Source organism: Centroberyx affinis, unplaced genomic scaffold (genome assembly GCF_046629955.1).
Source record: "Centroberyx affinis isolate AG114_WGS23_722 - 3 ecotype Tasmania unplaced genomic scaffold, CSIRO-AGI_Caff_v1 ptg003853l_1, whole genome shotgun sequence".
Taxonomy (NCBI): domain Eukaryota; kingdom Metazoa; phylum Chordata; class Actinopteri; order Beryciformes; family Berycidae; genus Centroberyx; species Centroberyx affinis.
The window spans coordinates 1-125,223 of NW_027281700.1; the positions used below are offsets into that span (position 1 = coordinate 1).

The following is a 125,223-nucleotide window of genomic DNA, read 5'->3' on the forward strand; positions in this document are numbered from 1 at the left end:
TAATTGTTTTGTTTTTTTCTCCTTGATGTGCAACAATTTTGGGATGTCATACATTTTGTTTTTTTGTGACATTGTCCCTGCCTTATTGGAAAAGCTGACTTGGGTGTTGACAGCTGCAAGGTGGACCTGCCAGTTGCATTCAGCCCAGGCCCAATTTTGACTGCATGCACCTTGTTGTGTCTGTTTCTGCTTGAAATATGAACCAAGCCATGTTGTTTTGAGAGCCTTAATGCTTTTGGAGTTAGAAAGAATGCTCAATATGTTCAATAAATTCAATAAAAGTTTGTTCAATAAAATTTTCATTTCATTTTATTATTATTCTTATACTTTTTCTGTGTGTGTGCGTGACGGAACATAAACATTTTACTACTCCAACTCTCATTAGATAGTATTCCACAAATACTGGTCAATACTGAGTAGAATTTCAATGAGCAGTCTGTGGAGTATAGTCTCTCTCTTAAAATATCACTATTAAGTTTTACTAGTAGCCTCTTTAAAATTATCAACAATTTATTTTGAATAAATTATAAATGAATTTAAAAAAAATACCAGCAGGAAGCTATATACTAATATTTTTTATTTGTTTTATTTGTTTACTTATTGAGATAGGTCTACTCCAAGCTCATGTTCAACAGTGGCTATAATGCAATAATAGTTTGGCTAGTAGTGACTAATTGGAACAGTAACTAATTGTCACTCTTATAATTGTTACTATTATAATACTATTACTAATCCTTATCACTGATCCTTCAGACTGGATTAGTTACAGCTGAAATCCAAACATTACCATTCTCAGTGTTTCCTCTGTAATTTTATGCAGCTGTGGTGCTTGGGAGGATAATTCTAGTTTGTCCCAGATCTGTTGCTGTTTGTGTCTATGTTATTTTTCAGGTTGGGGGTTCATTAATCATGATAAAATCATTACTTCTAAAACATTTGGACTACACTTTTTTCAGTTTTTCAGTTGTTCAGATGATAGTAAAACTAAATTACAATGCTAATTTTAATTTCATTTCATTTTCCTCTAGCAGTGGTTGTAATTTCCTTTCTGCTAAATTAATACAGAGGAAACACTGATACCAGTACATGACACAAAGACAGCTGTGATGCACATTCATAACATTCATATGATTCAAATAGAAAGCAATTTCATGTGCAGATAGTAAAAACGGGAAAGTATGTGAAATATGTATAAACGTTTCTAGGAATACTGAAAAATTCAACTTCTACTAAATAATAAAACATCAAATTCATGATAACAAGAATGGTTACAAGTTATCTTTTCAATATATAAATTCTATTAAATTTGCAATAGCGCTCAATAACAGTGGGATTAGTCACTAGTTACAAATCAAACAAAAAAGTATTAGTGCCTACCTATATTTAGCTACTACTAAAGTCAGGCGAATGAATGCTCAAATGTCATTCCATATCAGTGAATGCAATCGTGATGCACAAAAAACGCGGAAGCGAGTCAAGTTTGGTATCTTGACACAGACATCTCTGGCCAATCCAGAGCAACCGTGAATGCTGCTAAGGGGGAGAAGCACAGAAGTGACCGCTAGCTTCATGTCAACGATACAGGCATTACTGAATTAGTCAGAACGGGCATCTTTGAGGGAGAGAAGGGGGCTGCTGGAAGGGATTTGGAATTAATCTCTGTACATGTGAATCGATCTATATATTTTTTATCGATTGAGGTTACCCAATTTAAGGACGAAAAGCTCGGGAATACCAACATCAGCTGTAGTAGCTAGCTACCGCCATCTCTCGCAGTCTGAGCGATCGCCGTGTCTTCCATACCATGGGAAACGCTGCCACCGCCAAGAAGGGCAACGAGCTAGAGAGCGGTGAGTTGGGGCAGTTGCTTGGGATAATGATGTTTTATGGTATGATTCGGTGTTGTCGCTTATCAAGCGTCCACAAAGTAGCTAGCTAGCCCGCTAACACTGAAACTGGCAAAGCACTATGCTATCTGGCAGCCTCAGTAAAGCAGGGGAGGGCCAACATCCCCCGCACATTCATCCCACCAGCGTTGTAAACATTCGCCCTTTTAGCTGCTGTGCGATAAAATACCATGCTACGAAGTGGCCGTGATTTCTCATCTGCAGATAAAATTAGTTGAAGGCCTAGCTAGCAGTAGCAAGAGACCCCTTTGGTTGTTGTCATTGGAATCCCTTGGCTGTAAGTTAAGGGGGCATTGCCCGTGGGAACCCTGACAGCTAGGAGAGCTGCAAAGCAAAGTGTATCGATACATTCCATATTGGTAAATTTACACATTGAAAGCCCTTTTAAGCAGGAAATGCCGACTGGATCGCAAGTAGAATCAAGTTTGTTGACCAGATAGCAGGCTAATGCTAGCTGTAGGGGGGATTAGCCCTCAGAAGGCCCTGTCATTCCATCGCCCCTTGATGGTAGCTTTCCTGGCCTGTACACACACAGTTAGCCGTGGCGTGTAGTCGCTCCCTATGGAAATCCCTGGCTAATGGCTAAAATTTCCAGGCTAGCATCAGCGAGCCTCCATGCGAGGGTCGCTTGAGGAAAATGCAGCCAACGCTCTGGTGTCATCCTCAAATACATGAAAAACAATCAGGATGTGAACTATGGTTGCAGCCTCTTATGTTGTATGCATAACTAGTTATATCAGCTGCAAACTTTGCAATGATGGTGGTGATCTTAAATATGTAGCAATAAACCACTAACCCATGAGGAGTTGTTATAAATAACTATTCATTTTTCCTTGAAGACTGCGTGGGTCTGTTTCTGCCTCAGCCTTCACCACCACATTTTATTCTCGGCTGCATAAACAAAGCTTTCCCTCCGTGCAGCACAGTGACCAAATATGGTGAAGAAATGACAAATGCCCTCTTTCCATTCATAAAACTGGGCCCTACTACAAGTCTTCCCAACATACACACAGACACAGTCACACACACACTGGAATTATCTCACTCGTTTTTTTTATTTAGAGCTCTTTTTAATCTTGCTGTGGTAACGGTCCACCTAGGCCCACTTCTCACACACAGTTTGTCATTGACTGGAGCAGCTTGTCATCAGACCTTCGTCAGAGGATAAGGGGTATTACAAGCTTTGAAAGGTTTGACGTAACTAGGCCTAGGCCAGGGTTAATTTGCGATTGTATACTTTGATGTATGCAGCTGATAATCAGTGAGCATCCAGTGTTATAAATCAGAAATGTTTCCCTATGCCTAATTGAGGTGTTAACATTAAGGCAGTATTTGCTTTTTGTTGTATCTGCTAAATTAACTGCATCAGGTCCTAGGTAGGCAAAAATAATGGCTTACAGTTAGTCAAGTTGTTTGTATTTTCAATTTGCAACAGAAACAGCTGACATGCACCTGCATTTACACTCTTAAAAAAATGCAGAAAACTATCTGCGGTCAGTTACGCACTCGGGTTGTTTAAACTGGTGTCACTTTATGATGCTGTGAATATGTTCTGCTGAGATTTATTGGGTTATTGAGAGAGACCAGGCACAGTGAGCATTGCCAGGCAGAGACACTCAGGGAAACAGAGATGACCAGATCAGCAGTGGCTCCCATATTCCCAAGCATTTCTTCTGAGTGTAGTTATGATCCCTGGATTCCCAGGCTGTGGCTGACTGTTAAACCTGTTTAAGCTGACACTGTGCCCTGAGCTGCAGATTTGGAGTCTGGAGTATAGCTGCTCTCACAAGACGACCTGGTTACCTATATATGGTACCTGTGTGCACTGTATGTGTCTCCTGTATGTGTCTCCGATCAGCTGTCCTAACCACCTTGCCAATATCCATTATGGAAAAGCCACTACAGCCACACTTGGCTAGGGAGATAAACAGTTGTTGTCATCACACCTACTTAATTTCATTCTGCCTATGAATTTTGTTTTGCACTGAAACGTAACAGGACAAATTAACATAATTCTACTGTGTTTTGCTTGTCTGGATTCTGGTGTTGCTGTCAGGAAGGCCTGGCTAATTGTGCTGGCATCAGACGTTTCATTTGTCCTTTCAGGTACAGTGTTTTGGAAAACCTTGTGCGCACAGGAGGACTTCTTATTTTTCAACTGCTAAGATTCTCTGATTGGATAGGGAATATCTAATCACTATTAAAGTCATTTTGATTGGTGCCCTGTAATGCATCATGATTTCAAAACTACTTCAGGGAAAGCAGTTTAAAGACTGAATATCAAGGTAAAACAAAAAGCCCTTTGGGATGAGTTTCAGGAACGTTTTTGGGCAGACAAGGCTTCCACTTTACTTCTTACAGTAGGGTTTGAATGTTTTTTCTTCCCTCAAGTATTCAGTGCTTTTTATCCTCTCAATCTGAACTGATATGCACGACTGAATTTCTGCCACATGGCATTTTGACATACCTGTTTTGTGAATCTCTGACACTTCGACAGTAGACAGTCAGTCTAGATTTAAATTCCTCTTACCGCAGAATGTCAACTCTGTTTTCGTTCCTTCCTTCTTGTTGCTTTATTCGCTACATATGCTTCATGTGTGTTGATCTGATATACTTGTTGTTAAGTACATAAAATCTATCTATCTTTCTCTCTGTCTTTTTTCCGTATCATCCCATCCATGTGGGTGATTGTTCCTGCAAATCGTTGGTGATCAATAGAGACTTTTGGTATGCTCATTCTTCCAAAAGATGACCAAAATGGCAGAACAGCATTGGTCTCATTGTGATAACTTGCTAGAGATGAGATGCTTGCTTTCTTGTGTGCTTTGATAATAAGTCAATGTTTTTGTCATCCACATTCTGTCATTCTGGATATCTGCTGTCTGCTGTGTTCCCCATGTAATGTTGGTTTGTCCTTGCTTATCATTTTAATGCCGTGTGAGTTTCATAGCCTTCCCTAAAACAGAATTATAGTATAGAAAGTGATGCACAAGAGCTCAGTGCTCAGAGAGATCTCTCCTGTGATTTCTGAGAGATTTTTTTCCTTCCCCTCTGAATTACTAAATAACAAGAAAAGAAACATATACTGAGTCTCTTTGCATCATTTCTTACTAATCTGCCTGTCTTGGATGTTGTTGTTTTGTGTCCGTGTTTTGTCTTATCTTTAGAAAGAAAAGATGTGATATTTTTAATATCCCATTTAATATTCTATGCAGATGTGAGTTTGACTTTGCCCGTGTTCTCCTCTGTTGATTTACAATTTAATTTCCATGCAGTTTCTCCCTTTCCCTTTCTAGTACGATAGCATTGGTCTTTTTTGCCAGTTCCATTCAAAACCCAAATATATTTCTTAAGCCAATATTCCAGTTTGTGTGATAAGTAATGTATGCTAACTCTATCTTGTCTGTCCTCCCTTTTAGTGAAAGAGTTTCTAGCCAAAGCCAAAGAAGACTTCTTACGGAAATGGGAATGTCCACCACAGGTGAGAGTGATGAAAAGCCTTGCAGTTGCAGTTAATGTCTGAGGTAGCTGCGTCTACAAAGTAGGCTAACATACTCTGTTATTTCCACAGAGCACAACGTGCCTAGATGACTTTGACAGATTAAAGACCCTGGGCACCGGCTCATTTGGAAGAGTCATGCTGGTGAAACATAAAGGAACAGAGCAATATTTTGCCATGAAAATACTGGACAAGCAAAAGGTCAGTGGCAGTGTGCTCCCTGCTTAGCAGCTTATCTTTGGCTTCATGGGATATTTTCAAGTAATCAATAATGGGAGTGCGCCTTGAAATTTTTGGGTTTCGTGCTAGTGTGCGGTGACACTACAAGTTGAGTGCCGCTGAGGTATTTATGTCATTGTGATCTGATTTTGTTTTTTCTACAGCCAAGAACCACCTGCTAGGCTCCTCCCAAAATTGACATTATTGCTTGTTTTCTTCTTTTCATAAATGAAATGGGATGCAGCTAAAAAAACAACAAACTAACAACATTCTCGATGGTGGTCTGTTGCTGGTATAAGTGACATTTGCCTGCTTTTTATGACTTTTTATCTATTAGGTGGTGAAACTCAAGCAAATAGAACACACATTAAATGAGAAGAGAATATTACAGGCTGTGAGCTTCCCCTTTCTCGTCAAACTTGAGTATTCGTTCAAGGTACAGTGTCAATTTCTTCATTTAAGTATTGAATTTGTTTTATTCAATTGTCAGCTAGGTATTAAGTGTCATTTTACTTTTCTCAGGACAACTCCAATTTGTACATGGTGATGGAGTATGTTCCAGGAGGAGAGATGTTCTCACATCTAAGACGAATTGGAAGGTTCAGGTGAGTAATATTCTCTACCATCAACTTGTCGCACAGTAAATACATGGTGTCATCCCAAGGAATGCGCCCTTGATTTAATCTATTGTTTGCTGCTGTTTTGTTCTGTGCTCATATCTTGACTGATTAGCTGTTTAAGATTGCTTGTGTTTTTGGCAACTGTGAACACCATTGTCTCCCTCTCCTCTGCAGTGAACCACACGCACGATTTTATGCCGCCCAGATAGTGCTGACATTTGAGTACCTCCATTCACTAGATCTCATATACAGAGATCTGAAACCTGAGAACCTTCTCATCGACCATCACGGCTACATTCAGGTGTGCTATGACTTGATGGATGAATACATAATGCTACTGTGTCATGGTTGTCAACACTTTGCCTATGTACAGTATGTATGCTCCTGACCCCTAGGTGACAGACTTTGGATTTGCCAAGCGGGTAAAAGGCAGGACCTGGACGTTGTGTGGGACACCGGAGTACCTGGCACCAGAAATCATTCTCAGCAAAGTATGGAGGTCCTATAATGTTGAGCTCAGTCACACGTGTCTGAACAGAGAGATGGAACAGATTATCAGATGTCATCAGTGCAGGAACTGCATAGTTTCCTATGTCTGTACTGAAAGGAACAGTCCACCCTAAAACACTTGTAACACTTAAAAAAACAGCTAGTGGCGATGTATCTTGCATTTCTGGGCCCACTTTGTTGTTTGGTGGTGTATTTTTCTTATTCCCCTGGATAACTGGCCAAATGTACACAATGTGACGCCATGTTGAGGTATTCCAGCGCAGCTACAATGGAGTTTGACAGCAAAAAATGTTGAGCTAACTAAAACATCAACGGTAAACATCAGGTTTCTTCAGTGTAGGTCGGAAATTAGTTACTTTTTGTTTAATTTTAAGTCAAATCTTGGTTTAATTGTGTTTGCTTATTATGAGTAGTAGAAGTATTTTATATCTGTCCTCTTTATTCTTTTTAGGGCTATAACAAAGCTGTGGACTGGTGGGCCCTTGGAGTCCTCATCTATGAGATGGCAGCTGGCTATCCTCCATTCTTTGCAGATCAACCCATTCAGATCTATGAGAAGATTGTGTCTGGAAAGGTGAGCGTGTGTGTAGTCAATGTGTGAAGTGTTTGTATTTATACATTTCTGCACTAACGTCTGATTGAAAACGGGCATAAAAAAATTTTCTTTACATGAAAATGCACTTTCTATCTGTAGTTGTCTTATATTTTAGGAAAACGTTAAGTATATGTCTTGGTGTGCATGTACAAAGTTCTCATATGTTCACAGGTGGGAAGAAATCAAATTACAAATTTTAAAATGAAGCCAAACTTTGATCCTTGCAGGTGCGATTCCCGTCCCACTTCAGCTCCGACCTGAAGGATCTGTTGAGGAACCTGCTGCAGGTCGACCTCACCAAGCGCTACGGCAACCTGAAGAACGGCGTCAACGACATCAAGGGCCACAAGTGGTTTGCCACAACGGACTGGATCGCAATCTACGAGAGGAAGGCAAGACACTATACACATTTCGTAGTGACACCTAACAGTATTACCCCTGTAAAACCCAAGCTAATTATTTATTGATTTGATGATATTGATTTTTTTTTTGCTAGTGGTAAAATTCCTGGCTATGATGCTGCAACAGTAGTTTTTTTTTTTTCTAGAAAGTAATCTGAAGATGGTTTATCAGTCTTGTTTTGTGCTTGTGCGTGATTAACATTATTTGCAGGTGCATGTAACATGTAGCATGTAACACGGGGCTTGTATGTTTTTGTTTGTGTGTTACTAGTGATGCACAACTGACCAATCAGAGCTGTTCACTTGGAAATCGTCCAGCCCTGGTGCTGCCTCTGAGGCATCTGTGGCACATCCCATGTACTAGGGATGAGAATGATAATGCATTTTTTTCGATTAATCGAAATGGATATTTAGCCCGGGCTTTAATCTCATTGATCTGTTGATCTGCCTAGGTTATTGTACAGTCATCATCTGTATTTATTAACTTCAGTCTGCCCTTTTCTTGTAAAATGTGTCCCTCATCCTGACCTCTCTTGCTACAATTTGGTACAGGGCTAATTAGTAAATTCATATTTCAGCACCATTTATTTTCATACCCCATTTACTGTCGCCCCAGTGTTTTAGAATAATTATTGCTTTCAGAATAAATGCTTCCATTAGAAAAATACAGTGGGATTCTGTGATATAGAAGTTACATAAAAAGCAGAATTGTCAGCTAGAGGTGACGCATAAATGAGGCGGCCTGTTTATTTTTATTTTTTTTTATTATTATTATTATTAATTTATTTTGCTTGTTGAATGCTGCTTTGTGGCGTTATAGTGTTATACTGCAGGTTTATTGCAGTAGGCTATTATCTAGGCCCAGTTTGGCCCCCTGCATGTTTTCTTAACAATTGATTAACGAAATAGATGCTCTAAAAACTAAATATCCTTTTTGATTAAATGATCAGGTTAATTGAATTGGAATCTTGGAAGCTAAATCTACAATAATAATAATATTAATAATAATAATGATAATGCCTGTCCCTACATGGAATTACATTTTTGGGGATAACCATGGCACATCTGGAGCCTGTCTCTGTGTGGCTCTGTGCACATGCTTCTCTTTATTTATAAAACATGCTAACTGCTGTCCTCCCATATAAACTAAAAGAACATTTTAAGTGGACTGGCAGCTTTGAAGAAATAAATACACAAAAGGCTTATATTTGTGTCATGTGAGGCATACCTCTTAAAATGTGTTTTTCTCTTGCAGGTGGAAGCCCCATTCATACCAAAGTGCAGAGGCCCAGGGGACACCAGCAACTTTGATGACTACGAGGAGGAGGACATCCGTGTTTCCTTAACGGAAAAATGCGCAAAGGAGTTTGCAGAGTTTTAGGACGTGAGAACGTGGATATATCAGGGCTAAAACACATGAAATAAGGGGATCTTTGCACTCTTCTAAAGACTTGGGATGGAGCAGAGACCATCATTTTTCAAATCTACTACATAGTCCCTTCATTCCACAAGGCTGAATGAGGTCGCCATGATCCTTGGGTGCCGATAACCTCTCACTGTCACATACACCTGCGTATTAAAGCAGACACATCACCTTTTTCTTTTTTTTTTTTACCTACCCACTTTTCTTTTGTTTGTTTTTTTTTTTTTTTTTTTACTTTGAAGCAGTTCTAGTCTTGGATGTTGTGCTCCCCTTTTAAAATGTGATATTTTTCAATTTATGAGGAAAAACTGAGACAATGGCCAATATTAGTCCACACATTGTAACTGATTTGTCTGTGGCAGTATGACACACAGTTGTGTGGGTTGTAGGGTATTGCCTCTAGTTGTCAACGGTGTATATTTATGGTCTGTTACAGGTCCACATTACATTGGCTATTGTAAAGTTTTGGCCAGCTTTCAGAAGTAGTATTTGTCCTATGTGCATATCTGTCAATTTTGTAAGACATTTGAACACGTTGAGTGTTTAAAGCATGACCAAATAGAAAACATTGGATGACACAAGAAGAGAGGCTCTTTCCTTTCTTTGCTTTTGCCTTAGAGAGCCAAGTCCTCAAACCCCACAGAACATCCATTCACTGTCTTCTTGGTATTCTGACCCAGTCACAGCAAGCCATCGCAGAAAATGACAAACCTTGTTACAATAGTAAAATGCAAATCTAGTTGTTTGTTTTTGATCCATTTGGATCTGTTAGTTACATGTAAAATTTGTCATTTGGTATCACTATATTTTGTTGCTGTGTCTAACATTATATTCACATTGTCCCTAGATTCCAGGTCTGCTGATAAGGATCCTTTGATAAGAGTTTATGGAGCAATGTGACTCCAGTAAATGAAAAAGAGTGAAATAAAATCCTTTTCAGGATTTTTATAGAGTGTAATGTAAAGTTGATCAGTTCAATGTGAATAGTGTTGTGGCTTTGTGCCTCAGCATTGTTAGTGAAATCTTAAAGAAGTACACAATTTATAATAATGTATTAATGCAAAGATGTTTTGAAGTATTCTGAAACAGGAACACAAAACTGCAAATTTTCCCATAATTTCCCTGTTGCCGTCCCTAAACCATTTTTATTTCATTCTTATCAAAGAATGTAGATTTGCAACTTATAGGTATGCATATTTGAAAAGCTTGATTTCAAGGTACAGTTTTCCTCACAATACACTGGCTAAAAACAAGACTGCTCCTTTGTATCACATGTAACCCAGTTATTGTTCAGCTCATTACATTATACGTATATGCATTGTTTCATATATGTTTTTATTTATACACATTAGAGATGCTAATAAATTTTATTTTTAAAAGTGTCGAAGTTGTGTACCTTTCCTTGAATTGTGACATTGACTTGTATGCCATTCAACACACTGGTGCACTTGAGTTTATTTGTTTTAATGAACATGGCACACTGACATAACAATTGAACAGTATTACCGGCGAAGTCATTGAAGTAAAATGAACCATTTAGTCTAGAGTAGTGGATGAATATCATGAAGACACACTGTGATTCCTATTATTTTAGGTGGCATGTCAATATCAAATGCTTATACATTAATACTGGGTAAGACTATACTCCAAGGACTGCAGATAGTCTTGAATATGTCATTATATGTGATGCAGACCATACCTATATGTTGTGTCAGGTGCAGCTATGACCAACAGTCGTTCTCACTTGTGACAGATAAACCACCTTTGGCCTGTTTGGACCTTTAGCTTTGCCGTAGCCATTTCAGCGAACGGGCGTATGGGTAATGTAGTCCCTCCTTGACAGCAACAGACACGTGTGGTGTTCCTCAGTTCATTCGAAGTTTTGCGCAAACATGGCGGGCCTCGAGCTACTGTCCGACCAGGGATACCGACTGGATGGGAGAAAAGCCACCGAACTGCGGAAAGTACAAGCCCGTATGGGTGTGTTTGCCCAAGCGGACGGCTCCGCGTACATAGAGCAGGGCAACACCAAAGCCCTGGCTGTTGTTTATGGTCCTCATGAAGTAAGTTGTAGCCTTGGCGTTTAGCTAGCTAGACCAGAAAATGATAGCTAACGGTTAGAAGCCTCGCAGGGCAAAATTATAGTCGGGAGAAAGATGCATACGCGAGTGAGCGTAGCAAAATAAATGGTAAAGCATTTGGAGAATTATAATCCCAATAAACGATGAATGTAATGTAGCATTTGGGTGGGGATTGAACTAATGTCACATAAACTGGCTAGTTTGAGTCTGCATCATCTTGACGTAGACAAAAGTATATGTGTGTGTGTGTGTGTGTGTGTGTGTGTGTGTGTGTGGGGGGGGGGGGGGGGGGGGGGGGGGGGGGGGGGTCAACAATAGCAGTTTTACTATCTCTGCAACACTGAATTTAGAGGAACAAGCAATCAAAATGAAATTGCATTCAAATTAAGAATTGTTCCTGTTCTGCAGGGCAGTCAGTCTCGTCAATATTTGTGAACATAAACCATGTTCCCCCTAAAGCTGTCAATCAGAGAACTAGACTAATATTAGAGCCTTTTATGTCCTCAACATGTAAAAGTCGGAGCTGCTCTATAGGGCATTAATTGAATGAGATGATAAAGATGACTAGAACATTATTTAGGAAATCATTCAGGTCAGTGTTGCACCATCTGACAGTAAAGGAGGATGATCTTGCAACCAAAGTTTCATTCATAACAAAATAGTGAAGTGGTCTCAGTGTTAAGATTCATGCTTTTGTTGGTCTTTTTTTTTTATTGTTGGGTATATTCAAAGCTGATTCTTACATTTACTACCTTTGGAGCAAAGATCCATATTTTAGGTATCAACGACAGCATAGGTTTTGAGTCTTTATATAGGAACAACACACATGAACGCTTAAATTGAGGAGTATTCCCCTTATGTACACTTCTCTTTTCTTGTCCCCCCCCCTAGATACGAGGTTCACGTAGTCGGACTCTTCATGATCGAGCCATCATCAACTGCCAGTACAGCATGGCCACGTTCAGCACGGCGGAGAGGAAGAGGCGACCCCACGGGGACCGCAAGTCCACCGAGATGAGCCTGCACCTCAAGCAGACGTTTGAAGCCGCTGTGATGACCCAGCTCTACCCCCGCTCTCAAATTGACATCTACGTCAAGGTTAGTGACAGATTGTGTTGAACACTGGGAGATAGATTTGACTGGCTGCAAGTGTATTTGTTTGGTTAGTGTTCAGTGTTGTGTATTTTGCACAACAGCACCATCTTGGGAAAATATTGATTTTGAGAAATAACTAACATGCATGCAAACTTTCCCTCAAAACAGATTTTGCAGTCAGATGGTGGGAACTACAGTGTGTGTGTCAATGCTGCCACGCTGGCAGTGATCGACGCCGGCATCCCTATGCGGGATTACGTGTGCGCCTGCAGCGTGGGGTTTGTGGATGAGACGCCCCTGGCAGACTTATGCTATGCAGAGGAGAGTGGAGGAGGAAGCTCGCTGGCCTTGGCCCTGCTGCCCCGCGGAGGGCAGATCGCCTTGCTGCAGATGGATGCCAGACTGCATCAGGATCACCTAGAGACTCTGATTGAGGCAGCCATGACTGCTTGTAAAGGTGTGAGCAAAGTGCTGGATGAGGTGGTGCGGCAACACCTCCAAGAAGTGTCGGTGCTCACTGGAGAGTGATGTGGCATGGAGGGGGAACATCTGGACTTGTTTTTTTGGGCGCATCCTAGAAAGTGTTATTGGACTTTGAATGGTGAAGAATGGTGGGAGGATTCCGGGATAAATGTTTTTTTTCTGTGTTCATGATAATTCCACTTTTGTATATGCATTGTGAAGTTTACAATAAAAATGCGAAACCTGGATTTGTTTTGTTGCTTGTTCATGTTGTGAATTGCCTGCATATTTATGTCTTCTAGGAAGGTAATGAACACAAAATCCTGAATGGTTTAATATACTAGTTTTAACACGGCTAGGTAATAACAAGGCCATATCAATTATGTTACAATAATAATATTGGAGCATTGGAGTTTATACCGCAAACAAAAATCACAGCTGCGAATCAATTTGTGCTGGACAGGAAGTCAGTCCGCCGCATTAGTGTCCCGACAGGAACAAGGAAATGGGGAAACAAGAAATTCAGCAGCGGCTGGAAAAGCGTAAAAGCCAATGCCCCACCTCTCTGTGTGGCTACGACCCACTGTGTACCAGAAAGAGGTATGTCTTAATTTACATTTGGTCAAATATTGAATTGTTCCCTGCGATGTTTGCTCAAAATAGTCTGCTTGTTTCCAAAACAGCCCGCAATTTTAAACGTTTTACCACTTAGCGAAGATAGCTAGCTAGCCGCAAGCTAACCACATCTGTCAATCGATGCAGTGACAATGGTTGGCAGAAAACTGAAGTGCCAGCCCGGTTCGGCACTGTATAGAAACACATATGATGAACGAAATAATAATATTACCCTGTCAGATAAAATTGCACAAATAGTATCCAGCACTATAGCTCGATATGCGTGAGTAATGAGTAATAATCAATTCATAATCATGTATTTTAAGTGTGTCATCGATATTATTGTGTGTGCTGCTTCCCAGGGTCCAGTGCTTAGCCAGGCCTGAGGATACAGGACATTATGGGACTGCTGTCTGATCCAAACAGAAGGCGTGCTTTGATCAGCATGCTGACCCGCCTCAATGCCCCAATCTGGTGAGAGACTTAAGTCACTGATAGGTGATGTGTGAGTCTCAAATGCATCACAGACCCATTATGTACTCTTGTGCTTTACCATACAGCAATACCCTTAATGCACAAAAATGCACCATTGCTGTATCTTTATGTGTTTTTTCCCTTCCTCCCTCTCTCTCCTGTTCAGCGTGGTCTGTTACATGGCGGGTGTGGCGTGGTTTATGGGCTTAGCGTTTGAGCCGTTCACCCTGCGTACCTACATGTCAGAGAACGCCATGGGCTCCACCATGGTGGAGGAGCGCTTCCCAGCAGGGGAGAGGGCTCTGGCCACAGGCAGGGAGTTTGCAGCTCATAAGAACAAAGCAGGGTAAGCTACATAGACCTACAAAGAGGGAACACTCTCTCTCGCGCTGTGCCTCTGTTCTGATCTAACCAGATGTTTTGTCTGCAGCGGGATGCCAGTGGATTGGCTGGTGAAGACCATGCAGTCTCGAGGGCTGGAGGTGTTCACCCAGAGCTTCTCTCGCACACTTCCCTTCCCTGATGAAAACAAAGAGAGATATGTGAGTTTGTCATGAGAGATGCATGGATTTAGTGACGTATTAAGTTTTATGGCATAATATACTCACAATCAGTGATACTTTTGATGTGATATGGTCTTTACTGTATTCAAGGATCATCACATTGTATTTTGCAGTTGTGTGTCACGTAAACATATTCCTAAACATAAACATATTCCTAAATAAATATGGTTATCTTATTAATAAAGTTAATTGGCTTCTACCATCTTAGAATTCACCTTTTGTAAAACGTAAGTCTTTCATAACTATCTAACTAAAGAATTTAGCAGAAATGTAATTTTGCATGGTTTACATAGTAGTTTTTGTATGTTCCCCCGACTTGGGCTCCCCTATATAGATATATATATCTTCCTCTGTCCCCTCTCCTCTCCAGATGGTGAAAGGCACCAATGTATACGGGATCCTGCGGGCCCCTAGAGCCCCGCGGACTGAAGCCCTGGTGCTGAGTGCCCCCTGCAGCCCAGGGAACAGCAACAACCAGGCTGTGGGGCTGCTGCTTGGTTTGGCACAGTACTTCAGGAGTGAGTACATCATGCACAGTGCCTTCTCCCTCTGCTACAATGTACCTGCATATTTAAACATTAGATTACAACAGGTAGCTTGCATGCCTCCAACACATATTGACACCCTCAATAAGAAGATAGCAACGGCATTTCTTGCTTTAATGACTGTTGTGCTCCTCTGTAGGTCAGGTTTACTGGGCCAAGGACATCATCTTCCTGGTGAATGAGCATGATCTGATTGGTATGCAGGCCTGGCTGGAGGGCTACCACCACACCAACACTACAGGTGATTACATGCATTTACTCTGCTACAAAACAGTGCAACAACTAGCCCTGAATTGGCTGAATTCTTCCTATACTCAAAACATTAGTAGTCAGCACCACCCAACTTTCCCTGCTTATGCAGTTCTACTATTCAGGGAAAAGTATAAGATATTAAAAATACCCAATTGACAATTATAGCTTCTTATAATAATAATAAATGTATTTATATAGCACTTTTCAAAACAGAAGTTATAAAGTGCTTTACACAATAAAATAATAATAAAACAACACAATAAAACAGTAGTAAAACAGTTACAATTCAACAGAGAAAACAAGGATAAAATGACAAGTGATAACTTGAAAATGTGTAGAGCAAAAAGTTTACAGAAAAGCCAATCTAAAAAAGTGGGTCTTTAAGAGTGTTTTAAAAGTCGATACACACTTAGCTAATCTGAGCTCTTCGGGAAGCGCATTTAGTTTTGGGACCCTGACAGGAAATGCTCGATCCGCTCTTGAAATTAACTTGGATCTAGGAACAACTAGGAGAGACTTTCCCGCAGACCTCAGGTTACAAACAGGCTCATAAGGAATTAAAAGATCTAAATTGTAGTTTGGGGCTTGTCCCAGTCGTGCTTTAAAAGTGATAAGTAAAATTTTAAAATCAATTCTAAAATTTATAGGCAGCCAGTGCAAGGATGCTAGGACCGGGGTGTGATACGCTCCAGTTTCTTTAGACACATTAGCATTTTGGCAGCAGCGTTATGGACTAGCTGAAGGCGTGAGATTTGCTTCTTATTTGCTTCTTGAGCTGTTTATGTTTATTATTTTGCGAGCTTGGAATTGAATGATTCTATCTGGATGGAGTGCAGTTCTGAGATATTGAGCATCACATATTTGACATACCAGCTGGCCAAACTGTTATGTACTTAATATATTTTTAAACATTTAACTTAAAACTTTTCTTTAAAAGATATCACACACGCATAAAGTAACACCCAAAGATTATGAACATGTAGGCAATTAAAACATTATTTTTTTTTCATATTTTATTTTGAGCATTTTCCAATATACAAACACACAGAAAAAAATAGCAAAAACAAAACACATAAACACCCCCCACCACTCCCACCTCCCCACCCCAACACAAACACACCAACACCAACAAAGAGTCAGATTACAAATCAAGTGCATAACATTGATGTTAATTGTCCATGCATGCTAGATTAGGTAATTCAATTTTGATTAAAAAAAAGTCAGATAGAACCTTCCAATTCCAAGCTTTCTGGGTTCCGGATTCCATCTGTTTCCGATTTCCGGAACAGACGGGGGGAGAAAAAACCCCTCTTCAACCGACTCTCTCTGTGACCGTTCATCTAGGTATGGACTGGTCTCCGCTGCAGGGGCGTGGCGGCTCCATCCAGGCAGCCTTGTCCCTGGAGCTCAGCGATGACGTCATCACCAGTTTGGACCTGGTCTTGGAAGGGCTCAACGGCCAGCTACCCAACCTGGATCTGGCCAACCTCTTCTATGCCTTCTGCCAGAAGATAGGGGTACTTTGCACCATCCAGGGCAAGGTAACACCTCAAGATGCTGTCACATTTTCTCTAGAAAATGTAGATGTTGTAATTGACTGTTTCTGTCATGTGTTTGGTGAGCAGAATGGTGGATTACCTGAAGTTGTCTTGGTGTAGGATAGCAAATATTTAGCACTTCCCTATGGATCTTAATATAGCTGCAGAGGAACGACTGGGACAGCGCATCAGGCTACAGCCATGCAGTCCAGACCATGATGCTGATGGTGCTGAAGCAGGCCAGTGGGCGGGCTTGGGGCGACCATGGCCTGTTCCTGCGCTACCACATTGAAGCCGCCTCCATCAAGGGCATCAACAGCTTCCGCCAGTACAAGACTGACGCCACCACCATCGGCAGGTCAGTGCAAATGCATTCACATGGACAGTTTAAGTGTTAGTTATCCAATCCAGCTGTGTATTGTTTATCATATTCATTTTCATTTGTTTGTTTTTAGGTGAGATATTTTTTATAACTCTCTTGTTTTTGAGATCTCAGTTTTTCTCTATTTTTGCCATGTTTTTGTATATCTGACTAAATGCTGTGACTTTGCACACAGCATCTTTTACCCATTACTTTCAGTCGACATAATCACACTCCTTTTGTGTTTCCACTTGCCAGGCTCCTGGAGGGAATGTATCGTAAGCTGAATAACCTCCTGGAGCGCCTGCACCAGTCCTACTTCTTCTACCTTATGCCGTCACTCGCTCGCTTCGTCTCCATTGGCTATTACATGCCAGCCTTCGGCCTGCTCGCCATCATACTGCTGCTTCGTGTATCCTCTCACTGCTATTTTACATTCATTTTAATTAGATCTAAAAATGTGGTGGATAAAAGCAAATAGATGATACTGACACTGTTACACAGTAGTTGCACACTGACAAGCATGTATGTATTAAGACTTGCTTTGATGATTTTAAATTGATTTGCTTTTAAGTTTTGGCTCATTATGTACCCATCAGTAGCACTGATAAGTACTTGATTGTCAATTTTGCCCTTGACCATGATACAGGCCTTAGACTTGTGGGTTCAACTAGTAGCTCCACCGCCCAGAACGGAGGATGGTGTCGCCGACATCGAACAGGTTAGTCAGACTCACCTGCCTGCCCCTCTCTGCAGGATAATACAGGATAATAAACAGGATAATAAACCATCTTAGAGAGACATCTAATATGCTGTTAATGAGTCAATGGTAATCTTCAAAGTCAACAATAATTTATTCTCTCCTCTGCTCTCCTCTGTCTCTGCAGTCCAGTCCAGGCGTGCTGTCAGTGTTGACTCCACTGGTGATCAGCCACCTGACAGGAGTAGCTCTGTACATCCTGCCAATCCGCTTCCAGGAGATGGCTGTGGAACACTTCCCGGTGTCGGAGACCGAGGCTGTGGTCCTGACGGCTATTGCCGTCTACACGGCAGGCCTGGCTTTGCCTCACAACACACACAGGTAGCTATTGACACTTGCGGATCTTTGATGTTATCCATTTTTCACCCAAGGAACTACATTTAATTGACAAGACAGATATTGCATTGCAAAGGCAAGCTACAATATAGGCCTATATATTTCTCTTCAGGCCTGACCAAAGTTGGCCACAACCTCTGAAATAGAGGTTAATGGTTGTTGTCGATTATAAATACATCCTTTCCTGCATATTGTGGAAACATTTTGTTCAGTATTCAGTTTTTGAAGTACTGCTGTTATTTGACTAGCTGATGCTAACTAAATCCTACCATACCGCACCATGGTTAGCCCAGGCCAAGCCACACTCAACAGAGATAGTAGAAGAGTATATCAACTACAGTGCACTCTAACCTGGCACAGCGTCATCACTTTCATTGAATCTGTTTGTCACGCTGCTCCCTGCAGGCTGGTGTCAGGTGAGGGGACGGAGGAGGGCTGGAGGGTGCTGAAGCTGGTGGCTGTGCTCTACCTGGCTGTGCTGCTGGGCTGCACCGCCCTCATCAACTTCTCCCTGGGCTTCATCCTGGCTCTCACCCTGGTGCCTTTGGCTGCCTTCATCACACCCCACGTACCTAAGTAAGAGACTCACACACAACCCTTGTCCATGTTGGTTGTGTCTCGCATGCACTTAGTGACATAGATCCCTGATACACCTTGCTAGTTAGTTGTTTGAGAGCAAAGTAAATGCTGTATATTAGGGATGGGAAATATGTATCAAAATTCATTATATCGCAATACAAAAATGTGACAATATGTATCGTGGGGTAGAAAAATGAATCGCAATATTAGCTACAATTTACTCTATTGTAGTAATCACAAGTGAGACGGCTTACCCATCACATGCACAGTCATACATTATTGTCATTGAACTTTTATTTGTTACATCGTATTGTAGTTGTATCGAATCGTGAACCCCATAGCGCGTATCGAATCGTATCGTGCGATAAGCATATTGTCCCATCCCTAACATACGTTATAATTCAAGTTATATATCTTGTGAAGTCTCTTCAACATGAAATAATTTACACCAAATAATTCATCCATCCACTCTTTAGATGGCATGTAATCAACTTAAAGTAGTGATTCTATAATACTAATAATGATAATAACTTACAAACTATACAAACTTAATTTGTATGGCACTTTTCATAAGTACATTGAAATAAAGCACTTCCCAGCAGACGCTGTATGCTCAGTTCTATGAAAGTAAACCCTCTCTCTCCTCCTTCTCCCCTCAGGATTCTGTCAGCCTTCATCATGGTCATCCTCAGCCCGGGCTGCACGCTGCTCTTTGCCGTCTTCTTGTTCCAGGAGCTGAAGGAAATGCCCGTCAACTTGCAGGAAGGTTGGATGCTCTTCCTGTCGGTCATCTCGCAGGGCATCCTGGACCACTCGCTGTACGGCTCTCTGGTCTACCCCCTGGTGGCCTTGCTGGTCTATCCCTGCTGGCTGCTTTTCTGGAACATCCTCTTCTGGAAGTAGATGTCACTCGCACAGGACCCACACAGGCCTTTTATAGGGGGAAAACCCCTCTGTCTGTAATATACTGAGCTGTTCTCAGGTCTGTCTTCTCCGGAGGAATGTGAAGCGAAGAATGACATGAATGGCGTATATCCACTGGAGTGATTGGGACAGAAAGGAAATGGCTACAGTTGACTAGGAAAGAATGCACTGACTCCTTTATGTTTTTTTGTACATGCTATTGGTTTCATGGTATTTACTTACTCTTAAGATGTGGAATGGATTTCTAGAAATTTCTGAATGAAAATATTTAAATAATTCAAAATTTTTGAAAAACTGTTCACCCCTTTTATTTAAACAAGGGCAGTGGATAGTTACATCAGATCCAGTGTATTTGTAGTAAAAGTCATTTATTAAATTTCTAGAATTTTGTTTCCACTTCGGCAGAATGGACTGATTTGTATTCCACACCTCACTTAAAAAATAAATGCATTTTGAAATTATTTTGTCGCATAAAAAGAGAGAGGGGGTGGGTCCTTTCCCAAGTAACTGTAAATGTGGTTTGGTTTGCTTGCAGATGGGATTAGGTTTAATGATTTTCTTTGAATTGTTAGACCTGCTTTGTGGTACCTGAGGAAAAATACTGCACTGTTTTTTTTTTATGTTGGAATGGTTTGATCAGGTCAGCTGGGAGTCTATGGGTGAAAATTAGGCAGTACTATCCTAATTTGGGGGAAGAAAAAAAAAAAGGAACAAAATGGGAAGAAGAGTTGAAATGGAAGAAGCCAAGCGGATGGCTGTCTGCCTCCTTTGAAATCTGTTCTGCTGAACAAATCACTACTTCTCATATTTTTATACTTGTTTGTTTTGATAACTTTGTTTGAACCATATGTACTACTAATTTATGAATGCCAAATAAAAGACTGAAATCTTGATTCATATGATTTGAACATGACACCATTCACATTACCTCACTTAATTCCACATTCATGGCTCAAAACATAAAACCTTGAAAATCAGGAACGAATATAACCAGAAAAAAAAATGTATACATTTACTCACTTCTGGAACTTTGTATTAGGCATTCCATGCGCAGGATTTTTTCCCTACACATTGAATTGATCATTGAATTTTTATTTTTAAGTCATGGACAATGAAAAAACTTCAATGTACGAAAAACTTCAGATGGTTCTTAAAAGACACAAGGCTGCCTGTCCTCTCAAAAGTTAGAAGAAAAAATTTAAGCCACATGAAATTACTGTACCTGCATTTACACAACATAAAACTGAAATGGAACTATGGCAATATTTACAAAGAAATGAACTTGTCATAAAATGGTCCCACTACAGGTGTATTTTCCATTCGAGTATAAACGATCAAGACTTTAGATTTGCGTCATGTTATGTTTATGTTTATTCAACTAACACCGTTTTACAGCATTATGAACTGTTAAAACAAATCATTCCATCACTGTCACAGCTCAGAATAAATCGAGTAAAATGAGATCAAGAGTTAAACGAACATCAATTACTCAATGCATCTTGTTAAAAATAATACACTTAATACAATGTTATAAAAAATAAAAGCCTTTACAACCCTGTAGACTCGGCATACTTTCTCTCTCCAACGATGGAGTTTTTTGTTTGGTTCAAAATTATTTTGGCACCATCCAATGATACACTTAACAGAGCCAGGTATTGTATGATGCTTTGACTTTTCCTCTCACTTCACAGTTGGCAGAAATTTAAGGTATGACATTCTCTTATCTTCGCTTGTGATCGAGCAGGAGGAACTTACGTCATCGCCCCTCCCTCTAAAATAAATATTGGACTGGTCTGCATCGTTTGCACCACACATCCACCCCTTAAAATAAATAAAGAAGTCTGCCCAGATCCAAAGGTATTTAACGATCATATGATCATGTCCGTATAGACAGTTGAAGCGGACGCTCTCTGTCTGTAGTTCCTCATCTGAGCCTCGACCAACAGAGCTCTGTGTCATGCTACAGTGCTTTTACCGCTCCAGTCTTCACCAGCCAGCCAGCCAGCCAGCGGTCACGACCCTCAGTGCACTTGACAGTCTTGACGTGAGTATGTTGTCAGTAAATAACAGAATTAGCCATCTCTCTGTGTGTGTGTGTGAGTGTGTGAGTGAGTGAAAGAGGGATGGCGACCAGACCGCGTTGCTGGGCAGTCAGCTGCTGCTCAAACCAGGCTCTCCCCGATCCTCCCTCCTTCCTTTCTCCTTCGTGAGAGAACGAGAGAAGAGGGGAACGGGTGATGTAACCGACAGCAAGTGTTAAAATGAACAGGACTGTAGTGGGTGTTGCTTGACAGCATGCGGTACCTGCTGGATGCGGCTGTGCTTGTGTGTGTCGGGTCTGGCCGTAGCGCAGATCTCGCAGCCGGGGCGGGAGGGCTTGTTGATGAAAGTGCATGAGGGACAAGCCCACTCCGTCTGCAGAGAGGATTGTAGGTTGAGACAGAGTAAGTTTGCAATCATTATGTGTCTACTGTCTTACAAACAGCCTGCACAGGACTGGGAACGTACCTGTGATTTACTGGCTTTGCTGGGTTTATCGTTCAGCTGCAAAGACTCCAGGTTGAGGGCGTCTTTGATTTCACCCCCACTGGGTCTATCACCTCCTGCAGCTGTGCTCCCTACAGTTGATCAGGAAGAAATGAGAGTACAACGTAAGCCTTTTCCAGGTTTAAAGCAGCGCACAACAGGGAGGGTTATATGTGTGTGTGAGCCTCACCCTGGTTGCTGTGGGTGAGCCTGGAGGGCAGCGTGCTGTAGCCCCTCCAGTCCTGGGAGGCGGGGCCGTTGCTTGGGGGAGGGGGCGGGGCGAGGAGGGCGCTCTCCTGGTCCTGCTGGAACAGCTGGCGGGTAACGCGGGCTTGGCGGGCGGAGACCAGGTAGAGGTACGCCGTATCCCCGTCCTTCTGGACCCCGTAGGAGGCCAGCGACCGCGGCTCGGTGCACAGGCACTGGCCGATCACCCAGCGCTGCACGCGAGGATGGAAGCCGTACTCCAGAAACACCTGGAGAAGAAGTGCGGGGGGGGGGGGGGGGGGGGGATCAGAGGAGCTGCGAAACCTCATGCTGTGTTTGTCCATTATTAGTCGTTTCACAGATTCTGTTTTTCTAACCTGTTGCTTGAGTGCAGCCACGGTCATGTGGGGAAAGACTTTCACTGTGACACAGCAGGATGAAGAAACGTCCTCCACTGCCACAGATAAACTGCAAGACAGACATGACACTCTATAACCTGCATACCATAACCTGGAAGAACTATCAGTGAGTATAGAGACTAGGGCTGGGCGATATGGTTTAAATCAATATCAATATATATCACGATAGGGCTCACGTATGCAAAATCACATGTTGAATAATCAAACTAATATTCATCCCATTGAACTGAATGGTAATTTTAGGTGTAATTTCAAATAAAACTGAAATTTTTATATAATATTCCTTAAAATGTTTCACACCTCATTTTGCCAGAATTTTTAAATAAAATGTGCTTATTATCATCTAATTTAGACAGCAGAATTGTGTGTCACGATATCCCAAAATCACAATATCATCACAATATACTGTAATTCCACTGAAAGACGACAAATTATAATATTGAATTATTGCCCAGCCCTAATACGGACCTTGAATGAATGCTTAGCACACCGTTGCTGATTTCTCACCTGATCTCTCCGTCTGCGTAGCTCTTTTCAGAGAGCTGAATTGTCAGCGCTGCTTTTTGCCGAGCCAGAGAGGAAGCGTGCTGTGAGGCAGCCTGAGTGTCACCTGCTTCAATCGCCCTGGCAAGCTCCAAGCATAGCTCCTCTAAAAACAAAGAGATGACAAATACTGACATTTTTAGAGCATGTTCTCAATAGAGAGAGAGGGGGGGGAAAAAAAGTAAAAGTTAAAAGTGAGATACCCACCAGTGAGCGGTAAAGAGGCTGAGCTCCACTGTTCTATAGCTGCTGCCGTGTGGAGCCGTCTGTCATCCGATTCATGTGTGGAAATATTTGCAACTGTCAAGAAAAAAAGAAAGGGAGAAAACTTTCTGTTAGACAAAAGTGGTTTAAAAAAAATGACCATTGCACAAATATTTCAAACTTCTCTTCTCTTGGTTTTATATAGGACACAAACACACACTCTAGCATTTCTTTGTTTCCATACTTCCATTTCATTTACAGACAACATTACATTTCCACAAAGTAACTCTTGCATATACCCCATTGCAAGTGTTCACAATTTTAACAAGAATCCATCTTGTTAATAGTCAAAATGGCATTTGGTTCAAAAGGAAGGGTTTTAAATCTAGTTCTTCATTTAGTCCATTAGGTGATACTTTGTGGAGCCTCCAACGGGTTTCTCAAAAGGTTTCTGGTCTCTGTATTTTAGATTCGAGGACAACATTTGTCCTTCAAATTTTTACCCCTCTTGCGGACCAAAAGTGATGGCTCTTCAAACATTTCACCAAATTTTTCCTCTGAGGCCAGAATATGCACATTGCTTTTTTTATCTGGCCTGATAAAAGGTGAAAATCTAGATGTGATAGTTTCTCCTAGATTTCTCAGCTGGCTCCAGTAAAGCTTGTCTTTCTCTCCTCTAAGGTTTTTGAGTAGACATTATCAATGTTATGCATATAAACATTTAAGTTTGATATCTATGTGTGATCATCATCCAGTTTTTGAATAGCCTAATCATTCATTTGTAACTTAATCTCCAATGCAAGGAGACGCCACTGATTGGGTACGAGTGCATTTCTCTTGAACAGAAAAACGGTATTTCCCAGAGAAAGTAGGTTGGGGGGTGAAGACGCAAAGAGAGATTACTCTCTGACCTCTGTGTGCCTCTCTTAGTGATGACATCACCACTGTGGCCCATTCTTCGGCTTCACGGTCACAGCGGAAGTTGAAGCGGATGCAGTCGTGGGGCGGAGCGGCTAGACGCATCTCATGACAGCGAGGGGACTTGACCTCATACTGCACCGAGCGCAGGTCAAACTCTGCAATGAACTGAGGGAAAAGAAAAAAAAGACAATGCAGTTGTTAGAGTTCAATAATTTACTTAAAATAAATCTCAATATATGCAGCTTAGAAAGGCCTATTATTTGAGATTCTGCAAGGCCAACACTGATACGTTACTTCCATTTCTTGTTCCATAAAAATAAGCATGTAACAAGTCATCTGAAACCCAGCAAAGGGAAAAACATCATAATCTAAATTCATAACCTGTAATGTTATAGAACCATATCCCCAATAGGTGCCATTGTCTTTTGTTTGGAGAGAAGCCAAACTCCATCCAAGACACTGGCAAATTAATGTAGCCTTGAGTATTCGCAAATATGCATACTTGGTAGAGCATCACTCAGGACCTCTTCTGAATCATTAAAATCCACTGGTAAATTTGGCATGAAAAGACATAGAAGAGAAAAACCCCTTCAGTCTGCAAGAGCAGGGGGAGAAGATGACTAATGGGCAGATGGCAAGATTTTGGCATGGACATGACTAGGAGTAGGAGAGCATATTATTAGAAGCCAGTATAACAGTAGTGGAGGGGAAGAAGCTTCAGGTTGGCCCCTGCACCTGGAAGAAGGTAATAACTTTGTACAACAAGGAAAGAAGAGGTGCTTAATAGAGGGAGTGCAGGGATCAGTACTTCTTGAAGAGTCAGTCAAGTCAGTCGGGTGTTTAGTGATACGTAGCAACCCACAGCTCACAGGAACTGTGCAGGCAGATATTAGCATTGAAACAGGCTCCAGGGAACAGAGAGGTCAGCCAGTCACAGAAGGAAAAGATCCGTGGGCAGAAAGGAAGGACAACATTGTACAAGGATCCTATTAATATATCAAAATACTCTTTGCCAAGGAGAACAGTGCCAATCTGCAAGCAACAAAGTAGGAACTAGAAAAGCGCCTAGAGTATACACACAGATATCCCACCAATTAAGAGCCAGAACATCAAATTAGAATATCAAATGGAAAGAGGCGCAAAATGCAGTAAAGATTATGGCGGAGTCAACAAATTAGTCAATTTCAGCAATTTTGGCAGCACATGGAAATAGGTGCATAATCTCTCCACTAGCGTTCACTATGACAATGGAGGTGATCATTAGGGAATCAAAGTCAGTTGTGGGTGGGGAGAGGCGACACACCAGTGTCATGATATGACAACTATGATGATGCACAAAAGGTTTAATGACCTAAAATGAGCTAGGCTGAAAGTAAAACCATGCAAATCAAGAATCATCTCTATTGTCAAGGGGAATCTGTCAGACTAAAGATTCTACAAGGATGAAAAGGCAAATCCAAACCTGTCAAATTTCAGGAAGATGGTATAATGTGAACTTTTGTAAACAAAGAGCAGATTCAGAAGTTAAGACAGGATGTGATTAGAGGTTTAAAGTGCATAGTTATGTCAATCTTATCAAGTAAGCTCAGGGTGTGCGTGGGAAAGGGGTCCTTGAGTTACCTCCATCTTCTACATCTTGCCAGAGGAAATCAAATATGCAAAAGAAAAATCTGAGTTGACATTAACAGTGTAAAGACACAACAGTATGAAGTAAAGCACCTACTTCAGCAACTGGGTAGAAATGAACCTCCTAAAGAAGCAATTCAGCAAGCACAATATGTGCTTAGACACAGAAGAATTGTAGGGCAAGTGGATTAAGGTTGTAGAGGCTTTGGTTCTGGTACAAGAAAATCTGCATGGAACAAAGCAACACCAAAAGAAAAGAGGGAGCTGGTAGTGAAGCAAATACAATGCCAGGAGGAAGCAGCAGGGTGTGTTACACTAGTTTCTCAAGCTAAGCAGGGAGAATGGATGAGCTTGGGAAAGGGTAGAGAGAATATGGGGGCATATGGGATCATTTTAATTATCAGAACAACCTATGATTTACCTCTACCAGTGGCGATGTGAAGATCCCATGTGTCCTTTATCTCAGAAATTGCAACACTTACTGTAGGTCTACATATCCTGTCAAGACGCAAAGCTAGTCTTGTCCCAAGACAACAAGTAGAGAGCGCTTTGTGCATTAAACCAGCTTTGTAGGTGAAGTTGAACAAGGCCTGTAATTACAGCCTGCCAGAGATAGTCAGTACCAGACTAACACCACGCTGAGTATTCAGGTTCAGTCATATACTGCAGCAGAAGTTAGATGCTGTGGATTTGTAACTACATCCACTAATACTTCACCTTGGGAGTTAGATATTTGTGGTGAGAGATTATGAGAGGCCACAAGGTCAGCTTCTGAATCATTAAAAAAAAAAGAAAAAGAAAAAGCATCCAGTGTCTCCTGCTGAAAGACACCAGCTAGAGTCCAAAGCATGAAAACCTGTCCCACGACTAAGACAAGAGTTATATTTCATATGATGGCACAGCTTAAGGAAGCAGAAGTGGGCAGTCATACATCAGTGTCAGCTCTTAGTAGTTCTGTTACATAATTAAGCTCATTGTTCTTTGATAGAAATATGTCTCTGAACCACTGAGCGGGTAATTTAAAGCCAGAGGGATTAGCGGTTCCTTTAGTCTATGATTGTCAGTGCAATGTAGTTCCTGAACTGCTTGGTGGGCTGCTTCAAGACAACAAAGTCACTTGATAATCCCAGTGACACACCTGCTCACACCCACCTCCCTACATTATAACATCCAAGCTAGGACTCTACAGAGGTGCTGCTCACCCAAACAGCACAACGGAGTGGAAGGAAGTGACGGCTGTGAATAGAGCAGCTGCGAAGTAGGGAAAGACCATGATTTGGAAAGACAGATAACAGTATGGCAGCAGTACTGTATCAAAGGCTGGCTCAGCATGTTTGTTACAGCCACAAAAGCCATGAAAAGACACAGAGGAAGAAGAATACCCCTGGAGTCTGTGATGACTTGCAGGCTGATAGCAAGGCAGACTTTGACATGGACATGAGTGACACTATGAGAGAGCATTATCATTAGAAACTGGTAAAACAGTAGTGGTGGGGGGAACAAGCTACACGTTTTCTTTTGTGGCTGCCATAAAGTCCAACCATAAAAGTACACTCCAACTTCCTTCTGTGCTCACTACCGCCCCACATTGCCGTTATCAGATCCACCATATGAGGCTGAGGGGAAGCCCTTCAGCCGCTGGGACAGTTTCACCTGTTGACCCCGGTGACTCGTCAGTGCGCCGGAAGATGGATTCAGAGATGACGAGGGAATGAGCTAAAAGATGCTTGGTGGATAATGTGTATGCCGAATTTACTGGTGGACCCTAACGCTTCGGAAAAGGTCTTGAGTGATGTTCTTCTACGAGGTTTCGTACCTGTGCCGATAGCGACAACGTCTTTCTGCACGGAGTTTGGCGTGATTTTCTCCCCAAACCAAACAGAACTGCACGTATCGGGGCTAAATGAGCCATACAATTGCGTGTAGGCCCATGTTTATCTGTAATGCGTATCAGTCGGTGGTTCGGTCGTTCATTATACAAATATCGAAGTACGTAACGATATAGCAAAGTAACTGACAGGTGTAACGACTATCTCACCACACTGCGGCTTCCGCTTGTATCTCGCAGCGCCAGGCGAAACTCTCCCGCCCGGCTGGGATCCATGCTGAGCTGTAAACGGAGAGCCTCGTTGCCCGCCCCGGGGAGGCAAAGGGGCCGAATCCCCGAGTGGCACACCGAAACCCGGACTGACATCAAAACGGTGTTGCAGCAAGCCAGCGTAGGCCCGCCATACACGGCTTGGGACGAAGCAGGCACTGGGGCTGGAGCCCAGCCACCCGAGCTCAGTGCCATCTCGGTGACAGTTTAGGAGCCGATGGAGGATAACCGGAGCCCCGCGGTGGATAAATGCAGGTCGTTGGCTTGTGTCTTGCTTATAAGATCCACCACAGCGTGAAGGGACTGCGTTTCATCGCGGGCAGGTTATGGTTTTCTCCTCGCCAAAGAAATTCCATAGCTACCCGATAACACAGAGCGAAAGAAAAACAAAACAGGAAGTAGTCAGGACAGGTACGTCTTTTATTTATCTCCGAGTAGAAACTTGGCTGTGGAACATCAGACCCTAGACCTCACAACATCACGACAAATGGATAATACAGAGAAAATGATACAGAAAATAATGACAATTCTAAAAAAAAAAAAGTGAAATGAAATACAAAGTACAAACGCCGTAGATATGAAATGTCATAATAACATAGCCTAACTGTATTTACTGGGTTCTTATCTGATCAATTAAGCAAACATGAGCACGCTATCAGTGATACTAGAATAGCCTACTTAAAATTATAGGCTATGTACAGTAGCTTCTATACTGTATATTATGTGCATGTATGTGTTAATTATATATGTGTAAAGTTTTAATAAATGTTTAGGTTTGCACTGCATCTTTGCTGTCAACTTCATTTGTGTGTCTCCCTAAAATATGGTTACTTATCCAAATTATCTGACATAGCCATGATGTAAGCTAGGCCTATATGTTGTGTGTGTAAATTGGTGGAGATTGAGTCAACTTTACAGGATTACTAAAAAAAAGGTATCATTGCAAACGTGGGTGTAATGGTGGCGCTATGGAGCACAACCAATGTCGTCTGACACACTTTGGGGCCCATCCCAAACGTTTATGTTAAGTTTGGTTGCTCTAGCTTTAATTAAAAAAAAAATAGTAGTAATAGCCACAGTCTAGGAAGTCAAAATATGCTGTGTTCAAAATTTCGTTAAGATTGCATCAGCATTGTGGGAGAAGTAATCAAAAAAAGGTTTTGCAGAAAATTCAAATTGGCATAAAACTGTCATGGCAAATTAAATCCGCATTTGCAACTGATTTGCTTTGAGCCAAGGAATTTTTTTTTTTCTAAACCATACAATAGTGGGCTACTTCTGTTCCCTTAGATTAGGATGACTTCTCATCCTATATGTGACAGTTTGCTATCAAAATGGCAGTCTCTCACCTGTATTGTTCATATCACAATGTGTGTAACTGCAGTGGCTAATTTATGAAATTTAATAAATGTCTAAGTCACAAATAGATGAAGGATCTTTGTGTCCTCCATGTCTCTAGGCCGCATTGTCTGGACACTTGACAAGAAACTCCAAGACTGTTAATAAGGCACTTATTAACACATTTCTTCCATGTATATCTTTAACCAGAAATCCTCTCTGTGTAAAGAAATTCACTTGGGACAAGGTGATATGTTACACACATCCCAGCCAAGTTAGCCAAGGTTCTTGTTACCGGTCCGTAAGCTCAGTTGCCTTTCCAGCTTTGACATTTCTCATTTCAGCGGGCGCCCTGGTCTGAGAGGTTAGTGAAGAGCAGTTAGAGAGATGTCTTCCCTGAGAGATATCAGTCCATATGTGAGGAGCATCAGACACTCAGAGCTGGCAGCCGTGACAACACAAGCTTGCCAGATCGAGGAGGAGCTCAGACAGGTAAAAGATATTGATATTGATATAGATGTAGAGTAGGGCGGGACGATATGCTTATCTCACAATATGATACGATAATCGATATGGGGGTTCACGATTCGATACAACCACGCTATGATGTCATATAGAAAAGTTCAATGACAACAAAGTCTGAATGTGCAGAATTATGTTTATTTCTAAGCAACAAATCTTTCTAGCAATGGCATTTGCTTGCTAGAATATAATCAACAAATTTAAAATGTCATTACAAAGTGCAAATAATATAATTTGGATGGAGAGCTTGTGAAATTGTGATGGGCAAGCCATCTCATTTGTGATTACTACAGCAGAATAAAATGTAGCTAATATTGCGATTCATTTTTCTGCCCCACGATATGTATTGTGACATTTTTGTATTGCGATATATTGAATTTCGATACATCGTCCCATCCCTAACGTAGAGCATGTGCAAACTACAGTATATTTAACAACCTATATTCTAATATCTAACTTACTTTCTAACTTATGCTATAAATTGACTCATCTGTTCTATAGGGAGTGAGAAAGCCGTATAAAGAAGTGATAGATGTCTCCTGGGGCGACTCACACCGGACAGGAGTGAAACCCTTGTCATTTGTCCGACAGGTAATTTGTCTGTCCACCCTGTGACTTTCAGAGTCTGCACGCCTGATTAAGTTACAGCCATTGTGTGTGCAGGCCCGTACATTTCCATTAACACAATCTTTGTCTGACTCGTCTGTCTGTCTGTCTACATAATGGGCAGGTTCTTGCAACATGCCTTTACCCTCAGCTTGCCAACAGTGACAAACTGCCAGCGGATGCGAGACAGAGGGCTCAGAGGCTGCTTGGGGTGTGTGCTGGAGGGAGTGTAGGTAAGGACTGTGTATGTGTGATTAAAATGTTAAGCAATGAAAATTCTTCATTGTGGAAAAAAAAAATAGCCTATTTTAGCTGAGTTTGTGAAAGTTTACCAGAAATGTTTGTCATTTGTGTAGGTTCGTATACTGCCACAGGGGGAATATCACAGATAAAACAGAGTCTCTCTAAGTTCATATCACGACGAGATGGAGGGGTTCCGTCTTTCCCTGAAAATATATTCATAGCCTCGGGGTCCCAGAGGTCAATCGCGGTAAGAATCATTATTGCTGTCTTATTGCCAAAACTACCATCACTGCCATCATCATCATCTTCAAGTCAAATCTCTTACTGTGCCCCTTAGACCGTTCTAACACTCTTGATGAACAGCGCGGGCTCGCCGCCATCAGGGGTGCTAACTCCAGTCCCATCCTACCCCTCTGGCAACAACGCCTTGCTGGGGCTTGGAGGAGCCGTCATGCCGTACTACCTGAAGGAGGAGCAGGGCTGGGAGCTGCAGAGAGACGAGCTACGAAGAGCACTGCAGGCTGCAAAGAGGGTCTGCAACCCTGTCGCTCTGTACGTTATCAACCCTGGAAATCCCACAGGTAATGCAGCAGAATGGAATTAATCTAAATGTACACCACCTACTATTTTTTTGCTATTTGTTCACATTTTAGAATAGTAGTAAAGACAAAACTATGAAATAACACAATTGGAATTATGCAGTGACCAAAAAAGTGTGAAACAAATCAAAACTATCTTATATTTTAGATTCTTTACAGTAGCCGCCCTTTGCCTTGATGGAAAGGCAAAGGCTTTGGAAAGAAATTCATACATAGGCATCAACTTCACTATTTAAATTTGTCTAAGAAACACATTTATGTTTTCTTCATGCTGTGTGGCCTATAGGTCATGTTCAAAACAGGAAATCAATAGAAGAGGTCATCCAGTTTGTTTCAGAGGAGAAGCTCTTCCTTTTGGCTGATGAGGTGAATCAGCATCATCATCTATCTCACTCATAACGTGACTACGCATTTTTGTTCCTTAACCACCAACCCTGTTGCCCACAGGTCTATCAAGGGATCGTTTTTGGGGAAGGGAGTGAATTTATCTCTTATAAGAGGGTTCTGGCTGAGATGGGGCCTCCTTTTTCAGACACGGTGGAGCTGGCTTCCTTCCACTCAGCATCCAAGGGCTTCATGGGAGAGTGAGTTCTCAGTCCTGATTTGTATCTTGGAAAAAGCGGCAACTACTTTGTCTGTTTTGGCTGATCCTCACAAAAGTGCATGCAACTTAAGACAAATCTCAGTGGCATTAAGACCATTGTCTAAATTTGTATCTGCCTCTGACACCAGGTGCGGTCTGCGTGGTGGATATGTGGAGCTGGTAAATCTGGACCCCGCTATTATCGAGTACATCTCCACTCTGTTCTCCCTTGATAACTCAACTGTGACTGGTCAGATAGCCCTGGATCTGATGGCGAACCCCCCACAACCAGGGGATCCCTCATACCCCCTGTATAATGAGGTGAATTCTCATGCTATAATGCTTCACACCATCTGATCTAGTCTAATGATCCAATAGCCTGCTTTTTCCTTAAGAAACACAAAGAAAATGTCACTACCATGGGCCCAATTTGCACCGTTGTAACTCTAACCTTGACAAAAATGTAGTTTGCTGTAAGAATCTGGGACCTGGACAGCTGAGTGCCAAATATGGATTTTCCTTTGATGTTTTTTTCTTCTCTCCCCCTCCAGGAGAGACAATCCATGTGGGCCATGCTGGTTCATAATGTGAAGAGGACCCTTGAGGTTCTCAACAGCCTGCCGGGTTTACGCTGCCAACCAGTGAAAGGAGGTTCCTATGTTTTCCCCAGACTCTTTCTCCCGCCTGGAGCCATTCAAAAAGCCAAGGTTAGGATACTATTTTATAGGGCCAAGCATACACTGCATGTCATATTAAAATAAACCATTCTACTCTTGTCGGGTGTATTGGATATAAACATTTTTAGACTTGGATGTGTCTTTGGATATTTTAGGAGGTAGGAATGCAGCCAGATCACTTCTACTGTAGCAGACTGGTGGAGGAGGCTGGGCTGTGTGTCGGTCCTGGTTGTGAGCATGGGCTGGAGGAGGGCAACCATCATTTCAGGTATAGCACATTCCAATTCTCAATCAATTAAGCATCATCATTCTCAATACAGCTGTCACAAATACCAGTCTTTACTAAACAACAGTAAATACTTGTATGTGTCTGTTTTCCAGTAGACAAACCAGGGAATGCTAAGAATTAAGGGGTCTATTTCATAGTTTGACGATCCAAAGGGATAATACATGTATACTGTGAAGAGTTATGGCAAATATCACACTTACGGTCCTTAACCCTCACGTCTCTCTGCAGATTTTGCATCATGACCTCGGTGGATACGATGGAGGAATTTCTGAGACGCCTGACCAGCTTCCACATACAGTTTATGAAGGATTTCTCTTGAACAGAGCAAAAAAAAACCCCTCATGAATGTGTTTCTTTGTAATAATTGACTTTTTTTTCTCCCCTTTCTCAGTTTCATTTCTTTGCAAATCTCAAAGAATGGCAAATTGTGTGTTAATGATGTACAGACATAATCAAAGAATCTGACCAGTTACCTCGTATTGGTATTTTGAATTTATTACAATAAATATGTGACCACATTATTTACTGCATGCAGTCTAGTTTGACGGCCTTTGGCCAGAGGCATCTTCTGTCTTGATACTCATTAACAGAGTAAAATCCCAACTTCTGCTTTTCAGAAAGCAAATAACCAGAAAGTCCATAATCCAATCAAACACATGGATTTCCTCACGGCATATGGAGTTCATCATGTACCACAGTAATATTTATAATAGCAGACAACAGTCCACTTTTGGATTTCTGCTCTTCTTAAGAGTCCTGATTAATTAAGAGCATATTGTACTGTAATAAATGACAAGCACATTCAAGTTCCTTGTAAAACTACAACCATTCACATTCTCAGTATTTTTAGCTGCGACCAGCAGCTAGTTACAAGTCACTCTGTCGGTCCCAAAAAACCCCAAAAACCTTTACTGCACATGTGCCACTTTGAGTTTAGCTTGGTTGCCACACCAGAGATCCCACGTGAGTCAAACTGGTTGCATCTTATCACAAAATATGTGCTTGTTGCTATCTCATTTAGCTCTCTTGTAGATGATTAAGGAGGATATTCATTCACTGAATAGCTCACTGCTTGTGTGTTTGGCCACGGGTAAATTTGAAATACAATACACAAATAATATATACAAGTGACATACCATCATGCTCCCTGATTCTTCAGTACCAGCCAGCAGACTTGATTTAGACAACATGTAACAGTGCAACAATTCATTTCTCCCCAACAGGCTGACCCTTCTTCTTATCCTTAATATCGTCAATCCACCTCACTGTCGCTGTTGTGTGTGTGAGTGAAAGGATTTGAGTCTGTATTGTTGAGCAGCTCCGCAAGTAAGGAGATGAGCTGGCCATCCTGAGAAGAGTTGTTCATGGTGTTGTTGGGATTGCTCAAGTTGCGGTACAGCATGGTCTGAATGGAGGTGCGTAGTTCCCACAGCAGGTCCCAGGTCGCAACTGGCAACTCACAGCGCACCAGAGAGTGTCCAGGTAATGACACCTCCACATGATCTCCGCTCACTGGGACAAAGAGGACAGAAAATTACTTGTGATAAAAGACAAAAGACTGCAAAACCTGTGTAATCACAGACACATTACAATCAAAAAGCACCTCTACGTATATTAGGGAAATGCAATGTGCGCTCATACACCAGGTAGTATGGTAGAAGACAAACTACACTTCTAACTAGTGGCTAAGTCAACACATTAATTAAATATTTTGTTCAGCAATTCTCTTAGTTACAACAACACTGTGCTACCACAGCAGTTTGGTGTTAACAGGTGGAGTTTTTAAAGTCAACGTAGTTTCACTCACTCCAATCATGCTGAGAACCTAGAAACTGCTGTTGTTAAGTACATTCCTACAGCAAAAGCCACCTTTATGGAGAGCAGCACATGTCCTACCTGTCTCTGTGATGTCGCAGTCTGTGAGCAGCAGCAGGGCAAGTGGGTGGACGACAGATGAGTCTCTGATGAACACGTTACCGTTGGACTTGACTGCACTGAAGAAGGTCAGCCAGCGACTAGGGAGCTGATCCTTTCCCCTATAACACAAAGGAAGATGTAAACATGGATCATACTATATAAGCCAATAAAGCACATGTAACATGCTATAAGTGAACATTAGAGCACGCCCAAACCTGTTGACTGAGGAGCGGTGAAGCAGCACTGGTCCACTGAATGTGCGGTAACACAGATTGTTGGGGCGAAAGCGCCCTCCTTTGGTTATCATGCCTTTCTTCACCTAGAACAAAGACAAGCACATCAGTTAGTGTATGAACACAAGATATTACACAGGTGAATTTCACCTGTGTAAATTTGGAATATATTCACAGTATACAGTGTCACTGGTCACTTGGGTGATGTTAATCAAGATAGATAGAAACAGGGAGTAAGGTTGCAGCTAGAAATACAGTCAATATGAGGCAGTATTTCAATAGCGACTACACTCTGGGAGGTCACCATGTACCTTAATGAGGTTGGGATAGAGGCCAGCCAGCAGTACAGCCTTCAGCAGCTCATCCTGGCTGCTGTGTTTGTTGTAGAGAGAAGAGTGCTGCTGGCACTCATTGGCACGAGACACCAGATTTGCTTCACACAGGTTCTCACTGAACTGAGAGATGAGACCTGCAACACAACAGCACCAACAACAACAAGAATCACTACGTGAAGCTAGTTAACATGTAAAGGTTAGCAGGAATGCTGCTAAAGTCCCAGCAACTTGAAATACATACTGGACCATGACAATGTCTAGATGTGTGTGTGTGTTTCAAACTAACCATTGACGAATCGCAGGCTGGCCCCGGACAGGGTGTGTGTGTCCAGATAGTCCTGTCTGTCCCCTCTGTCTCCCTCCTGCTGAACTCTCCTCCAGCCCAGCACTGCCCTACTGAACCCCAAGTAGTCACTGTAGCTGGAACCGCTCAGAGCCTCTTTAGCCTGGACAAAGACAGAAGGATCAAAAGATTATGAAATTATAAATACCAAGCGATCGGTAAATTGCAGCATATAAGTATCCCTTGGGTTTAGATATATTGTCCATTTCAAAACAGCATGTATTGGTAATAGGTGAGTGTAAATATGTGTCTCACGTTGCCGACAAGTGCTCTGTTCTGCAGGCTGTTGTGGAAGGGGTCTCTGGTCAGACAGGCAACTACACACAGCATGGGCAGAACACAGCGGAACATGGCACCCAGCACCAGCACTTTGCCGAGCCGCGGGTCACATGACATACAGGCAACACGCTCTCCCAAGGGTGTCAGGGCTTCTGTTTTGTCCAGAACACCTGTACGAGGGAAAGAAGTAAGAAGTTAAACCTGTATAGAAACATGAAAAAATTACATCATAAGTTAGACACAAATGGTAAAAATATGACCACATGATGCAGAATATGAGCAGCTGTCAGTCACTCACCGATGTCTTGTAGATTGCGGACAGCATCTCTCACAGCTTCTTTCTCTGGACTGTCCAACACTTGTGATAAGAAATCTTCAGCCTCCACACACAAAAAAAGACAGTCACGGAACATGGCCAGAAAGTCTAAAAATCACAATTTAAAAAACAAAACAAGCACAATTTAACTTCCTCTTAGCCATTGCGCTCTCTCTTTACCTTGCAGTTGGGACTGTGGATTTTAACCTGCAGTATTAGGCTCTCCAGAGGGGTGCGCAGGATCTCAGGAATGGGGAAGGTAGTCATGGATTCCAGATGTTTCCGTGGGAACAGGTGGTAGGCGTGTCCTGACTGACATCGCCCTGCCCTCCCTCTTCGTTGTGTGACGTTGGAACGGGAGATCCACACCGTGTCCAGGCAGGAGACCTGGAAAACAATAGGAAACAGGCTGGATTATTACTGAATTATTATTGTTTTACATGATTCCATCAGAAAATGTCCACTCAGACTACTACATTGTTTTTGCAGCATAAAACAGCAGTTGCGTGCAATTACTTTGACACCAACCTTAGTCCGTGGGTCGTAATTCTGCTCCTTCTGAGTTCCCACATCCACCACATGAACAATGTCATCTATAGTGATGGAGGTCTCAGCAATGTTTGTAGCCAGGACAATCTTCCTCTGGCCCACCTGGGGGCGCTGGAACACTACCTGCTGGTCTGCCACTGACAAACTGGAGTGCACTAGGAGGAGAAAGGAAAGAAATGATAAATACATTCTGTCAGTGGGGAGAAATCCTCTCTCTGTACTTCCAAAAGAAAACAGTGGACTTTGTAAACCCATCTTTACTCTCTTACATGGAACGATCCTCTGGGAGCCTGAGGAAAAGGAACGCTTCCCCTCTAGTCTCTCTTGAACTGCCTTGATGTCTTGCCAACCAGGGAGGAAACACAGCACTGCTCCTGAAACATGAGGGAAAAAACGGTTGGACAAATACGGTCATAACACTGTCATAATAATCAACAACATCAACAACAATGGCGGCAAGTGAGGGGTTAAGGATTGGTTACCTGGCTCTCCACGTCTGTCAATATGCTCGATTACGTCGGCCACTAAATCCAGGTCTGGTGTGGCATCATCTCTTCCCTCCTGAACCAATATATCAAGATAAGACACAAACTTATGAGACATAGGAAAGATTTAACATGGTTAAAAAAAAGAAATACCTGTGCACACAATGTATCCCCCAAGTCGGCTGAAATTGAAGGTAATGCATCAAATGAAAAACTACGACCCAGAGACAAATACAGCAGATGTGAGAGTCTCACCTGTCTGTCAGGCACCCTCACTGGGGGCGGAGGTGGGCGTCCCATCTCCCTCAGCACCTCCTCCAGGTACCTATCCTGGACTGGGTGCATGAACCCAGGCACCTTTACAATTGGGCAGCCCCCAAAGTACTGGGCCAGCCTCTGGTTGTCCCCAGTAGCACTCATCAGCACCACATGCAACTCTGGGTTCTCGTTAAGGCTAGAGCGCAGCAGAGCCAGCAGCAGGTCCGTGTTTATGTCTCGCTCATGGACCTCATCCACCACCACATGGCTGACCCCCTTCAGGGACGGGTTCCCCTGGAGCTTCCTCAACAGGACGCCCACTGTGAGGAAGAGCATGGCTCCTCCACTCTGCTCTGGGGGGCGGCTCTCAAGTCTCACCTACATACAGAAAAGATCACCGATTACATCCAAAAACCAAGAAGGTGCAGTATCAAAGAGATGGGCAAATTTCATAGGATTATCCACTGATGCAAATAATAATAATAACTTTATTTATACAGCACTTTTCTAAACAAAGTGCTTTACAAGAAAAATTACAATACAATAAAACACAACAAGGGATAAGCAAAGCAACAACATATAAAAAAAAAGAGGCAAATAAAAGTTAAAACCAATAAAAACAAAGATAAAACACAGGTCAAAGGTTGTAGATAAAAATAAATAAAACTATGAGAAGTCCTTTGTATAAAATATAGTTAAGAAGTGATTTAAAAGATGATACTGATTTTGCTTGCCTGAGATGCTCTCTCAAATCTCTCAAATAAGTCAAACCCAAGGAATTCCAATAAACAATAAACACAAAATCCCAGAACTGACGTGTCAATAAATTCTCTCATAACAGTCATGTCTGCCTGTTGCTCACCTGATACCCCACAGAGGGTTTCAGAGCCGGTCCCATCTCATGGGCAACACGATGGGCCACCGACACAGCGCTGATCCGACGAGGCTGAGTGACCAGGATGTTGCACCCCGCCCCGTCGCCTGCTCTCACGCGCTCCTCCAGCAGGAAGCGGGGAATCCGTGTCGTTTTGCCGCATCCCGTCTCGCCGGCGATCACCACCACCCTGGAGGACTCCACCGCCGAGACCACACGCTGCCGGTGGCCGTCGACCGGGAGCTGCACCTTCAGCCCGGGGTTTGCTCTCTCCCATTCCTCCTGCAGATGGATGTTGAGCTGCTCTGCCTGCTGGATAGAGAGGGGTCGGTACGGCCTGCCTGTGATGGCATCCGTCACCAAGTCGTCCTCTTCCTCCTCATCTTCCTGGTTTGCCGTCTGCTGCCCTCTCTGCTCTTCCTCCTCATCTTCCTGGTTTGCCGTCTGCTGCCCTCTCTGCTCTTCCTCCTCCCACAGTCTCTGCATTTCCGTCGCCACTGGGTACTGTCATTTAGAGACAAGGCATTCAGTTTGCTAGCATGTTGCATACGTAATAAAGAAGCTCTATATTCCACCCATATCTCTCATGTGAAGTGAGAACCGACCTGCGCGAGGTACTCTCTAATGCGTCCCTCCAGGTGTTGTGGGATTTCCAGTGGGAAAGGCTGTCTCTCCCTCTCTTTTGCCTCCTTCACCTTCTCACGGTGGTACTTGGCGTGAGTCAGCGGGTTGTTGTCCTTGTCTAGCAGCTCCAGCTCCTGGACCAGGCGACATGATATTTGTATTTTGACAAAGCTTTAACACGTAAGAGCATAATAACAGTTTTTCTTTAACAGTTTTATTTTTATAATGAACACCAATTACATATACATTGAACAAGGCAACTGAAGACATATAATAAGGTTAAATAATAAAAAATAAAAATAAATAAAATAAAATAATCATGGCTCATTGTTCATATGCACAACTTCCCAAAGAAGACAGTTGCCAACTAACAAAATATATAAATATGTACCAATGGAAGCCTGCACAAGGTTATAGTAATACCCATATATAAACATAAAAAATAACTACTTGCTTAAGTGACATATTATTTATGTTCAAAGCTTCAAAAGGTGCTCTTCCTGCTCCATCACCCAACCCCCACCCCCCCATGGGTCCTATTACTACTCAAAGTTTGAGTTAAAAAAACCACACATATTGAAATAACAACATCCTTACATAATATCTTACATGGATGTCCACACACACACATATATACCTGTACACCATAAACTTTGCCCATCAAGAAGTGCTGACTTCATAAAATCTATATGAGGTTGCCAAATACAACAGTAATAACAGTTTTCAGTATTCATCCTCACCTTCAGTTTCATGCAGGCGAGAGCTGCAGCTCTCTTCTCTGCCATCATTCTATTGCCAGCCGTAGCCATGAACCTCATCTCCTCCGGCCACTGGAGGGTCAGTTCACACCTCTTCAGCTTCCCTCCCACCGTTTTGAACCGAATTACCTCCTGTAGTGACAGATGATGAGGGCAGAAACAGTGAGTAGTTAGAGTACAGTCTGAGCTAAGAGTGATTTGCTCTCATTGTACGAAGGATGAGAGCTACTGACCCCGATTCTGTTGGACGACGTGGCGAGCTGGACAACTCTGGTCAGGAGAGATTTGGGTTGTGGAAACAGGGAAAGAGCTTCGGAGAGGTTGGAAGTATCTACTAAGGGAGCCAGGGATCCATTTTCTTCATCTCTTTTAGCTCTAGGCACATGGACGTTATCTGTATAGGGCTCATCCTCAGCGTCATACAGGAGTGACAGCTGCGCTGCTCTCCCCCGGCCAGATCTCTTCCCAGGCAGCTGATTGTTTGGACCGAGCACGCCCAGTTCCTACACACGATAATAGAGAGAAAGAGCCAATAAGTATGACTTAGGAAAAAATGTTTGTGGAAATGTGCGTTTTTACACACACACACACACACACACACACACACACACACACACACACACAGCGAGTCACTGGAGCTTACCTTCAGCTTGTGACAAGCGGCAGCAGCAGCAAATCGTTCTGCATCACTCTTCTTGGAGGCAAAGCCCTCCACCTCAATCCTGTCGGGCCACTGCAACGTGACGGTGGCTCTCTACAGAAACAAAGCCCACTAGCTTGAGACAGGCATTAAGAAAGACCAAGTACACTAGTTCTAACAATGGTTTAAACAATCTCATGGCATTTTCTTTATATGTTTGCCCTGACCTTGACACCGGCATGCTCTGTGCAGCTGTACTGGATGACCCGGGACAGGTCGCCCACCCCTAGTGAACGGGAGATGGTGCTATTCAACAGGCCCTTCGGGTCAGGGAACTCCTTCAGCAGATTTAGGCTATCTAGACAGTCAAAAAATGTCAGACAGACAACAAGGTCAACGATATCTTCATAATGTTCTTTACTGCGAACGACATTAGACGGGAATAACCCTAAAATGCAAACATTACTGCAATATTTTACACGATGGATGTCCTTGACGGCTGCATTTACAGCTACTGCGCGCTGTCACCTGGCTAGCTTAGATAGTTTTCACTCACCTCGTCTTGTCTGGGAAGATGATGTATCGTTTCCCTGAACGGCTCGAGATTTTGTCTTATACCACCGCACATCTTTGCTCCAGTTTGGTCCAATTTTGCTCCCTGTATCTACACATTTCCCAAGGTTGCACAGCGCTCTCAGTCGCACGAGTAAAACACCGGGTAGCGCCATCTTTAAACTACAAATTTCTTCTACGGCGCACTGCTCTACTCTCTTCCTTAGTAACCGTTGCTGGTTAACAACTGTAAATACAGCGCCACCCTTTGGCGTGGAGTATATAACCGTTATACTTTCCTGGACATACCATATGGAAAGAAAAACCTGTCTCAGAAAAGAAAAAAAAACAAGTGTGGAATATAAAATATGAAGTGTGACTAACATTTCAAATAGGAATATACCATTCATTGGGATGTTAGGATGTTTCCATAGCTTCCTCTACATCTGATTTCCATCCATTATCTGACTTCTTCCTTGGCACACAGTGGTCTCGCCACCTGGAGAATGGGAGGAAAGATCCCAGGCTGTTTCTCCTGGATTGCTGCCCATAAATAGCTCTGCAAGGTAAGTCAGTTTGCTTGGGTGAATGAGAGATGGAACTGGCACTTGTCCTTCTACTGGTAGTCACAACTGGTGAGTTAACATTACTCTTTATTTAGTGTTTGGAGTTAAAGGATGATGAGCCAATCTGATATTCATTGTTTAGCTACTGAAAAATTCCCAATGACCTGTGCTTTTTGAGGAACATCTCAATCTTCTTTCTCTGTTTTCCAGTGTCTGGGTGTGGCGTACCCAGCCACCAGCCCAGCACCAGCAGGGTGGTGAACGGGGAAGAAGCCCGTCCCTACAGCTGGCCATGGCAGGTAGGTCAATGCAAACACCCTTCACCTTTCTATGGATATGCATATGAATATTTTTTAAACAAACTGAAAGCTTACGTAAATCCTCAGTGTGCTGAGTAAGTTCCAAGAATGTAGAGTCCAAGAAATCCATAATCCAAAGTGAAATTGAGTGAGCAATTTTGGATTAGTAATGACAGTAAAACATTTTTCCTTTCGTCAACATTAGAAATGTACAATCTTGTCCTACTTATCCTACATATTGACCCACAGGTTTATAATAATTTATGAGCCCAGAACTGACTGGCTCTCTACTTGTTCTTTGGCAACAGACCACTGTAGAGGAGGTGGTGACATCATGAAAAATACAATAGATATATCATTGCAACTTTATTAATATGCATCTATATAGTTACATACAGATGATGAAATGCATGGTTATGCTATCACACATTGACATGAAAAGTAAACAGATTACTTTGAACCACTGTAACACAAATATGCTCATCTAATTAATCAATGATGTTGGCATTAGCTACACATTTTGTCCTTGAGCTAAATTTGGTTTTCTTTTACTCTTAGGTCTCTTTGGAGTCTTTCTTCCCCACTTGTGGAGGAACACTCATCGCTCCTAACTGGGTCTTGACTGCTGCACACTGCATCACGTGAGGAAATGTTTATTTGTGACATTTACATCTTACCCTCCTGAATCAATGTAAGTTGGTTTATCCTGCAGTGGTCACCTAACATTTCCAAATCAGAACAAGACAACTGAACCAGAAATAAAGGGCGTCCACAGTGCTGATTGTGGATTCTGAATGACATCAGTCCTGGAGGATGATGTGCTTTATGGTCCATTGCAAAACAGCAAAAGTACATAATGTGCTAACCCTTGACATCTGATAGTATCCTTTATGATATGGTCATTGAGACCTTTTACAAAAGTAAAGCGTCAGAATATAAGAAGCAATTACCCTCTATACACCAATAGCATGTAGCACTGTGAGACCAATGGCTGGAGTCACAACATGCTACTCTATTCCTGTCTTGTGTTTTTTTGGGTTTTTTTTTTTACTATATGTACAGGTTCCACACGTACAGGGTGGTTCTTGCCGAGCATGACATGAACAAGGAGGAAGGACCTGAACAGTCCATTATGGTGGAAAAAATGTTCCTCCATCCCAAATGGAACGACAACTGTGTCTCTTGTGGGTAGGCTGTCATCTCTTCTACACATATTCTCCCCAGTGCTCTAGATCTGGGTGCACAGGTGGTGGATTAGAAAGTAAAAGGGTGCGAAACAAATAGTTCACAGCGTGATAATGTAAATACGTCCTTGAACAAGGTGCTTACCCTGAGAATTTCTGTAGACAAGCAGCTGAGTAAACACGTTTTGTAAATGGCAATGAATACGCCTTATCCTATAGACAAAATATGCACTCTACAGAATAAATATAGAAACGTTCTAATAGAATGCATCCATTTAAAAAGTATATATCTTTAACATATTTTTTCTTGTCATTTCATCCGTTTACATTTAGGAATGACATTGCCCTGCTCAAGCTGGAGAAGAGTGCTGTTATTAATGACAAAGTGCAGCTGGCCTGCCTGCCACAGCATGGTGCCGCTCTGGCCCACAACCAGCCCTGCTACGTCACAGGCTGGGGTCGTCTCTACTGTAAGACCCAAGACTGCCAACACCAATCTCACATAGGGTGTTAGTGCACAATAAGCGTTAACACCTTGTTAAATTACAGTTTTGTGATTTCAGCCTCTGTCATTGCCCTGAAACCTATGGAGAGGCATCAAATATTATTTAAATGCTCAGCTGTTATAACACGGATCTGGTACAAGGATCTGAAAATGAATGTGCATGTATTTACTACAGGTCAGATCTCTCTCTTTAATTGTCATCCTCTCTTAGCCGGTGGGCCCCAGGCAACTAAACTACAGCAAGCCCTGCTTCCTGTGGTGGAGCAGAGTATCTGTGGCCGCAGTGACTGGTGGGGCGGCTCAGTGAAGACAACAATGATCTGTGCAGGAGGAGAGAGCAAGTCAGCGTGCCATGTGAGTAACCACCACATTATTTTAGGCTTTTACATGGGACAGTCTGAGCCCAATTTGTCTGCATTTTGTTTGTGTAAAGCACAAGCAAATTTCTCGAATTGTTCTACACAATATCTGCCGTCTCCTTCCAGGGCGACTCTGGAGGCCCTCTGAACTGTAAGGGCAGAGATGGAAGATGGTATGTCCAAGGAGTAACCAGTTTTGTGGATGGACGCGGCTGTAATACCCCCCAGAGGCCCACAGTCTTTACCCGTGTGGCCTCTTTCATCCCCTGGATCACTGAGGTGAGGGAAGCCCCAGAACCCAGTGCTTATTCACTGAACATAAAGCCACACATTAGAGATAAACTGCATATTTTTGGACTTGTGAAAAGCACAGTAAGTGGTGTTGTTTTTGAAATTTTAAAAAGTTAATTTTGTTTCATTTCTTTGCAGACAATGGCCCAAAACTGAAGAGGATGCTGTGATTATACAATAAAAGGACTTCTAAATCTGCTATATTCGTCCTGCATTTCATCAAAATGAATAAGATACAAAATCATAAGAAATATATTCATAACATAAAATAACATTTTAATCAGTTTAAACAATCTATAATAGGACATAGATGAACCTCAACATATATTTAACATGGTAAACATTGAAATGCTCATTATGGAAGTAAAGTATAATTCCACAGGTGGTGACAAGATTGCCCTACTACTGTCTTTATTTATTTTATTTATTTTTAGAATGGACTGAGGGCCTTATTTTTTTTAATTGTCAAATTATGAGCTCATTTTGAAGCTATGCATGATTTGTTTAGCCTTTATTTGCATTTGTAGATTACCTTGAAGATTACTGTCCATTACTAAGGCCTATCTTTCAAGAATTGTGTAATTGTGTATACAGAGATAATTGATAGACTCTGGATTGACATGTGACTTTTTTTTAAACAGTTTTTCTAACTTTGAAAATGAACAATCAAACAGAAACACCAAAGATGTTAAATGTCATAACAGTAAATGTGAACTTTGGTCCAGCAACAATGTCAAAACTCATCATATCCCACAAGCATTCCTCTATCCAGCAGCCTTGACTTTACCTCATACAGTATGCTCTGTGAACCTGTAAACAAATACTTATGTGTCTGAGGGCGTCCAGGTGAAGAAGTCTATTCCCCGCAGCTCTTCAGGTAAGTACTCCTGCTCTACAGGTGCACTGAAGGATGGGTTGTATTTGTAGCCTTTAGCGTAGCCCAGGTCTTTCATTAGCTTGGTGGGGGCGTTGCGAAGGTGCAGGGGGACAGAAGGCAGGGGTCCTTTGTGGTTCCTCAGACAAACCTTCACATTACCGTAGGCCTTGTAGATCTGCACAGACTTGGGTGCTCGTGCCAGATATACTACACACTGAGCCAGGATCACCTGTTGAGCAAAGGATGAAAGGAAGGAGGGCACAGAGGTAAGATGGTAAGATGTAATCTTTGTGTGATTGACTAAAAATGAAGTCATGATACAGTATCGCTGTCAGAAAACTTGAGAAAAATCATTGATTGGTCAGCTTACCTCACATTCAGGCATCCCAATGAAATGACAGGCCTGGAAGGCAGACACAGCCTGAGGAAGGGCAGAGGGATCTGCCATACCTGACCAAGAGACACATAACATCCAGTCAGACTGACTCAAAAAAATCATACATTTATATAACTTCTATATCTCTCTCATTTCTCTGTTCCCCTCTTCATCTCAGTTCCAGTGTACCAGAGTTTCCTCAGCTGACCTGTTAAAGCCTCATAGCACACTGCTGCCCAGGGCCAAAGTTAGTATTCCCAGGGGTGATACAGAAGCTGCTGCTTCAAGTTTGTTTACATAATAATTAGGAACATGATAATTAGCAATTGGCCTGTCAGCAAATGTTTGAGGTTTTCAATTTCACCTAGCTTTTTAAAGATAGTAATCCTTCTCTCTCACATCAGCAGACTGTGCAGTAATTCATAAAAGGATGAGATAATTCAAAAAGGATGAGATAATACTATATACAGTATAATTTCACATACCCACATCCTCGCTGGCAAAGCGGACCAGCCTACGAGCCACATACAGGGGATCCTCGCCGCCCTCCAGCATGCGGCCCAGCCAGTAGAGAGAGGCGTTCTCATGGGAGCCTCTCATAGACTTATGCAATGCTGAGATACAGTTGTAGTGCTCCTCACCTTTGTGTAACACATACAGCACACAGAAACAAACACACAAGCACATTGGTTGGGTTAGGGTTAGGGTTAGAAATACAATATGGATCATTCTTAAGGTAGCATGTCATCAACTCATTTCCATTGTTTTAAGCTTTCGCCAAGCCACAACATGCTGTAAAAACACAAAGGAATAAAGCAATTACATTAACAAAACCTTATAAAGCTATGATGAAGGGAAGCATGCTGGCTCCATTAAGGCCATTAGTCAAGCTGAGGGGAGGTTTCAGCACCCTGTGAAGCAGGGAACAGTAAATCTGGACCCTCAGGGACAGCTGAGTGTTATATAACAGGACAGCATAAAGGACTGTTAAAGTCTTAAATGGAATTGAGAATTGAGATACTTAGTGCTCTTATTGACACTGCCAGCTCTCAACAGACAGCTTTACAAAGTAAGCAGTAAAAACAAGTGTGCTAACACTTTATAGGTGCTCGGGTGGAGGGGTATGCATGATTGGAAACTACGTTGACTTTAAAAACTCCACCTGTTAACACCTAAGTGCTGATGGTGTTGTTGTGTTGTTGGAACTTTGAGAATATTTAATTCATGCATTGACGTAGCCACTACAGTTAGAAAATCACCAAACCATGCACCAACCTAGAGCTGGCTCATGCTTGTATGACTTCTACTGTACTGCCTGGTGTACAAGCACATACTGTATTTCCCTTAGAGCTCTGTGCGGCCTAAAGAGCGCGTACCGTAATTCCCCTAAGCAGTGTGCACTGCAAAAAGCACATGAGTGAACAAACACACAAAACCTGGTTCTTATAGCAGTGGTCCTGAGCTCCTAATTAACAATGAGCTTGGCTATAAACACGCCCAGATTAAACGGATAGTTGACTTTGTTTCTTTTATCATCTTCATACATTCACATGAAAGCCTCCTGACAGCAGGATATTGTGATCACAGTGCCGAGAAGTAATGTGATAGGGCTGCTGATCTCAAAATCCAAAGTTATTTAAAGTTATTTGAGGTGGGAATATTGATGGCAAGTGTTATATTGAAGTCTCTGAGAGGATGTTTATGATGTGGATTTGTGAAACATGTCACAATGTGTTTATGTACAGAAATAAATGGCGTGGACCAAGACTAAATCCTGACGCATTAAGGTGTTAACACAGCTATTCAGGCCTCTTGCCCACCAATTTTGACACAAACAATGCAGCTGTTGGATTGGTCCTATTGTCAAATGGTGTCTCTGAGTCTCTGCTAGTGTGGTAGTGCTAGTAAGTTTACAAAAACCTGGACCAACACATTCTGGTTAATATTGTGTGGTCATACAGGAAGTGCTATACTTGGACAACACTGGTTTCACATAGCAGCATAGTCATATCAAAGGAATATCTCTGCTGTTGAGTCTGTGAGAAAAGGTTAATTAGTGTGAAGTCTAGCCTACATCAGTGAAGCGAGGACATGCTGAAAGACTATATGTGTGTTTTGGTGCTTTGGGGGCACGATGTTCCTTGGCAAGGAAAGTCGTATGGAGATGAAAATTCAGCACATTGCCAGACAAACACCTGTGAATCACAACATAACTATTCACACTGTCTTCTTCTTTCGTCTGACAACTCGGGGACCTGCTATATTGGGAAGCTGTAGAATCTGAACAGAGCAACTCCCATCACTAAGAAAACCAAGTAACAGATTAACAAAACCATGAAAACATAATTCCTTTGCATTGGGTCTAGCTGGCATAGACACAGCTTCAAGGACAGCCTGAAATAATGTAATAATGTGATAATGTGACAGCCTATTGATCTCTACAGAAGTGAAATTCTCTCTTTGAAACCTCCAGCTGAAGGGTGGTCTTCCTACTTACAATGCCAAAAAGTGGGAGACATGTTCATTGGCAGCCACTATAGTAGCCTAGACTAAGTGATAAGGTACATTATCTGTATATTTGGGCTTACCTGCTTTGTCATAGAGGATATGGGACCTCTGAAGACCCTCCTTGACATGCTCCTCCTGCACCAGTATCTCCTGAGGAGAACAGTCCTGTGTTAACTGGTTGGACTGGGCCAAGCTCACCCGAGCCTGAACAGCCAGCTGGAGACCGTTGAGTCCTGCCCTGGCATCACCGTCACAAAGGTGAGCTATGGTGTCCAGAGCTTTCTGTTCAATGTAGATCTTTGGCCTGGAGAAAAAAACAAAAAACAAAAACAAAATGAAAGTAATATCAGGAACAATACTTTTTATCGTAATCCTTTATTTTGCGAGGAAGCAACAGACAAGGAATACAAATCTGATTTAAAAAAAAGCTTACTTATATATGTCATTACATCACAAATATGAATTGTAACTTTTCATTTAACAAGTAGTCTGACAGTACGGACACTGTAGTCTTATCACATTACACCTAACTGAGAGCATTAATTCTAGGGTGCCGACTCAGATGACTGCCTGCTACTAGTGATCCCCCAAGGACACCAGAGATAGAGTATACTGATGAAGACTCTTCCAATATCTTTGCCAACCCCCCTGTGCTTCGTCCCCATTGCGAACAGCCCTTGCTGACAAGCCCCCTGGAGGGTGCCACTGTTTTTAGCTGCTTAGAACCACAAGTATGGTGACAAAAACTAGACCCATGGAAGGCTTTCTACAGTTACGCAAAGGCAGCATCATCAGTGTCCGTGGCACCGGCATTAATACTTCAACACACTATTCTGTCTGCTTCTGTTTTCTTTAAGTGAAGAAAAAACTTAGTTCACTGTGTAGGGAAAAATATACTAAAACTAGGCTTATGTTATGCTTTAAATGTATGCAAAACCACACATATTTTCTGTCCGTCTATTTTTTTTTCTCATTTTTTACTGGTCACTGATCATATTCACACATGAACATACAATACTTGAACTAGAAGTGCCACTTTGGCGTGTTACCACAACAATGCATTCATTCTTGTCCTACTTTGCTGTGTAGTTTCTTTACTTGGGAATGAACTATAACAACTTGATGATCATTGGAGAAATTATCATTTGTACAATCCTGTGTAAGAATTATATGTTATGTGTGTGTAAATGGCTGCATGTTTTGATTTGATAGAATATCGCACACATTAGCATGAGTGCTTCTGTTTCTACAATAGTGGATTAATGGTAATAATTTCTTGACAGAAAGTATAGTATAAGCCTGTCTGACAACACATACGTACATGTTTACATTTTAATTGGAGTGGGAAAATATTGTGTGATGTTTATATGTTTACATTGAAGGTGCTTTATGGGTCACTTACACTATATGCCACTATTATGTCACCAACGCCTCAGCAGGATGCCCACCGGCCTTTGAAATCTATGAGGGACTTTTGGCGGTCGGGGCCATAAAATGAGAAGAGGTTAAAGAGTACAAAGGGAAGCGATGCCACACTGCTCCAGTTGGACTCTACTTGAACTTGAACTGCAGCTGACATTCCCGTCTCCTCCCTTGACATCCTCTGTCAGGCTCGTGTGACTCCAGGGCCATTTAATTAGGTAGCGATAAGAGAGGATGGCCAGGGAAGTGCACATTTTGCAGATGCTGTGTGGAAAATGTTCACTTGTCACTTTTCATCATTCAGTAAGTCTAATATGACCCTTTCCTTCAAAAAATAAGGTCCAAAATTTCTTAAAGAAAGTTAGAAATAAAAAGTTATGGCATCACTGCATGAAACACCTCTTGCTTTTGTATGTGGAGGTATAGCAAATTCTGTTAAGGAGATGGTAACTAACTGAAGTGGGAAATCAAAACTCACTCATTCAACATGAAACTTACTACTCCCAATGCACCCAGACCAGATTTCAGTGCATCCCAAACAATACAAACCACATCAAACTCAGTCATCTCCCTGAAGCTCACCATCAGCCACCATGACTCAGTTAAGTCATTAAGCATCCATCTGCTGCCAGCAGTTGACAGCTGTCTCACTTTGGCAGACTGTGTCCACTGCTCACATGCCAAACCTCTTCTCTGTCAACATATCTAAAGCCAGAACCAGAAGGGGAAGGCTGCAAGTGTAGTCTACCCATATATTACCTAACTGAACCGTTTTAGGACAGCACAGAGGGAAGAGCGGACCTCCCACTCAGCCAATCAGAGGCGAAGGATGTTGAGATGTGGGGTGACTCGCGGTCCTATGGAATCCTGACACGATCTGTGATACCAAGGGGTGGGTTCCCAGAGGAAGGAGCACTTACTCGTGTCCATCTGATTGGTCTTGATCCTCGGGATTGGTGGGATCTTGTCCCAGCACCCTGATCCCCAGTGAGGCGACGGCCCTGCGCAGGATCGAGCCCATCGCCTCCACGGACAGCTTCTCCAGCACCAGCACCCTGCACCTGCTCAACAGGGCGGCGTTCACCTGGAAGGAGGGATTCTCTGTGGTCGCCCCGATCAGTGTCACTGTCCCACACTCCACGTGAGGAAGGAAGGTGTCCTATACATACACACACACATACGTTTATATACAGTGAGACAAAAGGAGTGAGCAACAGGAATATGGGAGGAAAAGAGGTGAAAACAACACTGACCATCTCTAAACAAAACACAAAATATCAAGGGTAAGTCTTTGTTCTACTACTACCAAAATGCTTGCTGTTAGTTTTCTGCCACCATCATTTAACACAAAGTGACTGACAATGCTTGCATGCGTCTGCTATGTCTTTTAATGCTTTGAATCTTATCACCTCATTAAGAGAGGATCCAGACTGGTCCTCCCTGCTAGCTGATACAGGGATTTACTGGCACTCAATTTGGCCACGCAGCACAGGACAGCTCAGAGTCCTAGAATGGTTTTCTACAGTTAATAGAGTCCTAGGTGACAGTATTGGAAGCAAGCAGAGTGATGACATCAGCTATGTTGGCAATTTCATTGAAAATACAGAACTGCACATTTCCATTCTAAAATCCTATACTTTTTGTGGACTTAATGTAATGACTGGATTTGGAAATTTTGGCTGGTGTTCAACAGGATGTTTATTGATATACTGATAGCTGAAGATTTTTCTTCACCACAGCAAGTATCCTTGTGTGTTAAATGACAGTGGCTCCCTAAATGAAATGAGTCTTGACTGAACAACAGTATTTTCCACACCTTGAGATTCTTTGGTGCAATTCTGAAACTTTTAATTTACCAAATTTATTTTCTGTACTTTTCCATACTTTTCGGACTTGCGTAGGAAACTTGATTATAATGTTTTTGAATAGCGTAATATTTTTCCCACATTTCTTGAATCACTATATCTGATTGACAATTGTTTTATTATTAGATTTGGACAAAACTCTTACCAAGCCATCCTGAACACAGAATGGTAGAATTGGGCTGCATGTGTTTTAGGTTATTTAACAATACACAGAGGACAGTCCAGATTACATTAAATTCACAGCAAAATGTTTTGAAATCAGCAACAAAAAGGGAAGTTAATTGTAGTAGATTGTAGTAACACAATTGGGTTATTAAAATACAACCCTCAGTGTACAGAAAAAACATAAATACTACAATCTTAGAGTTCAGAAACAATGAGTCTGTTAGAGTGCTTAAATTTAACACAGTTAAAAAAAATGTAGACACATTCTATTTCAGACAGAAAAATAAATTCTCCCTTTATTGACTAATTCAATATTTATTATGCAACACGAATTGTGTTTTCCAAGAATCAAAAAGAGGCATGGATGGGTGCTGTTTCAGAGGGAATCGGGCCAAGTGTTTATTTTGGGTGAGCACATTCTCATAATACTGCAGTTAAGACCATGCAGACAGGTTAACCTGAGAGCTATTCAGTACTGCACAGAGTCTGCAGGCAAATTTTAACTGTGGTTTGGCAAGTGAAATATCAAAACATGTTCAACTCAAACAGTACTTAACATGACATAGTGCAGCTGCTGTACAAAGTGGACAATCTTCAGTGTGAATACAAGTGATAAAAATGTAAACCTACAGTAGGCATAACTATCTGATAAAGAAATTGAGAGATTAATGCAATCAGAGGCTTCACACACTATTAAAATATTTTTTTTTCTCATTTTACACTAATAGGTATTTTAAACACTGAGTGGATTTTGGAGCCGCAGCTAACATTACAGAATTTGACCTGAACACATCTTACTGGCTGAATCAATGTCCTACCTGTTGGGATTTGTTGAAGCGGTGAATTTCATCGATGAACAGGATGGTCTTCCTCTTGCACAGTCGCAGCTCGTTCTGTGCCTGCTTGATAACCTCTCGAACTTCATTGGTAGACGTGCTGGTGGCAGACAGACTAACAAAACGAGCCGTCCCCTTCTTTTTACTGGTGCTGGCAATTATGTGAGCTAGAGTGGTCTAGAAAAGACACAAAACACATAGAAAAAAAAAAAAGAACAACATATTTTGAATTATTGCTAAGAAGGTGGGTGGCAATGTTTCACAACAACAAAACAAATCTAAAAGGGAACCACTTTTTTTGCCTTAACAATGAGGGTATCCTAATAATAATGGACACCAGTACCTGTATGCTCCAGTTTTTGAGCCATGTAATTAATTTTCCAGGTCATATTATCCACTTTAAGAAACTAGAAGAAACACTTAGTCCCGTGCCTAAACCTGAAGACAGCCTCATTAATCTTGCCTCCACTGTAAATCCTTAAACGCCGCTCCAAAAATAAAATACTCTTATGCATGCTCTTATGAAACCTGAACCCTGTCAGAGGGGGTTAAAGAGGGTTAGTAAGGCATGTTGATAAAATCCAAGTGAGGTAGGCCAGAACAATCCACAATACTAGCTGGACATATCTAGGAACCATTAACATACTGTATTCAGGCCTCAAGCACCAACCGCAAAGGCATATTTTCACTTCTTTCCAACTTTCTCTTTTAATCAAATGCATTGAGGAGAAGTGCATTAAATGCCTATCCCCAAGAGGAGCAAGCAGCAATAACACAGTCTGTTTTACAAGTGAGAGAACAAAAAAAGAGCATGAAGTTTAGCTAGCCAAAATTCACCAAGGCCATCAGCATAACTCAAGCCTATCCATGTAGATGACTTGTGTATTCAGCATAGATACAGCTCACTTTACCACTGTGCAAGTTAAACATTCTGCAGTTGGCGCAAGGTTGGCTATGAGAATTACATTCTCAAGTAATGAAGAGGGCAAATCAAGTAAGCCAAACAGCTAAACTTACTGTTGAACCAAGTTCTATTCAATACTAATTTAAATTACTTCAATGTGACAATGAATACAATTCCCATGGGTATGTTTAGGTTATTAAAAAAAGAAAAGAAAAAAAAACCCCGTTATAACAGTATAACAATTACGTTAATTTATTTATTAATTAGCTAGTTAACTAAAAATCACCACTCCTACTGGCACTTAGCCTATGTGTCGCTTAGCAACCACTTTGTTTAGCTAGCTAGTGTTGAGATTTTCAAGTTTCAGTGTTGCTTCGGTAAAGATTAACATCGGTCTGTTAACATGATTTTTAAAAGCAATAAACCATTGCTGAAACAATGCGTTGCACATGAAACAGTGGGACAAATGAAGCAAAATCGGTCGAGCCTAGGTGGGGAGATACATAGACACTCAATCTCAGCTGCCACTCGGTCAATCACACCTTTCCACATCCCGGCGGCCCCCAGAGGATCAAAGACGGTATTTCTTGGGTGTCCAGAAGTGACCGGAGGAGTGTGTGCTCGCCCACAACTTTGCTCTGACCGAAATATTCCTCGAGTGTGTTTGGTCGCAGTTTCTCCGCCAAAGGCTTGTCGATAGTTTGCAGTGCCCGTGACGATGCTACACCGTTTGATGCTTTCATTATCGATCCACTGGGTACAGAGGGTTGGCTGGTCAGTTTCTCTGTGCCTGCTGCTCCCAGGTCCGCCTCGTTCTGCAAATTGCGTTTAATCCCTTTGCTGACAGCAGAGCCGGGGCTGTGCCTACTGGGAAATAATGCGTTCAGTTCACTTTGAGCCGAAACCTTACTCTTGTTGGTCTGAAACAAGGAGAATACCGCAGACGACGACGCACCTGGCATGACTGGCATGGAGGAGCTGACGACAGAGGGACTTTTGGGAACAGCCTCCGCAGAAATGCGTGATTTCTTTAGAGGTGGTCCGCTCTCTTCTGTTGTCGAAAGACTGCTGTCATTATCCAGTAAGCATCTGTCGAGATGTCCGTTAATTGCAGAAGGGTTAAAATCCTTGGAACAAACCGGACATTGCACCAAGCCCGAAGCCGTAGCTGTCATGTCGCTCGCCATGTTGTTGCTTTGCTTCCCGCAAAACTTTTGACCCTAAACCCATGTGACCATAACAATGTATCCGTGTTGCGTGTTGTAACCAGAAGTAAAGTCAGTTGTTTTTATTTTACGCCTATATATGACTTTTAATTTGTTCTAAATATGAAATTTACAGGTAGTTTGTTTTAATTTAATTTGTTTATTGGATATGCTTTCTCGTGTTTAGTTGAAATGCATTGTGGGTTGTGTAGTTTTTGGTTTCCACTGACTGCAACTTATTGCTACAAGATAGCATCAGGATTCATATAGCTGGCTAGATTATAGCTCATAGAGGAATCAATCATTTAAATGAAACATTTTTTTTTTAAATTTTAATGAAAGTAACAATAGATACATTAAAAATAAGAAATAATTACTGATTCTATGCTGCTGTTTTCTCACAGACTTCCATAGGTCAGTTGTAGCAACTTATTTTATGTGGGTGTGAGGTTGTTCTTTTCTGTTTTGAATCTACCTTTCTATGTTTTTCTCTCCTTCTCAGGTTAGAGAAAAGGTCCAGTCACGAAACACAGGCACCAGTGGCCACCCACATCAGGAAGACAGAGAGAGCCCATAAGGAGAGAGCTGGCAGCCAAGTGACCAAGCTGAAGTCAGTTCATCAGCGCGCCAGCAGCCGGAACATAACCCAGCTGGTCTTCTTCCCCTACTTAGAGAAGGTGAAAACCATGCGCTGCTTCTGGGAGATGAAGTTTGAACTAGAGGTATCCATGAAATTTTTGAATGTCACATGAGAGACATGTATGTCAAGAAGTATGAATGTGATTGTCATATCCACAGCAGGGCCGCTGCGTACATTTCAGACCATACTTCACATTAATAATGTATATGTTGTACACTGATTCAGAAAGGTTCATATTCATTAACTGTAGGCCTGTTATATGGTTAACCAGTGACATTCAGTGTCTAAAACAGTGGTTCTCAACTTGGGGTCCGGGGACCACCAGGGGTCCTAAAGGGGGTTCCAGGGGGTCCCCAGCAAATTGATGAATGTTTAAACTTCAGCATTATTTCATTTACAAGAAGTTAACACAATTAGGGAATGTAGAAGAATGACTGTTGTGATCATAGTTTCACTGTTATCTCTCTACCTACAATGCAGATAGTCATGGGATTCTGGACAAAAAAATGATCTAGCAATAAAAATATTCTCAGATTTGGGTCCGAGACACAAAATTATCATCAGATGGGGGTCCGTGGCTCTAATGTGGACTAAATTAGGGTCCTTGATATGAAAAAGGTTGAGAATCACGGGTCTAAAACATAGATCTAAAACTTTTTAAATCAGCCTGAGCACCACCAGAGGGTGCCAAAAGTCTCAAGTCATAGATGGAAATGCAGTAACCATAGGGTGACAACTTACTTTGATGTTCAACTGAGACTACACCACTACACTCTCTGTAGTGAACATGAGAGTTTAATACAACGTGCACAGGTATTTTTGGCAATGACTAAATAAGGTGTTATCCAGATGGTGAAAAAACACCTTGTCTACCAGAGGATGAAGTAGATAAATATGATATAGTGCTGAATACCTACACAGCATGCAGCATAAGTGCTAAAGGTTAAGGGCAATGGATAGTTTTGGATATGTTCATTATATCACTTGTATATTTACCAACGATGTGATAGCCAAGGAGCGCCAAAAATAGAATATGACATGCAGTCTAAGATTCAAATATTCAGTCGCAACCGGAGTAGTCTACTACGATGCACAACTGAGACATTGTGTAAATAAGTAATCAAAAACCAGTTTCGCGTTTTCAACCAAGGCAGCCAGCAGATTCATGAGAGCGGCGAGGGCACAGCTCCCATCCAGAAGTGAGCTCATTATTGTACTTGGCAGAGCCGGTCGTCAGGCCAGGAGAGCCTGACGACCTGTTATGCTGCTCCCCCAGAGTGCCACCGTTGGCCAGATGATGCAGGCTTGGCCATGCCAGCGGCTGTATGTCTTTCACTCCCAAAGTGTCATTGCTGTACAATGTAGACTAAGTAAGGATTGATTTAAAAAACCACAGAGATGCCAGCCTGTGCACTAAAAGTTAATTTGGATGGCGATGTGGCAATGTTACTTAGAGTAAGTTGTTGTATTTACACTTGATGCTCAAATTAAGAGCACATAAAAATAAAAGTGGATTCCAAAATTGCCTCCACTGAATTGTAAAGACCAATATCCAATCAAAGCAGCTCGGAGTAAAGCCCCATGTGACAGTCTGTGTGACATTTGCAACTGTAATCCAATAGCACAGGCATTTACACCCCGATCCAAGTGTCTGTGCTGACAGGGACTCTAGACGCCTTATCATCACAAATCTCTCACTTCAATCTTTTTTTTTTTCTTTTCAACTTCAGTGCTATGTTGAAGTTTTAATGCGGAATTTGGTTGATTGTAGTATTTATTCACATAGTTTCTGAGGGGGAGAATACAGGGGGAAAGGAGAGAGAATGAAAGATCTGCTTTTCCATAGAAGTAGAAGGGAGGGAGAAGTGGGGGGGGGGAGGGGATTGGAGAGAGAGTATTTCTCACAGACACCCTTTGCTGGCACCTGTCACTCTTTTGTCATGGGGACAAACTGCCCGTCCTTTGGCTCCGAGTGCTGATGGGAGTGGGGGTTGACTGCATTAACAGAGGCTGTGGAGGTAGTGTAGTCATGTTCGGGGCGGTCCTTACCCCAAGAACACCCTCCTAATCAGCGCTCTGTCATCCCTCCTGACCCTCCACTTGGGAGTCTCCTCCCCAAGCTCCAAGAGACACTTTGGAGGTATAAATCAGAAGGAAAAGAACAAAGAGAAGGTAGAAGAAGGCTGAAGAGCAAAATGAAAGTCACAGAGAGCTTTGTCAAGGGCAGGGACATTTGGCTGGTGAGCAGCATGTGTCTGGTGGCCTCCTACCTCTGGCACAGGCTGTGGGATTTACTCTGCTACAGGAGGAGGCACAGAGCATCCATCCCACCTGGCATGCAGGTAGAGAAGGCTTTTTCACTTGTTGAATAATACTCAAAGGTATGTGTTCTCACTCACAGCCATGTACTAACATTGACATGGTTACGGGACACTAACACATCTCTTTTTCCTTGTTTTCTGAATGGTACCTGAGTAGTGTGTGTCACCTAACTAAGGGACATTTTGATTTAACCAGTCCATCAGTATTTCCCCCTTTCTTCAAGGACATTTTTTGGACCAGGCTAGTTGTGACTTCTCAAATGTATGATGTGAAAGTCCACTTTCTTTCATTGTTTCAGGTACTTACTCATGTATTAGTTTATATGCTCTTCATTTCTAACATGTGGAAAGGTAGAGTATTTTGATTGTTCAGTAGAGTATGCCTTACATATAAAAGCTCATTTGCAAAAGTCTCAGACTGTAAGTGTGAGTAGCAGACTTACCAACACCTGTAGAGATGTCATTAAGACACAAGATCTAGTATGACCATGTGCTGCTTTAATGGTTGATGTTTTCAGAAATAGTATATGACAATTTCATATAACTTAAGTTAAGTTTTAAGTTTTCATTTCCAACACCAATCATAGGCATGTTGTAGACAATCAGGTCTATACAGTGTATGCTACAGAAAACCATATTGTTAATTTCGTTTGGAGTTCAGTTTGCTTTTTTCTATTACATTATGATGGATTGTCTCTCTCCAGTGATTGCCTCTCGCTGGATATTGACAACAATGCTTTGATGAGCTGCTAACACATTAGATCTTGATTGAAAAAAAGCCTGGACTCTATTGAGAGGGGATGACAGCAAGTGATGAAGTACTACCTTGTCTAATCTCCCTCTTCTGATAATCTCCTTCTCCTCTTGGGAATGTCCCATAAGGCAGGAGAAGCAGTGATTTGAAATTGTAATTAACAGTGCAGAAGACACATTTTCATTGGGGTATATATTGGTCTGTTTCCTGTTTTCTTTCTCCTCCCTTTGCTCCTCCTCCCCACTATCTTCATCTCTCAGTGTATACTCTCTGAAAGGCATCTAGAGTTGTATAATCAGTGAGTTAAAGTTTAAGAGCGGCTGTTAGCACATGATGTGTTTGATAGTGGAGACAGCAGGGCAGAGATTTATAATTGGTTGTCAGGTTAGGGAGACACATATAAGTTAAGGGTGGCACTGAGCAGAAGAATACATCTGTATTCTTGGAACTTCATCTTCTGATGATTGACCACAGAGGTGCTTTTAAAAGGCCAGTCAAATAGAAGCTCTGATATTTTGTGAAGCACAACACTCTCTCTTGTTTTTTATATCTCTACAGCCATGCCATTAGTTTGTCTGTAATGAGATACCTACATTTTGGCTGAGACAGTTAGTGTCCTTGTTTGCACCTTCTCCTAGGTGTAATAATAGGAAATACAAGGCCACTTGTGTGCCATTAGTCATGTGTGTAGACTGACTATTGTTATTATTCTTGGTTACCTTGGGAGAGACTATGATGCACACACATGATTTATTGTTAATGCACAAAAAGAGTTTGACTTCCTCGGGCCATATCTAGCCCACAGGTCCTATTAGATACCACAATTATAGGAGCTGTCAAGCCGTTTTTTGTATGAGTTTGAAGCCTTGGAAATCTCCCAGTATGTGTCAGCAGGGAGCAGGAACATTGTGCTCTTGTGCAAATGTGCTTCATTACACCATCAAGTTTTGTGATGCAGTTCAAGTAGAGTACACTCTCTACCATTTCTTTTGATAGGGACTGTTATGGCAACTGCTGGCAATGGGTTTCCTCTTTAATAACAGTATTATAATTACTATAACCTCAGCTAGCAAACGGGCACCACATGCTGCCTTTCTTAGGGAATGTCATTTTATTTAGTGCAATTGGATATTCAGATTCTTGTCTCTTCATATAAAAAGGCTTTCAATGCCGGTACATTTCTATACTTTATTGGGTTTATTTGACAGAGACAATGCGCATCAAAAATATTTTTGCAGCCTGGATGGGGGCGGAAGAAGCCAGGCTTAATTTGTATTGCTATTTAAATGTTATGCTAAAAGAAGACAGCAGATACCTAAACTTCCATTATGCTGTTTCAGGTTGAAACAATCACCCACACCAAGGAGATTTTACCATCAGCATTTTGAAATTGAGTTTCTCAACTGTACTGCGTGCCACTCAAGGGTACGATCACAGTATGACTGGATTATGCCATGGAGCATTTGGTTCTCCAGCTAAATGTCAAATTTAACTCAATTAGTTAGCTCAATGTATGGTTGTTTGCACTTTCAACAGCAATGTGATTCTCAGTACCCATGAATAAACGGAGAGACATATTGTACTGGTAGTTATGATACATGTGTGTTTTACTGTGTTGCCGATAGCAACAGTAAGGGAGGAGTGAATTATGATGATAAAACATGAGATGAAGAGCCAGTGGTGTTTATGAGAGGACAGAGTTGAGTGAGTCTACTGTGCAGATACAGTGAGCTCTAGTGGTAAACCATCACCAGCACACTGTGCAGAGCAGAGTAGTGCTGTTTTGGTGGGATTGGCTGTTTTGTTGATACAGAAGTGCAGAGAGCTTGCAGCATGACATTCCAGTATGTCTGATATAATCATGTCTGTACTCTTGGATGCCTGTTGCAGTTATTTGTTTGTTTCTGTCGAACCATTAGATGTAGCTGATAGAAAAAATAGCCACCATCGCAGGTTCAAATTGTTAGACTGCATATTTAAAGGAACTCTGCATCAGTCTAAATATACACACAACACTTGTCTGAGTGTAAATGCACACATTCTATATGAAGTTGTCCTTGATGCCTTTAGAGTACACCTCAAAGACGAGCTCAAGCCCTCTCACCCTCTCTTCTTTCCATTCCTCTCTTGGCATTTAGGAGATCCACACTATTAATATGACTAAGCTCTTCCTATGTGACTTACAGCATCCTGTCAGTAACCTTTATTACCCTATATGATATACTCAATGTAAAATTCTCTTACATGTCCATACTGTTTACAGTGCATCATAATTTGGTGACACTGTGTATAGCAGTGCGATGATGGTAGTTACTATAGGTGTTTTTTCATGAGATGATAAATATTGTTATTATATAAGTTTTTTACTGCACAGTTACAGGGAAGAATGTTGTGTAAAATCTGACTTTTCAGCTCTGTAGATTCAATAATTAATTTTGGTGTCGTCTTCCTTATCTGGATGAAAAGTGCCACCTGCTGTTCAAAATGTGACAGAACCTAGGGAGTGATTAAATGGACCAGGCACATAAAGTTGGCGCCTGCCTTGAACCAGTCCCATTCCACATCCAGCATCAGCACATATTCTATAAAATGTCTCAACATTTGGATGTTTATACCTAAGGCAATAACTCATCAACTCATCAATCATTTGTAAATTTATTACATTCCACATTACAGACCTTATCCATGCAATTGCTTTTCATGTACATGTATGTATGGGAGGATGATCTATTGAATCAGAGCATATTTCATCAAATGTAGTAATTTGCAAACCTTGCTATCCAAAGCCAGAAAGTCTATCAAAGTGTGACAGCCAACTGTGTTTACACGCCAAGAAAAAACATGAGTTGACGGGGAGAGAAGATAAGAGACGCCTAAGACATTAGCGGGAGTTATGTTTCATGGCTGCCACGCACGTTTATGCCCCCTAGTTTCCAAGAGAAAGTATAGCCGGAGTTGGCAGGCTGAGGGGTGTGAGAGGGCAGATGGAGAGGTGACTGGACACCCTGGACACAGCTCACAACCTGGGGGCTTCCCAGGACATTGTGTTCTCACTAAGGGGGCAGCGCTCCATTTTTAACAGTTCATCCTGTCCGATTGCCAAGCGAATGTCCTAATACCACACAGGTCACACTACTACACACAGCTTATATTGATCAGAATAAGATGTTGTTTGTAAGATTTCACATTTAATTGCCTTTTTGCTCTCATAATCACAGAGTGTAGAGAGAAGCAACACCATCCCGCTCAATCAGATCCACTGTTTGGTGGATTGCACTAAAAAAAATAGTTGGTAGACTAAATTACGTCTAACTAACATCTTTTATTTAACATGGTGCAGGGGAGGAAAAACGACACAGATGTTTTAGCCTCAGGCCTTCATCAGTGTGTCATGATCATGTCTCCATCTGGAACACTCTCATAGTTACACATGTAGTAATTAATAGTAGTAGTAATAGACAACAACTTATTATTTTCTTCACATTTTTTAAGGTTGCAAAGGAGAAATGTTGACCTTAAAAGTTTAAAATTTAAAGAACATAAGTTTGCAAAGCTTTATTTCGGTGCTAAGCCTTCTGTGTATATCAATTTTCCTTTAAAATGTTTTCACTCAAGAGCTCAGCAAGTCAGTAGGTGTTGAAATTGTGAGGTCAACCAGGACACACACACACACACACACACACACACACACACACTGGATTATTATTTGATTATGTAGTCTGTCTGAGCTTGTCATTATGTTTCTAAACATCCTGATACTTTTGCTGTCACATTAACCAAACAACATTGCAGTCATGCACCAGTAGACAGGGCAGTGATTCCTCAGCTGCCACCTAGTGTACTGAGGCTGAGCATTCATAAGACATAGTTCAGCTTGGCAGAGAAGGTGAGAGAGGACTTCGAGCATTGGTCATGATGCCATTACATTCACTAGCATTAGTTTCACTGTAAAGTATCAGTGATATAAACTCAACCTCTGCTTTATGTAAAAAGCCCCACCAGCCTAAGGTCTGTTTATATCCTCTGTTCGATGACCTTAAAATGCCCCGGGTCTATGCAACGCAGGGTATAATGTGGTAGTGCAATAGTCTAACATTTGTTATGCAGCAAAATTTAGACTTTCATTTACATTATGAGTATCAGATACAGTCACATACAGTATATCATGCTACTATAAACAGTAGTTTATAGTAGCAGATATACTATAAACAGTAGTTTTTAACAATGCTGTGTTGCAGAAATCTAACAGTGTTGAACATTGTTCAACGGTTTCAACATGTGTATAGAATGCTTGACTTTCTCCTTGCTGCCTGGATGGAAAAAATCTATTCTATTTCTTCCATGCACACTAGTGCATGAGTAAGATTACTCCCCATGCCCCTCAGAGTGACACAACCTGAGTCAAATGACCTACGTTGTCAGAATTGCCTGTCATCTGTTGGCATCCAAGGACAGGTGTGAGCGTCCCTCTCTCTCTCTCCCTGAGTGAATGATGCCTGGTTCAGCTCCCATCTGTTTCTGCCCTGTAAGAGTCACTTGTCTTCTCCCCTGCGGCAGGTTTTGCGCAAGTGAACGTAGAAGAAAATAAAAATACAAGGGAATACAGGGGGGGGTCAGCCCGCTCTTACCGGCCTCATTGCTATAGGCAAGACATTGAAGGTTGAACACAGCCTTGGTTCTTATCTGAATGAGAGAGGAGAATGATACTCAACTTGGTGTGGTGACTTGTGGTGAAACATGAGCTGACTGGTTACCCCCTTTCACCCACCCAACCCCACTCCACCCCATCTCCCATATTCTCATCGCACCCTGCACCCGTGAGCCCAGCCTTTGCCATGGGCCACTGGAGTGAGGCGAGTGCTGGAGTATTTCTGGCTAGGCCTTTGAGGCTCAGTTTGCAGCCTGTGCCTCCTTTGTCAAAAGTATGTGTTACGGTGGCTTGGGCAAAGCTGGGTGCCTGTTTAGCCTCATCATGCCTGAATTTATGAGGACAACATGAGTTTGCACAGTCATAGGAGATAATCTGAGGTGGCCTTTTTGGTCAGCACAAGTGGTATACCTGAAAACATGACATCCATTTAATGCCTACAGATTGAAGGCAGGAAATAAATTGATTAACAAACTAGAAGTGTGTTGCGGTATCCGATATTTAGTATTTACTAAATATATATGTAGCCTAATTATTCTTTTGCTTAGGACAGTGTTTGTATGGGTGTTTGATGTCTGTTTGTACCTTATGAGTTGATTCAAAACCCATATGTCTCTTGTTGGACTAAATCAGGCATATTTTGATAGGTTTATAGGCAACATGGTTTAAGGTCACATTACAAGCGCTAAGTTAAAATTGATCCCTAACTGTCTTAACTGTATTCTCGGTGGATGTGTTTGTCAGTGGGTAGGCATCACATAAATCATCCCTGACAGCCATCTCCTCTTTCAGCAGAAGGGCTAAAGATTTTACTGTAGGTCCCCTTAGCCAGGAACTACAAGCTTCCTCACGTTTCCTCTGACACATGGGTGCTAGTTATAGGCGTTCAACAGGTACGCAGTATTCAGCAAGGAGGGAATTTCCATTGCAAAATGGTTATTGTTAACAATTATGCATTCGTCACATACTAGTGCCAAATGAATAAAAGCTCAATCCTGGCAGGCTATGCAATGCCACGGTCATCAATATATTTCATATAAAATGTCAACACAGGAATGTGGTACTTTTCACTCAGTTGATCTTGATTGGTTTTGAGATGATCAAAATGTCTCCTTTTACAGTAAAAGGACAATAAAACTAACCTCCTTCTTTACCCTTCCCATTTTCTGAACACCTGTGTGATCCACTCAAGAATGTAGAGCAGACATGTCAGACTGAAATTACAAGTCTCTTCATCCTCATTTGAGTAGGAAAAACAACCAGATGAATTAGCCTTGTCACACTTGCACGCTGAAGTAGCACTGTGTACATTGACCAGTTTGACACCTGGCAGGCGAGTGACGGTGGTGGGCTTTAAATTTAAAGGCTCTCATATGTCTCACAGCCTAAGCAGTGCCAAGCCCCCGCCCCGGAGACTTGGCCCTTGCTGACGTAGGCTGTCCCGTTCACATTTAGGGAGACTGGCTTACTCCATTCTTAATACCATTTCTAGTGTGGAGAGGGGCAGGCGCCTGAGATAGAGGGTGAGAGAATTAGGGAAGTCTCTTGACCGGATAACTACTACTAGCCAGAGCTCAAAGGGGCAACTTTACTTTAAGTCTTCTTTACAGTTTCATACAAGAGATTTAAAGCCTGCATTGCTGGTGACTGGATTTTGGAATTGAGTCATTTTTTTGTGAAGAGGATTTTCTTTCTTTCTCTCTCTTTTACTTTTCCATATTTTAATTAGTTTGCAAACTGAAGGGGAGCATTGAAGGGTAGAGCTGGCTACGTTTTTTGAAAAAGTCTTTCCGTCTGTTGCACGGACGTTATTGGTCCTTTTTTTTTTCTCAAGTGGGTGACTTAATGTGATTTTATTTCAACTGGCGCCATGAGTTCCATGGTCATGAACACAATGGGAGACCAGAAAGATGGCAACACCGCAAGCTTTGACCTCATCCAAAATCGTATCGAGTCGCTGAGTAGCAAGATGGACAGGCTCATCAACATCCAAGAAAAGGTCCTCAACCGACTAGATGGGATGTCTCAGGACATTGATGGCATCGAAAGGGATATGGAGAATCTGAAGGTTGACAAGGAGGAGATCCATGTGACACCCAGGGTAGTGAACCAGACACAGGTCCTGGGAGGAGAGATGAGGGAGATGTGTCAGGAGATGAGCTCCATCATGTCGGTTGTTAACCAGCGCTCAGAGCAGCAGGCTCAGAAGCTTGAAGGGATGGAGAAACTGGTCCTCAGCATGCAGCAGGTGATCAGCTTCATTGGAGAGACGGTGAAGACCTCCAAGGTTATGGAGCTGATGTTCAAAGGCCCTGCCACTCGAAAGGCCTCCAAACCCAAAGACAATAAAGGCAAACAAGAAGCCAAGAAGGCTGACAAGGTGAGACTAGGAGCCTGAACTAACATGGTCAAACTCAAAAATGATCTCCGCTTCAAGTGTGTATTTATAATGAAATGTGAAGTGGCTGGATTATGTTGCTTTTGTATAGAAATAGCTTTTGGAGAAATAGGTTTCAGTTTATAGGCTGGGCCACCACACATTGCCCTGGGGTTTTACATATGGCCAGTTTAAGATTTTGAAGTGCCTGGAGGTGTGGCCACTACTCTTGCTATTTCCACTGTCGGAAGAGATATGACATGTTTTCCATCCTGGGTTTGAATCATTAGGTCTTATCAGCATCTTGGTGTTCTTGGCACTATACGCATGAAAATGATCATAGCAGCAAAGCTGACCACTCAAGAGGGGTTCTCTTACCTAGAAATGTCGCTTGGCTTGTGTTTTGAATTCCCCACAGAATGGGTAATAGGTAATATGTGGGCTTTGACTTGGCCAACTGATGATTGAAGGTAAAGTAATTAAGAAAGATATATTTTACAGTTATCTAAAATGATGCAGAATAATTTGGTCACTCACGTCACGTTTAAAGCCGCAACTTAACTCCTATTTCTACTATGTTGCATCCCTACCCATGCTCCATGCAACATGGCTTCCTAGGCATGAGGCACACTGTGGGACCCCCGTAGGGCACGAGAGAGCCAGTGTGAGGCCAGGGGTGAAATGCAAGTGGCCAGGTTTAGAAATGCTGTTTTTGGAGTGGGGCGGCAGTGTTTGTGGTCTAAAAGGGCCTTAACCCCCAGAGCTAGTCAGGAGTCAGGTGTCAACAGATTGTGATGAGTCAGTCTTTCTCCCTTCCTCTCTCTAGTGGTCTCTTTCTCTCTGTAGCTCACTTTATCTATCTACATTTCTATCTATCTATTGTGCGCACAATATTAGTTTTTCTCTCACTTTCCTTGTTATGGTCAATGTTATGTTTGCGTAATGTGCTGACAGGGGGGTTTTAGGAATTAAACATCCACAACACAGAAAATTAAGACTCAATTAAGGACACAGTATGTTTACATTGCTAGGTGTCCCCTCTTTTAGCGATGGGTATTACCTAAAGTCTATGGCATTTGATTGAATACACATCCAATGCATCTTTCTACAAATTACCTCCTGCAATGCAAAAAAAGCTCTTCATAATCTTGGATCTCTGGAGGTCCTGCCATGATAATGGTGTTGAATTACCTTTGATTTAGAGGTTCAAGTAAAGGTCTGTATTTAACACTGCGTGCAGTGTTTCAGAATTGTTGGCACAGGTTCAGATGAGTAAATATGTACATGTGTAAATATAATGTCAGTGAGTTTTAATGGATGAATAGCTCCACTGTGTAGAGTCTTTCTAAAGAATGATGGTCTTTCTATGGGACAAAGCCTTGTACTGGTATGTCAAATGTCAAATTTAAATTCTTAATGTCTTAAATTTCAGCTTTGACTGATGCTGAACTGCCAAAAACAAGGGAAATGTAGCTATTCAACTTTACATTGTTTTTGTTCCTGGGGCTTAAAGGTATTTCCTGTGGCATTTTGTGGCACTAAAGTCGCATCCAAATCAAACCTGAGGTTTTTGCCGCTCTCGCAATCCAAACATAAGGCAGAGAGTGGCCCTCTGAAGGTCAGTGAGTGCTGTTTGGCAGTAGAGCCACGAGCTGCACTTACAGATACTCCAAAGTAGGTTATCAGCAGCACATGCGCATCACTTGCATGGCTGCGGATGTCAGAGTGGTATCTTTTTTCATCTATAACCTGCGAGCAAAGAGCAGACTCACCTAGAGTGCAGTTGAGACGTCATGTACATACATAGTATATGTGTTATAGTGCAGAGTTTTCAATGGTACAGTTACAGTTTTTTTTGTATTTGCATTATTTATTTACTGTATAGCTAATTCATGTTTTCCATTTTGAATCATACTAAACTCTCCAACAAGAATTTTATGGCCATATTATTTCCCTATGATTAATGACCTCATACCCATGTGATGGCTTCCGTGTGACTCTCGTTTCAAGGAATTTCTGTTGTCGTCAGAGCGCTTGTCAGGTGGTCACTCTATCTCCCTCCACCTCCAGAGGTGTGAGATGTCTGTCTAGTAACTTGTGTTACTCTAGCCCCTACACACAGTCCCCAAACTCCCAACCAGAAATTTGTACTCCAGAAAACACTGCTGTCACAGTGGAAACTCTGCACTCAAAATATCTCCGCTGCTTCACCGCAGCGCTGTGTTTACCTCACGACAACATTCAGAGAACAAATGTGAGACCCTGCGTTTAAGACTGTTTTTTTTTCCATGCTAACCTGATCACAGAGTGTTCAGTGAGTTCCCTCTGCTTCGAAATTTGAATAACAGTCTATGGTCGCTTGTAATATTTTCCGCTCAGGGTCAGCATTGCGTTCCATCACTGAGTATGACAAGTGATAAGCTATAAATTCACAGCCCTGCCACTCTGTCTATCCATCTGCTATGAATAATCAAAGGCATGCCATCATCCAAGTCAGTGTGTGCATGGAGAAGAGCAAGAGAGTGCTAACCTATACCCTGACAACAGGGACGTTATTTTTTATGTTGCCAATTAACTTCATTGTTTCATCCATTCATCATTCATCCATTAATTCGTTAATTAATTTGATTCACTTCTAGTGTTGTGTACATATTATTTATGACCATTGTTTCTAACTACTTTCATCAGATTGCTTACCTCTCACTCTTATTGACATCCTTACTTAACACATGACATCTCTTCCATTCCATGTGCATGCATGTAACCCTGCCAAGCTTTGCCATCTTGTCTTTTTAACAGACCGCTACCTCTAATAAAGCTGCTAAAGGGACTCAAGAGATAACTCCTGCATGTGAACCCAGTGCTCAAGAGGCTTCTCCCAAGATAAAGCTCCGTGGACCAAAGCATTTCCTCGCCTCACGTAAATGTGGAAACTTTGTAGGTTCATTGCCCATATTGTCAATATCTGTATTGGCATTTGTGTATTTATGTATTATCTGCATGCACATTGTGCTGTAGTAAAGCTATAGCATTTTTGGATTCAGGTTGGTTTCAAATTCTTCCCCCAAAATATTTTTAGCTTAAAGGGATACCTTGACATTTTGCTGTTTTTATTCACCAGAAACTTGTCACATTGTGAGCAATTTTATTTGGCTTTGTGTGGCTACACAAGAGCCACGCAAGATTACATTGTGCCAAAAAAAAAAAAGTCTAGTCTTTCATTTTTTCTGTTTGCTAGTAATATCACTAGGGCAAACCAAATGTAGCAAATTTCTGGTGATGAAGAACCAACCAAAATTCAAAATGCCACAGTATTCCTTTAAGAAAACATTTAAACTGAGACATTTCTCAGTGATGATATCAATATTTTACTTTGACTCCATACACAGTCACTGATTGATTCTCATTGTCTTCATCTCTTTTCACTTTTTCCTACTTTGTATTTCACAGCTGAAAGACCACAAAGGCAAAGACGGGAAAGAGAAGCCCTGTTTGAGCCTTAAGGGTCTGAAAGCTCAAAAGAAGAAGAAGCCCCCAGACACAGCAGGTGCTTGAATCAACGCACAATTCCCTCTACACAAATATCTAAATGCTTAAACTCCAGTGTTCCTCAGCCAGTCAAACTAATCTGAGAGACACAACAGCAACACTCACAACAAGTGCAACATATAAACGTGAGCATGGATTTGTTCTCAGAGCTTCCACTCCATGAGAGGTACTTGGTCAGTCAGAGTCGTCTGCCACACATATACAACTGTAACCTACTAACATGTATACTGTGACACAGAAACCATGATCTGAAGGTCAGGGTGAAATATTAGACAGGCTCATGCCATTCCATTTTATCTTTCACAAGAGTATTCAGTCAGTGTTGCCGCATGTCAGTATGATTACATTATTAACTGATTGTGAGACTGAATACACTGTTCTTCTGTTTGGACCTTTTGTAGACACTATCTCCTTGAAGAAGCAGGTGTTGCTTCTAGAAGAGGTAGAGAAACTCAACAAGGAGAATGCAGAGAAATCAGGTCACCAGCTCCCCCCTGCATGTCTGGATCTGGAGGCCGGCGTGTCGCCTGAAGACCCGCAGCTTGGTTCCTCTAGCTGCAACTTGCTGGACTACCTCCGCGAAGACTCCAAAGCTCCTGTGGCTGAGAAAGACGATTTGCCCAAGGGGGTTGATGAGGAGGAGGACGGGCAGAAGGTGAGCGAGGGGGAGGCAGCTGCGAAGGAGACGGAATCCAATCTTAATGAAGAGGATGCGCTGAAGGAGAAAGAGGAGGGGCAGCTGGAAATCCCAGAGGTGAAGGAGAAAGAGGAAGGTGCCACTGCTGAGGAAGATTCACCAGAAGCGCAAGCCCCAGAACTCCCTGCTTCCCATGATGCTCAGACAGACTCCATTCCTATGAAGTAGTCTATTTTTAAAATATTAAGCTCATCCCTTCATTTTGTTACTTATTTTCTTTCTAATTCAGTAATTCAGTACAATAGAGTCTCATTTATTTATTCTCATTTATTTATTCAGATTCCTATGAATGAAAACAAGCCTATGTGACAGTTTTCTGCATGTTAGTACTCATTGGGAACTACGTTGATGCCCATCATTAAAGTCACTGCATGCAAATTGAACCATACACAGCTTATGTATGCATGTTTTTTTCATATTTGTTATGAGCATTGGCCCAATATTTCTATTTATCAGTCAATCAAACATTTATGATGTGACAAATGATTCTACATTTTTAAATGTTTTGGCTAAGTGGTGCCCTCAAACACATCTATGCATCTAAGTCTACAGACTGCAATTAAAAAAACAAAACAAAACAAAAACTCAACTTTGTTCCAGCAGTGATGACCACAAAGGTGCCTCCCCACCTCCGGAGGCTGAGCAGGACCAGATGGCTGAGGCCAGCACCAGCAGTAAGCGCCATGTGACTCTGGAGGAACCTGGAGAGGAGGACCACAAGAAGAGCCGAGTGGAGGAGGGAGAGGAGAGGGAGAAGGAGGAGGAAACGGAGGAGGACGAACAGAACCTTGAGTCTGAGGGCTGGGCCGTCTTCATGGCAGATGGAGTCGAAATCAAAGTGGAGCTAAAACAGAGAGTGGAGAGAGCGAGGCTGGAGGAAAATGATACAGAAAGGACCGATGATGAAGATGCTGAGCGCTACTTTATTGGTGAGTCTGGATAACTTTTTCTTCATCGAGGATGCTAGAATGCTTACTTTGGGATTGTAATTGATTATGTTACAAACAGAATTGGTATGTAGCCAACTAATTTAAAGCCTCTGTGTTAGTCTGGAACTAGGTCCTCTGGTCATCATTGGTTACATCTCTGTAATATCTAAATAACAAGTGTGTCTGATTATAACAGTCATGACAGTCAGTCTAAAACCACATTCTAACTGATTAACGATGAAACTTCTATGTTCTCACCCTCCTCTTTAACTTATTAAGATAGACTATTTCTTTTCTCATGTCCTCCATCCTCCTTTAGACACCACTCCTCCTCCAGCGGCTCCCTTTATTCACCGGATTGTGTCAGCCAAGCCCAACCAGATCAACAACTTCTACACCATCAACCGGCAGGAGATCCTGGGCGGGTAAGTACTGCACTTCTGTTCAAATCTAAATGTAATGTAAAAAAAACCCTAAAGCTATTGATGGCTAGTTGATCAGACACAGATCAAAGACGGAGTGAGAAAGAGGTTCTCAATTCCCCATAAAGCCTAATTGCGTAACTCCCCCCCCCCCCACTTATCTTCTCTCCCCTGGTTCATAACTTCAGAGTCACGGCAGTTATTTTTACTTTAGGACTTTGGGGTATGTGAAACTGTATCCCCACTGCCAGCTGGTAGCTAATCACTAAGTGTTAATCCAAATCTTCAAAGAGGAGAGGCAGCCCTACTCAGATTTAATGAAATAACTTGCTCTGCATTTGCAGTGAGGATGGGAAAAAAAATGTTAAACACTATTTCTACTTCTATTTAACACCTGTTTTGTTGAGGGAGTGTCCCAGTGTGCAACATTCTAGGATTTGTGACTTGCAGGTGATAGAGTTGGCAACTCTTACTCTGACCTCCATCAGGGATTATGCTTACATTGAAGAGGTTGGATGCTCAACAGGTGCAGCTGCAGAAATCTGAACTTGAGCACAGAGTGATAATCTTTTTCTTTCTTTCTCTGCAAGGGGTCGTTTCGGCCAGGTGCACAAATGCGTTGAGAACTCATCCGGTCTCACTTTGGCAGCCAAGGTCATCAAAGCCAGGAGTCAGAAAGAGAAGGTACAGCACAATAACATACAGTATAACGGTCATTTAATTAGTCCTATTTTGATGACCGCAATAGCTCTATGAGGGCTATTTTACATGTTATAAAAAGCAGGAGCCCAGTTACAATTTTTAGTACATACTGTAGCACCCCAAGGCCACTTGGAACAGAAGCTGAAGGAATGCCTCTCACCTAGGTGAGAAATATTTGACCTATAAGAAGAGCCATTGTCTCATAGCTGGGAACAGCTGACACCTCTCATCGTGTGCATGTGTGCACGCTTGTCTGTGTCTGCATCTGTGCTTGTTTGTGTCTGTGTCTACATCTATGCTTGTTTGTGTCTGTATCTATGCTTGTCTGTGTCTGTGTCTTTGCTCGTCTCCTTCTGTGTCTATGCATGTCTGTGTCTGTGTCTGTGTCTGTGTCTGTGTCTGTGTCTGTGTCTGTCTGTCTGTCTGTCTGTCTGACTCTGAGTTTGTGTCTGTGCTCATCTGCGTCTGTGTTTTTGGTAGGAAGTGGTGAAGAATGAGATCCAGGTCATGAATCAACTGGACCATGCCAGCCTGATCCAGCTCTATGCAGCATATGAGTCCAGGAGTGACATCATCCTTGTACTTGAATAGTATGTTCCTTATATTCATTTTTTTTTCAGTGTACATTCTTCTTTATTTAAAACATTTGGAATGTGCTACACTGACAAGTTGGATTGTAAAGCACTGTCCTTGACTTTCTTAAATTTTGTCCTTTTTGTGGGAACTAGTCATGCCTAGCAGGAATTGTCAACTACATTTGATTGAATTATTAATTGAATTTGTTCAACAATTGATCTTATCTTATCTACAATTCTGCTAAAATAATCAAAACAATACCTTAGATTAAAAATTATTTAGATTCTGGTTGTTTAGATTTTAATGCATCTGTGTGTTGCCGCAGTGTGGATGGAGGGGAGCTGTTTGACAGGATCATCGATGAGAACTACACTCTTATGGAGTTAGACACTGTGGTGTTCATCAGGCAGATCTGTGAAGGCCTGCAGCACATGCACAAGATGTACATCCTGCATCTAGACCTAAAGGTGACAAAGTATTTGTTGTGAGATTTTTTTTGTTTGTTTCAGACTGTGTATAACAGGGAACAGAATTGACAAAATCTCATAGTTGAATCAGTCAATCAATCAATCAACCGATCAATCAATTGAATAGTTTATTTTGTTTTGTTATGAATTTCAGCCAGAGAACATTCTATGTGTGAGCAGACTCACAAATAAGATCAAGATCATCGACTTTGGCCTTGCCAGAATGTAAGTATTGGTATTTGCATCAATTTAGTTCTATTGTTAACACTTCCATTGACAGCTTAAATGAAAATGTAGTTTTAGACAATGACAATCTTACATGATGTCCCCACTTAGATATAAACCAAGGGAGAAGTTGCGAGTGAATTTCGGCACCCCAGAGTTTCTTGCTCCTGAAGTAATCAACTACGACTTTGTGTCGTTCAACACAGACATGTGGAGCCTGGGAGTCATTACCTACATGCTGTAAGTAAGCACACATGCGCATGTACACACAGACACACACACACACACACACACACATGCACACACACACACACACACACACACACACACACACACACTAATGATTGCCTACCTCTTCCTCTTAGCCTCAGTGGTCTCTGTCCCTTCCTTGGCGATGATGACAACGAGACTCTGAATAATATCTTGGCCTGTCGGTGGAGCTTTGAGGAAGAAGAGTTTACAGACACTTCCAAGGAGGCCAAGGACTTCATCACCAAACTCCTTGTTCCCAATAAAAGGTATCCATCTTCTGTCTCTGTCTTTCACTCTTTCTGTTCATCTCTTTTTGCATTTCAATTAATAATTTAGTCATATTTCTGAGTAATTCTTGTGGCATTGTGCCACTCTGCAGCTGGAGGATGGGAGCCGCTGAGGCCTTGAGACATCCTTGGCTGTCTGACCCAGTCCTTCATCACCGCCTTTATTCAAAGGTAGAGCACACACTCTCAGCCCTGTATTGTTAGCTTTCATAAATAAATTTAGATACTATACACTTTTGTTAAACTTAAACCACTGAATCCTCCAATTAATACTGAAATAATAAACAAGAATTTGGACTTGTACAGAACTAACATTTCAGCTTTTAATTGCTGAACTTTTTATGTGTGGCAGTAAAAAGTAGAATGCAAATGCTATTCAATATTCTTTATTATTATCAACACTGTAGTAAATAAAATGTAATTTTTTTAACCAGATTAGACATATGTTTAAAAATAATATTTAGTGAAAGAGGAAGACTTTCAATCTTTATTATGTGTTATAGTGTTTTACCAAATAGTTAATTGTTGACCTCCTTTATTTCACAGAAAACTATGTGCAGATCACGGCGATCGTCATGCGTGCCTCCTACAGATATTTAAGGTAGGTCTTTCTTTTCATTATGAAGCTCACAAATCAAATTTGTTAGACTGACCCATTATAGTCTGAATTAAATCTGTATGTTTGTCAGAAGAGATCAGAATATCACTGAATCAACCCTCAGAGGAATACTTTCAAACTGTCCACAAGGGGGAAGCATATCTCAAATTTTGTGCAGGGTAGCAGCAAGAAAGAGATGCCAGTGTGTTAAAGATGGTGATGGTGGCCCTCTGAAACTGAATTTTCCCATCCATACTGTCACTTCTAGGGCTTTACGATGACGTGATGGCTGTAGCTGCGGCCACTCGGACCAACCCTCCTGTACATGTAGATTACCAGAGCTTAGCCTACCTGTGCACCTGTGCCATTGACCGAAATTTACCCTACTGACCCTTTCCTGACATGTGATTCACTGTGTTATGTTAATGCAATTATTCAAGGAGAGTGTCAGCAATATACGAAAGGAAGGGGATTGGGCTGATATGGGTTTAATTGAGGATAATCACATCATGCATACTGTACTTTCCTGAAAACGTCTTTTCCTCGAGTGATGTTGAATTCGTAGCTGTAATGCTAGAGGTCTATGGCATTACAAAACGGTGCTAATGTCATAATCAGACCTAGACATCCTTGGGTGTGTAATATCAAGTAGATTTTGTGTGACACGTTTACCTTGAAGGTTGAATGTGCACAGTGTTCTCGCTCCTTCACTTTCAAATATCCGTCCGGTGATCCACCCTCGTCAGCTCTTTCCGTACTCGTCTTTCACCAACCACAAGGTTCGCACAGTGTGCTGTGATTGTCTGCTGCTGCTGTCCATTTCATTTTCTGCTGATGTGCAAAGAACTTACATGTTTAGAAAAGTACCTCAACTGCTCCTGTATGAAGGCTACTGCATGAGTTGTACTGTATGATCGTAACAAGGTGTGTTGCATTTCTCCCCTTTCATTTGCTATTGTCATTCAGTGTTATTTGTCTCTGACATGAACTGTAAATAGATTCTGAAATGTAATACATGTATTAAAGCCTACATGGAAGAGGTGCAACAGAGTAAATTAAGTTTCAGATTTTCTCACATCTTAGGGGATAGACACCATAGGAATGTAGGATGTGTATGGTATGTATGTCCTGACTGGAATTTATGTGGTTGGTTTCATGAGCTGTAGTCTGTGCACTTTATAATGTTATTTATTTAAACATAGTATACATGAAGCTAGTCCCACCTAGTCCCAGCCATAGGAAAATGTCGTTTTAAATACTTTTTCCCATGCTTTTTCCCTTTTGTCCCATCTAACTTTTTCATTCTGCTTTGTCCATGTGTGTATGAAGAGAATACTTTTTTTTTTATAATAAAACAATTCAAGTCTTATCAGTTATTTGTATTGTTTTATTTAGAAAATTCTTTGTCAAATTTAGCATGACTGTTTGTCCTTTGCTGAAGGTTGCATGTTTTTCTTTCAGTTATCGACTATTAAAGCCAAAACATGACACAGAGCAATACTTTTTTTTTACTGTATATGCTTACAGAGTTGTCATGCCACTGTTGTGTAATTAAACATACTGTTAGATAGTTTTTCACATGATAAAGTCATATTTTATTTGCCTTCTGTGAAGGTTTGCTAACTGAAAGTAATATACTACCTACCAACTGTTGCCTAAATTTTCTATCAGTCATTTTCTTAAAGTTTTATCACTGCTTCTGTGGATCTTACGTTCATGTGGTTTTGTGTGATTTAATGGTACATTTGACATGAGTTGTTGTCTAAGAAGTGCTACAAAAAATTGTCCTCTTAAAAACGGAATGTAAACTTTCATATTCAGTGTGCGTTTTTTGAAGTGTGTAGCATTAAACACATAAATTAAACTGTAATTGTGTCCTCAATCAGAGTATGTTTTTTTCATTATTATTATTTTTGTTTGAAGTTAAGCTTGACAACATACAACATGTTATGTCCATAAATCTTGATTTCTGAAGGGGCTGAACACAGTTGGTCATAAATTTCACAGTAGTGGGCAATAAAAAAAAATAAAGAAGCACAAACCAATGCTCAATAAATGACTATCTTCTGCATTTAGATTAAGAGATAGGAATCCCATCTGTGCATTTTATAAAACGATTTGTCTGTCAAACTGCTTAATAGTGATCAAAAGGGCAATGTTGCTTAGAAAACGTATTTAAGATCTGGTGTATTTTCAAAGGGAATCAGGGGTCCTGACCTGTAAGGCCGGTGAGGAGTCATGTTGGATGGAGGGGATTTGACTCAAACCTTTGCCCCCATATAATACCCAAAGGCATTGAGATCTCAGTGAAGTTTCCCTTTGCAATGTCACACATAAGAAAATGCCTTGAGACTAATCTGTGAAGGAGATCTGTTTTAATTTTAGATTGGAATGAAAACAAAATGCTGCGCTTTTTGAAGAACTCTATTCTTCTTGTCAATAGGGAACGTCTTTAAATTGTTCTTGAATTCTCCAAATTTTAAATATACACCTAAGGTGATATTACACTCTTTCGATAAATCAAGGTTAACTCTTGACTCCCAAAGCTCAATAAGTCTAAAATCAACCAAAATTTCCAACAGGATGCCCTCTTGTCTATATTTAGTTCTTAGACAATTCACAAGAAACTAAAAGTCTTTCTACTCATACTGAGTCACTGGTAGCAAAACATTCTTTCTGTGTGATTAAAAACAGGCTTTATAAAGTATTATGTTTGTCTCTGGCACAATCTCATAGCGAACTATTTTTGGTGAGAATATCAGAATCTCAACCCATGTGCTATTTAAACCTTGAAAACACACACAGACACACACACACACACACACACACACACATACACACACACACACACACACACACACACACACACACGCACATACATCCTCTTACACAAGATGAAAGCACAGATGATTCCAGGAGCCTAATAAAGAGCAACTGAGGGAGCCAGTGTGTTCAATTCAGTTTGTTCACCTGAAAAAATAAACTGAGTGTGTGGGATGATGATGGTGTTTGGGGGGAATGGGGGTTTGACTGAGATATGTTGGAGGAAAAAGTGTGTATCGAGGATTTTAACAGAAAGGTCACAGGAAGGGCTGAGAAACAGAAAAAAGGTAGGAGAGAGAGAGAGAGAGCAGGAACGACGGAGAGGAAACAGCAACGAGAGTTTGTGAGCTGCTTGTGTACATTTCAAGCTACGTAAATTTCCACAAAGTATACCTTACCTTTTTGCCTGCTCCATCCTTTCAAATACAGTAAGGTCTTATTTTACTGAACCCACAGGGTTAGTCAGGGATAAGTGCAGACTTTATTGGGGAGTACCATGGGAAACATGTATTTAATTGTACAGAAATACCAGAAAAGCAAACTGTCCAACCGAAAGCATAAAAACCCAGTAGTTGACCACTTTTACATCCAATACTTTGAGACTGTCATGGTTATAAAAATGTAAGGGCTGTGAAAATAGTTTATAGTTCAGGTTATTTTCATTTTTATTCCTTTTTGAGTTATGCAGTATGCGCTGAACAGTGACAAGAGAGATGGGAGAGAGAGACAAACACACAACAAGAAGTTTGTCAAGACCTGAATCTGATTGAGCCTAATAAACTCCTTCTGGATCACTGGAATTCTTCTCAAAAAGTGAACGTGAAGAAGGGAATTTGTACATATTTGTAGATACATGCATATTCACACAATGTCTGAGATTAAATTCAATTGAAACAAAAATGCTGTAATAATGAAATATAATAAAAGATAAAGTAACCAAAACAAACTTCCTCGATTTCCCTTTTTCACGTTAAGAATTAAGGGAAAAACTCAAGGCCTTGAAAGCAACAATTACATATAGCCTAATCTTCTTGATGATTATTCTAACGCTTAAGTCCTGCCATGGCAAATGGTAAATCTTCAAATGTTCAATTTGATCTTCATAACAGGATGCGTTTCTGACATCCAAAATGAAGGATTCATTATTGCCGTATATAAAATAATACATGAGGAAATCCTTGACAAAGTACAGATTCAGTGACTGTAACCTGGCCGTAGAAACATCATCAGGACACTCTGTGATCAATATTCATCTGCAGAGTTTATCTTCCTCAAGTAAAAACAATCTGAGAATACCATAAAAACACATTTCCTCAAATTCCAAAATATATGGGATAGATATAGGTAGATACGCAACTGTCCATATTCCAGCTATTCCTGGGAGGGACCTGTCTTGGTATTTGGCACTCAGTTCTACTCCTCTGTATTAGCTGCATTGAGCCACACATGGAGAAATAATCATTAGATAATAATCAGCCCGGTTCTTGAACACTTGAGCCCAGGTAAGTATTTATTGGCCTGCAGATCTCAATGATATCACAATAAATATTAAAAATATTCCAATATTTAAGTGTGAATGGTGACTGGTCCAAGCATCATGGATTAATTATTCTGGGCTGGCCTTTGTTTATTAAACGTTGTATGGCTCTTCCACCGGTTAGTTGCTGTCTGGACAATGGGAAACAGGCAGAAGATGTCTCACTTGATGAAGGAGGTTGAATATCATCTTGTCTTTCATTGCATAAGAGCGAATGTTTTCCTGTGGGCTACTGCACATGTAGCACTGTCCACAGAGTGACATCATATGGGCCTTTGCTACAAAGGTTGGCCCTTCTTAAATTATTTCTCCCCTGGTTATTTTATTGCATTGCTACTTTGAGAATAAGAGAAGTGTGCATTGTTTAAAAACAAGATTTGAACACTTGTAGACAAAAGTGAAATACCACAAACATCAATTTACAGTACTTTCCTCCCTTATTTCCTACGGAGAACTGACAGCCATGTTTAGTCTACTATTTGTTTATTTTCACACTTCATTTCATCAGACACAAAGGGTTCCATGTCGAGAATGGTTCAGAGAGAGTTCATACATTCCTGTATTGCAAACATAGGCAGAGGGAATCTGATTTAGTTAATAGCCATTACTCTGAACATGCAGTCATTTGGCAAAACAGGTGATACTGATTTCTTCCAGGGATTTTTTTTTTGCATAGCTTTTTGGGAGCCTGAGGGTTGGAAGCTAGCTCTATCTCTGGTCCAAGGCCCAGGTTGGAATGGTGAGAAATTCAATTTAAGAGGAGAAAAAGCCTCCTGGCCTAGAACCCCCTCCCACCCTCCCACCCTACCCCCAAGTCCCCTCCATCCACATCTCCAGGGGCGATCTCGAGGAGCCAAACCAAAACCAGATGGACTTATTGGGCCTAAAGATAACAAATAGTGCCTGAGTTCCTGTCAGTTAGACCACCGGAGCAAAGAAACCGAGGGTGAAAAAAGCTTGCTGACATGTCTACCTCGTTGCCCTGCTATATGAAATATGATTAATATTAACAACTATTATAACATAATATCTGAGGATGAGAGAGTGCGGGAGAGAAAGCGAAAGAGAGAAGCAGGGGTTAGGGGCATGCTGTCCAAGTCAGTGATCTCTTAGTGTAGGAGACTGTTGGAGGTTAGGAACTAAACTAATGGGGGTTGAGGGTATTGAGGGGGAATAAGCAGGATACTTGTTGCTGAGGCTAGAGGGGGGTTTGTTTTGTCAGGGCAGGGGGTGGTGAGGGGGGGGCTGAAGGTTTAGTGGTTGAGGAAGGGAAGGGGGGGGTGCATTCAGATACCAGGTGCCATCTTGGCTCTGAGAAAGCAGGCTGTCAGCAGTGACCCGAGGCTCTGGGTGGCATGCTCCACAGTTTGTCAGTCGATACACCTACCGCCCACACACACACACACACACACACACACACACACACACACACACACACACACACACACACTCGGTGAGAAGGATGTAGAGAGAGAGAGAGAGAGAAAGAGAAAGAGAGAGACAGAGAGAGAGAGAGAGAGAGAGAGAGAGAGAGAGAGAGACCCCACAACCCTTCAAAGCCTCCCTGCAGATTGACTAAGAAAGTGTCCTTTGTAACAGGAGTTTCCTGCGCGTAATTAAAAAATATCGGGCCTGCTCAGAAGGGAGGAGACATGGCCGGGGTTGGAGGAGGGTACGCTGAAGGAGAAGATTCCCCGCTCCATTCTTTGTTTCATGTAAAAGCCCCGGAGCTGGCCCCGACATTTGTCCAAACAAGAGGCGCTCTCTCTCTCCAAGGAGGTCCGGAGAGAGGAGCGGGCGGTTCTCAGGCCCGGGGGCAGGTGGTTCTGATTTGCGTGGGGGGAACAGACCACGTTTATGTTCAGTTAATGGCGGTACACGTGTCGCCACGTCCAGCGGTGGGAACATGCTGGGTGAGTGATCTGTTTTTAACACCGCTGAGGTTTGCCACCGACGACACTGCAATGTCCAATTAACCCTTTCCAGCCGCCTCTACATTAATCACCTTTAACCTGGATATCACTGACGTCTTTATGAAGGGCCTTCTCTCATAGAGACATCATGGCCAGTGGTTTACCATGTTCTATAATTAGGTCTAGTATCTAATTAGTCTAATGCATTTGACCACCATGATTAGGAGGATGAACTATTAATATCATCGGGCAACCACATTGCCAGACATCAATAATAATGTGGTTGGTCCACATGTGCCCTATACTTTTATACTGTAAGCGAGAGGCTTTTCAAAAAGGAATACAACATGACTTTTGAAATGAAAACAGCAGTCTCCCACCCACACACAGATTGATTTTCAGACGAGGGGGGGAACACAGCAACTTGCTGTGTCCAGTGTTTTCAGTCAGTGGTTTCAACACTGATCAAATGGCCATGCTGAAGCCTTTAATGATCTGAGAGGTTCCCCGCTGCTGGGTCATCTGCTTGGCTCCATATCATCTCCAGGTTGGGCCCTACTGCTGGTTAGGCAGTCCCACAATGGGGCCCTCTCCATCAGCTTTGTATTTACTCGTCCCTCTGGCTCACCCCTCGGCCTGCACGGGGTCTCTGTTCAGTCTGCCAGCCCTGCTGAGAGGCCTCTATGGCGGAGAGACCCGTAATCCATCAGGCCTCAGTTTGTGTGTGTGTGTGTGTGTGTGTGTGTTTCACTCTGTTCTTGCTGAACGGTCCTTGCTGAAGGAACTAAACGGAGCCAAGCTTCTTACTCAGTCACACTAAAGGAGCATGCACTCTGTGTCTGTTTGTATGTGCCTGAGTGTGTGAATGTGTTAGTGTGTTCACACAACCTTGCTTGTGTGCAGGCGTGGGCGTACCAACATGCACACGTTTATACATGTTTTATCAGCTCAGAACTCTTAACTTTCCACCCAGACAAATGAACTCCTCCTTGACCCCCACCAAGTCAAACATCTACTTATCCTGCGCACAACATCTCCCCCTTTGTCATGTTTTATTGCATCCCCTTTATCTACATAACATGCACGTACAGTATAGCACATACTGTACGTACATAAAGCACATACATATCCATACATCTCCGAGTTATGTCCTCCCATCCCACCCACCGAGTCTGTCCTCCCTCCAGCGCTGAGTGATCGATGAGCTGAGCCTCGGTCTCACTGCAGCAGGGACCGTACAGAGGGGAAAAGACCCTTAGCCTGTTCTCTGTCTGACTCCCAAAAACAGCTCCCATGGCCAACAAAAACACCACGCAAGGCACCCAATGGCAACCCGGGCGACTGCTGCTATTGTAGTGTGAAACGTTTCCCACGATGGAACTCAAGACAGGAGAGGAGGATTCTTCAAGGAGCCGAGGCGATGGATGACACAAGCCTAAAAAACAAGAGAGACAGGTCAGAGTGTGAGGTGAAGATGTACCTTCAGTGTCACTGGATTTAAATGATTTAATTTTACTCCTAACAATTTGTCTTTCACAGCAGCCAGATAGCCTCGTTTGTACTGTTCCAGATGTGCAGCTGCATTAACCATATTAGATGTGATTAGTCAAGTGATGACAATGCATGTTAGGATTTGCTTCAGGATGTGGTGGGATGGTGAGCCTTGTGTGGAATCACAGATATTTGGCCACAGTGACCTATCAGATTAAGCTAGAAATTCATTGCTGGTCTTTTCTCGGGCTGGCATTTCTGGTCCAGTCTCCGTTTCAGTCCAGTCTCCTTTTAGACAGGGGAAACAGGAAAGGAGCCACAGCGCTGCGGTTCATTCTTCAGGCCATATTCACTTGACCACACAAAGAGCCCATTTTGAGGGAGACATTTTATGTGTTGTGTGGCAGGCAGCACAGACAAAAAAGATTTACTATGTCTGTGACTATTCAGGGGCGTTTTGGATGATGTTCATGTTGTTACTGGTAGGGTCAGGGGTTTACTGCAGTTGGGAAATACTATCAGGTTGATGTTCATGACAGCAGTGATGTATTATAATATTTTAACAATAATTTTTTAACATAAATGTCATAAATATAAAATATCTATTGAATTCTTTACAGTAGTTCAAATCTGTCATGATTTGTAATGAAGCTTCTGCATTTTACAGTATTAGAACTCTATTAGATATAATATTGGGCTGTATATACTGTATATTCACACATATAAAATATATGTGTAAGCACACACACTCACACACACACACACACACACACACACACACACACACACGCGCACAAACATACATTTTTGACATATCGTTGATGTCTGGTATTGAATTTAGCAACTATAACATTATAGTTTGTGGCAATAAGTCATTTTACAAATCAAGACTTACTTACTTAGTGCCATCAGAAGAACTTAAGATGCAATACTAGAAAAAGTCCTACAGAAAAGTTTTGCTTGCTCCTCTTTGAATGGATGAATGTCCGAGCTTACATACTTCCTATACTTTCTTTTTATATACTTTCTTTCTCACTTTATATTATCATGTTTTCTTTTGCAACCAGTTTGGGCAAAGCACAAAATTTACACACCCCACTGACTTTCACCTATTCATGTAAAATCATTAAAACTGTAGTTGAGTATTTCACACATATGCTTACAATTAAATAGATATAAAATATTGTTTGTAAGTTTTTTTTCTAAATTATATTTCAGGCATCTAATTTGGAAATGTGTTTGTTATCTATTTGGCCATGTTCCATAGCTGTTTTTTTTTTTATCTAAACGCTTCTACCTGTGTTTTTTTCAACATCTTTCTTGTCTTCTAAATATTAATTTGGCTCAATTACAGTATGTCTGTCTGTCTGTCTCATTTTCACTCAAAATTCACTTCTGCAATTTACTCTCATTCAAGTAGACTACTGATTCATAAATGCAGTATAAAGGTCTGAAGGAAGTGGTAAAACCAGCCCATTCTATCTCAAATGACCAGGCCTATGTGTCCTTCTGTAATTACAAATCATTATTATGAGTATGAAAATAATAAAATGGCCAATTTTCTTTTAAATAACTACTGATGTGACAGAAGATGTGGAGAGTCTTGATCGATGTATGCCAATGTGTGTGTGTGTGTGTGTGTGTGTGTGTGTGGCATGGAGCTTGGTGGGAGAGGAGGAAGCTGTAGCACTGAGGTAGGACCTGGAGTGACTAACAATGGCCCACACACATCCTGTGGCTGTCAAAATCTTGAAGACCCTACACAAACACTTTTGAGTCAGGGCCCAAAATTCCCCCCATTTCTCCTCACTGTTCCAGGTTTTGTTTCAGTTTTGGCTAGTTTCTCCTAAGAGGCTTGAATGCATTCCTTCACTTTTTTTTTTCTGCTGAAAGGTGTGTGGTTTATTTTTAGAAACCTTTTTTGTTTCCTGGTAGAGTTGGTACCATGAAAATCTGAGCAAAAAAAGACAGCCGCACTGATAGCGCAGGCTGGGACACTTCCTATCTTGGGAGATGAGCAAGGAATGATCAGTAGAGGAATAAGGGAATCTTAGGGGGATAAAGTCCAGTATCCTACAGTCCATTTTTATGCCTTTAAACCCCTTTGGGTGGTGTTCAAAGTCGGTTGGTGCTCTTACCCCCCCCCCCCCCCCTTCTCTCCAGTCTGACAGAGAGAGGCCATCAGGACCTGCAGGCCCGCGGAGCTCACATCAGCACACATCAGCATGGGGAAAACACTCTCCTGATTGCCCCGGCGCTGGAACCCACTTTCCAGAAACTCAGCAGAAAATTAGTGCAGAGTGGCTCCATGTTGAGGCTAACGCACGCACACCTGTATCCCTCAACCCCCACCCCACAGCCCTTTCCTCTTTTCTCCCTCTTTTTTATCCCTGTCTGGACGTCTGCCCCCCCCCCCCCCCCCCCCAAGGCAGCCCTTGAACACCTCATATGCAACTCTTCCAAAGCAGAAACCAATATCCCCCTTTACTCCCTCATCATTCCACAATGGCAGCCTTCTTGCAGAGAATACAATGTTCTGCCAGTGAGCATTTCGAGAAAACCCCTCCATAGCTGTATATGCGCTGCTTGGCCGGTGCTGTTTGCTTTGATGGGTCGCTGACAGACTGACCTAAGCAGAACTCGTTTTACGGCCCATGATTGGACCAGCGCTTGCTTTTTGCATTCACATGGGCCCGCTGTCACAGAGTTCAACAATGTAAAGGGGACCACCCATGCTGCGTCGGGCAAAAATAGATATCATGATGGAGCTTGCTGTGGCTACATTTGTGGTAGGCTATAGTTCATGTGCAAACACACCAGAATGCTGACAGGCAGAGGAGATCACTGCTCTCTTTTACCAGCAGAGGGCGACCGAGGCTCTGGAAAGAATCCCGTTACTTTATTAGGCCAACACGACCTCCTGTTTTCTCCAAGTGTCAAAAATAACATCTCCCATTACAGTCATGGCTATAGAGGAAATTTAAGGAGGATGGTATGAAAGCTGCCTGCCAACCGGAGCTGTAACAAAATGTAATGGTAGGGTCTGCGAGAAGAAACCGTTCATATTCAGTGCCTGTGTAACTGAGAAGCACAACATCTTCATTAAAAGGTTTATTTTCTCCAGACTCGCAGGAAAATGGCATTTCTTTTCGGTAATATTTTATAATATTTTCAGTGTATCTTTTGTTGTGGTTCACAACAACTGGAAAGCTCAGGAATACAAAAAACCAGAGATGCCCTGGAGCCTTACTAGAGGTCACTTTACCACACACTGCACTCTCAATAGCATCCCTATATTTTATGAATGTCAAGGACTGGCCAAATTTAATCATACCTTCACTCTCCTGCCCGGTCCACAGCGTAAAAAATCCCTACCACTAAGCCACCGTCAGCGCCACTCCTCCACCCACTCCAGCACCTCTCCCTGTTGTTCCCATGGCGAGGGCTGTCGCTGGCCAATCCAAGGCAGCCGCCAGGACCTTGGTGGTCTGGAGTGCCTCCGAGGTGGCACCGCCGCAGGGCCTGCAGAGAGTAAACAGGACACTGGGGGATGGAGGGATGGAGGGAGGGATAGAGGGATGAGAATGTGGAGTCAGCAGCCTCTCCGCCCTGCCTGGGGAAGAGGAAAGCCTGTAAAGCCTGCAGATTCGGAGCTCACACACACAGTGGACCGCCATGAGACTCGGCTTAGTGGATAGGCTTTGGCCAGACAGAAGGGGTAGTCAAAGCACTGGGGAATTAATTTTATGAGAGCATAAACTTTGCTTTTTCACTAGATGCTAATTATTTAGAGTTGATTATTTTGACTTATTTAATTGGTAATAGGCCTATTTCAGTGTGCAACAGTATTAGTCCATTATCTGTACTCTCCACATACCCAGCTTTCAGTTTTGGGGGTTTTGTGCTCAGATAACTAAGGTCAACTGAAAGCTACTATAAAATGCAATTTTGAGTTCACCCAGAAAGGGGTGATACGCGATCAAATAGTTTTTCTGTGGAAAAAGACATCACACTGTCTGCCAAAATGCACTTTATAGATAATTTATAAAGAAGTGTGGAATTCACCAGTGCCCAATTCTTGAGGGACCGTGAAACGAGTAGCCAGTATCCACATGCTATACACACCGCCTGTTTCCAATAATATTACCCTTGCGGGTGATGACAGGTTGAAAAGTGATTTACCTGAGCAGACTTTTATTACAAATCTTTCTTGCACCATTCCCTCTGCTACTTAAAGTATCAAGCTTGCTCCATCGTGGAACTGAAACCCATCTACGCTACTAAATAGCATAGATAGTTTCCAACTGTTTTTTGACTCTCATGATAAAGATAGATGAGGTGAAATCAAACAGAAGATTAGCAACTGGGACCGTCACTGATGTATGGCAGGCTTGTGAACTAAAATGGGATTTACTTGCCCTTGCCCTTATTTGTGAGGAAGATGAAAGTGATGAAAGTTCCATTCTTGCCAAAAAAATATCTCTTTTGTAGCTTCATAATGGTTCTCCAAATTAAACTCAATGGCAATGATATAAAACAAATGAAATCAACAGCAACAGTAAAAAGAAAAAAAACCCCATCTATAATTAGCATAATAGCCAGCCGTGACAGCAAACTGTGTCTTCTCAATTGAATTGTCCTTTGAGAAACAATTTTTTCCACCAGTGGCTTTTTCATTATTTTCTTTTAGAATCCACATCCAAAGCAGTGTACTTAGTCTATGTTTTCATAGATTCGTAACCAGTCATCTGGGTTTTGTCTCTCTATTTAATGTGCCAAGGGGGAAGGGAGAGATGGAGCCCGCTCTACCAGGAAATATAGGTATCTAATAGATCTACTCCCCACTCCAATTTTGACAGCAATGGCAGGTCTGGTGAACTAATGACACACTTCTCTTTCTGGCTGGGGGGAGAAATACACCACCACAGGGGAAGCCACAATCCTAATAGGCAGCTGGAAAAAGAAAGGCAGGCATAAACTACTGGATTGGCCACTCGCAGAAGAAGAAGCCTCTGCATAACAAATAATGCATAGACTAAATCAGGACAGACTTTTATACGATTCATTTTATGTGAGATGTTAAGAACGGAGCAAAATTTAAACTGATAATCTGAATTCGATCGTATTTCACCAGGACATGTGCTTCCCCTTTCCTGGATTATTGAGGCATGTAATAAAACACACACTGTTTGACTTGCTTCCTCTGAATCCTAAAGCCCCAGAAATGCTGTTTAATATGATGAGAATGTTTATGAATTTCATGCTGAAGTCAGAGAGTGAAAAGCCAAAGGAATTGCAGACAGGTAAAAAGGCCAAGAGATTGGAGGATTAGAGAACTTCCCCATTGATAGGTTGGAAAATTAATATTTGCCTGACAGCATGATCAGATTTTTCTCATATGTCTATGGTTTCAATTAAGGAGTCAATTTGTTGCAATTAAGATGAAATAAAGAGGATTTTCTAAACTATTTTCAGCATGAATCACAAGGACATCTGACCGCAATGTGAGCAAAGCGAGCCATGGCATGGAGTCTGGAGAGTCATTCTGCTGATATCACAACTGCGTTACTCACAGACCGCAGGAGTTTTTTAATATAATTGTGGCCCCCGGGTCTTCTTATCTATACACAAAATCCTTTCAGTTTTTGGAATTACAAACAGTCCACAGTGGGGACTTGAATGTAATGGATGCAAGCATCATTAACAATGAGATTCAGGCAATTCATTTGATGAAACAGAGCCTTGGCATGGGGCCAAAGAGGTGAAGGCATTAGAGGGGTTACTGCCGGGTGACTCAAAGGACGCTGATACTTGAAATATAATCATATTACCATCAACAGATATAAATGGTCAAAATTACAACTGATCTGCTCACTGGTTATTATTATTAAAAACGTGACGATGTTTCACTTGTGAATGGGGGGTGATCCTAAACTTGATAAGTACTTAACATTCATACTTTGTCACATAAGCACATGCAGTTCAGGTGTGCAGAGTACATTCATTCATGCATGTCAAGATAGTTTTTGGTAATTAATGACCTCTGCAGGATTTGACTCAGGAAAGGGGGAGGCGAGGGGCAGACAGGGGGAATTAACAGCTGTGTTTCATAAGAGAACGACCAGAATTTAAAGCACGGCTGATTTGAGAGCCCATGAATTACTTCTCTTCTGGTGTGTGTGGCCTCCGTGCTGCTGGAGCACAGAGCATGAAATGGCTCTAAATTGGCTGTGTTTGCCCTGAGAGGAGTGCTCTTTTGAGATCATATCCTGGTCCCTCAGAGAGGCGGTCCACAGGGTCGCTGCTTATTCAATTAGTCCTGAAGCCATGGCTCTGAGCATGGAGAGGTCAAGAAAGAGTGTGAGAGAGAGGAGAGATAGAGAGTGGTGGTGGTCTGTATGTGTGTGTGTTTGTGTGTGTGTTGGAGGTTGAGGGCGCAATTGTGGGAGCTGTATCAGTTTATTTCAAAGCCCTATTCAAACTTCAGACACTGATTTTACGTCTGAAGAAGCAACAATCATCTGAGACGGGAACAGGCAGGGAGACTGAAAATATTTTGTGCTGATAAGCTGTTGCTAAGCGCAGATGAGGCCTTCTGCCAGCGGGTGGCGCCTAGATGACATCTCATAACTAGGTGTTAATGACTTGGGGAGCAAGAGGGACACAGAGGCTGTGCTTCATTCCAGAGGGGTCATACCTAAGCCCTTCTCCCTGCTCCGGCAGCTGTTCAGGTACCTGAGGCCCTGTAGTCTCTTCACTGTGCACTGAGAAGCAATTTCACCAACTTTGGAATTTCCTGCAAAGTGTTCATGTTCTTCCTTTCTTCTAAAAACCCAAGCAAAATAAAAGCTGCACTGGTAATTAGCTTTCTCCTACAGGCTGCACTGATAATTCTAACATAACAACAACGTTAGCTGCCTAGCAAAAGTTAATCCTATGTTTTATGTCTTAGTAGACTCTGTGCAATTGATGAGATATTTTTAAACTAAATGGATAAAAAAAAAATCAGATCAAAATCAAATCAAATTACATGCTATAATAGGCTACCCATATAATTCCCATTCAGACAACATTCATTTGTCCAGGGTCAGTAGGGAAATTGTAATTATACTTGAGCTAATTGTTTATTTTAATCCCATCCTGAGTGACCGTGTCAGTGATTTTTCCCGTCGACCCCAGCATTAATTCTGGCCCAAATAACCCTATGTTTTTCAGCATCCTTGCAGGTGGTCTGATAATTCTAGTCCCAACCAGTTGTGCTTCAACTTCTTTGCAGATGATTTGGGTGCCAGTCGTGTTACTGCGATGGTGCAATTTCATGAAAGTGAAGAAAGGCCGACATGGAATCATTTGAGGAGGGTTTTGCTAATTTAAGTGGTCTGAACCCACTTACACACAGGACACACTCTGCAGATACAGGCAAGTATTCTATCTGTAGGCTAAACCAGGATGTGGAACCACAGTGGAAGTGACAATAGTCCACGTTGAACTTTCAAGCACTGTTTGCATCAGAAGCAACTACAGGCTTTACCCACAATGACATTTGTATCTAGGAAGGTCCAACCATATTATGCACCTCTAATTTGGCATTCGCTAAGAAAACATCTGGAGTGATGAGTAAAGTAAGACATGTATGGCAAATACTTAATTATCCTCGTTAGCCTGTAATTCTACCTCTGTCCAAATGAGGCTTTAAACACACTTAAACGTATTCCAACATGAAAGTGTATAGAACCACCAGTAGCAGAGCAGAATAAAATCATCCAAACAATACAAAGTGAAAACAGGGGCAGACTGCTGGCTGCCATGATGACAAAAGGTAAAATGTGTAGCCTACTTATGTGTTCTTGTGTGATGACATATCTAACAGCTGAAGTATGATTCCAAAACAAAGGAATGCCAAAGATGGAGGACGGATAAAAGTCCCTGAAATTTACTTGCTAACTAAGAATGCAGAGGATGATGACTTGGATGATAATCCCCAAGATTCATTGTGAGAACAGTTGAAACAGATGGGAAAATGAATACGTGTGTGTTTTAATTGATCATGTGACATCAAACACACAGCCCATCTCAAACTGTAAAGATATTTTTTATCTTTCAGTCCATCTGAAACTGTAAAGATGGGTTCTCTGTTCTTCTTGAGAAGTTTGTTCTCCCCAAGACAGTTCGGGACGAAGCTGGTTCTCTACAAGGACACTAACTTGGGTTTCTTGGATTTGATAATCAGCTAAAGGGTTTTTGGCAAAGAGGAAAAGGGTGTAGGGCTTTTAGCTCTCATTTACTTCCGTAGATCTGAGGTGGAATGAATCATGGGGAATTTTTTGCCTTCGCTTCCTCTGAAGTTGCCATGTCATGTACAATTCAGCAGTGCCGACTTTGCAGATCTCTTAACAGGGATCAAAATCAGCCTCTACTGAATGAAACCACACTGAATATAGCACAGAAGGTCTGATTTTGTATAAAAAGCAGTTCCCTAGAAGTTTGTCTTTTTAAAAAAATAAAATAAAACATAAATGTCTATATGGAGAAATACCCAGCTTTCCCATAAAACTCACCTAAATATGATATCTTTCTAGTCTCTCTCACCTCTCCCTTCTGGATTTGATTCTCACAGTACTGTCTCCTTCCTTGTCTGTAGGAAAAAGAGGAATATTTCTGTGTTACGGTGAGCTGATAGACAGTGACACTTAGACTAAACAAGGTGGAGGTGATGACAGGCTCTGTGGAATCCGAGCGTGGAGGGCCACCCCGCCAACAATGCTTGTCACTCTGGAGGTTTACTAGCTGTGACATTAGGTGCCACGTGTGCTGCTACATGTGCCTCAAGCCCACTTCTGCTATGGCACACACTGCCATCTCTGTTGGGTGTGACGAAAGGTTGTGCATGTGTGGTAGTCGGGTGCAATACTACAAGAGGTTCCTTCCCGACTCTCATGTTGCTTGTGGCAAAGTAAATGGATTTGTGCATCTTATTGCAGACTGGCCAATATGTCAGATTTGTCTCAAAAATAAATAAATGCACAAAACAAGCTTCACAAATATATGTCACGACTTGTAAATAATAAACATGGATGATCACAAATGTATTTTCCTGTCCATAATCTACGGAGTCAGATCAACACCATAGATCAACCTCTAGACATTTTGTATAGAAACGCTGTGTTTTGATATATGTACACTAGCATGTGTTGCTACTCTAAAATATGCCTGTTTTCTTTTTTCAACCTAACTGATAAAAAAATATGGCTGAGACATGAAGCTGGGATGACTGACATTCACTTAATGTCATTTTCCCAGCTAATCACCGCTCTTGACTTCTATAGGATTCCTCCTTTCCTCCTTCCTCACATTCAATCCCCCTCTCACTCTCTCCATCACTGGCAGGTTTTCCTCAAGTAGACTTTGATGTTTTTGGACTCCTATGCCAAAATAAATGCAGGGATGTGGAAAGTCGAGACTGTGAATTCACAAATAATTTAACATATGATATAAGCGCTTAAAATATGAGTTAAATGCTTGATTAATAACAAGTAGAAGCGGTAGTTAGCGTAATGTGATGAAGCCGCGACGGCCCAACAATGTTGAGGAATGCACCTGTTAGCTGTTCGCGAGAGGTAACGTTGTTGTTGGTGTGTCATAGATAGTTAATGTTAGCTTTGTTGTAAATACAGCTGCGGTTTGTGTTTAAAATGTAGAATGTTAGACTAGACCTCTAAACTAACACACAGCGATGCCAGTTTATTCTCGCAGCCAACCAGCTATAATCATAGTAGAAATGAGAGGAGCTAATTAACACAGGTGTATGGATAGAAGGGGAAGAGAGTTGCAGTGACACGGTGACACCCATTACTCTCAAGTAAAACTGATAAAATGCAATCATATGTCAGGTGTATGTTGTAAAAAAGTCCAAATGTTGTAGCAGAATGTTATCTGTGCAAAGTAAGTAAAACTTAAGTAGTTAGACTTGTGTTTCATTGATTGCACAGCTGCTAATTTGCCTATGTATTTATTATTTTTTTTAATTTATATATTAAACTTCAACTCATGTTGAGTTACTGTGAATGGTTCAACATCTATTTCAGGTATATGCACATGATCAGAATTTTGGTTGTCAATGATCAATAAATATAAATACATATAAATATGCAAATATATATTTCCACGATCAGAAGTCCTACATGAAACCCCACAAAAACCCTGCTTCAAAAAACAGAATTAGTCTAACAATCCAAATGAGTATCACAAAAAAATCCTGTTGAGAAGTGACTGTTTTATATTCCTATATTCTGAAGACAGAGAAGGTCTGTTTCTAATAATGTTCTATTTTAATCACTTCTTGTGTCTTGAAAAACAAGCACAGGATAAATCAAATATCTACTTTATGTTGCATTAACCTGACTCAAGGCTGGGGCTCAATACTTTCTTTGGCAAATCACCGGGCAGTGTTCGGCACATTTTTTTACCCAGCTGAATAAAAGACGAAACCTCATTCAGATGAGGTACAAATGAGTGTGGTCCAACAGAGCCAACTAAGAGTTCTCCGTTCTGTGGTGGAGGCCAGCACTCAGCCAGCCAGCCTTTCAGCAAGCCAGCCTCTGTCAGACCAGGCAGTCCAGAGTGCATAGCTTACCGGAAACCAGGGCAGTTATGATTGAGTTCCTGTTATTGACTGCTTTTTTTGTGGAGAGCAGGTTTCTGCCAGGTTAATTTTTCCCTCTGCCAGCTGTCAGAACACAGAGTGAACACTGTGGAGGCCGTTTAAAGTCCAGAACCGCACGCCCGAGCCCCGGGGGCCCCACCGATGCTTTCAACTCCAAATAGTCGTTTGGTATCCAGTGGCAAGCATGTAATAATTCGATAAGCAATTAAAGGTTTGAATTTTACCTTTTTCCCCTATAGATTGTGCCATAGTGTAAAAGGAAACCTCTCTACACGCCGTGTCCCACTGTGGCTTCTGTGTACTCTGGAGCAAACCCATAGCATCCCTCGGACAGTAAATCAGCCTGGGGATTGGGATGCTCCTGTTCAGAGCAGGGATAACTATGTGGAATGGGAGCGGTGGAGGTTAGGGGGTGAGAGGTAATGCATTGTTTGGCCCTTGTCCCAGCCCATAGTCAAGCCGGTGCTAGCTAGAAAGCCTGAAAGATGTGTTTGTTGTAAAATATGTTGTAGCACCATTGCCATCTGGGTATAGACCTCTGGTCAGCACTGCACAGACGTGTGTGTGGTTCTCTGTGCCAGAAATAATAATAATAAAACAAAGAGACCCATTCATTCCTCCTCCCCCAAGATGAATTTACCGCAGTAATGATATTAGAGGTTCAGAGAGGATTAGCAAAGTAGCAGGCTTTTTTTTCTCTTAATGTCAGCTTTAAGGGCATCCAACATCTTAAGTCCATTTGCAGAGGGACCCACTGGATAGAAATTAAACATGCATCATATTTTTCAGCAGCTGCTCATTCTGGGTGGGAGGAGGACTGCCTTTGTAGAAAGACTACAGCCTCCCGTGGTGTGACATTTGTATCACCCTTTAAAATGAGAGTAGTGTGCTGTTAACTTGACAAATGAGTTCAATACTGGTAAAAGCAGTAAAGGAATGAAGCTAAAGTCACAAACGGTTGTTTTTGACTTTGGAGGAGCATTTCAAGTCAAATCTTCATGAATCCGTCTGAACTCAGACTTGGTGTCAGAGAAGTGAAAAAGAGAGGTTTGTTTATGTGAATTTCAGTGTAAGCACTTAAAAGAAGAGTTCTAGTGCCAGAGAGCTGAAAGCTATGCTTTGGCCATATTTTTATCTGTAGATGAATGTAAATTGTTCATTCTATCAGCTTTTCCACTCTTACTTTGTGTGATAATAGAGGTGTGTTTCTGCCCTCGCTGTCATCCAAAGGCGAGATACACCATATGCCTCAGATTTCTGGTATTCATATTATATGTCTAGACGAACACCCCCTTCCACCGTCCACCTCTTCCACTCGCTCCCTCCACCCATATCCACATCCTCTTCCGGCTACCTTTCATATTGAATTTGGCAATGACTCTAGCGGAAGTGAAGCATGATACGGGGACTACTATATACGTTACTGAATTCTCAGGTGGGTAAGGAAAGGATTGTGTGACGAATACTGGGTGGCAGTTTGAGCAAATTCAGTTCAGTCTGGAGCTGCTGTGTTGTCGTAGTGAGGGAGTCGCTCTGTCCAGCCACAGGACTGGAACCAGGGTCAGTCTCACAGAAATGTGAAGGGGGAAACGGCAATCGTGTGTGCCTGCACCTACTGAAGGATTTACACTAAATAAAACACAAAGAAAAATCACACTGGATCATATTGACATTTGAGAAAGTCTTTTTTTGGCCAAAGAAAGAAGTACAAATATCTTCACTGCTTTCTTGTATTGTTGCAATAGCCGTGAGCGGTCAGCTATTGATGCCATATTGATCCTGAGGCACCACCAAGCCACCTGTTTCAGCAAACACAGCAATCCATTAAGAGCTACCCAGTCGTGCTGATTGCTTTGCCCCTGACCCCAGCTGCTTGTTTACTCAGGGCATGGTTGCCAGTGGGGGATGTGGGGTGGAGAGGAATAATTAGAATTCCATAGAGTGGAGTTGTGGTGAGGGGTGCAGGTCCCTCTGCCCCCCCCAACGCCCTCCCCCCCATACACACACAAACACCCAGTCAGTCTCTGTGTGATGGGCTGAAGCCAGGCTCCTGACACACCGCCGGCCTACTGCCTGGGTAGAGCGAGGATGTGTTGATACAGCTGGGGTAGGCAGAGGTGCCGAGAAGTCAAGTGACTTGACCGAGGTCAAAGCACCTCTCTCAGCCACACACACACACACACAAATGCACAAGCACACACAGACGCATATTACATACTTTATTATCTTTGATTGCAGGACCTGCCTTTCGATTTCTCCCCAGACAAACTTATTGTCTGCATTGTTTCAGCTCCACTTGGGAATCTGTTTATGAAACACCCTGAGATTGCCTGTTCTTCCTTCCTCAGCACGTTATACCATCACTTCAACATGGGCACACTTTACGTCTGCCTCAGGTCTCACCTTTCTTGTTTCTTTAGTTGACTTAATCTTTGTGAGAGCCAAGAGCAGCTCAGGAAGGCAAATAGACCGCAGAGGAAGCCAATATCCTTCTCACTGCCGGGACTGTTCAATGTTTTGCTCCAACAGTCGACCAGTAGGAGGTGCTTTGTAGTGAGCATCTGTCACAGCCTGAGCATTAATATGTTTTTGACTGCTGTACGGTGGGCATTTATTGTGGTTCCTGCTAACTCTTGTCTTCTCCAACAGCTTATTTATGAGTTATAATACACATTTCTTGCTTTAAATGAAGAGGTTCATATATGCCAGGCTGTCTCGCTCCTTCTTTTTCTTTTTCCAGTGGAGTGCGGCTCGGAGGGATAAGGTTTCAGACAGCTCCCAGAGCACCGCAGCTCCAGCCTGGTTCTCTGCCATGCCCAGGTCTCCGTCTCTATCTGTCTGACGCTGTGTTAGACTGACCGCTCTCTCCCGTTCTGACGGGGCAGGAACGTGTTTCCACCTCATGAGTCAGCCCGCGGAGACCCAGGTGTTTTTAATCCAAACTCTGAACAGTCCCTGAAGAAGATTGATGAGCCTTGTTATATGTGTCCAGACAAATAGTAACGGGGACTACGCTCAGCCACGCCAGACACACACTCTCTTAATAGGTGTGCTTGTGAGTGAATTAGTGAGTGAGTGAGTGAAGGAGTGAGTGAGGGGATGTGTGTAAATATGTGCGGGTGTGTGCGTGGGTATGTGTGTGTGTCAGTGCGTGGCAGAAAGGGGCAAAATAAGTTTTACCCAACAGGTTCAAATTCTAGTCCTCTTCCCAAGTTGAATCACTCCATCAAAAATCCCAATGTTGTAAGAAAGACATCCTTCATAATGAGAATGGAGAACTTCCATAATAGGCTACACACAGGGTTAAAAGGGCCATACAACCGAGTCATGGAGCCCTATTGTCTCATAACCCTACTCTTTTTTTTCAGCAGGGCTGCTGTTTTTGATCACCTATCCCATCTGTGACACAGCACGTCTGACTTTGTATGAGAGGGAAGTGCTGGCACCAGGCACTGGGCACCGCGGGGCCTCTGGCCTTATCAGCGACCAGGTCATAAGGCAGACTGGTGGGGCATAGGCAGGGCCATGGTGGGACCAGAGGAGGCAGAGGGAGCGGGAGAGGGCGAGAGGGGAAGGGGAGGGGGAGAGGGGGTCGTGGGACTGCTCCATACCCGCCGGCGTGGGTTTGTTCTCCCGGAGAAACCCTGCTGTGCTGGACAGGCGTGCTGAGGGCAGATAACCAGGCTGGAGGATGAATGGATGTGAGAACAAAAATGAGAGGAGAACAACAACACAGGGCAGTAATCTCTGCCCAACGCAGTTAGAACAGGCTGGTGAAAAAAAAATGTGGCTGCTCATTGTTTTTTGGACTATACCGCTTATGTTTTTGATGGTGACGCCTCGTTCAAAACATGTCCATCATCCCCCTTTTCAGTGTTTGAAAGCTGATAGCATGTTTATTTCAAAACAACAAAAAAAGAAATTCTAAATAAAACGAAAGCTATAAATATTTTACTTTCAACAAATTGCATTGCACAGGCACATTTGTTCGTTGCAGGGAGAATGCACGAGTAAGTTTGTATGTAAATCTCTGCCTCTGAGTGTTTGCGGTGTACATACTTTACTGGCACTACCTGGTTCTCCTCTAGTCTCACTCTTTATTTTCCAGCATTTTCTCAGAGAGCCTGCAATTCCTCAGGTTGCTGCTGCAGTGGAGGACAGGCCCGCCGGGAGCCACTGCTGTAATGCTAAACCGTGCCGTTTACCACTGTGGCTCTGGTGCCAGCAGGCCTGCCCCACTGAAAACACAAACTCCAAGCTATCCCTCCAGACTGCAGCTTACTGCGCTGCTTTAATGCACCAGCCACCTTATTCAATTAGAGCTTCGTTAGAAGCTATTTGACCGGCAATTAGCCTGATTGTCTGAATGGTGATTTATGGAGCCGGGAGTAGGACTTTCCCTCTCCTTGCTCTCCTGAATGTCTGGTGGATTTCTGCACTTATTTGGTGTATGATTTACATTCAGCACCATGACAAGCAGGTGTGGAAAATAAGTGATGTTGAAAGTGGAAAGGAAGGGAATTGGGGGGGGGGAATGATGGGAAGAGAAAGACATTTCAGAAGAGAGACAATGGGGGGAAGAAACATTTTGAGCACGCAAGCAAGATATATAGATAGTTTTATAGTTTTCCTACACGCTATGTATTTGTACACTTTTTTATGCAAATACTATTTAATGTAAAGTGTCTTTGAGCATCAAATAAAATGTATTATTGTTATTATAGATAGATAGATAGATAGATAGATACAAAATAAGTTGAATTAGCAAGTTGCACATTGGTTGATCAAAGGGTGATTTCAATAAAGAAATGAAAACGCAAAAAGAGAGTTGAGAGAGAGAGAGAGAGGGGGAAGAGGGAGAGAGGAAAAGGCGGAAGGGAAAGTGTTAATGAGAGTTGATCCTGACTCACTCAGATGACCCGTTGGAGGAGCTCGTCTCTGAGGGATTGGAGCAGAGAGGCCAGAGAACCACAGCTTCCTCCTCAGGATGTCAGTAAGGAAGGGCCACACCATGTTTGTCTGGGCTGCTGCCTACTTCTTATCACAATCGCTCTCTCTTCCTTTTTCTCCCTCTCCCTCAGTATCATTCAATATCTCTGTGTTAGTATCTTTCCAAAATCTTGAAACAATGTTATTTCTTACCAGAGAAGTGCAAAAAAGAAATGCAACAAGGCAGATAATGTTTTGTTTTTATTTATTTTAGCAACCAGACAAATGAAGTTATTTACCCAAAAAAAGAATATGGAGGATTTAGATTGTTGAAGGATGCAGTGGCTGTGATATACAAAACATTCAGTATCCACTTTATTAGGTATAAGTCCTCATTTAATAGAAACAGCTTGCTCCTCCAGGCAATGAGTCATGTATAAATGAAGCATAAATATAAAGCATACAGACAGTTGAGAGGTTCAGTTACCATGCAACTAAACTTTGGAATGGGCATGACACATGATTTAAGCGACTTTAAACACGGTATGATCGTTGGTGCCAGATGTGCCGGTTCCAGCACCTCAGGAACGGCTGCCATCCTGGGATTTTGCCACTACAGTGTCTAGAGTTTACTGAGAAAGGGGTGATAAACAAAAAAACATCCAGTCAGTGAAAAGGTCTTGATCATCAGTGGAATGGTAAGGCTCATTCAAGCTAATAAGCGGACCACAAGTAAGTAAATCACAGCTCAGTACAACAGTGGTGTGCAAAAGGTTGTCCAAGAAGGAACAACTCAAGAAGAAGATGAAAAGAATATAAAAGAAAGAAAGAAGAAGATAAAAAGGAAGAAATTAATATATCCAGGAAATACTGGTGATGTAATCGGGGGTTGGAAAGATTGATTACTAATTACTTTGTAAAATCAGTATGTTTAATTGAATTACTACAGCTCAGTCACTTTCATTTACTTATTTACTTGGATTACTCTGCTTCTACAATGCAATTAAACATGAATTTGGAAAATATATTGCAATATTCAAACCTGGCCATTACTTAAAATTGTGTAATTGTTAAGTTATCAAGTTATCACCATTTTTTTGAATAGTGTCTGTAATGCTATCACTGCTTTGACATTAACCTAAAAGGATTAAAGTTCCCATTGTTTGTAATCAGCTTACTGTAATGCTGTTACATGTAATCTTTTACTGCCCCATCCTGAACGCAATACACTGATGATGATGATGATGATGCATGACCATCTGACACACGTGCTAACTGCGTTGAACTCCATTGCAGTGGCTAGGAAACAATCCAGTCAAGTGGGCACTCTGGTGACACCCGGTCCTAGTCATGAATCACCCAGCGTGGACCCAGTCACCAGGATATTGGCTCTAAACAGTCTGTTATTCCAGGGGCTGAGGTCAGCAGATAGCAACAAATATTGTGTCCCTCTAGAGACGGATTGGGCCCTGCAAGTAGATATAAACAAAAAACATATTTTTCTGCAAATGTAAGTAAAGGGTTTGTCCATTTGAAATCAGTCATGGTGTACCTCTCAGATAAGCTGAGCTGGCTTTAGTTAATTTTCCCTCTGTGCAATATTCATTGTACATCATCAGCTCTGCACTGTCCAGATAAAAACACTACAATCATGGCAAATAGTACTCAGAGCTCGTCAGCTCTAGCACACCTCCTCCATGCCCTCCTCCCGGTCTCTTTATCAGTCGGCAAACAAGTGAAAACGAGCGTCTGCCCCTCGTTCTATGGAATTCCAGCCATTCCCCTCGCGTCCCATTTTCCTGCCTGCTAATGTAATCGGAGGGAAACAGAGTCAGCTTCCCAACGCCACGGCCTCCAGATAAGGCCCATTTATCACATGCCGTTCCTCTGTGGCTCGCTCCGCTCCGGCCTCACCAGATTGAGGCCCAGACCCAGACCCTGTCAAATCACGGAACCTGTCCTCAAGGGGGATAGGGTGTGTTGGTGTCTGGCGTGCTGAGGTCTAGCTTTTGGCTCATACCAAATGGAAGGAATGATAGCAAGACACATCTCAGTCAGTAGCTGAGTTTTAGACATAGCATTCATAGAGTTGGCACGTTAAGCTTTTTACGATAATTTCTTATTTCAGTCTGTTCGTCACTTATTGGATAAATGACTGCAAAAAGGAGTATGGAAGTGGCAAGTCTGGCTTTTGGCTCGTTTGAAATGGAGGGAATGATAGCAAGAAACATCTCAGCCAGTAGCATACACTGTTGACACATTAAGCTGCTTAAAATAATTTCTTATTTCACTCTGTTCGTCATTTATTGAATGAATGACTGAGTATGGAGCTGTTCAACATTCAAATTAACCAAACATTAAGTAAGTTTTTCTCTGAAAGGACCAGTGTCTCACCGTCTAACACCTTTAATCTCATCAGAGGAGCTTGTTGATTACAAATGATGGGATTTTCCTGTGAATTTGTCAAACTTGTCAGGGGAAAACATGATGAAATTTGCCTCAAGATCAATCTGTCGCCTCCGTAGCCTGATGGTGTGGCAAGGTGCCAGAAGTTTCTCCCCCAGCAGACATACACACAGAGACACACACACACACACACACACACACACACACACACACAAGCCCGTACACATGTACACAACCACACATTGCGTGGCAGGGTCGAAACAGGAGGCTTAGGTCAGAGTCGTCATGGTGCCTGTTTTTTGCCATGCTTGATTGAACCAAACAAGGTTCAGTGTCGTTAAATGTTGTGGCAAGCCCTAATCCTCTCACCTCTTGAGTCCCAAGACAGGAGAGCTTTAGTCTGCTTGCTGTCTGTAAGGGGGGACCGCATTAGTGCCGGAGGTGGCTGAAAAGACTACTTGTATTTCAGGAGGTAGGCTGGGGTCTTTTTTCTCAATGCATGGAAATTCTTAAAACACTGGCATGGCTTCAGGAAAACATTACCTGTGGGCAGTGTTTGTGGTGAAGAGGACACTGTTTGCCAGCCTTCAGTGGGCACTGGGACTGCAGGGAAGCCTGACAGAGTTACCTACTTAGGCTTTCCATGTGCTTCCACACCAGGCGCACTACTTGGCCAGCAGGAGATCCAAATTGCCTGTGGCGGTTCTGCTGGAAATAGAACCTACAGTACCGTAGTCTTCTGAAATGCCTGTCATGTCTACAAAGACCAGAACTCAACCCCTGGATGGAATAATAACCACACAAGTGACACTAAACATGTCAATCATAAGGGTTCAGTATGCTTTCTGGTAGTGTGAGCCAGACAGGATGGTATATAGCCTCAAGTAAAATCACAAGGTCCATTGAAAATCTGTTCATGAGCAAGGTTGAAAATACTGTGGAAGAAACAGAACAAAATAAACAATCTCATGCCAAATGCAGGACTGAGCTCAGGTCTGAAGCACAGACTGATACAGAATAGATGATTTCAACAGACTTGCTGCAGCCATGATGCCGCCAAACATACTCCTGAGAGGTTAAAGGTCAAGGAACCACCTAGTCCCGACTTATCTGTCTGGGTCATCCTCAGGAGGAGGACAGTAGAGGGGTGGGGGCCACAGGGGAGTATCTGTCTGATGGCTTTAACAGTTATCTGGCTCTACAGTCAAGGGAGTGGTCCATCCTCAATCACTGCTGACCACCTGACCTTTACCTTCCACTGCTATCTGTTACAGCAGCAGAACTCAGGATATTCTCTGGAGGAGCTTTGCTGTCCCATCCAGAGATTTCTGTTCGCCTGTAATTATGAGACCCCACTCCAAGTATGGCAATACTTCATAGTTACCACAAATATATTTCAAGACTTAGTGTGTGGCAGAACAGAAGAGAAAAAAATAGTGGCAGAGAGACAGGCCCCAGTGTGGCAGAGAGACAGGCCCCAGTAGCCTGATGAGGCTTGGCCTGTGGTATCCGGGTGGAGTATGGTGGCAAGTTGCGAATGAAGAGGCCTGCGTTTCATCTCTGCGACAGAGAGAAAAGTCAGAGAGAGAGAGAGGGAGAGAGAGAGAGAGAGAGAGAGAGAGAGAGAGAGAGAGAGAGAGAGAGAGAGAGAGGTAGTGGGGGAAGAGGGGAGTTGGAAGGTAGAGCGAGAGAGGCCAGGGAGGTGAGGGAGCGCAGCTGACAGGAGCTTCCTCTGGGTCCGGTGCCTGTTTTCCAAAGGAAGTGCAGGAGGCCTAATCTGTGGCCCCCAGAGGAGAGGGGACCCGGTGGCCCCGGCTTATTGTCCCCTTTATCATCTCCCTCTTCTGATGGGCCCTGCTCCATATGGACAGGGACTTATCATTGCACAGAGCCAGAGGAGGCAGCCATGTCTGCTTAAAGAAACCTACAAGGCGGCAGGCACGTGCACATCAGAACAGATTTCTATGAATGCATTTTTGAAACATGCACACCACATGCTAGCACTCCAGGCTGCAAATATGCATACACATGTCTGCATTTATATATACCCATGCTAACAAACCAATTCACTTTCTATTGAGCTGCCATAACACATTCATTTCAACACTTGTGATGTAATCTTACCCCAATACTGTAAGACTGCGAGACTCCTCAGGTCAGGGTGATTTTCCCATCTTGTTTGGCATCTGAGAGGAAAAGTCAATCAGGGAAAACACTGTGGCTTCTGGGGTCAGGAAGTAGATGCAACCACTATAGCCACAGTTTGTCAGGCTGTCACTTCATAATGAACAGCTGAGGAAGTCACATACAACCACATGCATATACACACACACACACACACACACACGCACACAGAGCCACCAGACCAACATTAACAAACACATGATTGGCAGCAAAATAAACGTCTTAAACACAATAGTGAATCCTTCCACTAATTTCTACTGCTTCACTCTCCCCCCCCCTCCTTTTGTCCTCTGTCTCTTGGCTGTGCTTCAAGTATATGAGGCACTTGCTATACATACGAGTGTTTCTTGACTTATAACAGAGAACAGACAATAACCAGGTGTGCCGTTTCTCCAATTGACCTTGTTTACTGATGCGTGCGCTATGAGGCGTTGCATCAGATTCTCTACATCCTTCCACTCCTCCTACTCCTCATGCTATTTTGGAGCTGCTGGACGCCCTCCCCCCTTTGTTCCCACTGATTAGGGGGTCTGCTGCAGGGAGTGGGCCTTGCATAAGGGGGATGTCCGATGACCGGGACCCTTCCTCTGAGGCTTGCCAGAACACTCAGGTGTCTGGAGGGATGGACGCCGGACACACACACACACACACACACAAACACACACAAACTTCCTTCTCCTTGTATCCCCACCTGCAACTGTAGTCGTCTGCTGCTGTTACGGCCACAGCTATTATTGTCATCATCATCACCATCATGACTATTATGACTGATGTTAACCTAACCACCATCTGTTGGGTGCTGTCACCACTACAGTACTGACCTGGCTGGAAATGCGCTCCATTTGTTTTCAAGTGCGTCCCAAAGAAATGATGGGCGATTTTTAAGGAATGAAAAGACGACTGTTCCTCCTATTACTCATCTGTGGTTGAAAACAGTGGGAACAGAGGCTGTGTGGATGGATTTTAGTTGGGTGCTGTGTTACAATAGAGTGTGTGCAGTACAGTACATGACAATGATGGTGTGTCTCAAGATTGATTGTTACAGTTGGTCTACTTTGGGTGTAAGGTACAGTACAGTTAATTCCTCTTTGTTTACAAGCCTCCTTTTCCATCACTACAGAGCCTCTGCAACTTAAATAAGAGGCACACTTGGGGCCCCATACCACCCCCTTCTGTAACCACTACAATACAAACACACACACACACACACACGCACACACACACACACGCACATTCCTGAAATCAAAGTGTCAGAGGTTTTCTCACTCTCTGGAGCTATGCATCAGGCAGAATAGAGAGCTGACCTCAGCCCTTTTCAAAAGGAGCCTCTAATCCAGCATTCTTAACTAGATTACAGAGTGTCAGAGGGATCAGAGAGACTCTCTCACCTGTCATCTATCACCGCAGCTAGACACAACTCCTAGCCCATCACAGACTGCAACACCCCTGGAATCCTGCCTGCTATAATGGAGATGGAGAATGAAGGAGAGAGCGAATAATAGAGCTTTTTTTCATAAAATTGTACATACTTGTGCACAATTATGTAAAAAAAGTCTAAATCTTAAGTGCACTTGTCTTGTGTTTATCATATGCCTGCTTACAATTCTCTATGTTCATTTTCCTCCTGTTTCCATATTGGTTTCCCTGATGGGTGGGGCTCATGACCTCATCAACTCAGACGCCGTCTCCCGGTACCTTAATGGATGGTTGTATTTTCTTGTGGACCTGTAGTACATGTGACCACTGCTCTCTCTCTATGTCTGTCTCTCTCTCTCCCCTGGCATGTTGTGTGAAGGCAGGAAGGAGAGGGATCCACCGGTGGCTCATTAAAAGCCATTAAGGAGCGGCACACAGACAGGATACGGGTAGTGAATAGAGGAAAGCGGGGCAGGGCCCAGCACACTGTTACTCTCTCAACCCCCCTTCACCTCCTCCTCTACCCTCCATCACACACACACACACACACACACACACACACTGTTATCTTCTCCACACAGCACTTCCTATGGCCCCACACCTATCCCAACTAGCCCCTGCTCTTAACACTGCCAACCCAGGCCTCACACCCCTCTGACCAGAGTCTCTGACCCACAGTCACAGCGATAACACGTTTTTCACTCCATCGCTCTCACTATCTAATTGTCTGACACCTTATCTCTCGTTCGCTCCCTTTGTTTGTACATTTCTTTGCCCTTTCTCACCTCGGCCACTCCGTCTCTTTTGATAGTTGCCATCTTTTTGGCACAATGTGCGCAATGATAGACCGGAAAAGCCCCTATAAAAGCAGAGCGAGCTCTGCTGCACAGCCTGGCGTACTGTCTGGGGGCCTGGGGGTCGCAGGGTTGTTCAAAGGGGCCCGTTGGGTTGGGAACACGGCCCTGTGGCGTCAAACAGAAGCTCCACCTGCATGTGACTCGGGGCCCATGGAGCAAGGGGGGAGACAGACATTATCAGTAGTCCTGACTGGGAATGATGGGTAGATCAACAGGGTCCTTGCAGGTCCTCTGGAGAAACCCTGTACCTTGGCTGGTGACGCCTAAGATGCCTCAGTGATTTTCCAGGATCATATTACCTTAGAAAGACGGCTCTAGAGTTTTCACTCCTTTTTTGATATACAGCAGGAAAATCAAATCACTGTACAAATCCAACCTGTCCTTGCAGCGTCAACATTATTGCCAGGGCGATAGTGTGGTTTTCCTCAAACCTTTCCTCAAACATTCACAATTTCCTCACTGAATTAATGTCTCACCCCAGAAGAACCCATGGAGAGAGTAATCACTATGTCACTGACATAATGAAACACCTTCTATTGTCTTCACCCCTCCAAGTCTCTCTTTGTCAAACCCTTTATTGCACTAATTATCCCAGTTGACCGCACCTCATTGGCATGCTGTAGGATGAATGCATGATGAATACAGTTTAAAGGTATAAAACAGCTCCTATGTTATTAATTACAAACTGTGAGGATTTATGGCTGCAAGCATCACTTGACACTATTGACACTATTAACATTTATCCCAGCCAGATATTTCTGAAATGGACGAGAAACTCTTGTGTTACACTTCACTCTAACATTGAGTAAGAGTCACACTGGGACTGTATAGAAAAAAAAACGCTGGCTGTTGTAAGTGGTGGAATGGCTGAGTCGGCCCTTGCCAAAGACAAATATAAATATAGCAGCGTCATTATCTGCGGCAGCTAACCGGGATCATTTTCCTCTCCTACTTGCACGTGCTGCTTCCAGGTGTTGCCATAGCGAGTAATCCTGTTTTCTCAACTGTGCTGCTCTCGCTGACAGAAGTTCTCCATTGGAGTTTGCAGGGTTTAGGAAAATCAAATGCAAGGCAATCACGCTGTTTTGACAAGCTGAACTCTGTGAGCCTTGATGGTTGTTTGGCGCTGATTGCCCTGTCGCTGTATGCAAGGGCTACTCTGCTGTTCACATGGGGCAGGTTGGAGTATGCAAGGTGTAATACACAAATCCTGTCCAGTATGCACATATTTCATATTTCTGCATACAGCAATTTATGAGGGATGTTGAGTTTATCATTCAGTCCCATGTAAGGTTAAAATGTCTTCCTTTGCACATAAATTGCCTTTTATATTTAACCCAAACCAGTCCAATAGCATTTGCATGTTGAAAAATAAATGATGTATCACAATTAATGTGATAAAAGAGAAACATAGACTCAACATGAGAATGGTCTCAAACAGAGAAAACATGGCAGAAAATCACAGTCAAGAACAAATGGGAGAGTAAGTGACAGAATATTCATTTCAGGAATTACAACATTCCTCCTTTAGTTAATGCACTGAATGAAATGTGGAGTCAAGCTATAGAATGTAATAGGAGTTGATGAAACATATTGTAATCATGATCTCATGTGGACATCAGCTTCAGCACAATGTCAAGTGCATTGAATATCTCATGTGAATTGGGATGATCGTATCAGGATTTTAGTATGGCGAGACACTAAAGACCATTTACAGAGCATTTCTGACCACGATTACCACAATCGTCTCAATATGTGATAAGTTTGTCTCCTGTCATTGTCTCATTTCCTGCTCTTTAAATATAAAACTGTGAGCCTCCTTTTATCCACTACATATAAGGCAACCACTTACTAGCTGGACTTGGATACTCATTCCAAAGCTATTTGTCAAATGACTAAATCAATGCAATATGCTGCCTTGCTGGTCTGTTTTCAATGTTTAGTGGTCTGGGAAATGTTGTCACATGCTCAGACAACATTCCCAGCTACTACTGTATCAGCCCTCACTGGCACAAAAGCTCTGAGTGGTGCAAACTGTCCATTGTCAATGGGCAGTGCAGTCAGCTTTCCTTTATTTTGCCTCCTCATCTTCCATGCTGATGATGGCCTGACAGCACAAAATCCCCCTCCAGGGAAATACTTCAATCTGTTTGTGGTTTGCAGCTGGATGCGGGTGATGGAGCCCTGCTTGTAGCCTGGGAGACAGCTGTGTGAGTGGGATTGGAGTACATGTGAGGCCAAAAGGCAGTCTCAAAAAGCCCTGTTAGGAAAATGAAAGCTTTTTAATGCAAAGAGTATCTTGTCAAAAAGATAATTATCTGTTGTTTATCATGTGTACAGGGCATGTGTACTTGTGTATCTAAATAAGCTCAGGTGGTAATTGCTAAAATGCATAAAACTCACATTATCATGCAAAATTCTGATTGTGCTGAATAGATGGATGATTGACCAAATGATTTAAACCTTTGCAATGTAACCAAATTCAAAGTGAACAAATATCTAGTATTGTTGAGACTGGAAACTGCCATGAGGATTGCGGAATTCATTTAAGAAAAACAAACTGTAGATTGTCGGTAACATTCTGCCTGAGATGCTTTGATTTGGTCTGTTAATTTGGAAGGAAATCCATTTGCTAATTGATTAGTGCATATTTTGTAACAAAGCTGCTGATTGGTTTACTTATGGCCTGATTACTATTTATGTTAGAGCTTCAACAGCTTCCTGTCTGAAGTATTTGTGTTAGGATATCAAACCATTCAAAGCTGAGGTTCGCTCTCAAAACACTAATTTACAGAGTGATTGATCAGAATCGAGATACTCTTACAGCTGCTCTGAGTCATTACAAAAGAAAGGAATTAATATCTCAAGTAAAGCTTTAATCACTTAACAATATACCTTTCACACTGGAATTTTCCAAGCTGAGTGATGAAGATTTCAAATTATGTTCAGCCTCTGCCTTCAGTTGCACCGTATGATTCATCTTAAGAGTGCTTATAGGATGAGAAATACTGTTAATGTGGAAAAGCTGTGTGCTATTTTAATGCCATGATGAAAGTTGGGGTAAATAGATTTTGAGTAAAATTATCCTGTCTTCTCGATCTCTCTCTCCCTCCTGCCAATGGGAAAAATGAGCACTTGCATTTTATCCAGCAGCAACCAGAAAACAACAATATTAAGACTTAAATGGGATCACTCAGCATTACTCAGCAAATTCTGCTGCTGTACAGTATCTCCAAGGGTCTTCATCACTGTGACGCCTCACACACTCCTCCACAGGCAGACAGGTGGCAGCAGAGAGCCATGAGGCTGCAGCAAGTGATGTCCCGGGATCCACTGTAACACAATTAAATGTATGTGTCTTTTATTCCATGCCAGCTCCGTCTTGGTGTCACTTCTCGGAAGGTGCAGATTTCAGACGGTAGCATAGCAGTGCAGTGACAGATAACGCATGAGGAACACCATCGGCAAAGGAGCAGGACACCAGGATAGGATAGGATACTGGTGGTGGGAAGCAGGCCTGTCACAATACAGGTAAGTAAATCACATGATCTTTCATATTATTTGTACTATGTAATAAAAAGGTTGAGGTCTGAGATACATTACATGGCAAGGGAATACAAGTTTGATAAACTAACAAGTGTGTAATACTATATATGAAAAGTGAAGAAAAGGAGGTATTTCTAGGGCAATAAGGGAGCTGAGGGACAAGCAGACAGATGGAAGGGTGAATGAGGAAGTGACGACAGGAGATAAAGAAAGCCACAGTAGTAATTTCAGTAAGGTATACTTAACGCTTGTTTGTCGGTGTGACTAATTAAGACATCTCTCTCTCTCCCTCCCTCTCTCGCTCTCTCTCTCTCTCTCTCACACACACACACACACTCTCTCTCTCTCTCTCGCTCTCTCTCAGCCACACTGGGGACACTGGGAATGTTTTGTCAGGATTCTTATGTGGTGTCAGCATTTTGGCACAGGAGAGTGATTTAAGGGGGCATGGCGTGCTTGTCATGCCCCCACGCCTGACTGTTCCAGTCTGCCCTCAGTGTGTGCAAACAAATAAAGCACTGGGGCCTTTTTAATTAGCTCCAGGGCAGAGATTGACAGCTCGTAGTGGAAGAGATAGCACAGTAACCAGCTATTACGCTAAATATTTGGTGCGTTGCACAGTTGAGACCGTGAGCGTGGGATCTCTGGAGGCATATCAGTGGTGGAAAATTGAAAACAATTCAAACGACTGGCATGACGACTGTAACGTACTTGTCGTTAATGTCATGAACTACAGTTATTAGGATTCTAATGGAATACATAACGCTATGAATGTTTTGTTTTATTCCTTTTTTCTGTCTCATGCTTTGTCAGGTGTTTTTTTTTTTTTTCCTTCAGTTGGTAGATGGCTGTTACACTGGCGCCATACTAGACTATAATTTATGATGGGGCAGGGAAAGTTGGTGAGGGATGTTTTTGAAGGTCACAACCTTTCTTATTGCCTATTTAATGAGCAGACCCACTGTTTTAAATTGCTTTATTGTGCCACAGAGCATTGGCACTGCTCACCCACACAGAGACACCTTGAAACAATGTTGATGTTGACCTTAGGGTTACAGAGGTCAGCCTAAATCACTTAGCTACAACTGGAGCGAGGCACAGCACATCAGGAGCCTTTTATGTCTGTGTGATTGAACATTAAATCAAATTCTGAGATTGAAAAGACAATATTTTAAATCACCCTACAATTTATGTTTCATGTTAATTTTATCTTTACTTTTTTTTGGTCAATGTATATGGGTTTTAAACGTTGTAAATCTACCATCATGGGTGCTTTAGTTTGAATTTGATGTGATCGTCTGTTTACAGAAACAAATCATTTCAACCTCAAATTTGCATTTAATCGTCAAAAAGATAAAAGTAAACCTTACCTACCTTATGAAAAAAGAATGAATGAATGACAGAATGAAAGAAAGTTAATGAACTGAATAAATTGATAATAATTCTACTGCTATCCGTGCTCTTTCAGAAGTTGACAGGGAAATCACTAACAATCTGAAAGATTGACTTGTACATTGACTCTGCTCTGGTAGAACATCTCACAGTAATTGTTTGTCATTGAATCAGTGTAATCCCCTGGTATTGCATATCTCCATATGTTCTCAGAGGTTTATAGCACTGACAGTTTTGGCAAAACATCAGAGGCGAGCCAGAGCAGATGAAGAATAAAAATTCCATGACATGCATTAGATATCACATTTCAATACTATGGAAATCCTGCAAACTTCTGCGTGAACAACGCATTACTCATTCAAGTTATAATACCAGTGTTTCCCATCAACAACAATACTTATTATCCAAATGTTACATCATGTAACCGTAGTATTTGTTGTAGAAAAGCTATTGCCAACCATTCACCACATACTGATATTTTCTTGTATGCTACTGTTCATGTTACTACATGTTTCCTGCCCTTTCCCAATGTTGAATAATTGTAATTTTTCTTGAATAGTGTCATGTTTCAGGGTTGAATTACATTTTGAGATGGTTGGTATGAGTAAAGGAAATAAGAAGTGATAGTATACTGCATACTGGCTGATTATTGGAAGCTTTAATGATTAACCCAGAGATACCAGATTTAATGTATCAGCCTTTGATGGTGTGACTGTTCCTCATGTACCCTGATCATGACCCCAGATTTTTGCTCACGGCAATGAAAGTCATTATTTACAGTGCAACTGTGTGCGGGCATATCTGACGCTGATGGGGCTCGTGTTTATTTAATGCCGACTAAATGACGGGGTTCAGGGCTACAGCTTCCTCTGCTCTTAAAATGTAATTATAGGGAGATTCCTTTCCTGAACAGTCTTTTGACAACTCTGTTGAACTTTTCCCTTTCATGATGCGCTGATTGATGATGCATTGTAAGTATCTACTGAATTGGATGCAAAGTTTGATAATGTTTCTGATTAAATTATTAGACATTTTCATATTATTTCTTCATATATTTATTGTTTATTATTTAGTGTTTTGTATAGGGATTTCTTATAATATAGATTGTAGACCAAAATACTTAGTAATTTCAGTAATTGTGGTTTATAAATATGTCATAACTCACAGTGCAATACAGTGAAACTAATTCATCTTTGATGATTAACTCCATATACATAGTTGTTTGTCATTTTTTTCAGTTTACATTTGCTAATTATAAACTTCAAGTGACTTAATTAAGTTGTTGTGAGACTTGTTATGTATGTGTGTTTGGTGAATCATAGGTCTAATTCTAATGAAAATAGTTAAAAATTAAATCTCCTATTTAATTAAAGAATAATTACTGGGAAATGGCTCAACAATTGGTGGATTATACCAAAACCAAACACCAATATGCCAATATGACCAGACATTTGTCAGTTGAAATGTCATAAGTTCACCCACTTTACCACATTAGAACAAGTAATGCACTTTGACCTAACTATTAGGTCAACTTTCAATTTCAAGGCAGCAAAGAAACTTGTTTTTTTTTAAGTTAGTGCCTTAACATTTTTACAGTAAGATATCAAACTCATTGCTGTGAGTGAATGTTTTATCAGTTGGAGATGTTTCTTTCATTCTAAGGCTTTTGAGTTGAAAATGATAATTCTGACACGGCAGTCAGGAGGTGGTGTGGCCCTCCGGGGCTGCAGCTCGGCTGGTCCTGTCTGGTCCGGCTGCAGCGGGACAGCGGACTCCACCCTGGGGACCCGCTCTCTAATGGATCCTGTTTACCTCGCCGCTGTCAGTCCTGCGGAACCAAGGGGTCAAGGTGTGCATCTTTAGCAAGGCCTCTGTAACGTGGCGTGTTTAGGCTACACAGGAATTCCGCTCACGCTCAAGTTGTCTTCATTTAACTGTTATTGGGGAAAAATGCACAACATACTCAAAACACAATGGAAAAATAATGAGGCAAACTATTCTATTTTATCAGCAAACAAAATAAACAGTCAAATGATCTGTGTACGCAGTGCTACGTTTTTTTCTCTATTATGATTGATTCTGCACAAACGTGAGCAATAGTAAAATTTCAAAGTAGCTATTTAATTACAGGATCAATTATTTGTGAAATGAGTGGCGCATACAGATCTATCGCTGTTTTTATCTGACAGGATTAGTTCTGATTTACAGTCATAGAATAAAAATACTATAACAGTAATAGGCCTATATGTGTGAGAATAGATTAATCGTAAAATCTTGCTGTGTCTTTGTTGATTGGATTATATTATTTTATACATTTATTTTAATTAATAAGCGGATTATTGTCTTTTTAAAATATTTATTAATAAACGGATTCATATCTTTTTCAATATACTGACCAAAAGAAGCCTAAAAAAGTTTAAAAGTATAAAACGTTTTGAACCCGTCTCAACAGTTTCAGGAAATAATCGTTATTTCTCAGCCAATGCAATCCTCCAGAATGTGCTAGGCTCTATCGCTACTTTCCGTGTGTTTATTTAGTCTGCTTTTCATCCTCAAAGTTTCCTTACTTGTTCCGTAACGCATGACTGAGAATATGAAACACCACGGCCACAGAGAAAAAAACCCTCCTCATTCAATTAAGACTTTTGAATAGATTTGCTTCATGTCAACTGATTCACAAAATGCCACGCAAAATAAATAAACAACAATAATATTAATTTTGTTATAAGGCAACAATGCAGGCCTACCATAAAATTAAAATCACACATAATGCAAATTAATTTTATTCAATGATGACTTATAATGTCAAACCATCATTAATGGTCACCAGTGCTATTTCATGTATAATTCAATGTATATAACGTGAAATTTATTCTTAGGTTTGATAATGAAATGTAATAAAATTAAAAGTCTGTACAAAATTATTTAATGGTGTTTGCACAAAATGTGAGTTGGTGATTATTTTGGTGGTGTAATTGTTTGCAATGTATCCCTGTATCCCTTATAATGCTGTATTCTGTAAATCATGTAAAATAAAATAAGGTTAATACAACAATATTTATTCTAGAAAAATATTTTTTGTGTGTGTCTGTGTATTAAGTGATTAACTTTCTGACATGGAAACATTTTAATTCAAAAATTAAGATATTTGAATGGACGATAAGAGGTTAATAAAGATGTTGCCATTGTACTGTGTCCGTCATGTACTGTTCATGATTCTTTATATGCATATGTATCTGTGTGCGTGTGCATGTGTGTGTGTGAGTGTGTGTGTATGAGTGTGTGTAGGTGCGTGTCAGAAAGAATTAGAGAAACAGAGAGTGAGAGGTCGGTCTGGGAGTGTCAGTGTGGTTGAATTTACGAGTGTGTAATGAAGCATCTCTGACGCAGACAGACTAAACAGAGCCTGTGTCAGCTTCACACATACACTCACACACACCCACCCACACACACACACACACACACATACACACACACACATGTCTCCCCAGCTCTGTCCCGTCCCACCCTGGGGCCCAAGTCATAACCCCTGGGCTATAGGAGACGCCATGTGCCTGTCCGACACTTTACGCCAGGGATTTGATTCACCAGTAACTCATATATTTCCTGTAGTATGGCACAATACAACTTCCCAAATTGAGCTTACTGACTGTAAACTGTAATAAACTTGATCCAAAAGAAAATTGAGCAATCCACAGCATCTTCTCCTAATAAATAGAAAGTAGTGTAATAGAGTGGATGACGTGTACCTATTGTTTAATCTGCCAGATAGAAAATATATTCAGCTATTGGCTGCACACTGAGTGGCTTTGTAAGATTAGAACCAATCAATCTTAAAAATTACAATGGTTAACGATTAGAGGGAAAAAAATACCAAAAAATGGGGCCAATTAAAACTATTAAAACCATTAAACAATTAAAATTAAAGCTCTGAGTAAGAGTTACAATAAATAGATCCTTATGTTTCTCAGTGACCACTTCTAACTGTTGAATTACTGCTCGAGACTTTTAGTCATTATGTACCTACAGCTTCATTATTTCTTTCACGACAAGCCTCTACTGTAGGACTCTTTACTTAGACCTATTTCCTCCCCAACTTGAGGAAGGGTTATTTGAGGATCTCTACACCTCATCATAAGCAACGCTCAGGTTTCCCTGCTGGCCCGAAGTGTCATTTCTCTTCTCACACCTCAGAAAACGCTGCTGTTCTTGCTCAAATGTTTCCTCTCTGCCCTGACAAAGGTAAGTGCTGTCTTAGTTATATGGAGACCTGCCTGAGTGTGTGGATGCTGTATTGGGGGTTCACGGTGACTTTGAGAACATACAATACCAGTCAAAAGTTTGGACACACCTGATTGAATGTACTATGTTTATTATTATCTTCAAGCCATTTTGATCTAAAGGCTTAAATCCTTGAAATTTGTTTTTTAGACAAATATAAATAATGGAGTTGATGCCTATGCATTTCTTTCCAAAGCCTTTGCCTTTCCATCAAGGAAAAGGGCGGCTACTGTAAAGAACCTAAAATATAAGATAGTTTTCATTTGTTTAACACTTTTTTGGTTTCTGCATAATTCCATTTGTGTTATTTCATAGTTTTGACATCTTTGCTTTTATTCTAAAATGTGAAAAATAGTAAAAATAAAGAAAAATGTGTGTGTCCAAACTTTTGACTGGTAGTGTACGTAGTTGGTAACATGGGATGGAGGGTCTGAAGGGATACTTTGCTCCCCCTCTTCAGCTCTGTTTTGACTAGCATGCCAGCTCTCTGACTACCAGTGAAGCGCGTACGCCCCTGGAGTGGATTCTGAGCATACCAAGGAGGAGATGCCTTTGAAAGGACAGATGTTCCTGGGCTTAACCTACCTTCTACTCAAACCACTGCCCTCCTTCCATTGTATATTTGTTCTTGCTCTATAAATAACTAGCCAGTAACTTACAGAAAAATGTAGCTGATGTGCAAGCTGACCTCCAGGTTTCTCATCTCTGAGATGCAGGCATTTGAAAAAGGGGCAACAAAACACCGGAGAGACGTTGGTTGATACAGTCATGGTAAATGGATTTTGAGGTAGGGGGGACAGACTGAACACACCCATTTTGTCCACATAAGGACTTGTCTAAACTTCTGGACCGCCTCAGCTGTCTTATGTAACAGCAGTGTGTAGTTCTGGCAGATGAGGCGTGATGGGCTGGAGCCAGTTGAGCCGCATTATCCAAAAATATACTGGCCACATTCACAGAGGAATGTACGCTCATTTGGTGTTCTTCAGAGTTTTGGGGTTTAAAATTTTTTTAACATTATGCTGAAATTTTCAAATTTGAAATATAAAGGTGAGTAAAAAAAAAACACCTCTCTTCAAGTATCTCAAATTTCAACAATTCAATATATAATATTTCAAACCTATTTTCAAGATTTGTAAGACTGGAGAATGTTCGCCCAGTTGCTGTGGCTGGAGGGATGAATGGGTGATTGTTCGAGGCCTATGTGACGACTCTCCTGGGGCCCATCAATCCACCGTGCCTCCTGGAACATCAGGCCATGGATAGCCCAGGACTGAAGCTGCAGCCATGGCCCCACTGCGCTGATTTTGTCCCAGTTAGATCTCGAGACCTCCAGGGCGCACAGCTGGGTCCCTTAAAAAGCCCAGCTGAACGGTTATAGAAACACTACATCTCCTCTTACCCTGCACTCTGCATCTCTCCCCACTCATTCTCCATCTAGCACAGATATCAGATACTGTGTTTTTTACTTGATATGTGCATCTTTGCTTGCCAAACCCCCTGGAAACCATATTAAAGTCTGCGTTCCACATTTTTAACCAAAGGGCCTCTTGAGTTGAAGAATTTGTCCAACATTTCCATGATCCTCGTTCTCTCTCCTTCTCTTTCCCTTTCTCTCAGCTCTGTGTTTCTCTGTCTCCTCCCCACATGCTCACACACACACACACACACACACACACACATTTGAATTTCTCTTTCCCCTCCGGCGCTGCTATCGTGTTGTATCAATTACAGCTGACCACCAGTCAGGTGGGTCCACAGGACATTTCAGATCACGGAGGGCAGCCAGCTCATTCAGCCCTCCAGCCTGCTCCCAGAATCCAGTCCCAGGCCCCGCTGAGGCCTTGTCCCAGGCAGGGCAGAGAGACACCTGGCCAAACCACAGAAACACTTCCAGCTGCAGGCTGCCTGATGTTCACCACGGAGAGAATTCAGGCCAAAGGTGGAGGAGCTCACCGAGAACTGCTGCACAACCATGGACATTTCCCTGAGTCTTCCTTCATTTCATGATATTTATTTGAATCACAGATCCAAGCATTTGTAGCTCTGTAGAGGTATTATAGGGCTCGTATTCAAGTTCCTGGGTAAATATGCACGAAATTTTATGTTGTCAAAATTCTTATATTATGTCTCAATCAAAGTGCACTCAAAAAGGAAAGAAAAAAAAAACGCAGAGCAGCAAAAACTAACATTTTTAAGCAGTGCTCCTCGCAGTGAAAGTGGGAAAGTTGAGGGGGTGAAAAAAAGGCAGAGAGAACAACAGCTCCCTTTTCTCTTCGACCAGTTGACATGAAAGACCACATTATGTCTGAGATTAGAGGCAATTACACTGGGAGTGCGCTTTAAGACCTTTGTTTGCCAACATGACAGGAGGGAGCAGGGCTGTAATTTGATGAGGGGGCAGCGCGAGTGAGAAACTCTGCATGGCAAGCTCCCAGTGGAGAGAGGCAAAGAGAAGCCTTTGTCCATCGCACAGACAGGGCAGTGGGCAGAAACGTGAACATTTAGAGCTAGATTAATTCTATTGGGGTTCATTAATTATTAGAGGTGTCTTTATCACTATTGTCAGCTTTATTGCATTGCTACTGTTTTGCCATAAAAGGCTGAAAGTGAAAAGTGAGCTTGAAGAGAATTTATAAGCGCAAAGGAAATACTTTCATCTTTGCTCTTTGTTCCAGATGACAGTTCAAAAGGCATTATCTATTGTTTCAGCATTTATATTAATTCAAATGACACAATTGTGTTTGATCATTCAAATGTCACAAATACCGTAAACATATGATTCAATTGAACCTGCAGTCAAACAAAAGCACCATACCAGATCCTGAAGACATGACAGCTCCTCTATTCTGGCCATGCTCATTGTTCGAACGGCGAGTTTTCAGGACAGGAAACGAGCAGCTTGTTCCAGACTGAGGCAGAATGGAACACGTCTTTATTTGAGGGAAGTCATTCCGTTGATATATAAAACACCAAAGCAAGGTTTCCTTCCCCCTCACTTTCCTGGTGCTATCCCCTTCAAAAGGACACAGTCCTTTATACTGGGCTCACATGAACACACGGGACCAGAAGAAAAACAAACAGAAGCCATTTAAATATCAACCAACCTGCCTTCTGTTTGAATGGCTGGCTACTGCACAGCTTGGCCCGGGCTCGTCCGAGGGAGCAGCATGCTGGTGCTACGTGTTCGGCCCTCTAAAACATGGACCTGGATCAAACTAGGAACAGCAGCAACACAAACCATTGTGGAGATCATTTCTGCAGGTATAACCTGGGAAACTACATAGTGTTTGTTTCTTGAAGAAACAGAATATCACATGCAACTGCTGCCTCTTCACCCTTTGCTGTCTTGTTCTGCTAGTGAAATGTTCTCATGAGGGTGTGTTAAAAGAGGAAGAGGACCACCTATTGAAGTGAAATCTTAGGAGTGATGGATGGGAGCTTGTTGAGGGGGAGCGGAGCAGCACACCCCAGGGGAGGGGGATGATGAACAAGGGGGCAGGGGAGAGTTTAAGCTAAATCCCCACTCACACCTCTTGCCCTGGGTGGAGGGGACCAGGACCTCCCATGCTGTCTGCCTCAAAACTAGATTGACTTCTCCTTCCAAAGTCCTTTAAACTTTCGACTGTTTTTCCTCAAACCTTTTATTTATCTACACTATTTCAGTTGAAAAATATGCACTCTCAAGGGCTATTACAAACAGTATATGTCTTAGCAGGCTACTTAAAGATGACTTATTTTACTTCTGCCAGTTCCAGTTTCTTGTTAGTAAGTGTCCTAGTTTCGAAATCCTTTTTTAGAAGAAAAGAAGGTGTAGCATTTAACCACCACTCAATTATTACAGTCCTTGTAGAGGGTTATTGAAGAGTGGACTACTCACCTGACTCATTTGAAAGGCACACCCAAAGTTTGTGCACTACATAGTCTTTTCCGACGTCAATGTACTGTTTTGTTTGTTTTGTAAACTGTTCTTCCAGCTACTTTATGCTACTCCACAATAAAAAAAAAAAACATCCTGATTTAGGCAGTAGCTCAATGTACCCCTGAAAAGCTTTCATTGGCTACGTTTACATGCACAGAGTTACCTGGCTATTTGCCTTCCTCCAGTCAAGGTCTTATTCGGGTTAAGCTGTTAACATGCACATTTGATACCCTGCAATTTACTATCCTTGTTGCCACAAATAAACCAATTAACAGAATCTTCCTGTCCTCCTGCGGTGTCCCGCTCATAGCTAGTATGGTCCACCAGCATTGAAATATGAAAAGATGCGGCCGTCAGCTTCTCCCTCCCAGTTTGATAGCATTAGTAGGTTACTTCTAATACAGCGAAAATATCCCCAATAGTAAAAGTAATGGTAAGTAAGTTTGCACATGATGAAAACCAAAAGTCAAAAGAGTAAGATGCTTACATGCCGTAACAGTAACCCCTTTCATATATGAGTAAGTCTTAATCAGGGTTTTTTTTTTTTTTTTAAATCAAAGTATGAGTTTACCTGGGTTTTTCTGAGTTATGACGTTTACATGCATCAACCCAAAAGCAGGTTCAGTAACCATTCAGTTAAGAATAGGATCTTCTGTGCATGTAAACGTAGCTACTCTGAAATAACTCAAGTGATTGAACTTCAATGTACATGTAAGCAGACACTCTTAAGTATAATGCTATTGCAGGATTATCAAAGTAAATCTATCATGCACAGGGTATGACATGAACCAGAGTAGATGAATTAACACAAAACCTTTCAATAGACTCAGTATTTTTGTAATTGATCCAAAACTGCCCAAGCCGAGGGGTCTGGGCTGGCACACATCAATAAATAGGGGTAGCAATTTACTGTACAACATAAAGGATACTGTATGTACCTAGAGCAATTACAGCAACAGCCAAACTATCTAGCTAAATACTAAATAAAGTCAACTTGTTTCAACTTGTTTACTTTTTACGGGCAAGTTTTTATCCTCTTACAACACATAAAGACAATAAATTTCATATAGAGGCAAATGGAGAGGCCACAGCACTTGTGGTTTAACGCCTGGTGTGTGGAGGAATTACTGCTGTAGTAGTTTGGCTTTAACTGTCAGGAAATGACCCATAATCTGCAAGCGTTTGACTGCTGCGGCATTCCTGTGAAATGACACAAGTTGAGGTAGATTAGGGGTTGGGTAATTAGCTCATTAGTCAACATAAACACATGGCAGGGCTCCCCCATTTCTACACACCCTGCCCCGCTCACCGCCCACAGCTGGTGGCGAAAGTAAGTTCTCACAAACATATGTGTGCTTGCAGACACACACACACACACACACACACACACACACACACACACACACACAGCACACACACACACACACATGCACACACCGCACACAGACACACACTGTGCCCAGACCACTTCATCATTAATCCAATTCCTTTCCTCTGTCCTTTTTTTTTTTGGCCTTTTCTGCAAGTTTTTTTCTGGCCTCATCATCTCTTCTGTTCTGCTTTGCTCCAGACAAGCCAGTCTTTCATATTGTGGCCCTGGGGGCTGAGGGCCAGACACTTTTCACCAGCACCCAGCAGCTTATCAGAGCACTTTATCAGCCTGAGGGAAAGGGATGTGGGCTAAAGCTCTTCACTCTCCTGCTCTGCGGCTCAGAAAACCAGCAGGCTGTCAGCAAACAACTATTTGTAAGCTGTAAGCTCAGGAACGTGTGCCTTGTGACAAAGGGAAAAGATTTGAGGGGCTGCGTGTTTCTGTGTGAGTGTGTGTGTGTGCGCCCGTGAAAAACACAGGACATCCTTTGTGCAGAGAGGTGAGTTGGTCCCCACACAGACTCTCTTGTTGCTCTGGGGACAGATGCCGAACACTGGAACCTGGACAGCCCTTCACACCTCCTAAATGTAGCAGGAGGCCTTAGCTTTCTCCTCAAGCTTGATTTTCGGACCCTCCGTTCACTCCCTCTCTCCTCAGCACACCCCTGCTGATCGGCATAATGCACTCTTTCATCGACACGTCACAAACCATATGAAATATTTTGCAAACTTTATCAAGGAGGTGTTGAAAATGGAAACATTCCTGGGTTTCAAAGCAGCCACATTGATAAAAACCTTTAGAGAGAATCTCGGCTTTGAGAGCCAGTCACATCGGTTTCAACACATTGGAGCTCCATTTTAGCACCTCGAGTTTTGGTCACAGGCAACTTTTCATTTCAGAACAGAACTGGGTGTGTTTGCCTCAGTGTCATTGGAAACATAAGGCCTGTTTGATGGTGTTTCGCGATTGATATGAATGACCATTTGTGTGGCTTTTGACTGTACAGTGCTTGTTGTGAGCCAGACCTCGCTCATGAAGTAGAGCTCATGAAGTCATGTGATGTTTAAGGGGGTGGAGGTGGAACAAGCTGAGGAGATAGAAAAGAGGGAAATGAATTGAGAGAGAGAGAGAGAGAGAGAGAGAGAGAGAGAGAGAGAGAGAGAGAGGGAGAGAGAGAGAGAGGGAGAGAGACAGAATACCGTACGACTGCTCAATCAGCTGTGGTTTGCTACTGAGTCAAATTGGAAAATTGGAGGTTGTGTTTAGACACAGCCACTTAATTGAGAGGCAACATGGATGATGGATCCATCCATCATCGTCTGGAGAGACAGTACTCACAGCGATAGATCACACATCATTTTCTGGGCAATTTAAAGGGAAAACGCCTCCCCTCAATTTAGCTGTCCTTTTACATACAGGACATAGGAACTCTGCTGATTCGTTTTTGTATGTGTTTGCATGTGTGTCTCTCTCTCTCTCTGTCTGTGTGTGTGTGTGTGTGTGTGTGTGTGTGTGTGTGTGTGTGTGTGTGTGTGCGTGTCAGACAGGTTGTGCAACTGGAAATTTTGCTCCAGGTGCAATGATGCCAGGTTGGTTTCCAAAAATCACAACCATGGGTGGAGAGTTAACATGCAAAGGCACAGTTCAATCCTTGTTTTGGTTGTGCATCATTACTTGAGAGTGAGTGTGGCATTAACAGGAAGAGTGTAAAGGAAAAAAATGCAAATGTCTGTTTTGCTCATTGTATTGATTCACACATCCCTACATAAACCTGAATGAACTCCCTCTGGTCTTATTGATTTCTAGCATCAGGCTTGAGTGGTAAATAATGTGGAGATTTGTATTTTAAATCCTCTCTGGAAACCAAATTTCCCTTTAGGGTACATTAAAGATGTGAACTGGATTTGAATTGGCAAAAAACAGAATACTCACCATCAGGAAGGTGAACAAGCTAAACTTAACAGAACTATGGTGTTGAATTTCACAAGGACATGATATCAGAGGGTGAATGAGCCTGATGTGCCAGCTGTTCCTCTTCATTTCCATTTCATCCATATTGAAATTAATAGCAAGAGTAAGAACAACACACTGGTAATTTGAGGGACACTACCACTGACAGTGATGGGTGAGGGAAAGTGCCACACCTTGCTCCCTGGCAGCAGGCCATGGCCTTATCAGGCTTGATGAATTACATTAACACCCAGGCTATCTTAATGACTCTGTGTATCTACCCATCTCCCCTCTCCTTCCTCTCCCTTTTCCCAGCACTTGGCCTTGCTCCTGCATCCTCCCACTGTTCAATTACCCAGAGCTGATTTCTGTCATTACGTGTGTGTGTGTGCGTGTGTGTGTGTGTGTTTAACTACAAGGGAGTAGTCATTACAATTAACCCTCCTCACAAATTATGATAAAGTGAGTTTTTTTCTTATACTGCTTATCCAACAACTTCTTCTTCTTCTTCTTCTTCTTCTTCTTCTTCTTCTTCTTCTTCTTCTTCTTCTATATATCTATATATCTGTATATATATATATATCTTCTTATATATCTATGGCAATTATGAATTTATATAAAGTATATCAACCAATATACTTTCATATATTTTAGATTATTATTTAATTATTTAGTTATTTTATTAACAACCTCCATTAACTAACAAAAGAGGCAATCACTCCTCTTCCTGGTGTGTCCACAGAAAACACAGACACAAACAAGAGACAAACATTTTATAGCATTTGTAATAATCTGTTATTGACAGCCAATGTCAACAGCGGTTGATGATTCATGAGAAAGGAGTAGGAGGAGGAGGAGGAAAATGTGTGTAGAGCCATGTCACGTTGTCAGGGGAGAAATAGATATGATACAAATAAAAACAGTTCATGCCTGTCATAACTTGAACTACACCATGACGGGAGCACGAACGGCTCCTGTTGTACCTAGAAACAATTAATTAGATTCCGCAACTCCTCTCTGTATTACTAAGTGTGGCATTCCTGTAGGTTGCTACTGCGTCTGAGGTGTGTGTGGGTACACAGTGTTGTAATTGTAAATTGTTGTAACTCAATCGACACTGCAGAGAGAGAGTGCTTAAGTAGCTGTCTGACCCGATCCTTGGTGCTGAGCAGTGGGCATCCTGGAGTCTCATTTCCTGCATTTTAAGAGGGCATCCTTCCTTCTTTGACTTCAGCTTCCTCTGCTCTAACACCCAGTGTGCACAGCATTGCTTCACAGGGCTCCTAGTGTATATAGGAGGTACTTCATATGGCTCTTGGACGTTGGCTTCAATTTGGCCACGACAAATGGCCGCTAACTGCTGCCATTCTCACCAGCTGTCCTGAGAGACGGCACTGCGGGGCGAGAACAGCGGGCTGAGCGATGTCATTGACCGTGGCTTTAAAATTCAGTCGTGAGTCCATGACGCCTTGTGCCCTTTTTGAGATGTGTTGTTGATGTTTACTCTTCATTTCCATGACACAAAATGGATGACTCACTGATAAAAGACCAAGGATATTTGATTCTATTTTGGTGTAGCACACACACAAATATTATTTCACTGCTTGTCACAAGGGCAAACAAGTTGTTACGGGAATTATAAATCGCATAACAACCTTGTGTCTGAGAATAATGTTATTTATCTAATCAACATACATACTATAGAGTTCAAGGCATGCTAAAAGTAGGCCTACAAAGAAATGCATTTACATGAGAAAGCCGTCAGTCTCACCTCATGTCGCACTGGAAACAGACAATGATGGGCAGGAAAGGCCTTTTAAAAGCACTTCACTCTTACAAAAGTGTTCTCCCTGACACCTCGGTGTGTGACATGTGTGACCTCAGCTCTGACAACCATGGCCCCTGTTCCTGTGTATGCTGACTGACAACACAGCAACAGCCACGGCACAAATACTGAGGTTTGGCATGGAAAAAACTTCTTCCACAACCATGTATGTATGGAAACACAGTATGGAAATATCAGTTAAATGCAAAGTGTACACTGCAAGAAATGGACATCTTTAAATCTGCTTTGAGTACAATTTCACTTGTTTCAGGAATTTTCTAGAAACAAATGCCAATATCTTGAAAAAAGGCAGAACAGGCAGAATAAATATCACTCTGCTAGGATCAAGAAAATTACACTTAATTCAACAAAATCCATTAAATATGAAATTTGAAAACTGAAGTTGATTTGCATTGAAGGCAAGTGAAGCAATACTGTATCACCCGAATGGCAGATTTTTTTTAACTTTAACTGCAGAAAAATAGGATTTTAAGGCTCAATACTATATTACAGAAAATTAAGATGGATATTTTTGCAGTGTAAGGGCATGTTACTTATCTAATAACAGCCTCCTTACTTTTGTCATTAGTTGAAACCAAGACGAATGTTTGAGACAGTTAAGAGGGGGCAGGCTGGGAACTTTATCCCAGTGTTCTAATATTTCTACCCACAGTTGAACCTCAGCACCGGTCTACCATTGGCTGTCTCGTATGAACACCAATTAGGCGTGATGTGGGACAGAAATAAAGGCCGATGCACTTTGCTGCGAGGAGCATTTGTTTTTCTTCTCTCTCGACGTCAGAGTGGGTAACCGGTGTGCGGTCCAAGTATTCTGGTCGTAATGGTGGCTCAGTGTTCCGGGAACTCCAGGATGAAAAAAAAAAAAAAAAAAAAGGCGGTGAGGTTTTCTGGGTAATAACTCCATCTTTCTGTATTGCAGTGCGGGAGGGAGGAGCGTTTCTCTCTTTTTTTTTCATTCTTTTTTGTTCTGGCAGGTTCCATAGCCTCCTGTCCATGGAAAGCATACTCTGCACATTCTGCAGACAAGGGTCTTCAGGGAGGAAATAGAGAGGAAATTGTGCAGAAAGTGTAAAAATCAGTCTCTCCTTCTCTCCTTCTCTCCTTCTACGTCTCTCTGTGGCTCAGTTCACAAAAAGAAAGACGCCTTGTTTGGGGGCCAATGTGTCCATCCTAAACAATTGGGTCACAGCACTTGAATCTTTCCTGTATATTTTGATTATTCCAATCTTCTTAGATGTGAAAATACTGCATCTTGACTCACTGCCAGATATCTGTCCTCCTTGACTCCTATAACGAGATAATACACACTTGGCACTCTCAGCACAGTAAATATGGTGTTAAGACAAGATTAGAATTTAAAATGTAATACAATGCAAATTTGCCAGGAATGTATTTCTGACCTTCTGCCAACTGGTGGAAAACTGTCCTGATTTTCTTTATAATCCCAGGCTCTGGCAAGAATGTTGAGCACAAATATGCTGAAGAGCAACAGGAAACGTCGGGAGCTTTGCAAGATCTTGGCAGATTTCATCCTCTACCCCATTAGACAAATAATGGCAAAGCTCATCTTGCACACTCAGTTTGTCACTTTTACACTTTTGTTTCGGGCGAGAGGGCTGCTGGGGGAGTGTGTATGCATGCATGTGTGTGTGTGTTTGTCCGTGTAGTGTTGGCAGACACATGTACTGTATGTGCACGTCTGTGTGTCAGTCAGTGTTTTGCTGCAGTGGGGTGGGGGTTTAAGAGCTAAAATTGATGAGGGGAAGCGGGGGGTGAATGGGGAGGGGGGGGGGGGTAGTCAGAGAGAGAGAGAGAGAGAGAGAGTTTAGTTTAGGGGCTGAAGTTTCAGATGAGGGGTTTGTAAATCTTCTCAGGGGACCTCATTTGTGCCAGGTGGTCACACTTTTGGAGCTGGCAACTAACCTTTACCACATGCTGTCACCTGTATGTGAAGTAACGAGGTGGTTTGACTACAGCAGCTCCCCTGGCGTCCAATGGGTGGCGCTGTCTCTGAGACACAGAGGAGAATCGCATCTTTGGCTTGGTCAGGTAACATCAAGAACTGGGTTACAAACTTCAGCAGCATGGTATTTGTGCCTAGGTAACACATTTTTTAATCCCTTTTAAGAAAGAAACAGTTAGCCTAAAAGTTTTCCATATAGGCAACTTTGTTTTACTTTCAACTTTGTTTCTGATTTTGGGAACATATTGTGTTGTTATCGTATATTTGATTTTCACATGTATAATGCCAAACCTCTACATCCTCCCCAGTGGAAAAAATCCTTTAATAGAATACCATCTTACATAACATCTTAGCTTCCTGCTGCAGCTAATAGACCTATACTTCTTGGTGTTATTCCCTGGCCTCCACTCCTCCATGATGACTGATGATGAATGGAGTCAGGGCAGATGCATCTGTCAGTCAACCCAAGATGAATTTAGGTCACTTCCTTTTCATACCTTGACAAACTAGGAATAGAACTACGGCAAAACAATACCCTTGTAATCAAATACTGCTGGTGGAACTTCAGAAAAGGCTATTAATTATTGGTCTGTCACATACGGG

At 42.0% G+C, this 125,223-nt stretch overlaps 9 protein-coding genes across 11 annotated transcripts; 6 read left to right on the forward strand and 3 right to left on the reverse strand.

Moving 5' to 3' along the window:
- The first annotated feature begins 1,543 nt into the window (after positions 1–1,543).
- prkacbb (protein kinase, cAMP-dependent, catalytic, beta b) lies at positions 1,544–10,556 on the forward strand. Of its 2 annotated transcripts, XM_071541335.1 has the most exons (11): positions 1,544–1,850; positions 4,626–4,634; positions 5,327–5,388; positions 5,479–5,607; positions 5,963–6,061; positions 6,148–6,230; positions 6,420–6,546; positions 6,641–6,736; positions 7,207–7,329; positions 7,578–7,742; positions 9,007–10,556. In XM_071541335.1, the coding sequence occupies exons 1-11, from the start codon at positions 1,805–1,807 to the stop codon at positions 9,130–9,132; spliced, it is 1,065 nt and encodes a 354-aa protein (XP_071397436.1). In that variant the 5' UTR covers positions 1,544–1,804; the 3' UTR covers positions 9,133–10,556. The 2 variants fall into 2 exon arrangements, with proteins under 2 accessions (XP_071397436.1, XP_071397437.1); XM_071541336.1 differs by lacking the exon at positions 4,626–4,634.
- A 508-nt stretch (positions 10,557–11,064) lies between these two features.
- Positions 11,065–13,060, forward strand: exosc4 (exosome component 4). The gene is made up of 3 exons (XM_071541334.1): positions 11,065–11,237; positions 12,147–12,353; positions 12,519–13,060. The coding sequence occupies exons 1-3, from the start codon at positions 11,067–11,069 to the stop codon at positions 12,876–12,878; spliced, it is 738 nt and encodes a 245-aa protein (XP_071397435.1). The 5' UTR covers positions 11,065–11,066; the 3' UTR covers positions 12,879–13,060.
- Positions 13,061–13,319: 259 nt separating this feature from the next.
- On the forward strand, positions 13,320–20,650 carry gpaa1 (glycosylphosphatidylinositol anchor attachment 1). The gene is made up of 13 exons (XM_071541330.1): positions 13,320–13,412; positions 13,790–13,901; positions 14,068–14,247; positions 14,332–14,443; positions 14,835–14,982; positions 15,149–15,250; positions 16,606–16,802; positions 16,961–17,157; positions 17,419–17,572; positions 17,810–17,881; positions 18,048–18,241; positions 18,662–18,832; positions 19,495–20,650. The coding sequence occupies exons 2-13, from the start codon at positions 13,828–13,830 to the stop codon at positions 19,736–19,738; spliced, it is 1,845 nt and encodes a 614-aa protein (XP_071397431.1). The 5' UTR covers positions 13,320–13,412; positions 13,790–13,827; the 3' UTR covers positions 19,739–20,650.
- Positions 20,651–20,892: 242 nt separating this feature from the next.
- On the reverse strand, positions 20,893–28,693 carry sharpin (SHANK-associated RH domain interacting protein). Of its 2 annotated transcripts, none has more exons than XM_071541332.1 (9): positions 28,244–28,693; positions 24,570–24,744; positions 23,662–23,754; positions 23,419–23,560; positions 22,870–22,960; positions 22,476–22,761; positions 22,268–22,368; positions 22,064–22,174; positions 20,893–21,961 (listed from the first exon to the last, which is right to left on the reverse strand). In XM_071541332.1, exons 1-9 carry the CDS (start codon positions 28,496–28,498, stop codon positions 21,911–21,913), a joined length of 1,305 nt encoding a protein of 434 aa, XP_071397433.1. In that variant the 5' UTR covers positions 28,499–28,693; the 3' UTR covers positions 20,893–21,910. The 2 variants fall into 2 exon arrangements, with proteins under 2 accessions (XP_071397433.1, XP_071397432.1); XM_071541331.1 differs by having other exon boundaries at positions 22,268–22,377.
- Positions 28,694–30,028: 1,335 nt separating this feature from the next.
- LOC139662626 (alanine aminotransferase 2-like) lies at positions 30,029–33,505 on the forward strand. The gene is made up of 11 exons (XM_071541329.1): positions 30,029–30,133; positions 30,665–30,754; positions 30,894–31,002; positions 31,126–31,259; positions 31,350–31,593; positions 31,898–31,977; positions 32,059–32,195; positions 32,344–32,515; positions 32,746–32,901; positions 33,027–33,139; positions 33,389–33,505. The coding sequence occupies exons 1-11, from the start codon at positions 30,029–30,031 to the stop codon at positions 33,477–33,479; spliced, it is 1,431 nt and encodes a 476-aa protein (XP_071397430.1). The 3' UTR covers positions 33,480–33,505.
- Positions 33,506–33,647: 142 nt separating this feature from the next.
- Positions 33,648–41,499, reverse strand: dhx30 (DEAH (Asp-Glu-Ala-His) box helicase 30). Its single transcript, XM_071541328.1, has 19 exons — positions 41,328–41,499; positions 40,999–41,129; positions 40,775–40,885; positions 40,365–40,634; positions 40,114–40,263; positions 39,355–39,507; positions 38,738–39,253; positions 37,873–38,253; positions 37,615–37,693; positions 37,402–37,506; positions 37,112–37,287; positions 36,764–36,970; positions 36,566–36,647; positions 36,244–36,437; positions 35,932–36,091; positions 35,622–35,779; positions 35,293–35,396; positions 35,057–35,196; positions 33,648–34,672 (listed from the first exon to the last, which is right to left on the reverse strand). The coding sequence occupies exons 1-19, from the start codon at positions 41,497–41,499 to the stop codon at positions 34,413–34,415; spliced, it is 3,549 nt and encodes a 1,182-aa protein (XP_071397429.1). The 3' UTR covers positions 33,648–34,412.
- Positions 41,500–41,918: 419 nt separating this feature from the next.
- Positions 41,919–44,717, forward strand: LOC139662624 (chymotrypsin-like elastase family member 3B). The gene is made up of 8 exons (XM_071541326.1): positions 41,919–41,958; positions 42,100–42,188; positions 42,747–42,829; positions 43,251–43,376; positions 43,706–43,842; positions 44,089–44,231; positions 44,363–44,515; positions 44,666–44,717. The coding sequence occupies exons 1-8, from the start codon at positions 41,919–41,921 to the stop codon at positions 44,681–44,683; spliced, it is 789 nt and encodes a 262-aa protein (XP_071397427.1). The 3' UTR covers positions 44,684–44,717.
- An 11-nt stretch (positions 44,718–44,728) lies between these two features.
- Positions 44,729–54,667, reverse strand: wrnip1 (WRN helicase interacting protein 1). The gene is made up of 7 exons (XM_071541325.1): positions 54,023–54,667; positions 52,559–52,753; positions 50,631–50,869; positions 48,369–48,592; positions 46,266–46,421; positions 45,775–45,854; positions 44,729–45,633 (listed from the first exon to the last, which is right to left on the reverse strand). The coding sequence occupies exons 1-7, from the start codon at positions 54,665–54,667 to the stop codon at positions 45,352–45,354; spliced, it is 1,821 nt and encodes a 606-aa protein (XP_071397426.1). The 3' UTR covers positions 44,729–45,351.
- A 10,251-nt stretch (positions 54,668–64,918) lies between these two features.
- On the forward strand, positions 64,919–74,470 carry mylk4a (myosin light chain kinase family, member 4a). The gene is made up of 16 exons (XM_071541333.1): positions 64,919–65,428; positions 68,225–68,362; positions 68,876–68,972; positions 69,376–69,835; positions 70,275–70,332; positions 70,396–70,600; positions 70,920–71,025; positions 71,613–71,706; positions 72,205–72,314; positions 72,626–72,767; positions 72,922–72,992; positions 73,104–73,232; positions 73,358–73,510; positions 73,624–73,702; positions 74,078–74,132; positions 74,398–74,470. Exons 1-15 carry the CDS (start codon positions 64,919–64,921, stop codon positions 74,129–74,131), a joined length of 2,406 nt encoding a protein of 801 aa, XP_071397434.1. The 3' UTR covers position 74,132; positions 74,398–74,470.
- The last annotated feature ends 50,753 nt before the right edge of the window (positions 74,471–125,223 follow it).

Coding starts and splice junctions, on each gene's coding strand:
- prkacbb (XM_071541335.1), top strand. CDS start 1,805: ATGGGAAACGCTGCCACCGCCAAGAAGGGCAACGAGCTAGAGAGCG. Junction 6,231..6,419: donor AGACGAATTGGAAGGTTCAG/GTGAGTAATATT, acceptor TCTCCTCTGCAG/TGAACCACACGCACGATTTT. Junction 7,743..9,006: donor TCGCAATCTACGAGAGGAAG/GCAAGACACTAT, acceptor TTTCTCTTGCAG/GTGGAAGCCCCATTCATACC.
- exosc4 (XM_071541334.1), top strand. CDS start 11,067: ATGGCGGGCCTCGAGCTACTGTCCGACCAGGGATACCGACTGGATGGG. Junction 11,238..12,146: donor TTGTTTATGGTCCTCATGAA/GTAAGTTGTAGC, acceptor CCCCCCCCCTAG/ATACGAGGTTCACGTAGTCG. Junction 12,354..12,518: donor AAATTGACATCTACGTCAAG/GTTAGTGACAGA, acceptor CCCTCAAAACAG/ATTTTGCAGTCAGATGGTGG.
- gpaa1 (XM_071541330.1), top strand. CDS start 13,828: ATGGGACTGCTGTCTGATCCAAACAGAAGGCGTGCTTTGATCAGCATG. Junction 17,158..17,418: donor GACGCCACCACCATCGGCAG/GTCAGTGCAAAT, acceptor TCCACTTGCCAG/GCTCCTGGAGGGAATGTATC. Junction 18,242..18,661: donor TTGCCTCACAACACACACAG/GTAGCTATTGAC, acceptor TGCTCCCTGCAG/GCTGGTGTCAGGTGAGGGGA.
- sharpin (XM_071541331.1), bottom strand. CDS start 28,498: ATGGCACTGAGCTCGGGTGGCTGGGCTCCAGCCCCAGTGCCTGCTTCG. Junction 22,175..22,267: donor GCAAAGCCAGTAAATCACAG/GTACGTTCCCAG, acceptor TCCTCTCTGCAG/ACGGAGTGGGCTTGTCCCTC. Junction 21,962..22,063: donor AGCACAGCCGCATCCAGCAG/GTACCGCATGCT, acceptor TCTCTCACGAAG/GAGAAAGGAAGGAGGGAGGA.
- LOC139662626 (XM_071541329.1), top strand. CDS start 30,029: ATGTCTTCCCTGAGAGATATCAGTCCATATGTGAGGAGCATCAGACAC. Junction 32,516..32,745: donor CATACCCCCTGTATAATGAG/GTGAATTCTCAT, acceptor CTCCCCCTCCAG/GAGAGACAATCCATGTGGGC. Junction 33,140..33,388: donor GAGGGCAACCATCATTTCAG/GTATAGCACATT, acceptor GTCTCTCTGCAG/ATTTTGCATCATGACCTCGG.
- dhx30 (XM_071541328.1), bottom strand. CDS start 41,499: ATGGCGCTACCCGGTGTTTTACTCGTGCGACTGAGAGCGCTGTGCAAC. Junction 40,635..40,774: donor CCGCTTGTCACAAGCTGAAG/GTAAGCTCCAGT, acceptor TATCGTGTGTAG/GAACTGGGCGTGCTCGGTCC. Junction 37,288..37,401: donor CTCCCAGAGGATCGTTCCAT/GTAAGAGAGTAA, acceptor TTCTCCTCCTAG/TGCACTCCAGTTTGTCAGTG.
- LOC139662624 (XM_071541326.1), top strand. CDS start 41,919: ATGGAACTGGCACTTGTCCTTCTACTGGTAGTCACAACTG. Junction 41,959..42,099: donor TCTACTGGTAGTCACAACTG/GTGAGTTAACAT, acceptor TCTGTTTTCCAG/TGTCTGGGTGTGGCGTACCC. Junction 42,189..42,746: donor CCTACAGCTGGCCATGGCAG/GTAGGTCAATGC, acceptor TTTTACTCTTAG/GTCTCTTTGGAGTCTTTCTT.
- wrnip1 (XM_071541325.1), bottom strand. CDS start 54,667: ATGGCGAGCGACATGACAGCTACGGCTTCGGGCTTGGTGCAATGTCCG. Junction 52,754..54,022: donor GGCCGCCGGGATGTGGAAAG/GTGTGATTGACC, acceptor TGTCTTTTCTAG/ACCACTCTAGCTCACATAAT. Junction 50,870..52,558: donor GCTTCAACAAATCCCAACAG/GTAGGACATTGA, acceptor GTGTATGTATAG/GACACCTTCCTTCCTCACGT.
- mylk4a (XM_071541333.1), top strand. CDS start 64,919: ATGAGTTCCATGGTCATGAACACAATGGGAGACCAGAAAGATGGCAAC. Junction 65,429..68,224: donor AAGCCAAGAAGGCTGACAAG/GTGAGACTAGGA, acceptor TCTTTTTAACAG/ACCGCTACCTCTAATAAAGC. Junction 73,703..74,077: donor ATCACCGCCTTTATTCAAAG/GTAGAGCACACA, acceptor TTTATTTCACAG/AAAACTATGTGCAGATCACG.